Source organism: Crinia signifera, chromosome 1, assembly GCF_055691185.1.
Source record: "Crinia signifera chromosome 1, ASM5569118v1, whole genome shotgun sequence".
In the NCBI taxonomy this organism is placed as follows: domain Eukaryota; kingdom Metazoa; phylum Chordata; class Amphibia; order Anura; family Myobatrachidae; genus Crinia; species Crinia signifera.
Window position 1 is genome coordinate 329,699,317 of NC_139217.1, and position 144,179 is coordinate 329,843,495.

General features: G+C 44.6%; 3 protein-coding genes and 2 long non-coding RNA genes across 6 annotated transcripts; 2 read left to right on the top strand and 3 right to left on the bottom strand.

The window, feature by feature from the left end:
- Window positions 1-17,654: 17,654 nt before the first annotated feature.
- On the bottom strand, window positions 17,655-56,553 carry LOC146029557 (Fc receptor-like protein 5). The gene is made up of 9 exons (XM_083158357.1): window positions 56,414-56,553; window positions 51,391-51,454; window positions 49,637-49,672; window positions 44,595-44,864; window positions 34,763-35,041; window positions 24,642-24,917; window positions 23,185-23,253; window positions 21,234-21,330; window positions 17,655-17,811 (listed from the first exon to the last, which is right to left on the bottom strand). The coding sequence occupies exons 2-9, from the start codon at window positions 51,416-51,418 to the stop codon at window positions 17,790-17,792; spliced, it is 1,077 nt and encodes a 358-aa protein (XP_083014483.1). The 5' UTR covers window positions 51,419-51,454; window positions 56,414-56,553; the 3' UTR covers window positions 17,655-17,789.
- A 16,507-nt stretch (window positions 56,554-73,060) lies between these two features.
- LOC146029596 (uncharacterized) lies at window positions 73,061-139,926 on the bottom strand. Of its 2 annotated transcripts, none has more exons than XM_083158359.1 (8): window positions 139,798-139,926; window positions 125,440-125,488; window positions 124,475-124,501; window positions 121,122-121,418; window positions 108,502-108,798; window positions 106,700-106,798; window positions 77,903-77,934; window positions 73,061-73,742 (listed from the first exon to the last, which is right to left on the bottom strand). In XM_083158359.1, exons 2-8 carry the CDS (start codon window positions 125,480-125,482, stop codon window positions 73,389-73,391), a joined length of 1,149 nt encoding a protein of 382 aa, XP_083014485.1. In that variant the 5' UTR covers window positions 125,483-125,488; window positions 139,798-139,926; the 3' UTR covers window positions 73,061-73,388. The 2 variants fall into 2 exon arrangements, with proteins under 2 accessions (XP_083014485.1, XP_083014484.1); XM_083158358.1 differs by having other exon boundaries at window positions 139,753-139,896.
- LOC146029573 (uncharacterized) lies at window positions 83,654-84,873 on the top strand. Its single transcript, XR_014455366.1, has 3 exons — window positions 83,654-84,151; window positions 84,409-84,513; window positions 84,822-84,873. It is a non-coding gene; the product is annotated as an uncharacterized LOC146029573 (long non-coding RNA).
- On the top strand, window positions 84,986-87,469 carry LOC146029732 (uncharacterized). Its single transcript, XM_083158370.1, has 9 exons — window positions 84,986-85,061; window positions 85,202-85,297; window positions 85,388-85,483; window positions 85,600-85,704; window positions 85,821-85,916; window positions 86,035-86,139; window positions 86,254-86,343; window positions 86,998-87,096; window positions 87,194-87,469. The coding sequence occupies exons 1-9, from the start codon at window positions 84,986-84,988 to the stop codon at window positions 87,337-87,339; spliced, it is 909 nt and encodes a 302-aa protein (XP_083014496.1). The 3' UTR covers window positions 87,340-87,469.
- Window positions 89,936-91,608, bottom strand: LOC146029584 (uncharacterized). Its single transcript, XR_014455368.1, has 3 exons — window positions 91,227-91,608; window positions 90,990-91,118; window positions 89,936-90,268 (listed from the first exon to the last, which is right to left on the bottom strand). It is a non-coding gene; the product is annotated as an uncharacterized LOC146029584 (long non-coding RNA).
- Window positions 139,927-144,179: the final 4,253 nt, after the last annotated feature.

Consider the following 144,179-nt stretch of genomic DNA (forward strand, 5'->3'; position numbering starts at 1 on the left):
GCTCCCATGTTATATGCACCCCATTTTTTCATACCCCTACTATCCAAATACGCATGGAGCGCAGCGAGCCCCCGCGAAGGGACGCGGTCTCATAAGAAAAACGGGAGCCCAGATATTACATAAGTACCGTATTTTTTTTTATGGACGGGCCTTGGATAACACTGCGTGGATCATGGAAGCAGAACAATCACACACAGAACTTGTTCTGCTTCTGACAGTAGTATATGTATGGGGTATTGGATTGCAGTGCAGTGCAGCACACCACAGTGACCACACACCACAATGAAAAAAAAAATGAACAATGAAAAAGTTGTATGACAGCCTGCCTGTGTACCCCACTACACTGACTGACAGCCTGCCTAACACACGACCAGTACAATTACTACAATATAATTATGTATATTATATATATAATATTAATATATAACCCAGCACACAAACCCCTCTGCAGTCTGCACAGCACAAACCCCTCTGCACTGCACCAACCCCTCTGCTGAGTCTGCACTGCACTGCCACAAACCCCTCTGCACTGCTCAACACCCCTCTACACATTGCACAAACCCCTCTAGTCTGCACTGCACAACACCCCTCTGCACTGCACAACACTCCTCTGAGTCTACACAGCACAAACCCCTCTGCAGTCTGCACTGCACAACACCCCTCTGCACTGCTCAAAACCCCTCTGCACTGCACAAACCCCTCTACACACTGCACAAACCCCTCTGCAGTCTGCACTGCACAACACCCTTCTGTCTGCATTCTGCACTGCACAACACCCTTCTGCCTGCACTCTGCACTGCACAACACCCCTCTGTCTGCACTCACAGCACAGCACCCCTCTGCACAACAGTCTGCATACTAATTATTGATGATAAGTGATTCATGAAAAGTTCAAGTTCAACACCCCTCCTGCACAACACTCAGACCCGCCACGAGCAGAGCTCTGCGCAGCTGGAAGTTTGACTGTGAATTGGCGCCGAATTCTCGGGACACTGAGCTTTTATAGACTCAGCGTCTCATGAGAATCCAACGCCATAGTCCCGCCTTGGGCCTAGCTCAGGAAACCCGCAAGCGCGGCTCGCGGGACGTCGGGCCAGCTATGTTCAGAGCGATTCGTATTCCACGGAATCCCAACTGCTCATCTCTAGTCATGTCATCAGCAGCCCACCTCAAACAGATATTGATCCGCCTGCATTCCCAGGGGAACACCCAGCATTTTCATGGGGACTCACATAAATCGTTGGCCATTCCTCTGATGCCACCCCCTGCCCATCCCCCTCCCTCTGCTGCCCGTACCAATGCCTCAGAGAATGTGAATCTCGCTGAAGGCATTTACACAGGGTTGCTGCACATGCACATATATGCGCTGGCACATGTGCGGACCCCCACCATCAAAAACTGGGCTGAATTTATACAGGTCTGAATTGGCCCCTAGTCCCCCTATACCGCCTCGGATAGAATAACGTGATGCATTGTAGGGAAGCCTTATAGGTGTATGGACTGCATAAACAGATAAAAAAAAGCTGAAAATATATTTGTACTGCAAAAAAACACAACAAAAACACTTTTATGTATATATTTTAAAGATGACAGCTGAGCATTGCTGTCATGGTGAGAAAATTATGTTTATAATAAGTAATTACTCACATACTGTATGATTACCATAACAATGGCAAATAGAGCCCTGCAGTGCATTACATATCTCTACCAGGGTTGCCGACTTTTAAAATTCTCCTCTCCGGGAGAAGCCCGGAGAGGAGAGATTCAGCAGCCACTCAGGGGGCGGGGCTTGCTAGTGACATCACTAAGCCCCGCCCCCATGCTGGTAAAGCAGCTAATTCACGGATCTCTGTGTAGGGGGCGGGGCTAAAATGACGCGAATGTGCCGTTTTAGCTCCGCCCCCTCCTCTGAGACCCGAGGATTGCGGCATTTTAATGCCGCAATCCGGGGGTCAGCGGGGGTCCCCCCTGAATCCGGGAGGGTTGCCCACCCTTACGGGGGCCGGGAGGGGGTACCCGATTTTCGGGAGACTCCCGGAAATTCCGGGAGGGTCGGCAACCCTGATCTCTACTGTTTGAGATCTCCTTCAGGTCAGTATTGTTCAACAGAGTTCATGTTTACAGTATTTCTACTTTACAGTGTCTATGTACTCAGGCCGTGGGCCATATGTACTAAGCTTCAAAAGTGATAAAATGGAGAGTGATAAACAGCCAGCCAATCAGCTCCCAGCTGCCATATCACAGGCTGTGTTTGAAAAATGTCAGACCTGATTGGCTGGCTGTTTACCACTCTCCATTTTATCACTTTTGAAGCTTAGTGCATCTGATTCCCTATATCCTCTCAGCCTTTGGGTCAACTTACTATTATTGAATGATGGAAGTAATAGTAATTATTAAGTTTATGATTTTTTATAAATACATGTTGTGATTTCTGTATGCATGTACTGTACTAAAAGGTTACCCATAATGATAACTGTAAAATGTTATTGAAGTATTAATGTCCGTATCTGTTTTCTACTTCTGGGATTTAAACTTGAAGCAAACATTGCTTTATTAGAGATTTTGAAAATCTAGAATAATACTGTAATTTTTTGAATTTATCTGTGCCAATAAACGTAATTGTAACATGTTGGAATCAGGATGCATTATTAATTACCTATATGCACAATGAAATAATAGAAAATGAATGGAGATATTGTTTGCTGTAGGTCATCATGTGTGTGCTAGAAGACAGGATTGTAAAAGACTAACTTGGCAAGGTCTGTATGCTTTGTACTGTATGTCTTTATGGATGATGGAAAAAAATAACAATAAAGGATAATTATATATTAAAATAGCTGCAAATAAAACTAATCTATGCATAACAAATGTGTCTGTGTTATGATGTTATTTTTATTGCCCCAGTAACAGCTTATTATAGAAGTTTTGTGTTGAAGGGGAAAGTGCAGTGTGCAGTCACATCACCGAGTGCAACAGGTGCCCATACACTATTAAGATTTATCTTCAGATCTGGCTGGTTGGAACAAAAACCTGGTTATGGATGAGTGACAGTTTGGCAGTTTTCCAGCATTTCCAAGCAAATGGTCAACTGTCATTTGCTCTCATACATAACCATGTTTCTGTTCCAACCAGCCAGATCTGAAGATAAATCTGCATGTGTATGGCCACCGTTCACATTGGGGAGAGGCAAACTGGCTGTACAGTACAGAGCTTGTGGCTACACATCCATGACTATTTCACTGCTCATTTACCACTCAGAAATGCCCATTTAACAGAAAGTCAGATGCAGCAAAGACTTATCAATCTCTGTATAGGACCAATAGATGTTATTCAATTTACAAATGAGCATGTGCTGTTACCAAGAGATGCATCTGCCTCAGAGACAGTACCACTAACTGTAACTGCCAGGATTACAGCAGCACTATCTGGCACCCAACTGTGATATCGTTACCATGGTTGCCAGCTGTGACAGTCACACATTTAAAAGATTTGCTCCTGGAGATAAATTTCAAGAGAAATGTCTGCATTTTTGTAAATCTTTGACCAAACGTTAAATAATCTGAGTTTTTCTGCATGTCAGATGCATATGTCATTTGTTGCTTTGCATGATCACTTTATTTATGGACCCAGCACAGCTACTCCAAGTGTGTGGACATCTGCTGAACCTGCAATACATCAGCGGCTGTTAATCTTCTACCCCAGGGGTGGCCAACCAATCAGAGGTGAAGAGCCCAAAAATCTGTTCTGGTAAGACAAAGATCCAATACGCCAGTTTCATCTATCCGGCCAGTGCGCCATATCTTTCAGTCTCGCGCGCTGTTTGCCAAGAATGGGATACGCATACATGTGAGACAATTGCGCATCCCTGGACAGAAGATATGGCGTGCTGGCCAGATAGATGAAACTGGCTCCACCTGTAATTATATATATATATATATATATATATGTTTTTCTTTTTAATGCATTAAAAGAGCCCTGCTTACCACGGGCGCAGCCAGGAGGGCTCAGAATAGCAGGCAGTGGTGCAGCAGTATGAGCCGGAGACGCAGATGTTCAAATTGTCCCAACACCGCCAGGACACAGTGGGAGGCGGAGCACGATGAGTGACCCAGAGGCCGGCACATGCGCTGACACGCTAGGAGGATGCTGGCATCAGCGTCTTCCAGCACCATTTACAGGCTAATGAAAGACATCTTCCTATCAAGACAGCGCATGCACCAGCCGCCGGGTTACTCTTTGTGCTCCCACTGCTGTGTCCTGGCGGTGCTGGGATGATTTGAACGCCAAGCCGCACATTGTGAAGGGAAAGAGCCGCATGCCGCTCTCGAGCCGCGGGTTTGCCACCCCTGTTCTACCTGCTGGCACTGCAATCCGCTGACTATGCAGCAGTTGTTTGATGAATGTATGGAAGCCATTAGAGACCAAAGGTAATAAGAAACTGCCATCAACCTGTGCATATGTTGATTTCCACAATGCCAGGTACTGTAACTTTATAAGACATATTGGAAACTAGGTGATTCATCGCGCCCTACGGGCGCTCTTCACACCGTTGTAAGGGGCTCCGCCCCCTTAACCGGAGAAAGCAGTTATTGCATGAAATATGGTTTGTGCAGGAGGGGCGGTGGCGAAATACTGGTGGCCAAGGACGTAACTGCCATAGGTGTAGGGAGTGCAGCTGCTATAGGGCCCAGAGCTGAGAAGGGCCCACTTGTCTGTCAAAGTATCATATGCTATATACATTTTTTAGCATTAGTTGATGAATAGGGGCCCTTACAAAGTTTTGCTATGGGGCCCACATGTATCTAGTTACGCCACTGCTGGTGGTGTAGGAGTTGTGGGTGTTTGGTGGCGGTTGGAGACGGGAGCTGGGTGGGGTGAGACTGGGACAGCCGGTTTTGTGCAGTGTATTGCTCCGGACACAGTTGTTTAGCGGTGGCGGGAGAGGGGTGCGGGGTGGGTGTTACAGGGACAGGGGATTTTGGGTGGGGACGTTTCCGCTTCATGCTCGATTGCCCCATCTCTCTCTACCCAGGTAAGATGTTTAGCGGTGGTGGGAGAGAGGGGTGGGGAGGGGTGGTGGTGGTGGCGGGGGAGACTTTCTGAGCGTCGGGGAGATTGTAGGGACAGGGAAGCTCCGGCGGCTATGTGTTCAAAAGCCATAACAATTTCCCTGGCAGCATGATGAGGAAGGGGAAGGAGGGGGGAGGTGGGGTCGTGTCTGGGCGGGGAGTGGCAGCTGGACTCTGATTGTAAGTGTCCCCAGCCACAGGTAGGGTAGGTGCAACCTCCGCACAGTAGTTTATCTGCCTGCAGGAAGTGGGGTGCAAATCGATCCCCGGCCACTGCAGACTAGTTTGGAGGAAGCTGTCTGTCATTCTGGGACTGTGTGTGGGTGTAGTAAAAGAGGCTCTGATTGGCTATTAGCCTTGACTCCGCCCAGCATTATACACACACTGTATATAACACTGGGCGGTAACTTTGTGTGTATAACGCTGGCCGGGGGGCCTGTCAATCACCCATGTAACTCTGCCCAGTGTTATACACACAGGGGATGATTGACACATGTGGCTTAATATATAGGAGATAAGTGTACAGCTTAGTGGCTTAGCAGAGTTACAGTATGTGCAAGGCAGCAAATATATAATTAAGACTAGAGCACAAGTCCAGTGTAACGTAACCAGTTGTGCTGTTTATTGAATAGGTGACTGTACAGCTGTTATCATTGTTACACCAGATGTCTAAAACATGAAACGGGGATTGTATAAAAGCAGAATTAGGCTGCTCCCCAGCCTATGACTGTCTCAGGTACAGACAACAGTCAAAGCTTGCATTGGTCTCAGAAGCTAAAGGGAGCTAAGGGGAGGACACACATCCAACTGATGCAGTGTGCAAATGGTATCTCACAGCACAAGGTATAAGTAGTTTCATTACATTAGCATCTGTGTGTCTATGACAAATACTCCACAATACTCCTGTTGGCTAAGGGGAATTAGAAAAGATACGAGAGCAAGTGTGGAATGGCGCACTTCTCAACTTCAGTCCATAATATATTAAACATTGTCCATAACTTGGTGTTATTCTCTTTATTAAAAGTCTTTTTAAACAAAACATGCTGTTTTCACTCGACGCGTTTCACCCAACAAGGGGCTTCCTCAGGGGTATCAGCTTTATAGAATAACGTTGTGGTAAAACTACAAACAGGGTGGAAAGTGTGGGATTCTTTCCTCTAAGCCGAAAGAGAAGGGCACCCAGCCTATGCTACTGTCTCAATCGGTTGATAACTGGCCCGAAATGGCCCCGCCTCTGGTAGTAAGAGTTGTTTTGGGGTAATAAATGCGGGTATTCAAGTGGATCGCCCATACAATTGGTTACCTGGATAAGTGTTCACTTGTCTGGCTGAGCCAGACCTGCGGCCTGGACCTCTTGCCGCCAGGTGCTGTGGCCGGGTGCCGTCAGGTGAGGCTGTGTGCTGGGACCTTGTCCCCGAGTCCGGACGGGTGCTGCAGCTGATTGTGAGGGGTTGGTCCCGCTGCCGGGCGCAGTCGGGTGCTGTCAGTCACTGCCGGGTGCTGCGGGGTTCTGCCTCAAAGTGCTGCTGGACACTGCCTGACCCTGGAGCTGCTGCCGGGTATGCAGGCACCGCTGCTCCGTCCCCCACCACGCAGCTCTTCTCTTCCTGCTTCTCTGGCACACACTTCACGTGCCTGACACTTCCTTCCGCCCAGCCTCTGTCCCACCTCTTCTATCCCAGACCTGTCACTCACAGGCCATCCAGCCTATGTGCACAGTCTGCACAAAATCGGCCCACAAGGCCAAGTCCCCTGCTTTCCCTGGAGGTCCTCTGCACCCTCCTATTTGCCACCCACAACAGAGTACAATGAGGAGGGGGCAGAAATGTAGGAAGTATGACTCAAGGGAAAGTATGAAAGTCTTAGAAGTTCCACAGCCACCACCTGCATTAAGTACAATGAGGATCCTCATAGACATCCTTGATTTTTTGATTTGCAGACTTGGTGGCGCCCCCCCCCCCCCCCAGATCCGGCGCCCTAGGCAGCTGCCTAAAGATGATCGCTGCACTACATGATGGGGGAGGGGGATAAAAAACGACCCAAAACCTGTATGTTTAGGCTCCCCCTCTCTGTGGACCCGTGATGACATCGCAACCCATCCCTGGCCCCCAAACTGCCCCTGTGCATCTTCTCTAGGAGCTTCTCCTGGATAGAAGAACAAGAATGTAGGCAAGTATGAGCTTTGTCAAAGTACATAGGGCCTAATTTAGGTTTGTTTACAAAAGCAAAATCTCTCTCTAATGGGTAAAACCATGTGTACTGCAGGTGGGGCAGATGCACCATATGCAGAGAGAGTTACATTTGGGTGGGGTGTGTTCAAACTGAAATCTATATTCCAGTGTAAAATAAAGCTGCACAGAAACATAATAACTCACCTAAATGTAACTCTCTCTACACATGTTACATCTGCCCCACCTGCAGTGCAAAAAGTTTTGTCCATTAAAGAAGGAGTTTGCAAACCAAACAGAACCACCCACAAAGTGCCAAGATAGCACTACTTCCACCACTGGCACAACTACACTGAATGCAACGTCTGATTGTAAAGGATTACAAGTAGCATTGAAACTGGATACCAAGTGTAATTTATGGCCAGTCTCACTTGTTGCTATATGCATTGTTGCCCATAGCTTGCTCTATAGCGCCAGCTCTAGTCTATCACTCACAGGACTCTTGAGCTGGAGCAAAACAGGACAAAGGCAATTCCTCCACTGTGTGTGTGTGTGTGTGTGTCTTACTACATTCAGTTATCAGCAGTGGTGGATTTTACCTATGGGCTGCAGGAGTGCGCCCCCCAGTAAAAGCTACCACCTTGCTCAGCCTCAGCCTTAATATTACTAGTGTCTGGGGGAGACACTAGTATGATTTGGCCAACCCATTGGGCCTATAAATTGTGTGAATAGTGTCAAATGGAATGTATTTAACTTCTAAATCCAATGTGCAATACTGTGCGCATCACATCGGATCCGGAGATTGTCACTGCTGCACCAAGCAGTGGCAGAACTTGTGGGTTATGGGCCCAGGAGTAAAATGTGATGCCCCCCTCCTCCACCCCAACCCAAGTTCACCATATGCAACACGGCAGTGGGTAACAGGGAGAGGCAGGGGGTGACAGGGAGAGGCAGGGGGTGACAGGGAGAGGCAGGGGGAGGCAGGGAGAGGCAGGGGGTGACAGGGAGAGGCAGGGGGTGACAGGGAGAGGCAGGGGGAGGCAGGGAGAGGCAGGGGGTGACAGGGAGAGGCAGTGGGTAACAGGGAGAGGCAGGGGGTGACAGGGAGAGTCAGGGGGTGACAGGGAGAGGCAGGGGGAGGCAGGGAGAGGCAGGGGGTGACAGGGAGAGGCAGGGGGTGACAGGGAGAGGCAGGGGGAGGCAGGGAGAGGCAGGGGGTGACAGGGAGAGGCAGGGGGAGGCAGGGAGAGGCAGTGGGTAACAGGGAGAGGCAGGGGGTGACAGGGAGAGGCAGGGGGTGACAGGGAGAGGCAGGGGGAGGCAGGGAGAGGCAGGGGGTGACAGGGAGAGGCAGGGGGTGACAGGGAGAGGCAGGGGGAGGCAGGGAGAGGCAGGGGGTGACAGGGAGAGGCAGGGGGAGGCAGGGAGAGGCAGTGGGTAACAGGGAGAGGCAGTGGGTAACAGGGAGAGGCAGGGGGTGACAGGGAGAGGCAGGGGGAGGCAGAGTATGACAGGAAAAGACCAGTGGTGACAGGAGCAGCAGTGGTCCCTGGTACACTGCACCTTCTGCACCAATGGTAGTTCCACCTCTGGCACCAAGAATGCATTGTATCCTGGGGCAGTGAATGGAATTGCATACGATACATCCTATGCAAAAGGTCTTCATATGATGTATAGTATGCGATGCAGCCACTGGGGAGCCCGATTGCCAATCTATCGCATGTGAGGCTGATGTTTGGGGGTCTTAAGTCAAGCCAGATGCAGTGTGTGAAACTGCACTGGCTGCACTATGACTATCAGTGACTTCCTGTTGAAATCCTTCCTGCCATTCACCCGCATGACAGGCAGTCCCATTGCGAGAATTTTCCAGAGGACTGCCAGCATTGACTGTGATAAGCAGATTGCTGGCTTCTTGTTGGAAGCAACTCTCTGCCTTACTGTTCCAGCCCAAAGAAGCCAGGCATTTGTGCATGCATATTACCGTCATATTACTGCACATTGGCCAGGCTTGGTACCTATCAACTGGGATGCGGCGGGGGGAGGCCCAGCAGCACAGCAAGCAGTAGCCCCTCTCCTACATTAAGTAAGGACCTGCTGCTGGTTATTGGTTATTGCTTATACCAAATGAATTATAGGTGACATTATATTATATGATTTAGCAAGAATTAGTGCATACCTCACAGAGGTTAAGTGGGCTGGAATGGAGCGGAACTGGCAGATGCACCTCCAGACGCCCACCTTACTGCAGTGGAAGCTCGAGTAAAGAGCTGGCTTGCATCCACTACTCCATTTTCTGCACCTCCAATATCATACAGTTCCATGAGGTAGGCAGTTGCTTGGCCTCCTACAGTCCAATACCAATTAGAGCAGCATTGCCAGCCGGAGTACGAAGGTGCACTAGGCGGGCAGTGATGACATCACGTCTCCTATGAAAGCACGAACATATCATATCTGCCAGGTGGGCAAGAATGGAAGCAGAGATGATTACTGGCTTCCCCAACCTTCGACCCCTGCCTGACGGTTACTGCGACCCATGGGTGGGACAGTATCCGATTAGCAGGACTGTCCTGCTGTAATTGGGAGAGTTGGGAGGTTTGATTATTGTATTCCGCCCTCTCCTCACTGTACTGTACTTTGTACAGCCTGCATTCAGCAAGAATATATCAGCTTCTTCCTTCACTTCAAGATGAGAACACTTCCAGCCTGTAGCAGCGAAACGCGTTGGTTGCTATCAGGAACTATCCACTGAGACATGGTGCTACTACATGCTATATTTCTGGACATCTTCAGCACCATCAGCAGATTGAGCTCTCCCACCAATACACCTGGATGTTGATGTCACATATGATCGATTGGACCTTTTTTCCGGACCCTTACAGAGGTGACCAGTGTGGTAATAAGACTTTTGTGACTTTGCTCAAACACTAGTGGGGATAAATTCTTTATCTAGTGCAGGTGCCAATATTGAATTGACTGCGGCATTCCTTAGTTATATATTATATATTTTTATACTATTAGTTATTAAAATTAGTTTTTACACATATATAATTTATTTTGAGCGCTGCTTATTTATTGTGTTTTAACTCAGAATCAGTCCCAGAATCTGTCACCTGCATTTTCCTACCACTGAACATTTTGTTATATTTTTTATTTTAACTAGTTTTTTTTGCAGACTTTAGCAAGTTACCTTGAGCTGACCTCATTCTGCAGAGAATTGTACAGTATTTCCCAATACTTCATGCTTGTATTACTCACAGATGTGTACACATGCTACTCGTCTTTCAGGAAAGCCACAAGAAGCACCACAACCACAAAAGACATTATTATATAGCAAAATGAGATGTAGTTAATATGCCGACGGTCAGGATGCCGACGGTAAGATCCCGACTGCTGACATCTGCCAGAATCCCGGTTCACAGAGTCTATTGTAAAAAACAGAAATTTGAAAAAGTGCCAAGGCGCAAAGTCTGATTCCTGCTGCCACACAATGGAAATGAGGACCCCCAAAAAGTCCTTGTTTGATCTATAGATGAAGATGAACCGGTAGTGTAAGAATTGTGTATCCCTTCTGGGCAAGTGTAGATGGCAAGAATTCACATGAAGATTCTCATGTAGGGTAGGAAGGAAGCACAAAAACAAGAAAAACAGTGACTGCTAGGTCAAAGAATAAACCAAAAGTGTGAGAGATGGGGGAGAAACCCAATATTGGCTAACGCACCCTCACTCACACAAAGTGGTAGGTGTTCAAGCACATCAAGGTATCTTTATCAAGGCTGGGTCACCAATAGTGAGGGTGGATGATAATGACAATAAGTTTGTACCGTACTCACATGTGTACGGATAGAATTCCTCCTATAAAGGTATCTTTATCCCCAATCATCTACGTGTGGATGTGGGAATATCTCACCGATATACCAGCATTGACGTTGAAGAGAAAAAAAAAGTTTTTTTCTCAATAAAACAATTTATTTAGAAGGTACAGTATTCATAAAGACAGCGGCATAAAACATACATGAGGGGGGGGGGGGGGGGGTCACTACCTGAGAAAGCGGTATGTGACCACAAAACCGCTGACCAGGTTGTCACAGGATACAGGTGTCGCACAGTCCCTCTCCACTATTGTACCTCTTGGGGCTCCACCCCCCCAGTGTAATGTGGCATCAGCATGATCACTACCTGTCCTTTCTGGGCCGCAGGGTACTAGCATATGCACAGAAATGTCCAACCATCATTCCCAACAGGGAAATTACTTGAGGCCTTTGGTGTGGCCATTACAGAATAAAGAATATTTCTCTTTATGTATTAAATTGCAATATGCTTAGATAGAATTGAATTGTGTTTGAGATGAGGATGTGACTATAGACCTGATAAAACTAGACTGCCTATAAAGGCTAGAAATCGCTAAAAGATTGGACTTAGAACTATAAGGCATACGAAATAGAAACTGCCTGATAAATTGGAGAGTTCAGATTGGTGGAGTGACACAGTGTGCCAAATCGCACTAAAAAAAGTTTTATTGTTCCTCAGTGAGAAAAACAAAATAGCAATCTAGCAAATATGATACCTTTTAATGGCTAACAAACAGGGCCGGCGCCACCACTAGGCAAACCTAGGCATTTGCCTAGGGCGCCGGCCACTGGAGGGCGGAAAATGCCGCCCGGGTACCTGTACCTGTCTATTTAAATCTGGCGGTGGAGGCAGCGGGGGTCCCTGCAGTCTATTAAAAATCACGAGCGCTATCCGCCGGGCTATGCGGAAGCGCTTCTAGTGTGAAAACTCTGGCAGCACGGCGCACGCTGATCTCAGCCAATCAGCGTGCTGCCAGAGTTTTCACACTAGAAGCGCTTCCGCATAGCCCGGCGGATAGCGCTCGTGATTTTTAATAGACTGCAGGGACCCCCGCTGCCTCCGCCGCCAGATTTGATTAGAGAGAGCGCCGAACGACAGGTACCCGTACCCCTACTCTACCCCCCCTACCCCTACACCCCCCCCCCCCCGGCACCGGGGCGCCCCCAGCCCGACTCGCCTGGGGCGCTCCGGTGCCTTGCACCGGCTCTGCTAACAAAAATAAATGTTGTTAAAATGCAAGCTTTCGAGACTACTTAGGTCTCTTCCTCAGGCATGGTATAACAAGGTGTGTGGAGAAACACATATATATACACAGCAGAGTAGGAACAAGATGTGATAGATGGACATTCTTAAGATCAAAACACAACAAAATAACAGAATGAGCTTGTAAATTGAGTCCTTAATTAGTTTGTAGATAAGTAGTGTGAAAGTTTTATTGTCTCTAAGTTGATGACAGACCAGAGTTAGAGCTCCGATGCCCTTACTCTCTCTGGGCCAGATTCCTCAGATGTTGTAGTGGGCCATAAATCCCTCGGATAGATTCAGTCCTGTGTTAAGGGTGTCAAACGTTGTCATTAATTTGTATTCCCAGACCCTCCTGTCCCTTTGTGATTTGAAATTTCCTTTTAGTATAATCACTTTCATATGATCCTGATTGTGTCCTGGGCTGCAGAAATGTTTGGCCACAGGAAAGTGTGTCTTTTTTTCCTTTATAGTGTGGCGATGGGACCTCATCCTTGCCTTAAGTTTTTGTCCTGTTTCTCCAACATACAGACCCCCAATAGGACATTTGGTGCACAGAATCAGGTACACTACATTGGTAGTAGAACATGTGAATGTCCCTGGGATCTTATAGTCCTGTTGTGTGTTGGGGATCCGTACACTATAGATTGGGAATATAGAGAGCGCACTGTGTTGATTTAACACTTTATTAAATATAAAAATAAATAGTAATAATAATAAAAAACAATTTAATAAATGCAAAAATATATATAAAAATTTATTAAATTGTTTTTTATTATTATTACTATTTATTTTTATATTTAATAAAGTGTTAAATCAACACAGTGCGCTCTCTATATTCCCAATCTATTCTGTCCTATTGAATTTATTTTCATATGGGAGCAGCCCTAACTAATTATATTTAGCTGTGGCCTTAAAGTGACCATTACCTATTTTTGCGCCCGATTTACTTTTTGTAGAAGTATCCCCGTCCGGATCCGTACACTGTCTGTAGTGAGGATATGGTGTCCCAGAAATCAACTTCTCCAATATAAAGAAAGAGAAAAAAAAAAACCATGTACCTCTGGTAGTCACCTACAACCCACAGCTTGAGGTGCTAAGAAAAACTGCAAAAAAACTACATCACATCATACACAAAGATGACTGCCTGAAAACAATATTCCCAGACCCTCCACTACTATGTTACCTGCAAACCTGAAAAATATTATAATCCGAAGTTCACTGCCATCCATTACACAAAGAGGAACCTATCCCTGCAATGTAAGGAGCTGCAAAACCTGTGCCCATATCCTCACTACAGACAGTGTACGGATCCCCAACACACAACAGGACTATAAGATCCCAGGGACATTCACATGTTCTACTACCAATGTAGTGTACCTGATTCTGTGCACCAAATGTCCTATTGGGGGTCTGTATGTTGGAGAAACAGGACAAAAACTTAAGGCAAGGATGAGGTCCCATCGCCACACTATAAAGGAAAAAAAGACACACTTTCCTGTGGCCAAACATTTCTGCAGCCCAGGACACAATCAGGATCATATGAAAGTGATTATACTAAAAGGAAATTTCAAATCACAAAGGGACAGGAGGGTCTGGGAATACAAATTAATGACAACGTTTGACACCCTTAACACAGGACTGAATCTATCCGAGGGATTTATGGCCCACTACAACATCTGAGGAATCTGGCCCAGAGAGAGTGAGGGCATCGGAGCTCTAACTCTGGTCTGTCATCAACTTAGAGACAATAAAACTTTCACACTACTTATCTACAAACTAATTAAGGACTCAATTTACAAACTCATTCTGTTATTTTGTTGTGTTTTGATCTTAAGAATGTCCATCTATCACATCTTGTTCCTACTCTGCTGTGTATATATATGTGTTTCTCCACACACCTTGTTATACCATGCCTGAGGAAGAGACCTAAGTAGTCTCGAAAGCTTGCATTTTAACAACATTTATTTTTGTTAGCCATTAAAAGGTATCATATTTGCTAGATTGCTATTTTGTTTTTCTCACTGAGGAACAATAAAACTTTTCTTATCAACTGGCTAACACGGTACCAAACTTTTTTCTTTTTACTAAATCGCACTAAGAATCACCTCTACCACCTAACAGAAGTCCTGTCATTTTATCAGGTCTGCTCAATAAGAGCAAAAAAGCTACTATGTACAGTATAAATAACACTAATAGCTACAATAATAACTCATCCCTCATGTGTATAAAAGCCTGGGCTTTGTGCCAGAAAAATAAAGTGTTACATTAATAACAGAATCTCACAAATACAACTCTAATGATAGAGATAAGTACACGGCATACCAAAGGCCCTGCATTTTTTAATGCTGTTTTTCTGCACTAATATCTTTCCAACTTTTTTCTCTTTACACACAATTTATGTTGGTTTGTTGTAAGTACGTGATTTTAACCCCTTATTTTGTCTTGTCTAATTGTATGTAATATGACCCTGAGTTTCAGTGAAATAAAAGAAAAACGGACGGGTCATTTTTAATAAAAATTGAATTCAGAAAATCATACAGAAACCAGTACTCGGGTGCGCATCCAAACTTGCAACCGATTCTCTCTTCTTTTGCTCGTCCATACTATACCTGGTTGTTGAGACAGCGCCACCACCATGAGAAATAAGGTGGAATACCCCCAAATATAAGGGGAATCTAAAAGAGATATAGGGCAGTATTCAATGAGCATTTTGTCGATGTGCAGCGAATCCTGTTTAGGATTCGCTGCTCATTCGCCACTGCTCGCTGAGTTCTGGAGCCTCGCCGGCTCCAGTATTCAACGTTTCAGGGGCTCACTGCCCCTGACTGGCGAATTTTAACTCCTGCGGCGATGCCGCAGGGAGCCCGAGGACGGCGGCAGGCAGTGAGATGGAAGTCTCACTGCCTGCCCCAGAACATTTGTGTGGGGGTGGTGGGCTCCCCGGGTGCCAGGCAGCACAGGCTGCCCCCCGGGGGTGCCAGAAGGGGACCGGGTATATTCACTACACCCGATCATGCATATGTAATGATCGGGTGCAGTGAATATATGACTATCTAATGAGCGGCTCGGCTCCGGCCCCCTGCTGGCTGGTCTGTGTAAAAAAAAATATATATATATTTTTTTAATTAAATATATATTCATGGGCTTACAGCACATGGATAAAAATAGCATGCCCCTCCTCAGAATAAAATTCCTGATTTTTTGACACCAAATGTAAAAAACAAAACACTTTATTTTAAAAGTTCACCTCCACTTCCACATAAAAAGATATCGATTGTTACTCGGTGAATCATGGTGAAAAAAAACTTGAAATGTATTCGCCATCTGGTCATTGAATAGGGTGATTCACCGTTTTAGTAAAAAATTTGCCTTACAGCACAAAATCGCCATAAAAGCCTGGCAAATCAGCCTCATTGAATACCGCCCAGAGTGTGCAGACTAACCTCTCTCTCTTGATTGTATTAATAGAGGGACAGGTAGGTGGTTGGGTAGGAATAAGGTTCAACCAAGAACAATATTCCTCAGATTATACCTAGTATATAAAACTATTTACCAGGATATTTACATCACTTGAGCATTGTGTATGGCTATATTATACCTCATAAGTAACTGTCGCAGGGAGCAGTGAGCTAGCACAAAGTGAGCAGGGACATGCATTGTCTAGTACCCCTCAGCAACATGAGAGTGACCTGGGGTGCGATGGCAGGGCTCCATGATCACGCTTCTATATTTAAGTATGAGCTTGATGACGAACTTGCTTTACCTACTGAAAGGGAAGCAGAAAAAGATGAGGTGCAAGATCCATGAAGACCCATTGCACCTCCAGATATCCCGAACACAAGATTGTAAATGTATATATATGTATGATGGGAAAAATGAAATACAATGTACTTAGCGGGTGAGGCAGGTGACAAAGACATGATATGCCCTGAATCATGTCATCACAGCCATGCTCCCTACTGCACAATTCCGGTAACCTTGGCATTGCATAGTGGGGGTTGCTATGATGACATGAACGTGAAACTAATCCCCCCAACTATGGCCTCTTCTGATGCATCACACCCCCCTCACCGACCGCTATACAAAGCCATACCCCACATCTCCTGTAGCAGGGCCACCGAGAGGTATGCTGGGCCTCGTAATATTTTGGGGCGTGGCCTAATCATGGGAGGCGTGATCACCTCCCACAATAAGGCAGTTTAGGGAGGGTGAAAAAAAACTCTAAAGTCGAGGGGGGAGTGTTATTGTCCCATCCCTGTCCCCATCAGCAGCAGCAGGAGCAGCACACCTACAGCATGTGCTGCGCTGACAGCAGGCTCAGAGTCAGCATGAGCTCTCACGCTGTCAGTGAGATGCTCATGCTGAGCCTGTCAGCACAGCACATGCTGTAGGCAGGGCTTACAGTGGTCCCAGAGAGGTGGTGGAACTCATTTACCCTGCCACGTACCCCCCCCCCCCCCATTAGTTGGAGCCAAGGATACTTCCAGGGTTTTTGGCACCGCATGCAATCTATAAACTTTATGCCATGCCTCTGATACTTTATAAAGGGACAGTGATCTCAAAACAGTACTCCCAATTCAAATTATGTAACACAGTAGCACAATCATATTCACATTACACCACATGTAGTGACCCTGATTCATGTTACAGCACAAAGTAGTGCTCCTTATTCATGTTATGACACATAAGTGTCTCTTTTACATGGATGCACACAGTAGTATCCCATGCACATAGTGCCTACAGTAGTATTGATTATACACATAATGCTCACAGCAGTAGTACCCCTAGCAAAAAATGTCTGCAGTAAGTGCCCATTTCATATATCTGACATAAGGCACATATATGTCCCTTTCTGTCCAGCAGCTACCTCTCTTCTGATATTCACCTGAGCAGTGGTGACAGCATGACATAACATACACCGTGCCAGAAAAGGAAGCAGCTGGAAGCAGCTTTTCTGTTGGAACTACTGTCCAGGGCTTTGGTTCAGGTGGAACTCAGTTCCCCCTACCATTACAGGTGGTGGAACTTCCACTGAGTTCCCCCTCACTTTAACCCCTGGCTGTAGGTGTGTGCTGCTGCTGCTGCTCGGGAGGGATGGGGGGGGGGGGGGGGTCAGTCCAGGGCCCGTGCCGGGCCCAGGTTATTAGTTACCCCACCCCGCCCCCTTGGCGGACCTGCCTGTAGCTGTGAGAGGACCTCTGACAATAAAAAGAACCAACTGGTAAAATAGGTGCACTATTGCACTACATAATAATCAAAAGGTAAGTTATATTAACCATACCCTAATAATACATATTCAAATATAAGAAAACATAATACCCTCTTTAAATGGAAATATATTTTATAAATTTTTTACATAGTCTATAAATATTAACTAAAACATATAAAGTGAATTATTTGGTAAAAATACATTTTTGGTAATGTTCAGGGATTGTTTGCTGTGTATCATCTGTCAAATTTATGTGCCGGGTATCTGACTTCTGTAAGAAAAAACAACGTTAAAAAAAATGCGTTAAACACTATAAACACTTTAAATAGCTGATAATTTTTTTTTCTCTGCAACGAATCAGACATTTTTATTTAATATTAGCTTTGGATGAAACATATTTTCTCTATTCAGCATACTGGTACATCTGTAAACTTAAGGTGTGTACACACAGAAAGATTTCAGCGGCCACCGGGAGGGGTGCTGGCATCTGCTGGCAGGGAGGGAGGGTCGGTGCCGGGGGAAGGGGGGAGCAGGGACCATGCTGCTTTGAGCAGCATGGCCCTCGTTCCGAGATAGTAGAAATAGACTGTGCTGCATAGTCTATTTCTACATTACATACCGATGCCGTGAGGCCGCACATCTGGATTGAATCGGTAACGAGTGCTGCATAGCATGGTGCGATTTGCACTATGTGCTATGTGACTATATCGTCTGTACACACCATTATTTTTTAATTAATAGTCTAATTAATTTATTTGAATATTTTGTGATATGAATTATTTTAATTTTTTTACGAAAATACCTTTATTAACCATAAAAACTACTAGTTAACTATAATAATGACATGACAACTGTATATATTGAAAATGTAAGGTGCTGGTTGGATAAATACATTTAGGCTAATGGTGCCTATACACAGGTCCAATGGATCAGATGAAAAGTGGCGAAATTGGACCCGTATTGACATCCAATCCCAGGCACGGTCCAGTGCGCATCGGATCAGAGCTGGAGATCATTTATGCTGCCCGTATGATCTCCGATTTGGCCCCCCTCCCTACAGCGGGGCACGGGGGTCACATGCGATACGTCACAAGCAGAAGGAACACATGCGATGGACCTTCCCGGGCAGCTCAAGGGGATCGGATGCCAATATACTCCTCCAAGAAGTCAGTGTAAGGGCACCTTTAGTAATAGACCCCATAGTCATGTAACATAACAGGCTCTGCAACTGCAGTAGTTTAATAAGCCAAACATGGTGTACACTATACAATCCACTCAGCGGCGTAGCTTTTTAATAGGGGGGGCGCCCCCCCTCCCCGCCCGTCCGTCCGGCCCCCCATTCCTGCCCCCGTGCCTGCTCCCCGTGCCCCCTCCCCCCATTGCCGCATGCTCACCTGTCCGCAAGTCCCGGCTCCCCTCCTGGCTTATAGATATATTATACTAGATGCACTACTGGTGGGAATCCTATGGAAGGGGGTGATTTTTTGCTTGTTTGTAAACTCTTAGGGATTAGCCACAGGGTTTATGGGACTTTTAGCTCCGAGGTTGGCCCTGTATGGCTAACCCCTAAAAATGAGCAACAGCGTGTGGGGGAGATGTACTAAGCTTCGAAGAGTGATAATAAAGCAATTCATACTTTCCTTCTTTTGCCAAAACATTGCAGGGAGATTTGGAATGCAACATATACAGATGTAGCCACGCTAATCATTGCTGGATCGCCACCGCTCGTTCCAGTCAGTCATACAAAATCTGCATTTGTCATGCTGCAATGTTACCACTCAATGCATTTCTATGAACTGTGGGACTGAATTAGATGCACGCACATGATAATGGGATCATGCCAATCGCCTGAATGCCTGTTACCAGTCTCAGTGTGGCGTTTCCTAAGGTCCACAATGCTGCTGGTTTGCCTGGTGCTCAAGACACTGCTGTGCTTAGTGGTTCCTGAGGTAGTTCAGCAGAGCCGGCCTTAGGTATAGGCAAACTAGGCAATTGCCTAGGGCATTTGGAATACCTAGGGGCATCAGCAGCTTCTGCTGATTAAAATGATATGCAGCATGCCTATATTCTGTGTGTGAGCCTGTATCTGCATATGAAATAGTGTATTCATGGAAATTACTGTAACATAGCATTCTGTATGCAGGTAGAGCCACAGTCGCACACAGAATATAGACATGCCGCATATTATTTTAATCATTGGAAGCTCCTTGGATATCAAATTAAGTATATTGTGTTTAAATGTGCTTCTTAGGTTCAGTTATGTGGTAAAGGGCAGGATTTGCTTCTGTTTGTACATATTTTATGATTGGCAGCCACCAGCACTGGTTTTGTCCAGAAATAATTGATCATAAATAATTTGAATTGCTCCTGGATGACCAACCCGAGGCACCGCTGCAAGTGTCCTGAGTCACCCCAGGGAGCCTAGGCGCACAGTTTGGGAACCACTGGCCTAGGGTCATTTTGCTTTTACACTAGTTGATACCTCTTTTGTAAACCACACTAGCTTCCTTTTCTTTGTGCTTTTCTTAACCCTTTTGATACAAAGGTCCATTGCCTTTAGTATTGCACTTTTTAATTTTTTCCATCTCTCCTGCACTCCTTTCAAGTTCCTCCAATCCGTTAATGAATCGCTTAAACATCTCCCCATTTTTGCAAAGTCAGCCTGCTGCTAAGTCTGTCGTATCATCCCTGGGGTGCTGCCATTTTTTTCCAAATATTTTGTTTTTTTATTGCAAGTGTGCCATAACAGTTCAGCTGTGCTGCGCAGTGTCCCGTATCAGTCCAGCTGTGCTGCCCAGTGTCCCGTATCACCATTTTTAAATTAAAATAAAAAGGGTATTTTTTTTTTTTTACTGCAATGGCTTTTAAGTGTGTCATATCATACCAGGGGTGCTTTAATTAACAGAATAAAACTTTTTTTTTTTTTTTAGTGCAGGAGTGTTGCATGTGTGAAGTATAATTTCTGGGGTTCACCATGTGTACCGTATAAGTCCTAGGGTGCAGCCATGTGCAGTGTATGTGCTGCCCATATGTAGACTGGAAATGAGTGGAAATTAATGTTAATAATATGAGGTTAATAATAGAGTAGGACAGTGGTTCCCAAACGGTGTGCCGTGGCACCCTGGTGTGCCTTGGGACACTTGCAGGGGTGCCCTGGACTGGTGGTCCAGGACAAATTTAAATAGTTTATATTTAATATAATAGTCAAAACCATTGCTTTTTGCTACCAATTATAAAATATATAGACAAACAGAATTTAATCTTATCCATCACCACATAATTAAACCCTAACAATGACCTATAATCACATATTTCTTAATTTAATATTTTACATCTAAATTTCTTAAGTATAAGGTTTTCGCCTGGGGTGCCGTGAAAAAAATTCTGATACTCAAGGGTGCCATGATTGAAAAAAGTTTGGGAACCACTGGAGTAGGAGCAAAAAAAAAAAAACCCCAAATTCTGCAATTTTAGCATTTTTTATGGGTTTTTAAATAAAAAAAATACAGATCCAAAACACGAAATATGGAAGGGCTGTGTTTTGGAACAGATTCAGACTCAAAGCAGGCTCGGAGATACAAACCCAAGAGCCAAAACACGAAAAGTGCCCGGTGCACACCCCTAGTATTTACAGTAATTTATTATAGTAGCATAAAAGGGATTAAGGAGAACTGAACTATATAGTAAATTTACCTTTTTTTAATCACCATGTGGTGGATTCCAAATATCAGCAGCAAACAGATCAAGACAAGGAGTTTTCCAGCAAGTATACTCCCATATAACTTTATACCTATGCAAGAGTCAATGAGAAAGGTATAATGAGAAGGTATTACAGCTCCAGAATAATAACAACAAAATACAGTATCACAAGTGTGAAATGCTGTGCTTGCTTGCAATGGTACTCACGGATACCCACCGACACCTTTGTGTTGGTCTGATTCTTAATTATCATAACTAGTTCCTAAGGGCCAGATGTATCAAGCTTCAAAAAGTGATAAAATTGAGAATAATATACAACCAGCCCATCAGCTCCTACCTGTCATTTTTCATACCCAGCCTGTGATATGGCAGTTAGGGGCTGATGGAGTGGTTGTTTATCAGTGTCCATTTTATCACTCTTTGAAGCATGATACATCTGGACTAAAACATGTAGAAATCCATAATGTCATTTCAAAAATGCAAATACTGTAAGGATACATGTCGGAGTGCCTATAAATCTTATATCAACTCATAACTTTATAGGAATACAGTACTATCATCTTTTTCATGGAAAAAAAAAACCCACTGGTGAAATGTAAATTCACCAGTGGGCCATAGGTTGGTAACACAGGAAATGAAGGCTATACAGTAACTCCTGATGGTGGCACATACTGTATATAGGTGGTGTTACTGCAAGACTCATTGATATTATAAAGATATCTTGCAGAAATTCTAAGCAATGCTTTTTTATATTATTTGTTGTCTGTAGGAACTAATTAGAGCATTATACTCTTCTCTTTCGTTGAAAAGCAAATTTATTTATATTGCATAGCTCACAATATTGCCACTTTTAAAGTCTGGTTATTTTAGACCAGTGTCCCGATCCTTCCAGGGTATGCCTTTATGCTGATGTCAGTAATTGTGAGGTAGTCTTAGTAAATGCCAAAAGCGACTTTTTCAGGTTTGATCAAGACTGTGTGGCATTTGGAGATTTAAGGAACTGGCCTCTGTACATTTAAAGAGACATCAATAAGGGAATTTGGTATGGGATCTGAACCTGGTGATGGCACGCCTATATTTTTACAGAGACTGTCGCCACCCACACTCACAAAACTCCATCCATCAAAACGAATCAGCCAGAACAGGTCCTGCACATGCACAAAGAGGGTTATTCTGTTTCACTCTCAAAAGCAAAATTCCTTCTCAAATGGACAAAACCATGTGCACTGCAGGTGGGGCAGATGTAACTTGTGCAGAGAGAATTAGATTTGGGTGGGGTTTTACTTGAAAGTGAGATCTATATTGTAGTGTAAGAATAAAGCAGTCAGTATTTTCCGTTCACAGAAACAAAATAAGTCACCCAAATCTAATTCTCTCTGCACATTTTACATCTGCCCCCCTGCAGTGCACATGGTTTTGTCCATTTGAGAAGGAATTTGCCTTTGCAAATAAACCAGAATAAGGACCAAATTTTGGATAATCTGTGCTTTGCACATCCCATAGTAGATTCTGCGGGGTCTGAATAACACGCCATATAAACTAGGACACTACTATGGGACTTATATAAACTGGCTCTGGAGCACTAAGCAAGGGCATACTATATAAGGTGGAATTACTATGGGGAATAAATACATTTGTATTGAATATTAATTTAGCTAATGTCATTGAAGGAGGTTTTTGGACATTATTATTATTATTATTATTATTATTATTATTATTATTATAATTATTATTATTATTATTATAATACAATAAAAACTTTGACATGTCTTTTATATTAGCTAACTACAAGTACTGCATTCAAATGACATACTGTTTAGTTAGCTGTCATGCTTGATGTGGTCTAATTGTTGGGTTCCTGGCTTGGGAACTGACTATCTCACTAAAGATCTAATTGTACCTCCTTTGGCAAACTTGAATGTGAGACTGTTCATGGGTTTCATACCTTCTTTTGATAGACCATAACTATTTGTATCCTGGCTCTGACAGCTTCCGTTGTCATTAACGTTTATGTCTAAAAATAAGATAAAAAATGACAATTAACACATTTTATTCCTATTAATATATCTGTCATTATGGGCAAGATGTACTAAGCCTTGAAAAGTGATACACCACCAACCAACCAATCAGCTCCTACCTGTCATTTTTCATACACAGCCTGTGACATGGTAGGTATGAGCTTATTTGCTGGTGGTTTCTCATTTTTAATTTTATCACTTTTCAAGCTTGGTACATCTCACCCATAATGACAAACAGGGCTATTTTTGGTCTGGAACGCCGTTCTTGAAGCTCTTTTGCAAAACGACGTAATCAGGAATGGTGGTCCGGCACCTCTGCAGCCTGTCCTGCGGTCTGTCTCCTATGCCAATGCTGATCCCACCTCCGCTTCCCTTCAGAGGTGAGGAGAGAACATCGCACGTCTCTCCTTCCCCTCACTGTGTCCATGTGACTGGGCCATCAGCCAATCAGAGTTCGCAGGCGGCAGCCAATCAGGAGCCGGCCCGCGTTGTATGATTGGCTGGTGGCCCAGTCACAGGGATACAGTGAGGGGAAAGAGAGACGAATGATGCGCTCTCCTCCCCTCCAAAGGAAAGCGGCAGTGGAGGAGGAGACAGACAGCAGGGGGACACCGGACTGGGGTGAGGAGAGGTGCGTGCTGCACACGCCTTTGACGAACCTACACAGTACCACTAAGTATTTTTTTAGACTTACACCACTGGCTGAGGGGCATAGTTTATCTGGCACTGCTGGAGAGCATTGTGTATCTGGAATTACTGTGGTTATTGGGGGCATTATGTAACTAACACTGCTGGGGGCATTGTGTATACGGCACTGCTGAAGGCATTATGTGTTAAAAAAAAGTTTATGCAACAAATGATGCCCTGCCCCTTTGTTAGCTGCTCCCACATCACCGTCCACTTCTGCCTCGCCCACAGTTCCTGAACCAAATTTCCTACAAAAATAGCAATGATGACAAATATATTAATAAGAATACCGGATATATCCCTGCACTAAAATGAAGTTCAAATAATACTTGTGGGAGCACATAACTGCCACAAACAGCCTATAGCATGCCAGTTTCGGGCTGGTTGGCTGGACATTTATCGCTCTATAACGCGTTTATCTCTTTTTAAAGCTTAATATATCTGCCCCTAAATTTTCTACAAAAGTAATCCCTTCACAATCTGTGCATGAAATGTGCTGTGGGCAAGTGGAAATAACTTTTCTGGAAGATAATAAAGTTTATAATGTCTATCTTTTTCTACAGGGTTGTGATTAGTCTTTATAGGTATTTAAGGTTGTAATAACAACACAATGAACCAGATAACTTTAAAGTAAATTTTCTCTGTTTTACAAGTTAACTTTTTTTAATCTTCTTTCTACAGTACATATGTCTCTTACCTTCTAGCGCCAGGAAGTGCTCAGAACTTCTAGGTGATACAATCTCCTCTCCCAATATTTTTTCAAAAGTCTGGCAGAAATAGCAGCCATCAAAGTCCAAAGAGTAATTCATGATAAAATAATTATTCTGCTGCTTTGTTACAAGTTCCCTTCCATTTCGGTAAAACCGATATCCAAGGGACAAAGATGGATTCTGTACATCACATACCAATTCTACCAGTCCATTTGAACTCTGAGGGCTGAATGCATTCCTTAAGACTGGAGTTGAAAGCTGATCTGAAAATCAAAGGAAAATGGTTTATACTATAAAAATAATCCTAGCTGGAGCCACATAGGACAGTCTTGTGGTGATATGTGTTTATTTAGTGTCATTCACATTATAATAAAGATCTGCACAGGCCCATGTCTTTTGGTTTTGGATCTGTATTAACTTTGTGTTGTTGATTTGCCAAAACTGCCCTCATGTGTTTTGGTTTTGGGTCTGTCATTTTTCAGAAATGTATAAAACTGCTAAAATCACATATTTTGGGCTTAATTTTGCCACAGTATTATTAACGTCAACCTTAATATCAAGACATTTCTACTCAATACTGATCACCTCACAGCTCACAATATTCTTCACCAATGTTGGCTAATGGCTTGCTGGCTAAACTGCAGCAACAAAGCAGTGACACAAAACATTGCATGTATTTCTGTTTAAAAATGTTTCCCCAAACTCCCTCCAAAAATACAGCCCATTATAAAATAATTAATTAAATATGTTGTAAGTGTTCCAGGGAGCTCTCACCCGCATTTTGGTGGCTCTTTTCGTCTTATTTTTTTTTAGCCCCCAGGAATGAGCTCTATTTTTTCTAATTTTTTTTTTTTTTCTCTTTTCTTTGGGAGGTGGGGTAGGGAATTAGGTATGCCTATGCTAGGGAGGTATACAGGGCGGCGGGTGGGAAGGGGGATTGTGTGGGATGCATTGTATTTTGTATTTTGTGAGTCATTGCGCCAGTTTGCTTTCTGTACCGTGTATCAGATAATCAGAGAGGAGTTAAGGAGGTATGGTAGGAACCCCTGATCATAGCACCAGGCTAAAATGCCTCACTTGGAATGTTAGAGGGATGAATGCGAAAATTAAGCGCTCTTTGGTTTTAAACTACATTAGGAAACAGGGTCCAGATGTAATAGCCTTAACAGAAACTCATTTAGTTGGGGGTAAATTAATGGCCCTAAAAAGACCATGGGTAGGTCACGCCTACCATGCCTCCTTCTCTGCATCGGCCAGAGGGGTTTCCTTGTTGATAAGAAGAACATTACCGTTTATATGCAACAGGGTCTGGGTCGACTCTGGAGGATGTTATATATTCCTAGATTGTCAAATTTATGACTCCCCGTTCATCTTACTGGCAATTTACATTCCCCCTCCTTTTTCCCATGACATCTTGGTTAAAGCCATTGAATTTGCGGCGCAAACGCCAAATACCCCGGTAATATGCATGGGGGATCTAAATAATACCATGGACCCCACGGTTGACCGTTGGAGGGGTGGGATGGGGGGTAGAGTGGGTGGTATGTCAAACTTTATGCAAAATATAGGCTGGGCAGACCCTTGGAGAATTCGTAATCCATCCATTAGGCAATTCTCATGCTACTCTGCAACCCATTCCACTTTTTTACGGATCGATTACATCCTGACCTCCAGAGACCTCGTCCCCCAAGTATTAAAAATTGAATATAGTCCTAGGGGTATCTCTGACCACTCTCCAGTGGTTATGGACCTCTCTATTGAACATGACCGGGGGCGCGGTTTCTGGAGTCTCAACGCTAATTGGCTAAATCGCATCGATAAAAATTTTAATTTAGAGAATCAATGGCAGGACTTCTGGGTTAATAATCAGGGGTCAGCTTCAGCCTCAATCCTTTGGGATGCGTTTAAGGCCTATCTAAGAGGTACCCTGCGTAAATGCATAGCGGAAATTAAGAGGGAAGATAGGAAGGTACTACAGGAGAAAGAGGAAATTTTCCTGGCTAAGGAAGCAGAGTATGTGGTAAACAACACGGAGGCAACCTACCAAAGTTGGCAAATGGCTCAACAGGCCTGGTTAGAAGCGGTAAAAGCTAATAACGAGGTGATACGCTCGCATAAAACCCAGGCTAAATACATCTACGCTGATAGGTCAGGCAAACAACTCTCTTTTCTAATGCGGGTGGAACGTCCTTGTAATACGATCAACCAGATTAAAAACTCGGACGGAGAGTTAGTTAACAGCACCCCCCAAATCGGTGAAGCTTTCAGAGCTTATTTTAATCAAATCTATGCCACCCAGTTGAGGTACAAATCAAAAGAAATTAAAGAGTACATGAACAAAATTGATCTCCCAACCTTAAATAAAGAGGCCAGATTGGAACTAGACTCCCCTCTAAAAATTAATGAAGTCATTAAAGCAATAAACGAATCACCTAGTGGGAAGGCCCCGGGGCTTGATGGGATTCCTATCGACTTATATAAAAAATACAACAAAGTATTAGCCCCCCTGCTTTTGGAAACCCTTACTAACTGTTATGAGGAGGGCAAGATTCCGGCTTCTATGACTGAGGCTAAAATTGCCGTGGTATTAAAGCCAGGGAAAAATGAAAGTGATTTAGATTCCTATAGACCAATTTCTTTAATCTCTGTGGAGGCCAAAATATTAGCCCAAATTCTCGCCAACAGGCTGATTCAGCATATACATAAATTGGTGCATCAAGATCAATCGGGTTTTATGCCTGGCAAAGACACCTCAATAAACATAAGACAATTATATTCACACTTGCAGGCACAGAGGGAGGGAGTGATCGATTCAATAGTGGTTTCACTAGATGCCGTGAAGGCCTTTGATGCGGTTGAATGGCCCTACCTTTGGGAAGTACTTCAGGCATTTGGGTTGGGATTAAACTACATTAAATGGCTACAACTGTTATACACCGGCCCAACAGCCAGGGTTGGCGTAAATGGGTGGATGTCACCTGCATTTTCTCTTGCCCGGGGAACAAGACAGGGGTGTCCACTCTACCCTGTCTTGTTCGCCCTGGCAATTGAACCATTGGCGGGCCTATTGAGACAGGATCCTAGAGTTACTGGATTTCCACTCGGTTCAGGTTGTGATAAATTGTCACTGTATGCGGACGATCTTTTAACCCCAAAAAACATTTTGAAATGACTACTTCTGATCACTCATGAGAAGGCTGGTTATAGAGGGTTGTGCGATCGGCAGAGCGTACCATCCGTATCGAGCTTCCATATCTGGACACGATATACAGCAAGCGATGCTGGACAAAAGCCAGGAAGATAATGAAGGACCTCAGCCATCCCAACAATGGACTCCCTATTTCGATCAGGGAAACGCTACCGCTCATTGACGGCAAACACAGAGCGAATGAGAAGGAGCTTCTTTCCGCAGGACATTAGAGCCCTCAACCAGACCTCCTAGTACCAGGACTTTCCTTCCTTCTTTCTAGACATACCCCGCACAATCTCTCTATCTACACTCTTCCTCAGCCGATCTACTTATTCTAACGTAAAGTAGGACAGTTGTATAAGCATTTCACTACATATTGTACTATGTATGACTTGTATGTGACAAATACAGTAGGAGCAAGTTTCATCTTTGCTCCTTTGGCCATGGCTAGCCATGGCTAGCCATGGCTATTCTATTGTTCTCAGCTGCAATACGTATTGTATGGCAGCTGAGAACAATAGAATAGCCATGGCTAGCCATGGCTAGCCATGACCAAAGGAGCAAAGATGAAACTTGCTCCTACTGTACAATTTGATTTGATTTATTGAGAAATAATTTACATTGTAATCTTGAAAAATCCATTTCATTAATTCACCACAAATGATGTAACAAGAAGAAGGTTCCATAGATGGTTAACGTCCCTACCTCTACTAGCGTTAGCCTCAGAATGGAGCAGATGCCCCCACAAATGTTGTTTGGATTTGGATTTGGGTAAACATAATCCGACACCCAAGGTGGCTTTTCTAGTCTTATGCTTAGGCATCACAATGGTGGCTAATTTACAGGAACAACATCATCAACATGTGAACACACAGTATGGTCCCTACTGTACTTTTTGGGGGGCCCTGCTTTGTCACTTTTTAAAGTGACACCTCTATTCCTTTTTTACCATTGAAAAATAATTCAATTTGTTGTGCCCTTCCCTAAACTTTTGCCTCTCGAACACCTTTAGTAGATGTTTTACTATAATGACTAGCAGAAGCTGCAGTGCTAGTAGTTTGTTACTGCTCCTGTTCTTCTCTTGAAAAACTAATACAAACAATAGAACAATACCTATTTTTTTCTACTTTTTTAATTTACAGTTCAGCTCACATAGCATGGCATTACAGAGCTTGTTTATCTACATGTAAAAATGCACTGGGGTACAGCCCACTGACTTAGTGAAAACAGAACAATATAAGTTTTTTCTTTTTTTTTTATTCAAACTGCATGAAAAAAATGGGTTACAAATTATTTTTTTACTTTTTTAAATGTTGTTTTTTTTTTTACTTTTTTTTTCACAGCAAACTGACACAGTCATACCGGTTATATTGTAAAGGTACTGGGGGCAGTGGTCACAGATTGTACAAACCCCCCAAAAAAGCTATTTTCCTTAAAAAAACTTTTTTGGCACATTAAAACTGACACTACAGGGTTTATATCTATTTAAACATAGTGGGGTATGACTTCAGAGCCACAGTGCAGCACCACAGAGTAACAGACTAATTTGACTGCTTATAATTCCTGCACTATAAAAATAATAAACATTGATCTGCATTTGCCTACACTTTAAATCCAGCTTGGCCAATATTAATATTTAGATAACTGGGTGGACAGATAAGTCAGCTCAGCCACTGTAATGGATAGAAAAATCACAACAGCATCCACTGTAGAGTATGGACACCGGCTTTGGGGGGGGGGGGGGGTATCCTGCCACTTATCAGGCTTCTGTGCCACGCTTCTGCCACTTCCGCCCACTGCCACACTGAAGCCGCTCAGTCTGGTGAAGTCAACCAAGAGCGACCTGCGTCCATCTTCACACTGGTCACAGCCATGGCCAGCTGCGGCCATATTTACTTTGGGCAGCCAGGAGTTGGTCGCTGCGGCCACAAACCGCTGTGGTAGCGCGGTCCGCGGCCCAGCCAGTGGGGAAAGCGGTGGCCCAGCCAGGGAGGAAAGCGGTAAAATCTGGACTGGCCCACCATAAATGGTTTCCTGGCAGCCAATCAGCCCCTGCTTCCTGCAAAACAGAATAACACAAATTTGGTAATACAAGCTGTAAATCTTGTGCCACCCTCGTTAGGAAAATAGCAGAATTGATATCATATTGCACAAAGGAAACATTTAAATTGAGGGAATTTCTGAACTGTAGGAGTACCTACATCCTCTATTTAATTGAATATGGATGCAGTGTGCAGTATGTCGGCTGCACCACTCCTTGACTCCATACCAGGTTCATGGAGCATAGGTAGAATAAAAACACACCCATTATCAAGAAATATCACACCATGTCAAAACCAGAGTCTAAAGGAGGTTTCTGTTACAGCAATCAAATAGATCAAGGCCACCCAGAGAGGTGGCCTGGAAAGGTATGGAACGCTATGTGTTGGAGAAGCATATTGGATTTATCGGATAAATTCCCTTTTACCAAAAGGTCTCAATGATACAAAATAATTGAAAAATATATAAAAAGGTTCTGTGGGTACAGCTGTCCTGGGTCCCGACCTCTGGAAGGGCCCGGGCAGCTCATTTTACCCACCACAACCCCCCGACTGCTTCCGCTCAGTGCGCTGAACAAAGCAGGCCCCGGAGCGCATCGGCAGCCAATCAGAGCGGCTGCCGGTACACAAGCTCTGATTTAATTTTAATTGCCCGCCGGCATCCTGATTTGATTAAGCCTGCGCTCCGGGACCTCTGGGCTGCAGCTTAGTGGAGGAGGAGATGAGGGAGCAGGAGCCAGGTTACAGTAAGTCAAGTGAGGAAGGGGGGCAGAGGCTCAGATTGGAAAGTCCTGGGCCTCAAAATTCCTGATGGCAGCCCTCATAGGCGTGCACAGCCCATTTTCTTAGGGGTTGCACCATTGGAGGGGCGTGTCTATTACCGCCTACTGGGCATCAATAGAAACTAAATAGGTGACTTATTTATGTATAAGGGCTACAGAATAAATCATTCCCCTGCCCCACACACACTCGAAACAAAGATAATGCACGCTGAAGGTGTGCAAAAATTTGCACTGTAATGCCTATTACACATATTGCCACACCATAATGCCCATTACACATAATGCCACATATTATAACGCCCATTACACATAATCCCCCCCCCCCCCCCCCCAGCACTTGGGCTTCCACTGCCTCCCAGCTCCTGTCTGGTCCTCTCAGGGCTGCCATTAGAGATTGTGGGGCTTTGTGACTGACAAGATAGACAGACAAGTAGTGCACCAAACCTAATCCTGTTTCCTTGCCATACAATTAATTAGCCAGATCCATACTATTATAAAACACATTGAAATAGCCAGAGCACCTGCCCACTTGGCACAATTCAGTGACTGCGTGTGCAGAACAGCTTCTATGCACATTGTCACCCTACAATGCCTTGGTCGCAGCTTTGGTGGGCACACCTGTACGCACATTATTAATGTAAAGATGGAAGCACATAAATGACACTATGAATATAAATATGTAGATTGTATATACAAATTATGAAGCAGAGAGAATAAGAATACTGTATACAGTATAAAGATATAAAAATACATAATACTGCCAGAGGGTATTGCTAGTAAAATTGATTGTATTTTAGCCAAATTGTCCCAGTTCAATAACAACATCAGTCAAACACAAATAGATCACATTATAAATAAATTAAACCAAAGACTGGGGGGGCTGCTGCAAACTGGCGCCCTCCAATGGCCGGTGCCCTAGGCAATTGCCTAGGGCTGCCTAGTGGTGGCGCCGGCCCTGCCTGTATGCATGTTGTGGTGGCGGTATTTTAAATGTGGAGCTTGTCACAAGCTAATAGTAGCTGACGTCCGGCACCACATTAGAAATACCGCCACTAGTACTGTCTGTCTACTCACCAGCAATATGCACACTGCTGACACCTGTTTCTTCTGGCCGTGATTCCTCTCCCCACAGTCCCCTCTTCTGATGATCAGCCCGGCACAGTGGAGGAGGGAGTAGAGAGGCAGGCAGCGCACCCTCTCTCCTTGCTCATAGAGTTCACACTCCACGGAAGCCACCCTCCCTACACTCCGAGGCGGTGGAAAGGGGGAGTGGGTGTGTGTGTTCTGGACATTAGGGGGTGCCTGGGCACTCCTGGCATCCCTCCTGCGCGTGCCTATGGCAGCCTTGTGTATAAAGCTTAAAAGAAGTGATAAATTGAGTGATGAACAACCAGCCAATCAGCTCCTACCTGCCATTTTTGATTCATGTGGCCCTAAGTGAGGCTGGATAATGTTGTACAGCATTGAAGAGAACCCGAAGGGAGTGCTACTGTGCATGCACATTTGGTGCAAGCCAAAATGAGGTATAAAATCACTGTGCGGCACATGCATTTCAAATGGAAATGAGGCTTGAGATCAGTGCAGTGCACATGCACAAAACCAATATAGATGCAATTTAAGCCAGGGAACCACCAGTAGTGATTACTACTTCTGAGAAAGATGCTGAAAGGCTATAGGCAGAGAAATATATGTAAAGATGCTATTGGTTACATGCTGGCCGGACCATCTCCTGATGCCCACAGAATTACTTCCAGAAAAGACTGCATCATCCTGTGGAGCTTTATGGGTCATATTGGTGCAGCAATAAGCCATATCATTAATGGGATTCTCTAAGCAGGCAGAGTAAGTATAGATTTATCTCTGCTATCTGTAACAATACTGCATGTTAGTGAGTTGCGCATGGATCTGCAGCTATTCGCTGATTGCATTAGTCCCTGCATGTGAAAGCAGCTAATCACTATATTCAGCATCCATGCTTTGTGCAGGGGATCTGAATGCAATAGGACAGATCTCTGTATAATCTCCTATCTAACTACGCCATCACACTGTCTACTTGCCCATGACATGCTGCAATGCATGTAGTTTGCTAAATATTGTGAGAACTATATGAATTAGGAATTGCCATCAACTGAATATATACATGTGGAGATAATGGGAGTGAGGCACACCAAATATACCAAATATTTGTTCATGATGGAGACCCATTTCTGGCAAAATGCCCGATCATGTCTGCCAATAGCACGACTATTTTTAATCCTCAGGCCGCCTCTTTGTATCTTCTATTCGCTAAGTGACAAGCAATGGCAGTAGTTGATCTCACAACATTTTAATTTTAAAAGGTTTCTATACAGGTCCCCCAATGAGGTAGCTTTCACCAAATCTGACAATTCACTATATAAATAAATATAGCATTACATAGTAGGGGAGGCTGAATAAAGACTTGCGTCCATCTAGTTCAACCTATGTTTATAATAGTTTATCCCTTGTTGTATAGTATGTTCCGATATTTTCAAGACAGATTATGTTACTTATTCATACCCATGGAAGTTTTTAACCAATAAATGTTTGTCCAACCTTATTTTAAACGTATTTATAGTGTCTGCCGACACCACTTCTCCGGGAAGAGCGTTCCAAAGTTTGACTGCTCTGACTGTAAAGAAATTTTTTCTTCTAGATGAACAAAATCTTTTTTCTTCTAATCTAAACTCGTGCCCTCGCGTCCTAGATTCCTGTCTAGCAGAAAAAAGGGTGTTTGACAGTTCCTTATATGGGCTACTAATATATTTATACATATTAAGCATGTCTAACCTTAAACGTCTCTTCTCTAGTGTAAATAGTCCCAGATTGCTTAATCTTTCCTCGTAGCTTAAATTCTCCATATAAGCTTTGTTGCTCTGGATATTTTCTACTTCTATGATGTCCTTTTTATAGTGTAGGGCCCAGAATTGTACTCCGTATTCGAGGTGCGGTCTAACCAATGAATTGTACAGAGGCATAATTACTTTTGAGTCCCTAGTTTCCATGCCCCTTTTAATACATGCTAGAGTTTTGTTGGCCTTTTTTGTTGCTATATGACATTGAGCACTACACCCTAGTTTGTTGTCTATTTGGACTCCTAGATCCTTTTCGAGTACTGAATTACCCAATTCATCCCCGCTTAGGTTATAACTAGCACACTGGTTATGTCTCCCTAGGTGCATAACCTTGCATTTGTCAACATTGAACCTTATCTTCCAATTTTTTGCCCACTCATCTAGATTGTCAAGAGCATTTTGAAGCGTGATGATTTAATAACTCTTATCAGCATTGATTCTGCTTCTGTCTCTGAGTGGCTAAAAGTGTCTCCCAAAGGGAAGTTAACATGACTAGAATCACTGGCAATATCATTAATTTCTAAATCAGTCATACTGAGAAAAAAGTAAAAAAATGTATACACCAAAAACTGACTAAGTGCAGGTGAGGGCATAGATATAGACACACAAGTTCACAAATAATAAAAAAGTTTCTTAGTAGGTTAATCTTCACCGGATTCTGAGAAGTAATACCAGTTTGTATATTAAATGCACTGATAAAAATAATGTTGTTACCCGAAAACTATCCAATAGGAGTCTTCCTTACTCCCAGTTATTGAGGGTGAGAAGAATAGTGTCTGATCCGATATCACTATATCACAGATTGATAGCACGATTGAACGTTTCTTACAACGTGGTTACACAGAAGTCGATTTACAACTAGCTAAAATTTAAGCTGTTCAAAGTGGATAAGTTAGTATCAATCATACCGTGTGTGTCTACTTATAATTAAATGAATGAACAGGTAAAACAAATATCTAGACACCTTTGGCCCTTTGTGCGAACCGATCCAGCTCTGCAATGGAAATACACTAATCTAATGTCTTGTTACAAACAGTCCGGCAATTTATGTGATGTTTTAGTTACGACCGACTTCATACAAACCGACACTGTCGGTAATCGTAGCAAACTTGGCTGTAATCGATGCACTTGTGTGACTTGCCATTATAAGATACCTGGGTCAACTTTTTGTCATCCCAAATCTGGAAACATTTTAGTATACTAGTGTTGACAACAAAACCATACCTATTACAACCAAAGACTGTTGAATGCCGGGATAGGATTCCACTAAACGTTTTGATATTTCAATCTTATATTGACAGGAGTAGTTTCCTGAATTCTCTGTTTCGGTGTTAAATGTTAGAGCTCCAAAATTATCCGCTTGTATTTCCCTTCCATTTTGATACAGATAGACTTCATTGGCAGTCTGTCCTTTTGGTATTATACAGCGTATAATTACTGATTCATTTTTTAGAAAGACTTTTCTTGGAGGTACCACAGACAATGATGCAGAAGGTGGACGATCTGAAAAGAAGAAATTAGACCTATATTAGATCTGTTAATTATTAGATTGAGGAATGGTTTCACAAAATACAGTATGTATTGGATATACAGTATGAACAATAGAAGGATCAGCCCAGTCAAAGACAGCATTTGTGCATGGCTTCTGCCGCGGGGAGTTGTTAACACGCGCCCGCCAATCGCAGTGGCTGTAGATGTGATGCTTCCACAGTGATTGGCGGGCGTGATGTTGGCGGTAGGGAGGGAGACTGGTCGCCTGATTAAGGAAGGATCAGTCAGTGCATGGGCGGGAGCATCCTACAACAGCCGCAGCAGCAGCCATCACGCTGTGCTGCTACAACTAGTGTGTTAAAGGTACTGTAAATGCTGCTTCTCTCACCCTCCCTTCCCCAGTGACTGACAGATCCAGGGGTTGTCATTTACCCCTGGATTCACACCCAAACAGGTTTATGTGATTATGTCTGATTATCATAGTCAGAGATAATCACATAAACCTGTTTGGGGGTCACACTGCCACTTTCTCCACTTTTTATGAGTAAATGACAACCCCTGGATTAATGCTGTGAATTAATTAGCCAGCCCTGGTGTCTCTGGCCACATGTATATGCCGCTGCCCTGTGTATAATGCCCACATGTATATGCCGCTGCCCTGTCTATAATGCCCACATGTATATGCCGCTGCCCGTGTGTATAATGCCCACATGTATATGCCGCTGCCCTGTGTATAATGCCCACGTGTATATGCCGCTGCCCTGTGTATAATGTCCACGTGTATATGCCGCTGCCCTGTGTATAATGCCCACGTGTATATGCCGCTGCCAGTGTGTATAATGCCCACGTGTATATGCCGCTGCCAGTGTGTATAATGCCCACATATATTTTTAAGGTGATCATTTTTATATGGCCCCCGAAGGGTTTTCAAATTTTCCAAATGGCCCTCGGTAGTAAAAAAGGTTCCCCCACCCCTGATTTAAAACAATAGTGGTAATGTGTATGCATGCATGTTTCTCATATCACTGCCAACGTGATTATGGAATTGTACTGCAAGAGTTTTTCATTAAACTTTCTAAACATTATCCAACTCTCCTCCGTCCACCAAGCTCCATCACAAACCAACCATCACTTCCTCAGCTCCTCCTCTCCTGCCATTCCCACAAAACCGCCTAAGTGTGACAGAGTACATGCTCTCCTTCTCAGAGCCACTGGTGGCTATGTTAGAATTAGGCTATTTTTAGTGTTAGAGTTTGGCTCCTGTTAATATTAGGTGCTGGTTAGGGTTAGGTGAGGGTTAGCTAGTATGGTCAACATACCCACTGTCAATATCCTTAATGTTAACATGATAAATATGCCGACATTATGTCAGTCAATGTTCAGCTATTAGACCCCCATCTACATTTAGGGCCTCATTCAGGTTCATGCGCTCGCATGCACATTCGCAAGCACTCTTACAAAAAAAACCACACACACGCATCGGGCGAAGGCACGCCTATAGTGCTTGCGAAATCATTCGCACGCAACCATACTTAAAAGGGGGGTGGACTATCATTGCGCGTACGTGTAACTGGTCGCTCGCACCCACACATTTTCGTACGCACACTCACCTCAGTCTGCTAACGGTGGGATTTGTTTGGTTGTAGCGCATTGGTTTGGTCAAAATAACTTTAGCAACAGAAGAAGTTTGTATCTGCTAACACTTGATTGCTGGTGGTATGCAATCAAAAGTTGTGCTGAGTTAACCCCTTCCCGACATTTGACGTATATATACGTCATGGCCGGGATGTACTTCCCGACACATGACGTATATATACGTCATGACTTTAAACTGTCACCGCGTCTATAGACGCGGTGACAGTTTAAACATGTCTGCTGTCCCTGACAGCAGACATGTCCCAGCATGCCCAGGGGGGGCGGCGATGCCTCCCCCCCGTCGGCGATCGCTGCGATTGGCTGTTCAATGTGAACAGCCAATCGCAGCGTTTTCCTGTGTTACCGGCGAATCAGACGCTCGGTAAGACAGGGATCAATCACCGCCGGGTGTGAGGGGGCGTGAGGGGGTCACCGGTGATGACCACACCTCACCCCACCTGCCCCCAAGGCTGTGATTGGTCCGTCGGACCGACGGACCAATCACAGCCATGGCGCGTGATTTAAACTAACGGTGACTGCGCTGCAGACGCCATTCCGGTCTGGAATTGCGTGCAGAGCGGTCACCGTGCCAATCTGTCGTGATATACTGACCTGATCCTTGCCTGATACTTACCTGATCACCGCTGGTAGCGTGCTGCCAGCAGCTGGATGCTTCCTGGATCTTGTGACTTCCTGTGTGCTGCTGCTGCAGTGTCATAGAGTGACAGATAGTGAGAGATAGTGAGAGATAGTGAGAGAGAGTGACAGAGAGTGATAGAGAGTGCTATATTTTGTGTCTGCTGCCCCCCCTTTTGTGCTGATCAGTATATCTGTGCTGATCAGCAACTTTTTGGGGGTGCAGGTTTTTTTTTTATATATATATACCTGTCAGTTGCACCAAAGGTTGTGCTGCCTGTGCAACTGACTGCTGCCCCCCCTGCTGCCCCCCTTTTGTGCTGATCAGTATAAATTAACTGATCAGCAACTTTTTGGGGGTGCAGGTTTTTTTTTTTTATATATACCCTGTCAGGTTGCACCCACAGTTGTGTGCCTGCTGCCCCTCACTGCTAATCAGTGTTGCATCACTGCATCACTGATCTGCAGTTTTTTTTTTTTTGGAGAGTGCAGTGGGGTTTTGTTTTTACACCCACGTTGCTTTTGTGGGTGTCCTGTAGCCGCTGAGCGCTGATCAGTGACGTACATCACTGAACAGCATTTTTGGCACAGGGTTGATATAATTTTTTTTCTGCAGTTTTTTTAAATTGTTTTTTTTTTGGAGAGTGCTGTGGTTTATTTTTTTTAAATTGTTTTTACACCCACGTTGCTTTTGTGGGTGTCCTGTGGTCGCTGAGCGCTGATCAGTGACGTACATCACTGAACAGCATTTTTGGCACAGGGTTGATATAATTTTTTTTCTGCAGTTTTTTTAAATTGTTTTTTTTTTGGAGAGTGCTGTGGTTTTTTTTTTTTAAATTGTTTTTACACCCACGGTGCTTTTACACCCACAGCGTCCTGTGGCCGCTGAGCGCTGATCAGTGACGTACATCACTGAACAGCATTTTTGGCACAAGGTTGATATAATTTTTTTTCTGCAGTTTTTTTAAATTGTTTTTTTTTTTGGAGAGTGCTGTGGTTTTTTTTTTTTTATTGTTTTTACACCCACGGTGCTTTTACACCCACAGCGTCCTGTGGCCGCTGAGCGCTGATCAGTGACGTACATCACTGAACAGCATTTTTGCCACAGGGTTGATCTAATTTTTTTTTTTTATTGGGATCAAATTCCTGTATAAAGTATTTTTTTTTCTGCACTACATACACACTACACACTACATACCCCCGTGTTGAAATAAAGTTTGTACCCCCCCTACACTATACACGTGTTGAAACATTACACTTACAGAAACACAAAAATAAAAATGGCATCCCAAATGTCATCCCAAATGTCATCCCAGTCATCCAGAAGAATGTATTCAGCGGAGGAGGCATATGCCATGCTTGCCTCTGACTCTGACACAGCCAGTGATGCAAGCGGGGAATTTGAAGGATTTGTCTTAACCTCATCTTCCTCCTCTAGTGATGAGGGACCCCCTCAAAGACGCCCCCGTAGAGCAGCTGAGACCCCCCCCCAAATGATTGATCCCGTATGGACCCCACCACCAGACAATTTTGAGCCCCAGGTTCCTGAGTTTTTGGCCATCCCAGGAATCCAATTTGATTCAACAGGTCTCAGAGAAATTGACTTTTTCAAATTATTTTTCTCTGATGATTTTATAAATTTAATGGTGGACCAAAGTAATTTATATGCCCAGCAGTTTATTGCTCAAAACCCCACGTCATCATTTGCTAGGTGGACCCCTGTAGATGCAGTAGAGATGATGACGTTTTGGGGTCTGGTGTTACATATGGGCATAGTAAAAAAGCCAGAAATTAGGCAATATTGGAGTACAGATGTTCTGTACAGCACCCCACTTTACCGTATGGCCATGACTCGGACTCGTTTTGAGACAATCCTTAAATTTTTACATTACTCCGATAATGCACAGTGCCCACCCAGAGATGATCCCACCTTTGACCGGCTATTCAAAGTCAGGCCGGTCATTGATCATTTCAGTGCCAAATTTGCAGAGATGTACATCCCTGAAAAATTTATTTGTATCGACGAGTCCCTTATACATTTTAAAGGAAGGGTTAAATTCCGCCAGTACCTTCCCAGTAAGAGGGCAAGGTATGGCATAAAAATGTATAAACTGTGTGAAAGCACCTCAGGGTACACCCACAGGTTTAGGGTATATGAAGGGAAGGATTCAAGAATTGAACCGCCAGAATGCACCCCCTCCCTCGTAGGTGTTAGTGGAAAAATTGCCTGGGATTTAGTGCACCCCTTCCTGGATAAAGGTTATCACCTCTATGTGGATAACTTTTACACTAGCATCCCCCTGTTTAAGGCCCTTGGTTCAAGAGGTACAGCAGCTTGCGGTACTGTGCGCAAGAACCAAAGAGGCCTCCCAAAAACGCACATTGCCCAAGTACTGAGAAGGGGTGAAAGCAGGGCACAATCCACCGAAAATATGTTGTTGGTCAAATATAAGGACAAGAGGGATGTCCTTATACTGACAACAATTCATGGAGACAGTACCACCTCTGTCCCTGTACGAGGTACCAGTACCCACACCTCAAAACCTAATTGTATCCTAGATTACAATAAGTACATGGGCGGAGTGGATCTTTCAGATCAGGTACTGAAGCCGTACAGTGCCCTGCGGAAAACAAAAATCTGGTACAAGAAGCTGGCCGTGTATATCATCCAGATGGCACTGTATAACGCTTACGTGCTATTCCGTTCTACCAGCCAGAGGGGGACATTTATGCACTTTCAAGAGGAAGTCATAAAGGGCCTAATATTTGGGAACCAGCAGGCAGAGGGCCCCAGTACTTCTAGTACTGGCCCCCGTATTGTACCAGGGCAGCATTTTCCTAACGAAATCCCCTCCACTGCAAAAAAGGGCAGGACACAAAAAAGGTGCAAAGTTTGCTATAAAAAGGGAATAAGAAAGGATACTATTTTCCACTGTGAAACTTGCCCCGACAAACCCGGCCTATGTATAAAGGAGTGTTTTAAAATATACCACACATCAATGGATTATTAGGTTCATCATTTCACCGTGCTTCGGGGGTCTTGCTAATGCCACATAGCACCCACCATTCATTCCACCAGAATCTGAGCTGCAAAATCCAAAAATCACTCCTTCCCTTCTGAGTCCTGCCATGCACCCAACTGGTATTTTTTGGTCACATATGAGGCATTGCCATACTCGGGAGAAATTGGGGCACAGATTTTGGGGTGCTTTTTCTCCTTCATACCTTATGAAAATGAAAAATTTTGAGCCAGAACTGCATTTTTGTGTAAAAAAATGTAATTTTTCATTTGCACAGCCCAGTTGTATCAAAATTGGTGAAACCCCTGGGGGTTAGAAATGTACACTATACCCCTAGATGAATTCCCTGAGGGGTGTAGTTTGCAAAATGGGGTCACTTGTGGGGAAGTTCCACTGTATTGGTGCTTTGGGGGTCTTGCTAATGCGACATAGCACCCACCAACATTCCACCAGAATCTGTGCTGCAAAATCCAAATATCACTCCTTCCCTTCTGAGTCTTGCCATTTTTTGGTCACACATGAGGCATTGCCGTACTCGGGAGAAATTGGGGCACAGATTTTGGGGTGCTTTGTCTCCTTCATTCCTTGTGAAAATGAAAAATTTTGAGCCAGAACTGCATTTTTGTGTAAAAAATTTAATTTTTCATTTTCACTGCCCAGTTGTACCACAATTGGTGAAACCCCTGGGGGTTTGAAATGTACACTATACCCCTAGTTGAATTCCCTGAGGGGTGTAGTTTGCAAAATGGGGTCACTTGTGGGGGGGTTCCACTGTATTGGTGCTTCGGGGGTCTTGCTAATGCGACATAGCACCCACCAACATTCCACCAGAATCTGTGCTGCAAAATCCAAATATCACTCCTTCCCTTCTGAGTCCTGCCATGCACCCAAATGGTATTTTTTGGTCACATGTGAGGCATTGCCGTACTCGGGAGAAATTGGGGCACAGATTTTGGGGTGCTTTGTCTCCTTCATTCCTTGTGAAAATGAAAAAAATTTTGAGCCAGAACTGCATTTTTGTGTAAAAAATTTAATTTTTCATTTTCACTGCCCAGTTGTACCACAATTGGTGAAACCCCTGGGGGTTTGAAATGTACACTATACCCCTAGTTGAATTCCCTGAGGGGTGTAGTTTGCAAAATGGGGTCACTTGTGGGGGGGTTCCACTGTATTGGTGCTTTGGGGGTCTTGCTAATGCGACATAGCACCCACCAACATTCCACCAGAATCTGTGCTGCAAAATCCAAATATCACTCCTTCCCTTCTGAGTCCTGCCATGCACCCAAATGGTATTTTTTGGTCACATGTGAGGCATTGCCGTACTCGGGAGAAATTGGGGCACAGATTTTGGGGTGCTTTGTCTCCTTCATTCCTTGTGAAAATGAAAAATTTTGAGCCAGAACTGCATTTTTGTGTAAAAAATTTAATTTGTCATTTTCACTGCCCAGTTGTACCACAATTGGTGAAACCCCTGGGGGTTTGAAATGTACACTATACCCCTAGTTGAATTCCCTGAGGGGTGTAGTTTGCAAAATGGGGTCACTTGTGGGGGGGTTCCACTGTATTGGTGCTTCGGGGGTCTTGCTAATGCGACATAGCACCCACCAACATTCCACCAGAATCTGTGCTGCAAAATCCAAATATCACTCCTTCCCTTCTGAGTCCTGCCATGCACCCAAATGGTATTTTTTGGTCACATGTGAGGCATTGCCGTACTCGGGAGAAATTGGGGCACAGATTTTGGGGTGCTTTGTCTCCTTCATTCCTTGTGAAAATGAAAAAAATTTTGAGCCAGAACTGCATTTTTGTGTAAAAAATTTAATTTTTCATTTTCACTGCCCAGTTGTACCACAATTGGTGAAACCCCTGGGGGTTTGAAATGTACACTATACCCCTAGTTGAATTCCCTGAGGGGTGTAGTTTGCAAAATGGGGTCACTTGTGGGGGGGTTCCACTGTATTGGTGCTTCGGGGGTCTTGCTAATGCGACATAGCACCCACCAACATTCCACCAGAATCTGTGCTGCAAAATCCAAATATCACTCCTTCCCTTCTGAGTCCTGCCATGCACCCAAATGGTATTTTTTGGTCACATGTGAGGCATTGCCGTACTCGGGAGAAATTGGGGCACAGATTTTGGGGTGCTTTGTCTCCTTCATTCCTTGTGAAAATAAAAAATTTTGAGCCAGAACTGCATTTTTGTGTAAAAAATTTAATTTTTCATTTTCACTGCCCAGTTGTACCACAATTGGTGAAACCCCTGGGGGTTTGAAATGTACACTATACCCCTAGTTGAATTCCCTGAGGGGTGTAGTTTGCAAAATGGGGTCACTTGTGGGGGGGTTCCACTGTATTGGTGCTTCGGGGGTCTTGCTAATGCGACATAGCACCCACCAACATTCCACCAGAATCTGTGCTGCAAAATCCAAATATCACTCCTTCCCTTCTGAGTCCTGCCATGCACCCAAATGGTATTTTTTGGTCACATGTGAGGCATTGCCGTACTCGGGAGAAATTGGGGCACAGATTTTGGGGTGCTTTGTCTCCTTCATTCCTTGTGAAAATGAAAAATTTTAAACCAGAACTGCATTTTTGTGTAAAAAATGTAATTTTTCATTTTCACAGCCCAGTTGTACCACTATTGGTGAAACCCCTGGGGGTTTGAAATGTACACTATACCCCTAGATGAATTCCCTGAGGGGTGTAGTTTGCAAAATGGGCTCACTTGTGGGGGGGTTCCTAACTTTTAGCATCTTATGGTGCCTAGAAACCTACATGGTGCCTAAAAAATAATCTCATAAAAAGGAGGCTCCAAAATCAAGTAGGTGCTCCTTCTATTATGAAGCCTGTGGTTTGGTCAACGTGCACACTAGGGCCACATATAGGATATTTATGAAAACAAAAGAATTGGGGGAATCAATTTTTAGTCACATTTCTCTAGTAAAATCTACTGTGTTCCTTAGAAAAATGTATTAAAATTGAAAATCTGCAAAAAAATGAAATTTTGAAATTTCACCTACACTTTGTTTTAATTCCTGTGAAACACCTAAAGGGTTAACAAACTTCCAAAATGCTGTTTTGAATACGGTGAGGGGTGCAGTTTTTGAAATGGCATCATTTATGGGGGTGTCTCACATACAAGTCCATCAAAGTCACATCAGAACTGAACTGGTCCCTAAAAAAATCAGTGTTTGAAATTTTCTTGAAAATTTGAGAATTTGCTATTCATATTTTAAGCCTCCTAGTGTCCAAAAAAATTAAAAGGAGGTTGAAATAATGATGGAAACATAAAGTATACATATGGTCTATGTTAGTTATTAACTATTTTGAGTGGTATGATTATTTGTCTCACAAGCAGAAAATTTAACATTTTGAAAATTGCTAAATTTTCAATTTTTTTATGACATTTTGGTATTTTTCACAAAAAAACACAGACTGTATCGACCCAAATTTACCACTAACTTGAAGTACAATGTGTCACGAGAAAACAATCTCAAAATCACTGGGATAAGTAAAAGCAAAAAAAAGTTATCCCCACTTAAGTGATACATGTCAGATTTGAAAAAAAGGGCTCTGTCAGGAAGGCAAAAACAGGCTGCGGCGGGAAGGGGTTAATTGTCTCATGAAATCAACCATGTATTGGTGTCAATAGTGTGCAGGTGCCATTGATTTACCCATTGATTTATCCATTTCGTGCGTGTGTTTGCTCCGTACGAATGAGCACATTACAAGGAGCAAGGTGTGCGAAACTAAAAACCTGCTTTGAGCTTGCGAAAAGTTTTGCGTTTGAGGGGAACAATCCCTCTTGCACTCATGCGAAAGCACACCCACCACTCATAGTGAACGCCCATGTGTACGCCCATGTGTACGCCCAGTTTTGCTCATTATAATGGTCGCGCCCATGCTAACGCCCACTGCACGCCTACTACCTATGCACTCGTTCGCACGGAGAAATCTACGCAAAGGTTTGCTTGCGAGTATTTTTTTATTAGATTGCACATGCGCAGTGCGTTAGCTGCACATGCGCAATGGGGGTAGCAGGGTGAAACGTGCGAATTCGCATGCGTACGCGCCAATGTAAATAAGGGCCCTAGTGTCCACACTCAGACCATGTTGACATTCTTGTGTCAACATGCCAAATGTGTTCATTATAATGGTACTATTCATATAGCAAAGCCAATAGAAAACAATGAAAACATTTCAAATGATACAATGATAAGAAAAATGCTTCACTACATTATACATTGATTGTTGTGGTAAGAGGAACTTACTTACTATTTACTCTAAGATTAATTGTATTACTTTCAAAGGATGTTTCTCCTTCCTTGGTGGAGGCACAATAATAATGTCCGGCATCACTTGTGGTAAGAGAAGGAATACTCAATCTGTTTGTGGAGCTGGAACTGATGACTTGCCCATCTTTGTAAAACTTATACTCAGTGATAGTCAATGGGTTATTGGTAACACATCTCAGTGCTAAAGCTTCATCCACAATGTACTCCGTGTGCTCTGGATCAAGTTGAAGAGTCGATCTCACTTGTGCTTCTGAAAAGAACCAGTAAATTAGTATCAATTTGCTGGTAGAGGGGAGCTGGATCAGAGATGGAACTAGCAGCAGTGCTAGGGGGCACCAGCCAAAATTTTCCCTATGTCCTTGATGGCTAACCTTGACACTCCAGCTGTTGTTGAACTACACATCCCAGCATGCTCTGCTTCAGTTTTGCTATTTGGCCATACTAAAACTTATGCAGAGCATGCTGGGATGTTTCCTTCAACAACAGCTGGAGTGTCGAGGTTAGCCATCAAGGGCCTAGGGCATCAAATTGGCTAGGGCTTGCTCTCATGGTACCGAGGGGATTCAGTGGTGGGGGGGCATTTGGCCAGGCACCGGGTGGTGTCTCGGTAAGCAGCTTCTATCAATTACATTAATAAAACAATATTATTGGGCGCAATAGATATATCAACCTTGATCATTTTGCAGCTCCCAGAGGATTAACTGGATAACCCAAAAGTACCAAATGTTTAATTTAACAATACCTAAATTAGAGAGCAAAATAAATAACAAATGTTTTAATAATTTACATAAAATTATACAAAGTATAAATAATAATGCTGGTATGCAGAATATAATAAACTCCAGTGGGAAAAGAGTCCCAAATTGATTTCAATAGATAAGGAGGACCAATCGCTATGCTATGAGGAAACCATGGCCGATGCCGATATGGAGAAATGTGTAAAAATAAAGGATTCCCATCATCGTGATTGCTTTTGACCCTTCACTAAAGTACGGCAGGCTCCCTCCCCACTTAGGTGCCTGACAGCCCCAAGAAGCCATTCTGCTCACCGCCAGTGATTGGGACTCACATCGTTACACCATCAAGCAGCTCATGCTGCCATACCATCAAGCGATTCTTATGGGGCCTACACACTGGGCGATTTCAGGGGATGCAGTTAAAATCCCGGCAGTCGGGATCCCGGTGTTCAGAATCCCGACGCCGGAATCCCGACCGCCGAAATGCCGACACTTTCTCCCTCCGTGGGTGTCCACGACACCCCTGGAGGGAGAATAAATTAGCGTGCCGAGTGTAGCGAGGCACCGTGCCCGCTGCGTGGCGAGCGCAGCGAGCCCGCAATGGGGGGGGGGGGGGGGGGATGGGGCGATCCACGTCCCCCCCTTGTCGGAAATTCGGCAGTTGGGATTCCGGCGTCGGGATTTTGAACGCCGGGATCCCGACCGCCGGGATTTCATACTGAATTCGATTTCAGGGCATTTTCTAAGCGATCTGACTTAATTTGACTAGTTTGCTTAGAATATGCACCTACATCGCTCCGTGTGTAGGGGCCATAGCGATATCGATGCTCCGCCACACAAGTTGCTATCGCCAGGTGATTAAGATCCAGCATGCTGGATAAATCTAGTTAGATCGCCAGTCTGGGCTAGTGTTCTCTCTGGAGAACACTGGTCCTGACAGATCACTCAGCACACATCGCTGACACATTACTGTGCAGCTCTGTGTGCTGAGCGATCTTGCTGAGTGATCTAAAGCGATCTAGCATCATTTAGATCACTCAGCAAAATATCTGTGTGTGTAGTCCCCAAAAGGCATCAGGCATAGCCTTCAACATTGACAGGTAAGTCACTCAGCACAGTGGTTTCAAGCATCTGCCAGTCACTGCCCAGCTAAAGCCTAGTGGGGTGTGGGGGGTGGCAGCTGACATCTGGTGATGTCAGCTGCCCGCCCCCCGCACCAGCGTCACTGGGGCATTAGCATGAGAACACCCAGCATTTTCATGGAAACGCCCATGAAACGGTGCGTGTTCCCATCGGCGTATCCCCCTGCCTGCTGTTGTGTGCGAGCGCCTGCTGAACACCTTGTTTGCCGTGGCCGCTCACACACAGAAATGTGCATGCGAAGTACAAAAACATTGAATGCGAATTCGCATTGGAGCGCATGGACCAGAATAAGGTCCTTTCACTGCTCATACCGGAACTTTATTACACCTATTATCCTGCTAGTCAGTTGGAGACGCCGGGGCAGTAAGGGCATCTGGAGCAGTAAGTGCCACATCGGGAGCTGTTGTGCCTTAAGGGGAGGTCCAGCATAGCGATTGGTCCTCCTTATCTATTGATAGCAATTCAGGACACTTTTCCCACTGGAGTTTATAGTCTGCATATCAGCATTATTATTCATGCAAATGGTCAGTGTAGACTTTACATCTATACGGGGATATTTGTATACACGATACAACTTAAAAGATATTTTGAATAATTTAAGTGAAATATTAAAACATTTGTATTTGATTGTGCTCTCTTATTTAGTTATTGCTAAATTAAACACTATGGGGCAAATTCACTAAGGCCCTTATTCTGGTTGGTGCGGTCAGAGCCGCACACGGGGCTCCGACCGCACAAACCAAGGGCCGCCCACCAGACGGATCGCCACGGCCGTCCGTACACGGACGGCTGGCGATCCGCATTAAAATGGTGGAGGCTACGCCTCCACCATGGTGGGAGCTGCCCCCTGCATTCGATGGTCGTCGACCATCGAAGGCAGGCCCGCACGCCGCGGCAGCTCCCGCAAGCTAATACCACACGGACAATCGTCCGTGTGGTAGCTTGTATGGGGGCTGAAAGCTGACATCCGGCGACGTCAGCTTTCCGCCCCCATGTCATGGTAATGAGGGCGTCATGCCCTCATTACCATGCATACGCCCCGCGTTTGCATGGGAACGCCCATGAAACGCGGGGCGTACACATAGGGAAATGAGGGCATGAAGCCTCTCACGCCCCTATACGCCCCCTTTGCGGCGGACGAAATACGTCTGCGGCGAAGGGGGCTGCACATGCGCAGATTGACCTCTGCGCATGTGCAGAGTCCAAACATCGGCGGTACGGCCGCACGCGGGCCGTACCGACCGAATCAGAATAAGGGCCTAAGATTGGTGTGCTGTTTCACATGGTATGTTGCTATGGGCAACCAATCAGATACTGGAGGTTAATCTGGGTGACACGCAGCGCCCAGAAGCTGATTGGTTACCCATAGAAACATCCCATCTGAAATAGAACCCATCTTAGGGGGCAAATTCTCTAACCAAGGTGATTGTTGGGGTTTGTGTATGCGCATGTGCAAGCCCTGGGAGCGAATGCCTTTGGCAACCATGTAGTGTGCGGCCATCTTATGATTTTTCCTCTGTGCGGCCGCATGTCCTTAGTAAAAATAAACCTGATTTTCCTAGAAATGTAAATAAGGGTCCCTTTGAACGTGGAGGATCAGTGTGCACCTTTGAGTGTGATGAACAGGCTATTGAATGCAAACTGAAGCGGTTTGTGGTACACATACAGTGCATTCAGAAAAAGCATCACATATATGGGACATTTTCTAAGGTAAGTGTTACTGTTTCCATCTATCTGGTACAATTTAGAAAATATAGTTTTTGCAAAGGACGGCATATTCCTTTCTCTTGTACATCTCTTCATAATGGGCCTGATTCAGATGAGAATAAAACTGCTATAGTAACTGCAATTCCTGGAAGATGGCCCTATAGTTTGTTTTATCACTGTCTACTATTGTATATCGCAATGGAATCTGCTGCACTATATAAGAAACTGTAAATAAATAATAATAAATGGCAAATGTCTACAAAGCTTACCTGAGCATTGGGGCACCCACTGGTGTCTTCTCACGTCCGCCTTACGACATACAACAGTGTAAACATCTATTGCATTAATACTGATTGGACTGCCAACTGCTTCTTCTCTAACCAGTGATCCCTCAAACCCCCCTCCCCCATCCCCAGGTTACTTGGTACAAGCTTGAGCCTTGCTGTGTTGCCGAAATTGCAGCGTTCTTACCCATGACTCTGTGTTGGCTCTTCCCATTTTGTCAATGCCTCTAGCACTGCCTCGGGTGGTGGTGCTGGGCACACTGACCATGCACACATGAAGGGCTTATCTAGAAACCTGGGGGATACCCAGGCCTGACAACGGTGGTTCAAAAGGGTCCCGCACTACAAAGTGATGGCTGCCACTGTGTTGTGAGGAGAGGGAAACACAGTTGCTCATCTGTGAGGAAAAGTTTCTGCAACTACATGTGCTTCAGTGAGGAGCAGGGTAGGGCCATCTTAACTTTAGAGCGGGCCCCATGCCAAAATAATTTGGGGCCCCCCCCACCACACTACACCACTACTCACCTATGTGCAGCAGCGTCGTCCAGGTAGCGGTGATGACGAGCGATTCAGGCAGCGGGGACTGGGTGCTTGTAGCGCTATTTGCCTGGCAGTAAGTGCTGCTGATTTTGAAAAGACTGGCCAGGCACTGATTGGCTGAGCATTCACTCAATCAGTGGCCGGCCAATCTTTTCAAAATCAACAGCGCTTCCGGCCCTGCTGCCCGGCAAATGGCACTACAAGCTTCTAGCCACCACTGCCCGAATCCCCGCCGCCGCTCCCTGAACCAGTGCCGTCTTCTCCATTGGGGTGGGCCCCCTAGAATCCTTGGGCTCCTGGGCAACTGCCCATTAAGTCCAATGGGAAATACGGCACTGAAGGGGGTTATATAGGAGGTTACTACAATTCCTTGCTTGTGTCTGTGTGGGAATTGCTGCGGGACTGGAGGGGAAGAGGGGTATGCAGGTGGAGGCATTTATACACTGCTCCTGCATATCATATTCTATATTTTTATGTCTCTTGTTTTTGTACTTTCATTTTACTTTCAGAACTATTGTTCGCCATATAACACTTTTCACCACATTTCTACTAACAGAGTACTTATACTTCACAGGCGCTTGTTCTCTAGAAAGTGGGAAATTCTACATTACCTATGTGCACCATTGATGGGCTTCCAAATAAAAGCACTGCAAAATAAATAACACAGTAATTAGAGAACACTGTAGAAAATTCCAACACAACAAAAATAAATGGAGTTACTATAGCAAAGCCTATGTGTTTGAGCGGTATTCAAGTCTGGTACTGATTGGCTGCCTAGCCCTAGCTACTCACCAGCAAGGACCAGTATAGTTCCATTTTTGGGTCTTTCATGTTATTTTTTTTGTCTTTATAGATTACAAGTTTCATATTTTAGTATGGTGGGACAGTGGGGTAATATTATAAGTTATGTAGCAATATGCAGGATATGAAATAATTAATTGCGAAGCCATCATTCATATATCACATAGTCAGCAGTTTTTCATTCATTTCAAGGGTGGATATTACAATTGTGCATATGAATTTACGCTTATATACATGTTGGCACTTGTATTTCTACAAACATTAGCATTATTAGGGAGGGCAATCCTGGGATTGAGTATTTTTCAATCCTAAATCCCAGGATTGAGAAAATGCCTCAGGATTGGCATCCATCTTTAGAAATGCCTTTTAAGAGGCCTGGGTTTTTTTTTTATAGTAGCTGAACAATTTGACCACTTTGAATTTTTCCATTGCATTATGGAATACCTCCCAACATTGGGGGTGAATTGATCAGGACAGGGTTTGTGGTCACATAAGGAAGAGGACAACATGAAAGAGGCATGGCCATGCCCCTTGAAACATTGCTAAGGTCAGATAAGTTGGGATCATTTGGTCTACAGCAAGATGGTCGACAGTCATTAGAAAGGTCGACATGGTTCTAGGTCGACAGGTCATTAGTTCGACAATGTCTAGGTCGACAGTCAAAAGGTCGACATGGGGTTTTTCACTGTTTTTTTACCTGAATGTCAACACAGTTGACATGGACACAGTTTAAAGTGCACCACATCCCCTCACATCGCTCGATGCGCTCGCAATGCATTAGGCACAGTGCCTCGCTACACACGGCACACTATTTTATCATCCCACCACACCCTAGTGGATGGTAGGGCATGAAATACTACCTGTTGGCACATGTTGGCTCAAAAAACAGTGAAAAACCCCATGTCGACCTTTTGACTGTCGACCTAGACACTGTCGAACTAATGACCTGTTGAACTAACGACCTGTCGAACTAATGACCTTTTGAACTAGAACCATATCGACCTTTTCCCATGTCGACATTTTCCCATGTCGACCTAATGGTGTCGACCTAATTACTGTCGACCATCATTCTGTAGACCAAATGACCGCATCCCGGTCAGATGTATCAAACCTCAAAAAGTGACAAAATGGAGAGTGATAGACAACTAGCCAATCAGCTCCTACCTGCCATGGCATACACTGGGTTTGAAATATAACAGGTAGGAGCTGATTGGCTGGTTGTTTATCACTCTCCATGTTATCACTTTTGAAGCTTGATACATTTATCCCCTAGCTGAAAAGAGCTATTCTGTCATTTTCCCATCTCCAGCCAGTCTAACCTATTACCTTTGCTATGCTGCACACACCAGCAGCAGGTATGTGTAACACCAGTTCACTGCTGCTTTATATGCAGTGCAGTAGTAAATGGACATACACTACCTCCCCACTTGGCTGGTGATAAGGACAACTCAGTCCTGATCTAACTATAAAATAGGGATTGACTCCTGAATTCAGAACGATTGGAAGGTGTGATATAGAGGGTGTTTCATTTTGTAGGGTAGAAAGATATTTAGTTGCAACTTACCAACGAGAAAGTTCTTGAGCCAAGGCATTGTAACTGAACTGAGTCTTCTATGATAATACTTGTCCTGTTGAATGCATTTGAAATTAGTTATCATTTACTTCAGTACATGTTTATTAAGACATATTTCCAAAATGTGTGTTTTTTTGTTGAAGGGACTGCAAACTCTGAACTAAACAATCCAAACAAAAGTCACACACAGAATAGCTGTAGTTATGGGCAAACACAAAAGCATGATAACTTCTCCTAATGACAGTATCCAATGAACTACTAAAATTACACTTATGAGATGCAATCATCAATTGACAAGGACTAGGATTGTTTTCCAGTAATATAAAATACTCAGGTCATACATGCCTACTCTCCTGGAATGGTCTTTAGGCTCCCAAAAATCAGATGGCACTACTGGCACCCAGGAAAAAATATGCAAGAGTACAGCAACCTAGCTCATACCCCCCTCCCTCTGACCCCCTCTTACTACCATTCCTGGAGGAAAAGTGGGCGGGACAATTAAGTAATTCAAATTGAGTTACATTATCATAGTCCCGCCCCTGCGGAATTCTGCAGTTAATGTGGGTACCGCATAGTGGTGGCGTGGGGCTGCAATAATGCAATCACGTTTTCACATCCTTGATCACCTTGCTCTGAAAATACAACCTTTTTGGGAACTTCACTATCTTCATATGCATGCATTCCCACGCCCCGACACTCCTTCCATATAGGAAGGAATCCCACTTGAGAACAATGTTCCATTCAGATCCATCCACCACTGACCGCATTCCTTTCACCAGAAGTCGTGCATGATATGCAGTAGTCAGTCAGACTCTGCAGTGCTGAGGATTCGCAGGGGTCAGCCAATCTTATCAGTTGTCACTGCACTGGAGCAATGCTGAATTTATCCATTGCTACTAGAAAGTTATCTCACCCCTGAAAATTAGGATAATGAATAGGCCCCAAAGTTTGATGGCTAGTTACATTAATATTGTCATATTCTTTTATATTCTGTTTTTAAGTGACAGTGGCAAGACCCTATGGTTCCCTGGTTGCCAGGGCAGCCGAGAGGGGGCGGGTACTAATAACTCAGGCCCGGGATTGCTGGAGGGACCCGGCGAGGGTCCTGGTCTGACCACCCCTTTCTCTTCTGTCCCTCTAGGGCAGCAGCAGCAGCAGCACAGACCTAAAGCATGTGCTGTGCTCAGGGCCGCCGACAGGGGGGTGCCGTGGGTACAGCTCTCCTGGGCCCCAGCCTCTGGAGCTGCCCACAGTGGCACGGCGACACCACCCACCCCCGCACAGTGCCTCCTACACCCCCCCAGCCAGGCACGCACAATACACAGTGCAGCCTGCAGAGCGCCGAGCCTAGGATACAGAGTAGCTCGGCGCTCTGGAGGCTGCACTGTGCAGTGTGCGCTCCTGACAGCCCATGAAGGAGTGGTAAGTAATGGTAATTGGGGGGGGGGGGAGGAGGTAGGGGGGAGGCGGGGTGCATGCGTGGGGGGGATTAGTGCCAAACTGTCAGTCCCAACATTTCTAGTGGCGGCCCTGGCTGTGCTGACTGGAGCAATGCTCAGGCTCATCATGAGCATCTCACTGACAGCGTGATAGCTCATGCCGAGCCTGCTGCACAGCACATACGGCAGGTGTGTGCTGCTGCTGTGGGGGGGGGGGGGGGGGGGATAACACTCCCCCCTCGATTTCATAGTTTTTTTTTAACCCCCTAAACCAGTGGTTCCCAAACTGTGTGCCTAGGCACCCTGGGGTGCCTCAGGACACTTGCAGGGGTGCCTTGGATTGGTGGATCAGGATCAATTCATATTATGAATGGTCAATGTAACAGGCAAAACCAGTGCTGGTTGCTGCCAATCATAATATATGTGCACAAACAGGAGCAAATCCTGTCCCTCACCAGATAACTGTGACACACAATGCACTTCATTTAATAGTTTTTTTCTGAATTTATCGATAAGAAGCATTTGGCCTAGGGGTGCCTTGAAAATATTTTGATGCTCTAGGGCGCCGTGATTCAAAAAAGTTTGGGAACCACTGCCCTAAACATTTTGGGGGCATGGTCACCTCCCGCTTTTAGGCCACACCCCAAATTTTTACAGGGGCCCAGCATGCCTCTCGGCTGCCCTGCTGGTTGGATGTGGATGGAGAGACAGGCAGTGGCGTAACTATAGGGCCGCAGCCCCTGCGGCGGCAGGGAGGCGCCGGGTGTCTGCGGGCACTATTGTTTCTCCCCCATCTTCCCACTCCTTTTGGGTGCAGCGGGGAGCTGGCAGGGGGGTCCGTGCGGCGTGGGGGTACTACTACCTGCGGTCAGGAAGAGGCTGGACACTGGAGTTCCCTGCGGCTCTGAGAGTATGACGTTGCCCGGGTCCCTGCAGTGAAGTGGAAATAACGCGCTACCGACGTGCGGCGGCGCGGGAAGCGCTTCTGACTTTGAAAACATTGGGCGCATGCTGATTGGCTGAATCTCAGCCAATCAGTGTGCGGCCAGTGTTTTCAAAGTTAGAAGCGCTTCCCGTGTGTGATCACATTTGATAATCCAACATAAACTTCTCGATATGTATACCTATGATTAACTGGTATACCTCATTATTGGACACTGGCCTCTATTTCCATACCAATACTCCCTACGTACAATTAAAATTCTAATTCCAACGGCATTGTAGAAAAGGTTGTACAATAGACTTTAACATCTAACAAACTGGGATCGATACACCTTTAATTTTGTACAGACTTGACTTAACCGCCTCCCACCTCCCAATGGTGTGGATGATCACTTAGTGCTTAAATAAACGGAAGTGGGACTCCAGAGCACACACCTTTGCTGAGGAAGCCATACAGGCGAAATGATCGTTCAATCCTAATCCAGGTGACCGCAGCAGTCCAGAGATAGAGAGTACCATTAGCTGAACAGAACGCGGTAACCCCCCGTCTCCCCGCCCTTTCACTGTCTCCTTCCCTTCCATCTCTCCCCGATGCGGTCGCAGCAGCACAGCACTTCCACCGCTTGATGCACGGGGCCTCATACAGCTGTCCTCTACCCCCGTTTGGTGCCGCTCACCACCCACATCTCACCAGTGGCTTTTAGAGCAATCCCTGCACTGTTATCAAACAACAGGGTGCCCTACTCCAATAGCGAGACAGCAGATCACAGCATCTTTATTATATCCCTAAATTGTTAAAACCATAAAACCAGATAAGCTTGCCCGCAATACCCACCAGCCCATATCTATTGATGGCAGCTGGCAGTGGATGACTTAGGTCTGAAATATAAAGGGTGACCTTTTTTTGACCATCTAATGACTAACACTGTTTACTGTGGTATATATAGCGGAGCATTAGCAATCTGGGCAGAATAGCATATTTGGGAGACTTTTTCTTCACAAGTCCTTACTATCACTTAGGGGAGACGGTTACCCCTAACCTTAATTACATGGCATTCTCTGTTCAAATGTTATATATTATACAGTACTATAAAAATTCTCCACAACTGTTGAGATTGCTGCGGTTTGTCACAATATAATTACTGGTTGTAATTAACCTATTAAACTTTGTTATTTGATTAAAAAACTCGCTGGCTACCAGACAACAAGGAAAAAACCAAGATTGCACTTGGCAATCTTGCCTTAGCAATTGTGCCTTTGTTACTAAATTTGTATTAAGCAACAGACAACAGTGTTGCAACTCAGAGATTTTATATATGTTTGAAATTGCTTTGAAAAAACTATCACATCATCCTCTACAGTGATAGTAGAAGATAAACGTATAAATGACTATATACACTGCTCAAGTGTCTTTACTATAAATGATGTACATAGTGATTAACAATAGTTATACCATTGAGAAAAAACTGCCTATGCACTAATTGTCAGCAACTGTGTTTAATTGATATCCAGGACACCTGAGCTTACTTTGAAAAAAACGGCCTATGCACTACTTGTCAGCAACTGTGTCTTCATTGTAAACACTGTACTTAGTGATTTAACAACAGTGCTGCGATTTATTGATTCCTCACACAGTATGTAGTGAGAAGCTGTCACTAGTTCCACAGTGACAGTAGTACCTAATTGTATAGCCAGAGAAATCATATCTGGCTTTGGTTTTTCTTGTATATATATTCAATGTTTTATGTGTGTCTTTTTTCGTGTGTGAGTCCAATTGAGACCTTCTTTTAGATTTTTGAGCTATTAAAAGTTAAATTTTAGTAAAACAACCAGGGGCACTAGCCCACAACACCCTTACTTCTACGCATATAGGTGGAGTCTTCCCCTAGATGCACAACCCCCAGTATACCAATCTCTAAATTAATTCAATGAATCATTCAAAAGAGTGCCCCAACAAAAAGAGAGTCCTTTTTCTCTTTCTCTGTTCTAGATTTTTAGTAAATATTGTATCCATAACCCTGATCCTATCCTACAGGGAACCCTAATCCACTCCTCCTGCAGACTAACCTAACCATCCCTTTCGACAACCTAAACCCTAACTGTCCCCTCCCCTAGCACCTAACATTAACCCTAATACTCACCATCGGGATTCTGACCATCGGGATGGTGAGCATCGGCATATTGACTACATCCCAGATAGAGTGATATATTCCACGGATATATGGATCCAACTTAATCAGAGCTAAAATCTTCCGACTTTTAGTGAACTCGGACACTTTTACATTAGCCAACGTTGAAAAATGTCCAATTTTTGCGGAAAAATCCGACATTTCACAAAATTTTACTCTTATTACTTTATATGTACAAAGGATTGAATGTTATAGATAGAAATATATGGGATACATAAATAGATATGGGACCGATCTGCTGTAAAACATGACATATGTAGATTGAGCTACAGTATACAATAAATAGATTGGTATAAAATAAGTATGAAAGATAGATTGCTAAGTACAGTATATATGCAGTATTTGATATAGATTAAAATGTAATTAGATTGATTTTTATGTAAATAGATATATTAATGTAGAGATAGATTTACATAGAGATATATAGATTTAAGCACTGGCTACCTGTCAATGATCTGCTGTCCTTTTTTCTCCAGTGTTCTTCTGTGCTCTAATGTCCTGTCTTTTAATATAACATTTGTGCCAGGAAAGAAGTTGACGCCAGTTCCTTATCCCTTTATTACGCAACAATTACTTCTGGCAACAGTGTGTAATGTACTTTTGTATGAAGAAAACAGTAGCTGAACTATAAGAGATTTCAACCAGATAATATACAGTTTTAAACATAGCAGGACAGCACCAATCTAGTATGGTAGTTAAGCTATACTGCCTAAGAAACGTTTAGAATTAATCTCTTATTAACTCTAGTTGTTTTTATATTTACTTTTATAGAGAGGTATTGCCAAAATGCACAAACTGAAATATCACAGCATTAAGCAACAACTATCCATGAGACAGTTTTCAAGAGGAACTAAGTATGACAGCCACATCCTGTTGTCCAACTGATCACAAAAGATATGACCATTATGCTACCATTACATCTGCATCCTATATTCACTTATTGCTGTATTACTGTACTGCTGGGTACACACCAGAAAGATTTGGCCTCAAATCCCCCAATTTCGTTACAATCACGATCGATTGTATGTAAATTGGGCATGTTATAGATCCGATTCTGATCCGATGCGGGTCCCCTCTGGTCGTTTGGTCGTTTTGCAGACCCTACCTGCTGCAGTCAGGATTTGAAAACGACCTATTAACTGGGTATCATAATCGGATCAGATGCAGATCTTGAGCAGATCCTGTGCTCCAGCAGATCGTGCAACCATCGTATGGTTGTCTCACGATCTGCTCACAATCATGATTGTTCTGGTGTGTACCTAGAATAATTGTAGGCTCCTGTGTGTCCATGCTTCTAAGTTCCACCTTGATTACATTTATCCTGATAAGCAAGTGTAGGCTCCTGTGTGTCCATGCTACTAAGTTCCACCTTGATTACATTTATCCTGATAAGCAAGTGTAGGCTCCTGTGTGTCCATGCTACTAAGTTCCACCTTAATTACATTTATCCTGATAAGCAAGTGTAGGCTCCTGTGTGTCCATGCTATTAAGTTCCACCTTGATTACATTTATCCTGATAAGCAAGTGTAGGCTCCTGTGTGTCCATGCTACTAAGTTCCACCTTAATTACATTTATCCTGATAAGCAACTCACCAATTGTAACAAGGTACGATTTAAGGTTTATGCAAGCTACTGTACATCTTTAGTCTCCTAACTGGTCTTCCCAAGAACAGACTCTCACCACTGCAATCCATCTTAAATGCTGCTGCTAGGCTGATCTTCCTCGCAAGACGCTCATCGTCTGCTGATCCGCTCTGCCAGTCCCTCCATTGGTTGCCTATATATTACCGTATTCAATATAAAACACTTCTACTTGCATATAAAGCTATTAACCATACTGCACCAGCATATATCTCTGCACTTATCACAAAATATCTCCCATCTCGACCACTCCGCTCTGCACAAGATTTGCGTCTCTCATCTGAGCGGATCACTAGCTCCCATTCACTATTACAGGACTTTCATCGGGCTGCTCCCATCCTATGGAATGCCCTTCCATGCACAATTAGACTCTCCGCTAGCCTCCAAACTTTCAAGCGTTCCCTGAAAACTCACCTCTTCAGGCAAGCCTATCATATTTAAGTTCTACACGCATAACCCTCTGAGGCACTTATGTATTATATAGCTTCACTTCTGGACTTGTAACTTGGTGGGACTGCTATGCTATTACTGATGCCTGTCCTTGTGTTTCCCTCCTATATACCTAATAGATTGTAAGCTTGCAGCAGGGCCCTCTAACCTCCAAGTCTGTCTGTTACCCAGTTTGTTTTATCACTGTCTACTATTGTAAAGCGCAACGGAATCTGCTGCGCTATATAAGAAACTGCAAATAAATAAATAATAAATAAATCTTTACATCCAATTCTCTTTGATTATGTGGCTAAGTGGTACTGGTCAAACAAAAGACTACACAAACTGTGATGTCCGTGTCCTGTATTAGAATGCATCTAGTGCATATCTGTACATGTGATGTATATGTGTGATGTATATCTGTGCTGCCATGGTTACTTGTTCCTTGTACTAATAACCCTTTGTATTACAGTTTGTGCATTGTTATTTTTAATGTCTGTAAAGCACCTTGAGTCCTGTTGGAGAAAATGCGCTATATAAATAAAACTTACTTACTTACAGTACATAACTCATGAGCATCAGAGACAGAGCTGTAACATCCTCCTCCTCCTCCTCATTGTATCAGCATAGGAATGCATGGCTAAACTACTATATTACAAGCTTTAATGATGTCCTGGTATCAATCTGTTGGAAAAAAACAACAGAGTAATCTTATAACATATTGGCTCATCATGTTTACATGGGGGTGATAATGTCAATAGCAGAATACTGACACAGCGATAATGTAATTTAGCTGTGTCATACACATGACCTCTCACACCGAGTATCAGGAAGGATACTGTAAATTCTTTGCTATTTGGATCCAATATATTGTATATTTATTTAGTCCTTTCTTTTTTACATGTTAGAATGATTAAAAAGACTAACGGTATTTTTCAGTAAAATTCAGAAAAGAAACAATTAGAAGTAGTGAAATACATAATAATAAGATGTATTTGGAAAATACAATGGTATAAAGAGTGTAAAGACTGGTAGTTTTGAAGAGTGTGAAGACAGTTTTGACAGAGCAAGTTCATTAATACCCCTTTCAGATTGGACCTAACTACCGGGTTCATGCCGGTTTGTTGCCAGTTTGACCCGGTAATACTGTAGTTGCGATCTGAACAGTGGCGTAACTATAGCACCGCAGCCCCCGCGACCGTGGGGGGGGGGGGGGGGGGCGCTATGCATGTGCGGGCGCCAGGGGCTGCAGTGCTATAGTTACGTTACACCCCGCCGCCCGCCGCACCAACCCCCGCAAACCCCCCCATCCCCAGTCTTTACCTGTGTTCAGTATGCGCTGGTCCCGGCTCCCTTCTTCTGCTGAGGACCACCACAAAATGGCCGCCCCCATATAGCACACAGTTCTCTGAAACTGTCTGCTGTATGGGGGCGGACATTTTGTGGTGGTCCTCATAGCAGAAGAAGGGAGCCGGGACCAGCGCGTACTGAACCTAGGTAAGACTGCGGGGGTTGGTGCGGCGGGCGGCGGCCGACGGGCGGAGGTGCGGGTGAGTGACTGGGCACCCTCCCTTTAACGGCGGGGGGGGGGGGGGGGGCGCCCAAAATGTAGTTACGCCGCTGGATCTGAAAGGTCCAGCAAACCGGCATTACGAACTGGTTAAAAACAAAGTTCTTACCGGTTCATTGCTGGGCTGCTGTGCAGTGTGACCGTTTTAACCGGGTACAGAGATGCGGTTCCTGTTCACACTGATGGAGGAGTGCTGCCTCCTCCCCGCCCCGATGACGCTCCGCCCCCGCATGATGTCAGCATCCCTGCAATATTGCCTTCACTGAAGGGGTCTGAAGAGAACAAAATGTAGGGTCGTTCCGGGACTGAACCACTTCAAAGTCCTGATGCGACTCTGCATTTTGCAATGTGAAAGCGGTGTGTTTAAACTGGAGCAAGTAATAAATATGAAGATGCACATAATGTAATACTAAAAGCAGATGAAGCAAAAGGAAGGTAAAGTAGATCCCTTGAGAGGCTGGGTACAGTAAAGGGTGTGTAGCCAAATCTGGGATGTCAAGTCATGACCCCGTTTGATATATATACTATGCCCAGATCATATGGCCTGGGCCCCTGAAACAAGCCCAAGTTCAGATAATCAGTTGTCCCCCCCTCTTGTTATGATCCGCCTCCAGCGGATCGGTGTAAATGTGCAGTTTACATATTCTGTTTGTAGAGAACAGAAGAAAGAGAGTATGTCACTCTGTGATGCACCTGGAGATCAAAGTTTATTCAAATGTAACTTTTATTGTTATTACTAAAAAATGGCAAAGTATGGACACACAATAAACAAATTGACACACATGAAACACAAATGTGGTTTAAAAAGGATAATATACCCCAACTTAGTGTGAGCCCAGTGTTTCTCCCCACCGATGGATATTTAAGAAATCAGGGTCAGAGTCCACTAAATTAATTAATGTGTCTGGTGGCTGTATTTGGGAGACTGACTGTTAGTTTCCAATATGCTGCAGGTGCACTACACTTTGCACTGCTGTGATTAAATAATCATTCAGATACCCCGCAAGAATTCAGAGTGCGGTGCAATAAATGTGTACACATTATTGGAGAGACTGAGTATTTGTATCCAATCTGGTGCAATTGCATTCAATCTCGCATTGAAGCAGTTAAATTAACCATAGGTGCCCCGTATGAATCTATAAATCAGGTACAATGTAAGTGAGTATCAATAATGTGACCCACATGAGACACAGCGGTGGGTCCCGGGTTCGTCGTAGCCTCACTGGTGTCCCTCAGTGCGGATGGTGTCTGATGTGATCTGCCACCTCACAATCAGAGCGCCGTATCGCAACAGAGCCTGGACATGGAGCTTCGGCTGTTACCCACTGACAGTCCGGAAGTTCCAGGCGTGTGTTGGAGACGCCGGTTCCTGACCTCATGGACGAGCCGGAGACTAGCGGTGTTGACGTCACACACCGCGGCTCTGACTCAGCGAGCTCAGTGGAGAATGACGCTTGCTTGGTGCAGCTAATTGGAAAAAATCACACAATATTTTACATTGGTATGTGGGGGAGAGGGAAATGGGAGTCACAACTAAGGCTGACTGGTCAGCGTACGCTTCTCTAAGGGAGCTTCATCAGGACCTGATGAAGGTCAGGAACCGGCGTCTCCAACACACGCCTGGAACCTCCTGACTGTCAGCGGGTAACAGCCGCAGCTCCGTGTCCTGGCTCTGGTGCGGTACGGCGCTCTGATTGTTCAGGCACTGAAGAAGAACTGCGAAGCGCACGCCGGCCTCCACAAGCCGTGCGGTCGCTCCCTTAGCTCTTTACTCCTGTCTGATTGCCTTATTTCTAGTCCTTTTAAGGACTCTAATGTTTATTTAAAATTGTCCTTATTTATTGTGTACCGCCATATGCAGCAGCCCTAGGTGATCGGAGCGGACCTACGGTGTTTCCGCCTATCAGTACTGGGTGATACATCATTGACCCCACGATCTGATAGGGACGGGAGCAAGTCGCCTGACCCTTTGTGACACTGCTCATACCACTGCCGATACCCGCTGATGCTGGGCACACAGTTTAATACTCGTGATTACTTGCGCACTGGGAAGCTATATGTACAGAAAAGCGAGTTTTCCATACATTGAGATCAGTTGAGCAGTACACACCAGGCGATTTCGCCTACTGCCCTGAATCCTACCTCGCTACTGTGCTGGTCCGTTTACAGGATCTATACGCTGCACAGTATACACCTCAAGGGGTATCGCAGTATAAGGATCTACATAAGCATATCCCAGCTACATTGTAACAACTGGCCCGCCATCAACGTGCAGTTACACACAATTAAACTGTTAGAAGTTTTCTTCTCTATATGTGAGCCAATCATAACATGGTGTGTACACATAAACAGGACACTGACAGATGATCAACTGTATTATAATATATAGGATTATTACGTCCCCCCAGGTGCATTATAGGCAACACAGCCAGCACATGGGGAGAGACTATCTAATAATAACACAAGTTTAATCTAGAAATACAGTGCTAAGGGACGCCGCATGAGCCCAAGTTTTTAATTTCACTTATTTTTACTTGTCCTTGTTCCATGTTTTATGTAGTCTGTCATATTTCGCAGCCTTTCTTTTTTAACATTGACCCAATAAAAGGTATATTTTAAGTCTTACAATTTATCTAAGGTGCACCACGACTGAGACAAACCCTGCCCCTTCTCCATTTTTGTGTCCTTGCCAGAGCCTGCTGGCAGTCTTCATTTCAGATAAGTCAGGGGTTCTCTGCATCCTTATTTTTGCATTATCTTTTTGATACCATCTCTGCATTGTTGCAGTTATCTGCAGTGGTGTAACTATAAAATTTGCTTCCCCCTGACAAGAAGTTTGTGGTGCCCCCCCCTCCTCCAGGCTCCTCTCCAGCGTGTTTCCCCAGTGTGTGATGTGATGACGTCACACGCATAACGGAGAAGCTGAAGCAGGAGAGAGGAAGAGAGACCAGCATACACTGCTCCTTCCCTTGGCTCCGACGGATCCCAGGCCGTCCTAGCACACCCATCCACCCGCCCATCTTGTACACAGTAGCCAATAGCCGGCTCTGTGTACAGTCAATTAAATCAGTGGGGGAATTTGACATCTCTGCCATGGCCCTACCCGCGCTGTGGCTGACTCGCCTCCAGTGCTCAGTCAGTGGACAGCGGTAGTCAGCAGCATGTCAGTGCGTCGAGTGGGTGCCGGCGCCCACACAGACCCTGCTGCTGCTTGCTCCCCCAAGCGGCTGCTCAGGGGGTTCTGATTTCCTAGTGCAGGTATAGAGGGTTATTATCATTATCTTTCTATCTGTGCATTTGTTGCACCCATTGTATACTTAGGGACATTCACCTAGTTACCACCTTAGTGCATTGTTGCACCTGGGGGGTTATTTTTCCCACACATTGGTAGGCTGGGTGTGTACGCCATCTCACCCCACCTTGCCGTGTGTTACACTTCCTGCAGGCCACCTTGTTCCACTCAAGACCAGGCGGCACCAGCCTGGGGCTGGACCTAATTCAGCCCCACAAACGTGGCTGTTATTGGTGAAGTCTTAGCCCACAGGAGGCCAGCAGAACCGTGGAATCACGGCAACCGGGTCCACACACCCAGTCCTACCTAACATTATAATCGGCCTACAAAAGATTTCTGGAGCTGTCCTTGTCTTGTCCAGTCCTGTCTTGTTCCGTCTAATCCAGTCCAGCCTATTGCTGGAGTATAACTGCATGATTCCTGCTCCACATAATTCAGTCCAGTTTTCTGGTTCCAGTCAGAGTATGGAGGTGGATTCTGTTATAGTCCTGTTAGGCAGACTTAAATATTATGAGGACATGCAGAACCTCATTTTACAAGCCTTCCTGGGGCTGTCCATCAGAGTAGATACTCTGCAGAAGCAAACATCTACTAAAGGAGAAAAGTTTTTTGACAAATCAAAATTTTGCCAATCATGCAGACAAAGAGGAAATGGCACCTTTAAGAATCACTGCTCTCCACCTTCTGTGTTTGCCAGTAATCAGAGTCCTGGGCAATCAGTGGTTGTGCAGACTGTGGCTGAGCAGTTGTCTAAATCACCCGTTGACAAAAGTCAGCTGCAGGGCCGGCGCTACCCACTCAGCAGCTCCTGCAAAGCAGGGAGGCGCCATGCTTAAAAGGGGCTGTCTCCCTCCCTGCTCTGCTAAAGCTGCCTCAGCCCTCACTGTCACTGTCTCCTGCAGCGCCTGTCTGACAGTGGGCGGGCGGCATTATAAAGAGCTGCTCCCTGCACCGCGAGTGCACACAGCCTGCACGCCACCCGCAGTGCCTGTCTGACAGTGGGTGGCAGTATGGAGAGGCTGAGCAGCTCCCTGCACCGTGCACACACTCTCCTCCTCCTCCTGCGACCTGCCCCCTCTTCCTCACGGACACTAGCGCTGAGGCATGTAGCGCTGTCTGTGAATGCCTGGATGACATGCCATGTCCGGATCCGTCCCCTACCCATTGCTCCCTGCGCATGTCAATCAAATGACGAACAGGCAGCAGCTCCGCTCCCATTCCTTCCCTCTTCTCAGTGTGCTGTGCCAGTGCCACTGCCAGTCCTCAACACTCCGCCCTCTCTATCTCCTCCCCTTTTCTTCCATCTCCTCCTTCTCACACGAGAGGGGTGTGATGGTGTCCTCAGTTAAACAGCAAAAATAAAAAGTGAGTCTTTTATTATACATGTTTATAACAAATTTTTTGGTACTTGTTTCCTAGAACGGCCACACCGATTTTGATCGGGTCGGAAAAATCGCGTCGATCGCATCGCATGCGATGCGACCGACGGGATGGACCCGATTTTTACATTGAATCAAATGTGAATAGGGTCCCTGGGACCCTATTTTACATTGGATTCAATGTAAAATTGTCCCCAGGCCCCAATTTTAACCCCCCTGATGGCTCAAATGGCCCCATTGTGAACGGCCCCCCACGATTGACGCCAACCCGAGCCCCGCGAGGGGACGGGCATTACTTCACAGGTATATGCGTCCCCTCGCGGGGCTCGCTGCGCTTGCCACGCTTCGGGCTCGGTGGCTCGCTGCGCTCGCCACACTTTATATTCTCAACTCCACGCCGACATGGATAATAGGGGTATGAAAAGGTCGGAGGACGCGTACCGCCGCCCCTCGCGGGCTCGCTGTGCTCGCCACGCTTCGGGTTGGCGTCAATCGTGGGGTGCCGCTCACAATGGGGGGGGGGGGGCATTAATTTATAGGCATGACAGGGGCATATACAATGAAAATTGGGCCATATTGGCCCATTTCCCATTGTTAGCTATGTAAAATGTGGTTAATCGCATCCATCGCATCTTGTGCCATTATAATGGCACAAGACCGACGCGATAAACGCAATTACAATGTTAAAAATATTTTAACATTGAACCCTATGGCAAAATCGGGTCCATCGCGTCGGTTGCCATGTTAATGCACGCGACCAATGCAATTTTGCCTTTGCCGGCAAAATGGACCTGATTTCAAAGGAAATCGGGTCCATCGCGTTAATCCTGTACCTTAAGTTAAGGTACACGATTACTCCCGATTGTGGCCGTTCTGCAATTTTTTAATAATTGTAGATTTGTTTTATATTAATTTAGACACTTTTTAAATAATGGGCTGGGTTATGTGCCTAACGGTGGCCATACATGCTGCAATAGCAGCGTGTGATGCGATGTGCGCTCCTGCGGGCATCGCATCGCACAGTACAAAAGTATGTGCTGCACATACTTTTTGTACTACTTTCGGATCACATCGCACACACATTGCATGCATGCAGTGCAATGCGATCTAGCCCATAACGTATGCGATTCTCGCAGCGTGTATGGGCACCTTCAGTGCTGTGTCAGGCTCCGCTGTAAAAGCGGAGTGGACCCAGACCTGTAGTTCCATATACAAGAACACATATATCTGGTTCCTCTCTAAATATTTTAAATAAACCAAATAATAAAGGCTAAGTTTTAAATGATGAAATAAATCATCTTTTCTGGTGTGCATCCACCGTGCAATTTTCTTCTCTTTCTCCTTCAAACCAGTCTACTAACCATATTGCCCGGATAGCACCCCCGCCCTATTACCAAAATTAAATGGCGGTTCTTTCTTTCCATTAAATAAAACCCTATATTAACAAAAACAAGGGTATTATTAACCTGTGTGCGGATCACCCAAAAACCCCTTCCCCCTCCCCTCGAAAAACTAAGACTGAAGTGCAACAGAAGGTTACGGTGATGACACTGACTAATTGTAAGGTTATGAATGAGCTGTAAAAATTAAGAAGTGAGAAAGGGAAGTGATGGGGAATATTTAAAATTACTCTTTTGAAATAATTTTGAGTGAGATAAACACAAAGGGTGAGATTTAATAGGATGAGAGATTCAGAAAGTGAGATATTTGGGGAGAAATTTTCATTTTTTTTAAAGCAGCAATCATTTACACTGCAAAACCAGTTTGATTTTGAAGTGTAAAAGATTGCTACTTTAAAAAAACTGGAGATTTCTCACCAAATCTCTCACTTTCTGAATCTCTCATCCTATTAAATCTCACCCATAATGAAGCAATACTAAAGCAAGTGTATGCAAGACATAGCTTTGCTGGTGACAAGGTTAAGTAAATTAGATTAAGTCAATTACAGATTAGGAAGTCAACCATGAGACATGCCTGAAAAGGAGGAAATAAACAGCAAAAGGGTGCTATGTACTAAGATCATAGATGCCTACCCTCCTGCATTCTGCAGGAGACTCCCTGAAATAAGAGTAATCTCCCTCATTAGTCTAGCAATCTCCCTCATTTCATCTAGCCCACATCATGTAGCTGTTACATTTTTGGGAAATAAAGGAATGAGAGATAGATACATTTACATTGAATAATCAGCGCCATTTCCCTGCATTGCTGATAAAACACAATGATTCATATAGCTATCTTCATCTCTTGTGCCCATTTATATGGAACCACGTGTAAAACACAATAGATGAACAATCCCTGACACATATCAGTGGCTTTTCTTTAGCAAGTACAGTAGCTCTTACTAACTGCTACATGGATATAAGTCATTTTATACACACCCAAGCATCTCGGTGCCACGTTCACAATCGCTTTTCACAATTTCTCCATATATGGAACTAGACATGCCCTATGGGTGGAGCATGACACGCACCCACAAAGGGGCGCTGTGAAAACTTTTACTGCCTATAACTATAATATCCCTGAAACCAGTTTTCAAAAGTAGGCAAGTATGACCAAGCTTGAAAAGTGATTAAGTGATAAACGACCAGCCAATCTGCTCCTAACAGACATGATACCGGCTGTACTGTATTTGTAAAATGGCAGTTAGTGGCTTATTGGTTGGTTGCTTTTTATGTGGATGCCTGGAGCTGTAGTTTCAGGCTATTATTAATCTGGCTGATGTAACACCAGCAGCATCATTGACCCCACAGCTAGAGGTACACACCAGCAGGAATGTATGAGCTGGCAGAAAAACTATAGCCGTTGTTATGGTTGGTTATGCAGGTATATTAGCAGAGCAGAGTCTTCATTCAAGCCCAATACTGAGAAGTATCCTTAATGTGCAAGTGATCGGTGACAAACAGGTTTATTAGACTCACAGGTTAACCAATACTGTAGCTGGCATTTTTCCTGAGCGCAGAAGCTGGTGTGGGGGAGAGGAGTACATTTTCGTTGGTGCGGCATTAACGCAAACGAACAAGCAATGACTGGAGAATGTATATAATGCTGCCTCCACACTTTGTCACCTGGGGGCCTGGGTATTTATTTACTTATTCGGGGTGGGGGGGGCGGTTATGCTGAAGATTTGCCTAGGGCGCTAAGAAATCTTGCACCGGCCCTGGCTAAGCCCTTCCACATGTGCCATTACATTACTCCACATGTCTTTAATGTGTCATGACACCTCTCCTTGTTATGTGTCATTACACCACTTCTAAGTTTCTTCAACCCCCTACTAATTGGTACATCAAAATTCCCACCATTCACCTCATAATTATCTACTGTAATTATTTCCTTTCTGGGAGAAGCCGGAAGAGGAGACTATCTGTAACATTTCTGGGGGCAGGGTTGGAGCTTGAGATCATCAAGCCCCACCCCCAGTACAGTAAATGTCGTGATTTGTGGCTTTTCGGGCAGTAAAAGGGCTAAAGCAACGCAATTTGTGTCATTGTAACCCCTCCCCGAAGAGCCGTAAATACTGGTATTTGACCCTTGGAAGCGGGGGCTGTGGAGGGGAGCTGGGAGGGGTACCCACACACATCCTTTTCCCGTCAGTTACTACACTCACAACCAATTCCCTCACATTATATCTCACACTCACTCACAGGTCCCCGGTCCATACACACATTACCTTCAGGAGCCAGCGCAGTTTATCTTTTTTCGCCCAGCCTGCCATTTCCCAGCATTGCAATCAGGTCGGAATAACCCCCTTAATTTTTTAGAAGATTTAATAAATGGACCCCTAAATGTGCCAATTTAATATTTAGGTACTGCAGTATATGATTATACCCTGAAAAATTGGGTGATATCCTGGGGAAAAAAATTCTTTCAATAAACACCTTAAAACACCCATTTTTAATGTTTTACTTAAATCACAAATCAATTCAATCAAAACCATGGTAAAGTATAATTTCTGAAACTGGGTCATTATTTATAATTAGTATTCAAAATAGAAAAAGAACCATAGGCAGGGCCAAAGCTGCTGTGTAAGTCTCCCAAAATATTGTATCGGAAAAAAGATATGGATGTACAGCGCTAGGTTTCTACTGAAGAAATGTACACTACCACAAATGATTTTATATATATCTATTTAATAAATCATATTATATTAAAATATACAATTAATGAGAATTCTCATGATACAATGAATATATGCAAATTATTAAAAAACAATGTTATAAACAAGGGGTATAAAATATGAGCTCCACAAGAATGTTGCGCCAATGTATAGTTACCAGTTGTACTGGAAGATTAGAGGTGGAAAAAGGCTCCTTGCTAGTTTGCTGCATAAATTGTCCAATCCGGATAATTTCCCAGTAGGTCCAGGTAGTTCAGAGCAAGTTCATATGAGGCAGTCCTTTTGGTATGTGCATACCTTGCATGACACTGCTAGTGGCTGCTCTCCTTGGTTCAGCAGCCACTAGCAGTGATCGGCACCGTTACTCACCCACACCTTGACAAAGGGGCGTGCCAGGCCCGAAACGTTGGCTTTTGGCTTTCTGTGATCAATACACGATTTGAAAAAACCTATGGAGTGCCGCTGCCTGCTTCATCTTCTATCTATCCACTGAACCAGAAGGCACCCAGGTTGTTGCCAATAATAAGGGAGTGCCAGGCCGCGACAAACCTGTATATATATATATATATATATATATATATATATATATATATATATATATATATATATTTCTCTAACTTACATAAAAACTAAAACAGATGAATTCCATAAGAAGGATGATAATAAGTTAATTTAAAAAATAAATAATGCATATCACCATATAAAGACTATAATTACTAAATTATGACATGAGTTTCAATTGATATATTGTATGAGCAGGCCTGGTGACAGGGGGACAACTGTGATGGGCCCCAACTATTCTGTGGGGCCCCAGAGACAGAGCATAGTGACAGGGCAGTCTAGGGGGATAACTGTGACAGGTCCTGACGATTCTGAGGTGCCCCAGAGGCAGGGCATGACTTTTTTGACCCGAATGTCAACATGGACACAGATTTAGGTGCACTACATCCCCTTGCATCGCTCGCTGCACTCCCCATGCTTCGGGCATGGTGCCTCACTACGCTCGGCACACTATTTAATATCCAACTATGTCCTAGTGCAGGGGTGGCCAACCGGTCAGAGGTAAAGAGCCGAAAAATATCGGTAGTCAAGCTAAAGAGCCGACATCATGCGCGCGCCGAAGACGCATGCGCCAAAAAAAGGGGCGTAGTCTATTTTGACCCCTTGGGTGGGTGTGATACAAATATGCCTCCAATAGTGCAGTGCCATATATACATATGCCCCCAATAGTGCCAGATACACATATGCCCCCCCCACGGTGCCAGGTATACACCACACGGTGCCGGGTATGCCCCCACAGTGCCACAAGCTGCTATGCCCCCACAGTGCCACAAGCTGCTATGCCCCCACAGTGCCACAAGCTGCTATGCCCCCACAGTGCCACAAGCTGCTATGCCCCCACAGTGCCACAAGCTGCTATGCCCCCACAGTGCCACAAGCTGCTATGCCCCCACAGTGCCACAAGCTGCTATGCCCCCACAGTGCCACAAGCTGCTATGCCCCCACAGTGCCACAAGCTGCTATGCCCCCACAGTGCCACAAGCTGCTATGCCCCCACAGTGCCACAAGCTGCTATGCCCCCACAGTGCCACAAACTGCTATGCCCCCACAGTGCAAATTTCCCAGCAGCAGCACTCACCGTTGTTGCTGCTGTTACCATGCGGGGAGAGGACAATCTGGTGTCCCCCTGCAGTCCTCCTGTCGTCACCAATGGGAGGAGAGCACAGCACACACTTCCCTGTGACTGGGCCGCCCACCAATCAAAGGTCGCTGGCCGGTTCCTGATTGGCTGCTGGCCCACGAGCTCTGATTGGCGGACGGCCCAGTCACAAGGATGCACAGTAAGGGGTGGGAGAGATTCGCGATGCGCGCTCTCCTCCCCTCAGAAGGAATTCAGGGAACCGGCAGCAGGTGGGTGGCGGGCAGCAGTGGGAGCAGGAGCCGCACTTTACAAGGGGGAGAGCCGCATGAGGCTCAAGAGCCACAGGTTGGCCACCACTGTCCTAGTGGATGGTAGGGCATGAAATACCGCCTGTAGGCACATGTCGGCTCAAAAAAAAAGTTTAAAAAAAAATGTCGACCTTTTGACTGTCCGCCTAACCCATTTCGACCTAATGCATGTGTCGACCTAGACACCTGTCAACCTTGTTTTATGTTTCATGTTGACCTAGACCCCTGCCGACCTAAACCAATGTCGACCTAAACCAATTTCGACCTAAACCCATATCGACCTAGACCCCTGTCGACCTAGACCCCTGTCGACCAAAACCCATGTCAACCTAGACCCCCTGTCGACCTTCCAGTATGTCGACCTAACAGTGTCGACCTAATGACTGTCGACCAACTTATGGTTGGTTGACTAATAGAGCAATTGTAAACACACATGCTGACAACATATAAAAAAATATTTATTAGATACAGTAACACAAATGCCAGCTCTCTGGTTTGAATGTAACACATTTATTTGTTTAATCAGCATTTATAACACAGGATAGTTAAGTCATTTTTAAAAATAATAGTAACAGCAAATTCTCCATTAGTCTGTTTATAAACTGTGACTTTGTGTATGTAATGTACCGTACCCCTGCACACTCCAATACATTGGAAGAACTCTAGATGATTAAGTGAAGGAACGTAGGTGCAATCTCATCAATACCCTGATGACATACCGAATTTTAAAACATTTGATGCTGATCCATAATAAGGATCCAACAAGTCTAATATTAACTGGAGCTTCACTGATGACAGCAAAGTTATGTGTTATGTCCTTATCAGCATATTAGCTATTAACTTCAATTATGTCAGCTCAGGAACTATAAATGCTCTTATCAACAACATTTTGGCCCCAAACATTTACCTTTAATAAATTATCTGGTTTAGTTTCCATGACAGATACATTGGTATCTAGATTGAGATACATGGTCTACATTGAGTTGACACCATTGTTCAGATGAAAAGGGCTCATCTCCTTCTTGGACAGAAGAACCAAAAATAAATGTCCCTCAGACCATTTGACAGCTCTCTGGCTCCACACAATTCATATCACAGACGCAACTGTACATACTGTGAACATTATTGCCTTATTCGCCACCACCTACCAGCTGCATGGATGCAGAGAAGAGGGAGGGTCTGAGTAGTCTTTCCTGTCTGTGTAATTGGGGAACCTCTCCCAGATTGGGAGAGGGCCGCACTTCACATCAGACGCTCACAGCATTAGTGACTCTTATTCCAGATCCAGTAGCAAGTCCCTAAAACAATGGTCCCTTTAGCCCTGTTTAGATTGCAGAATGTGTGTGAAGTATAGCCTGAAATATTAGGTGAGTATCTTAATATATTTGGCAAAATATTAGCAAACAAATTATGCATTTTTGCCTAATGACCAAGTTGGTTTTGTATTGGATAGTAAAGATCCTGGCAGTAGAGACTGGCCAATGATTTTAACCCTCTACTATATGTGTGCAAACATTTCCTCCCTTGAGCATAATGTTAAGCCCCATACACAAGGGGCGATATGCTCGCTGAGCAATTATCACTGAGCAATATATCGCTCAGCAAGCATATTGCCCAGTGTCCCATATTCATCTGCGACAGGAGATGGTCACTGATGAAAATGGCACACTCTTCTCGGGGGAAGCCACTTGTTGCAGGAGCAAGCTCCTCCGACCAGTGACCATTGCAGGGCTGGTTGCGGGAGCACACTGTCTGCGACATTCACCCCATACGCACTTCTGGCTATAATCACCCCGTGTGTACAGGGCTTTAGACTCAGAGAAAGCCTTTCTTCAATTTTGGGGGGCTTCTATGATCAGTAAGCTTCAATGGTATATTTTTCAATGGGATACTTGCCTTATAAGAGCATGCAATATAATGGTATCACTTAATGGTATTACTACAGCTTTGAACCTTTGACTAAAAACAAATGGGCATTAAGGCCCATACACACAGAGCGCTTCCAGGGCTATTTCTAAGTGAACTGACTAGATTGCTTACAAATTAAGCACAGATTGCTCCGTGTGTATATCTCCCAGCGTCGCGGTGTGCAGTCCCATGTGTCGCAACCGCCTGACTAGATTTTGACTGCATGTATTCAAAATCTAGTCATATCGGCAGTGTTCTCTAACCAGAGAACACTGGTCAGCAGACATAACTCAGCACACATCGTTGGTGCACCACATGTGTGTCAGTGATGTGTGCTGAGCGATCTATGTTTAACCCCTTGAGAGATGCGTAAAATATCTACTATAAGCGCCAACATCTCTATAAGAGATGTTTCAAACATCGGCTAAAAATGCAAGCGTCTCTCACATTTGTTAGGTTGTGTAAAAAAGATGGTACTTGTGTAATTTCACGGCGCCACTTCCCAGCAGATTGTATACAAATTGTATGTAAATCGCATGCAATATTTGTATATGATTTGCATGCGATTTGCATACGATGCGATCCGCAGGGAAGCGCTGCCATGAAACTACACAAGTTCCAAAAAGATTATGGGCCAGATGCACTAAGCTTCAAAAGTGATAAAATGGAGAGTGATAAACGACTTGCCAATCAGCTCCTACCTGCAAGGTTACAGGCTGTGTTTGAAAAATGTCAGGTAGGAGCTGATTAGTTGGTTATTTATCATTCTCCATTTTATCACTTTTGAAGCTTAGTGCATCTGGCCTAATGGGTGAAATTTAATAGGATTAGAGATTCAGAAATTTATGAAATTTAATGAAACTGGAGATTTCCTACCAAATCTCTCACTTTCTGAATCTCTCATCCTATTATATTTCCTATATAAGGTAAATATTACATGTCATTATGATGAAAAAATGTTTGCTTGGCAATTTTCACACCAATTTTGACAAATTCACTTGGCACTCAAAAGGTTAAGCCTGTTGCTCAGCACGGCTCCCCATTGCCCTGTGTGTAGGAGGCTTTAGTGTTGGGATAAATGAGCATAAAATTGCTCTTTGTGCAGGTTATGTTCTATTTCTATATACTGTAAGGTGTTATTTTGTTTGATGCTTAATCTGTTTTGTTACAACAGTTTCATAAACAGAAGGCAAAGGATCCAAAGCCTGGGCAGTGGAATAAACTGTTTTGCAAGAACCTGAAAATAAAGTGCTGTTAGTAGTTGATGAGTTTGGCTCCTTTTTTTCACTCAGACACTGTTCATAGATATGCAGGTCCTCAATTTCTTTGTGTGCCGGTGTGAGAAGACCCAATGGTGGGAATGTGTTGAAGGTTTTGCAAGCATGGTCCTTTGAATTAGAATTTATCCTGTTGGTAACTTCTGCCGATGAAACTTTTTTATTTTCTAGGATTGGACATAGGGCGATTTCTGAATACAAACCATCTTTTTCCTTAAATAGAAACAGATGAGATCATGAAAACATTTTAGAGGACTGGAGCTGGCTAGCAACAAAAACATCCAGAAAAGTTTCCCCCAGCTGGTTGCAGGAAAGTGCCGGGGCTCGCTCTTAACAGAGCTCTTAGTTCGCAGGAGCTGACTATGGTGGGAAGTGTAGCTGTGCAGGAGCAGCCATGTAGAGTCACACATATGAGACCTGGGGCCAGATGCACTATGCTTCAAAAAGTAATAAAATGGAGAGTGATAAACAACTAGCCAATCAGCTCCTGCCTGACATTTTGCAAACACAGTCTGTGACATGGCAGGTAGGAGCTGATTGGCTTGATGTGTATCACTCTCCATTTTATCACTTTTTGTTTAGTGCATCTGGACCTTGACCTGTGCAAAGTTCCACAATGAAGGCACCAGAAGTGCAGAGCAGACCATCGGGGAAGCGGAAACCCAGAGGACAGGCAAATGGAAATGAAAGTAGAGGTCTAGGTGCCAGTAGCTGTGGCACTAGAACAACTGCAGTGTGAGGATCCTGGCTGTATGTAGCCGGTGGGGAGAGTGAAGAAAGTATAAAAAGAAAAAATAATAAAAATTCTAGAAAAATAAAATCAAAATAAAAAAATAAATAAAAAATAATAATAAACTGCATTAAATGTTTAAGCTCTTTTTCGAGATATTGAGAAGTCCGGGTTGAACTAAGCTTACCCTACTTCTAGTCCAGAGAGAGTTGGACTGCTCCTTCTCAATGATGCCTGGTTGTCAGCAGGGCAGGAAGGAGAGGGTCGTGAGGCTCCGTTGTCTTCAGTGCAGCGGTATCTGAAGTTTTTGGCTGTGCGGCTTTATGAATGACATTGGGGACAGGCAGGGCAGGCGACAGGGGGGGTCAAGGGGGACAAGTGTGACGGGCCCCAGCAATCTCAAGGGCCCCAGAGCTTCCATGCCCCATCACGGCCGCTGACCTGTCAGTGACCCTCACGGCCAGGCGGTCTACTGTGCACCATCTGTGTGTGGCTGAGTCTGACTGACACTGTGTGCCACTGCTGTCTACTGTGTGTGCGCCCTGCCGTTCGGTGCTCAGAGCCATCTACTTTGTGTGTGCACATAGCCTGTGACCGCAGGTGCACAGCCATACCCGCCGCTGGCACTGTAGCCTCAGTCTCTGGCTCCTGTACTTTATAGCACATGCGCGGGTCGTCTGTTCCGTGCCTGCTTGTAGTGCTCGGCATTCTTTTGTGAAAGTGACAGGCCAGCAGAAGGCAGCAGCAAGGAGCCAGGCCAACAGGACTGAGAACGAGAGAAGTCTGCACCTGAAAGCAGGATCTGGAGCAGCGAAAGGTTAAATGAGGCTCGTATAGAAGAGGGTTGTGTGGATTTGGGATTAGGTGGGGGCCCCAGAAATATCATTGTACAGGGCCCCAAGATTTCTGTTGCCAGCCCTGGGGACAGGGGAATCAGCTGCTTGCGGGCGGTGTCAGATTGCCAGCAGTGGGTTTAATTGTTGGCTTTGTGGCAGGTCTTATCCTGGGCGGCACTGCGGTCTTTACCCCAGGCGGCGGATATAACTGTCGGCTTTGCGGGATAATTGCTCCTATAGGCAGCGGGGTTGTAGTTGCTCCGGACTTCTATTTGGGGGGATTAACAAGCTTCCCTTACTCCTATCAGACTACACCCATTGCTTATAACCCTTTCACACCAAATCCTTGCCGAGTTGATGACGTATCAACCCAGGTCGAGGTGCGGTGTGAAAGTACCATTTTAAATTTCCCAGATCCAGCTACCCTTCATCCTGACTCGGGTTAAAGGAAGGGTTAGTCCTGGGTTGGACCCAGACTGCTGTGCAGTGTGAACAGGTACCCCAGGTTCTGCTCACACTATGGAATAGGCAGAGTTTGGAGACAGCAACAGCATCAGCTCTGAGCGCTGCCTCCGACTCTGATGACGCACCGCCGCCCCGCCCCACCCCACCCCACCCCACCTGACATCAGCGACAGGGCTTTTTGTGATGTAAAAGGGGTATAAATGAATAGGAGCCTGTGGTGCATTGCATGCTGTAGCAGTGCATAATGTGTGATGATAGCAACATGCTAAACTTATGTCATTATTTTTACAGACTGTCATTTGTTATGCTGCTATTAATGTTTTTTTCTGTAAGTGTTGTTTTTGCTATGGCTCAAAAGAATTGTATTCTAATGCTAGACTCTATGTATTATGTGCTAAACTTGCAGAGGGCTTTTATGCTAATGCATATGAACTCTAAATGCATGAATTTATGGGTCTGATTCAGACCTGTTGTACCATTTGTGGTCTGGAAGCTCTGATGCCAACCCGGCTTTTTGCCAGGCCGGGGACGTCACGTGGGGGTGGGGCAGTGTAAGTCACGTCACTGAGGGGCGAGGGAGGAGGCGGCGCTTGGAGCCGACAGTGCTGCCTCCTTCCTACTTTGAACGGGACCCGGGTTACCCATTCACACTGCACCATACTGGCCAGTACCCCGGGAGGATCCCAGGAGCAACCTTGGTAGATACCAGGGTTGAAATGTTGGAGCATGGCTTCTGGGATTTTGGCCCGGGACCCTTTAACACCAGCACTACACCCAGGTTGTTCGCAGGGCCAACCCAGAAAAAAAGGCTGGTGTGAATGGGGTATTAGTACGGCTGCAGTTTTTGCAGATGGACAAAACCATGCTGCACTGCAGGTGAGAGACAGTTAGATTTGGGTGAGTTATTTTGTTTTTGTGCAGGGTAATTACTGACTGCTTTATTCTTAAGGTGCCCATACACTAGTAAGATTTATCTGCAGATCTGGCTGGTTGGAACAAAAACATGGTTATGGATGAGTGACAGTTTGTCAGTTTTCCAGCATTTCCAAGCAAATGGTCAACTGTCATTTGCTCTCATCCATAACCATGTTTTTGTTCCAACCAGCCAGATCTGCAGATAAATCTGCGTGTGTATGGCCACCTTTACACTGCAATTGAGATTTCAGTTAGAACACACCCCACCCAAATCTAACTCTCTCTGCACATGTTACATCTGCCCCACCTGCAGTGAAGTATGGTTTTGTCCAGCTACAAAAATTGCAGCCTTGCTAAAAGGTCTGAATCAGGCCCCATGTGTTAAGAGCTATACTAACAGAATCAGTGCTAATTATAATGCTCTCAAAATGTTGGACTTTGTCGGACAACTTAATTTTTCATATCATGTCTGAACTCGTCTAAAGCGTTGGGAGATAGCGGGGTGATATGCAATTATCTTTGAATTGTTTCATGCTAATCATGCTCATTAAGGTCAGACATAGCCACACATAATGGTTTATCCCAACCAAACTATAGGGAACGCTGTGAAAAGTACCATTTGGGAGCACAACTGGGTGGCTTTTTGCGGATTTCAGCTAGCCAACCCCTGATGGTGAGCTACATTGTAATAGCTCCAATGGGGTCGGAGCTAAAAACTTTGAATATGGCCCTAGGTGTTAAGAGCTAAACTTGCAGAGGACTTCACGCTAATGGGTTTCTTCTCTAAATTCTGGACTTTGTATGCTTAACAGTATTGTGGGCCCTAGACAAAGCAATGCACTGGGGCCCCATACAGTCGCAGTGTCTCTCCACCTGCTATCATCTACCCAGCAATTAGCAGCTTACTGCCAGTAACTGTTTGGCTGCAGTAGAGAATGTTTCCCAGCAGCTCTGTTTTGGGGCATTCACAATCAAAGCAGCCGGGCAGCAATCTCTTCTAGCCTCACAAGAAACTTCACAGTTACCAGCAAACCCCTGCTCGAAGGCCCCTATATCTGTGGGGTCCTTGGGCATCTACCCAGTAAGCCCATGCATTAATATGGCCCTGATGTTATCTCCATACATGATGAACTAATGAACATTTTGGCACCCGGTAGAAGGCAGTAACTTGGCTCCAGTCTGTAGTTTGGCTCCCTACATGCACTTATGGGTATCACATACAGCACCCGGGCATGTGGCTCCCTAGCCCCCCCCCCCCCCCCTTGTTGCGGCCCTGGATTATTAATGTACTGCAATAGGAACTTTTCTCTTTTCTACTTAATGTAATAAAATACTTGTTTATTTTTTTACAGAGAATTGAAGCGATGAATAGGTTTTAGAGTTTGAAAAGTTATCAAAAGGGGACTGAGATAATAAATGAGACTTACATGGGATGTTGATACGCCGTGTTCGGCTTTTTCTAGGGGGAAGAAAAATAGAGAGTACAATCTGAATATTATTATATTATGCTGTTCTAAAATAGTTACTTTACTAGTCAAATTTAACAGTTGCTGAAAGACAAAACTTGCACAATTGTACATTCCTCATGCAGCCCTAGAGATGGAAATGAGGTCAGCTTTAAATTAGATTTGCTGAATTATCCTGTAGATTAGCAACAACAGGTGAGTATGGTAATATGATGGTACTAAATCTGCTTATATTTTGTGTATGGCCAATTCCAGCGTGACAGTCCCGCTATTCAAAGACTGTCCTGCTGTCCCTCCCATAGGTGGCAGTATCCCATGGGCGGGGGAGCCGGAGATCTCTGCTGCCCTGCTTCTACAGTTGGGGGAACCGGAAACTGCCCAGCTCCTCGGGGAGTGCTGGGCATGGCTCCAATGTGACAAAATAGTCAGGCCCCCTAAAGTGCCAAAGGATCAGCAGGTCCCCATTTTAAGACAACAAAAGTTGGGAGGTATGGTATGGTGTACTGTATATAATATTTGTTTATCAACATAGGCTTGCACACATTGAGTGTTCGGGGTGCACCGGCACACCCTAATGCTGTGCCCACCCTTATGAACACCTCCCTGCCACTAGCAATACCAGCAATATGTTTTACCAAAGACTTTTGCTTTTTAGAACTGTATTCCATTAAAAGAAGCGCCCATCAATCTAAAATGTTTGTTTTGCATTGTTAATGGTACTAGACCATTGCCCTATCACTACATACTGTACCTGCATCATCCATATATGTTTTTTACTTTATTTGTATGTACTTTTTCACAGAGCAATTAGAAGATTAAACTGACATAGGCAGGAGATTATGGTGTGGCTGAGAGACGTTTTATATTGTAGAGAGTGCCAATAGATAATGGTAAACATGCCCAATAGGTGGTGCTAGACACACCCCTTTAACAGTACACACCCTAATAAAATGTGCTGCACACGCCAATTTTATCAACTATTTTTTGTATTGGCCAATGTGATATTAAACCCTAGGAGCAGGGCCTCCAAGAGGTATGCCGGACCCTGGTAAAATGTTGGGGGCGTGGCCTAATCACTATTATGTATATTATATATATATATATATATATATATATATAAATTTCGGCAGAGTCCGCACTTAAATTGACCATCCTTTTGAAGGGGGTGCTCCTACAGATGCCTAAACATCAAAGTATATCGGAGGTGAAAAAAGGGCACTCACCATATTAAAAGTAATTTTAGGTTTTATTCCATGAAAGTAGAAAAAGCTGACATGGATGGTATGTCAGCTTTCTCTACTTACATGGAATAAAACCTAAAATTACTTTTAATATGGTGAGTGCCCTTTTTTCACCTCCGATATATATGTATATATATGTATATATGTATATATATGTATATATATATATATATATATATATATATATATATATATATATCTCTAGACGTGCTGGCACACTCCAAAAATCTGCTGCATCTGCCCGGGTGCCGGCTATTGAGATTCATATATACATGCTGTAATACCACACTCACGGGACTTGTCTCCTCCTTATTCAAAAATCAACAGGCTGCATAACCCGCAGGGTTCTCTGTACTCTACCCAGTGGCGCCGTAACGGGGGGGGGGCGAGGGGGCAGCTTGCCCCCCCCAAAATTACTGAGGCGCTAAAGCAGGGGTGGGGAACCTCCGGCCCACGGGCCGGATACGGCCCCCGCACCCAGTATGTCCGGCCCGCCCGCCTATATTACAGCCGCCCGCCCGCCTATATTAAAGAAGTATCATCCGCCCGGCCGCCTATATTTCATACCAGCCGCCGGGGATGGCTCCTGCTGCCGGGGAGATGTGCATAAGACGCGCCAGCCAATCACTGCCGGCGCATCCCCTCCACATACACTGTGATTGGCGGGCGCGTATTCTACACATCTCCCCGGCGGCAGCAGCAGCAGCCATCCCCGGCGCCTGGTATGTAATATAGGAGGGAGGGCGGGCGGATGATAATACATAAGTAATATAGGGGCGGGCGGGCGGCTGATAATAAATCAGTTATATAGCCTGGCGGGCGGGTGGGCAGCTGATTAATCAGTAATATAGCCGGGCGGGTGGCAGGGAAGATGTGCGCCCGCCAATGCTGCTTCTCTCACCCTCCCTTCCCCAGTGACTGACACATCCAGGGGTTGTCATTTACCCCTGGATTCACCCCCAAACAGGTTAATGTGATTATGTCTGATTCTCATAATCAGACATTATCACATTAACCTGTTTGGGGGTGACACCCCCCCTTCCTCCACACTGTCACTTTTTATGGTGTCTCTGCCCACATGTATATGCCACTGCCCATGTGTATAATGCTGCTGGACATGTGCTGAACATATGAGGGATGTGGGGACATGTGCTGGACATATGAGGGATGTAGGGGCATGTGCTGGGCATATGAGGGATGTCGGGGCATGTGCTGGACATATGAGGGATGTGGGGGCATGTGCTGGACATATGAGGGATGTGGGGGCATGTGCTGGGCATATGAGGGATGTGGGGGCATGTGCTGGACATATGAGGGATGTAAGGGCATGTGCTGGACATATGAGGGTTATAGGGTTAATGTTAACTCTGCATTATGTTATTTTGTTACTAATAAAACTATAGTGTTTTTCTGTTACTCTATTACTATTGATGAAAACATATTTCATTAATTATCAGGGGGTAACATATAGCAATTTAGGGGGCGCCAAAATGAGATTATATCTTGCCCCCCCCAACCTAAAAACGTTCCAGCGCCCCTGCTCTCACCACCGATACTGGCAATCGGTAATGGGAGGCAGGGGCCCCGTGGTGTTCCACGCCACATTAGGAACACTCTAAGAAGTATAATTATTCGCACTAAATATTTGTTATGCATCCATTTCTGGGTCACGTGACCGGCCCATCAATCCACACGTTACCCTTCTGGGTTTATTTGTTTGTTTTGTGTCTTAAAAACTGTATAAAATGTTATGTTATAGATACATTTTACTGCCTCCTTACTACTTAGATAAATATTAAAACTTTTGCAAGACGGTTCTCTTTTATTTTAGAATGTTTTAGGTATACTTAGTATCCTATTCATGCACAAGTGAATTGATTGAACAATCAGTGGTCTGCTATAAAACTGAGCATTGAGCTCTCATTCTACACTAGCTCCTGATGAAGCCAGTCATTTAAGAGCCGGGGAAACGCGTTGAGCCCAACAAATTTATTTGCTGACATCTCCATCTCCATTGTGTGACCTGTCCACCTCCCACTGGTGTGCCTGCAACATCTGGACCCCCTCATTTTGGATATGCAATATTCCTAATTGTTCCAGTTTACAAAAAGAGGAAACGTCTAAACGGGAAGCTTGAGCCCTTGAAATTATAGGGCAATTTCGGGACTTATAGGTCACCCCCAATCTAAACCAAACAATCACCAGACGGACCATTGGATGGTAATATACAATTCAACTTTCAGCCATTCTTAACAAAATCAATAACTTTGCCACAATCAATGCGAACAGCACTTTAATATGGCATCAGAATCTTCTATTTTTAGATACATTGGGGGACATTTACCAAAATGGATTCGTACACCTATTCGTATTCGTATTTGTTCTACGACCGTCTACGAATGTGTACGACTGGTGATGTTGTAAAAAAAGTCGTGTTCCGGAATGTTATTTATCTTAGAGTTGTCGTATAAAAAATCGTATTTATCGATGTCGTAGCCATGCGTATTTGGGTTTACACATGTTTTCGTGTTGTCGTACAATCGTATACGAAATACGAATGTCGTAGGGATATTGGCTGTAAAACCAAGATATTTCACGAATTGTCGTGAAACAAACTACGAAAAATCGTATTTTATTCCACATGCGTCACTACGAAACTGAAAGCACAATCGTGATTGGTGTTTTTCTTTTACACTTGGGAGGTCTCTCCCAGCCATATATAAGTCGTGAAGGCGCCAAAACTTGTTGTGGGTGTAGTTTGGAGTGTGTAGGAGAGAGGTGCAGTGGAGAGTTGGTTGGTGTTTTTTGGTGAGTTGGTTCTAAGTGATTTCTGAGTGTGTATTGTTGTGAAAGTTGTCTTGTGCTATTGTTTGTCTTGTCCTTTTAAAAGTTTGTCACTTGTTATTTTTCTTTTTTGTTCCAAAGTCGATATTTGTGTGTGTTTGTGTGTGTGTGTGTGTGTGTGTTTGAGGGAAGGAGTAGGAGTGTGTTTTGTGTTGTTTGTGTTTCATTTATTTTGTGTGGTAGAAGTTTGTGCTCATGTCTGAGACTGGTGAAAGTTCCATGGGTGAGGTGGAGGAGGTGGCTGATGTGATGGTGGGTGACGAGGAGCTGGATGAGGAGGAGGATGAGGAATATGTGGCTGAGGAAGGTGAGGGTGAGGGTGAGGATGAAGAGGATTCTGAAGTGACTGTTGACACCCCTGCTGGCTCGAAGAAGGGGCAAAAGAAAGCTGCTAAGAAGATGCCCAAGTTCTCAGCTGCTGAAAGCACTGCCCTTCTGCACAGTGTTATAAAGCATAAGGGCCCACTGTTTTTCCAGCCAGTGTCAGCAGCACGGAAGGCTAATATCTGGAAGGAAGTAGTGGAAGCAGTCAATGCTCATGGGACCGTTGTCCGTGACTTTGCGAATTGCAAAAAACGGTTCTACGACATCCGTCGGCTTGTCAAAGAGAAACTGGTTAAGGAGGGGAAGCATCGTCGCCGATATGGGCCCAATGTCCCATCCCGTATTGACTGGAAGGATTATGAGCGGGCAATGGCCACTCTTATTCCAAAAGAGATTATCAGCCCACCTGGTGTGCTTGATTCGGATGCCCGACATGCTGGTGAGTATTGGTAGTTTTATCATAGCTATGATGCAACATAACATTTTATTTTTTCACAACCATCATTGTTTAGTCACCAATGAGCCACACACCCAGTTCATTATCACTGTAATGTACACATGCTATACCACTCACATGGTTTATTTGTTTGGGTAGCATTTTTTTATCCAGACATTTGGTCGACACAAGCAGTATGTTGACATGTGAAGGTTACAACTTGTTTGCATTACAACACAATTGCACAGGTTAGGTCTGCACAAACAGTGCAAACCACAATACCTCACAGTCATGTAAATGTTCTTTTGTGTGATTTAATTTGGTGTTATTGTAGTTTAGTGTAACCAGCTAAAATGCTTGTTTCTAAATCAAAACCATATGCTTTGCATGGGGACAGATGTCTTATGTGGTGTTATAAATTGATTTAGTTGTTGTACATCAAAGTGAGATCTATATTGCTGTGTAAGCATAAATCAGCCAGTATTAACCCTGCACAGAAATGCTAAAACTGAGGCCAAATGAATGATTTTCACCTGTAACATCTGGCCCACCTGCAGTGCACATGCTGCACTCAATCTAATAATTATTCGGTCTGGTTAAAGTGAAGCTGATTAACATAATTAATGCTTCCCCACATTGCTGCTTTTGATTATTTCAATGCTAAAATCATTCAACATACATACATACATACATACATGTATGTCATGTTTATGATGTAGTTTGGAACTGATCTTATATAAATGGAACCGGCTTACAATTGTTATGTATGTTTGTGGCTGCATTTTCAGATGCAGTGTTTATGTGTAGTCCTCATTGTCTTATAATTTGGTGTTTTGTATGTGTGTTTGCATTAATCGTTGTGCTAACTATTGTTGTTGTATCCCATAGCAACGCCTGTGTGTTTTTAACATAAACCTTATTCAAATGACAAATGTTACGGTTTGCATTCAAGACTCAACATCCATTAATATTGTCTTGGTAATTAGAGGCATTAATGTGTGTTGTGCATGTGTAAACATCATGTATAAATTTAAATTGTTTACAATACACATTACAATTGTGCCAACATTATTGGAGTACTCTTGTAGGTGTCATGTTTATCTATTGTTTGTGGTAATCTCTGTTTTTATTCTTGTGGCTGCTTGTGATGCTAATGAGGATGTGTTGTGGTTGTGTCATTTGTCATCACAGCTGCACGTGAGAAGAAAGGAAGGTCCTCCTCTCCTTCTGGGTCCACCAAGATCTCAAAGGCCAAGCAATGGGACACATCCCCTGTGGTTTCAAGGGGTCCACGGGCCAAAAAGTTAAAAGTACTGCCAGCTTCAGTGGCTCTACATGACTCAGCTGATTCAGATGATGACACAGGTATGTTTTGTAATTGTGCCATTGTCACATTCTTTTTCAACCCACACAACATTCTGGATGCGTACAAATATATAACATGGTAAGCCACAAATGGCCTGCCAATCAGCTACTGTGTCACAGACTGTGTTTCACAAATGTGAGACGGGATTTGTTTGTTTGGCTGTGTAGCTCTCCATTGTTACACTTGGAAAGTGTACATATTTTATCTCTCTCTCTCTGGTGGTGAACTTATGTTTGTGTTTTTTTTCTCCATACAGCATCCCGTGCTGCATCGCGGTCTCGCACCGCAAGGACTCAGAGCCGTTCCGTGGTTACTCCGGCCGATCCTGCCCAGGGGGATCTATTTGGTGTGGGGAAGACAGGTGTGTGTTCTGACAGAGCCATCCTCCTCTCTCTGTCTCTCTCTGTCTCTCTCTCTGTCTGTCTGTCTGTCTGTGTCTCTCTCTCTGTCTCTGTCTCTCTCTGTCTGTCTGTCTCTGTCTCTCTCTCTCTCTCTGTCTCTCTCTCTGTCTCTCTCTGTCTCTGTGTCTCTCTCTCTCTCTCTCTGTCTCTCTCTCTCTCTCTCTCTCTCTGTCTCTCTCTCTGTCTCTCTCTGTCTCTTTGTCTCTCTGTCTCTCTCTCTCTCTCTCTCTCTCGGTGAACTTATGTTTGTCTTTTATTCTCCATACAGCATCCCGTGCTTTATTGCGGTCTGGCACCGCAAGGACTCAGAGCCGTTCCGTTGCTGATCCGGCCCAGGGGGATCTATTTGCTGTGGGGGAGACAGGTGTGTGTTCTGACAGAGCCATCCTCCTCTCTCTCTCTCTCTCTCTGTCTCTCTCTGTTGGTGAACTTATGTTTGTCTTTTATTGGCCATACAGCATCCCGTTCTTCATCGCGGTCTGGCACCGCAAAGAGTCAGAGCCGTTCCGTTGCTGATCCTGCCCAGGGGGATCTATTTGCTGTGGGGGAGACAGGTGTGTGTTCTGACAGAGCCATCCTCCTCTCTCTCTGTCTCTCTCTGTCTCTCTCTGTTGGTGAACTTATGTTTGTCTTTTATTGGCCATACAGCATCCCATTCTTCATCGAGGTCTGGCACCGCAAAGAGTCAGAGCCGTTCCGTTGCTGATCCTGCCCAGGGGGATCTATTTGCTGTGGTGGAGACAGGTGTGTGTTCTGACAGAGCCATCCTCCTCTCTCTCTCTCTCTGTCTCTCTCTGTTGGTGAACTTATGGTTGTCTTTTATTGGCCATACAGCATCCCGTTCTTCATCGCGGTCTGGCACCGCAAACACTCAGAGCCGTTCCGTTGCTGATCCTGCCCAGGGGGATCTATTTGCTGTGGGGGAGACAGGTGTGTGTTCTGACAGAGCCATCCTCCTCTCTCTCTCTCTGTCTCTCTCTGTCTCTCTCTCTGTGTTTCTCTATCTCTGGTGGGGAACTTATGTTTGTCTTTTATTCTCCATACAGCATCCCATTCTTCATCGCGGTCTGGCACTGCAAAGACTCATACCCGTTCCGTGGCTACTCCTGCTGATCCTGCCCAGGGGGATCTATTTGTTGTTGAGGAGACAGGTGTGTGTTCTGACAGAGCTATCCTCCTCTCTCTCTCTCTGTCTCTCTCTGTCTCTCTCTCTGTGTTTCTCTATCTCTGGTGGGGAACTTATGTTTCTCTTTGATTCTCCATACAGCATCCCGTTCTTCATCGCGGTCTGGCACCGCAAACACTCAGAGCCGTTCCGTTGCTGATCCTGCCCAGGGGGATCTATTTGCTGTGGGGGAGACAGGTGTGTGTTCTGACAGAGCCATCCTCCTCTCTCTCTCTCTCTGTCTCTCTCTGTCTCTCTCTCTGTGTTTATCTATCTCTGGTGGGGAACTTATGTTTGTCTTTTATTCTCCATACAGCATCCCATTCTTCATCGCGGTCTGGCACTGCAAAGACTCATACCCGTTCCGTGGCTACTCCTGCTGATCCTGCCCAGGGGGATCTATTTGTTGTTGAGGAGACAGGTGTGTGTTCTGACAGAGCTATCCTCCTCTCTCTCTCTCTGTCTCTCTCTGTCTCTCTCTGTGTTTCTCTATCTCTGGTGGGGAACTTATGTTTCTCTTTGATTCTCCATACAGCATCCCATTCTGCCACCTCAAGGACTCACACCACATCCTCATCCCCTGCCTTTGATGTGACACATGGGGATTTCTTTGATGTTGAGATAGGTAAATTGTTGTCCTCTTTAGTGTGGTTCTATGAAAGTGTATATATGTTTGTGTATTTGTTTGATTCTATCTATCTATCTCTATATATATATATATATATATATATACAGGTTGAGTATCCCGTATCCGTTATCCGGATTATTCCGAAAACCATACATTCCTGAAAGTGATAAAAATAAATTTTTTGGGCTTAAAACTCACTGGGGACATTTGTAACAGCACTACTGAGGACATGACATGTAACTGGCACTGTATATGTGCAAGCAAATGATTGCTTGGCATTCAAAATCAATATGTGAGATAGTACACAAATTATGAATCATGTTTTGAAACCTTGTTTTTTGAACAAATAAAATCTATTGGCGTGTATTTTATGCGGTCATAAAAAAATTTTGTGTGTATTTTATGTGTTTATACAGCATACATGCAAGATACTAAAATACATAATTGAAATATAAAAATATTCCGAAAGACGGAATAATCCATTTTCCACAATTCTCCTGGTCCCAAGCATTTTGGATACGGGATACTGAACCTATGTATGTGTGTATATATATATGTATGTGTATATATATATATATATATATATATATATATATATATTGTATTTTTGTTTTAAACACATGTATGACAATTGCTATTAATTATGCACAGTATCACGGCCTGCTGCTGGTCCTCGCCGTTTCACTAACACATCCGCAACGGCAACGGTGTCGGTGGCCCCTCAGGACACTGATGTTGGTCTAAATACAGGTACATGAAGAAACCGATTTTTGTAAAGCCCAATGACATGTTGTAACACCGGTATTTTGGGATGATTGATGTTTTGCAATGTTTTTTGCCTATGTAGCAACTGCATGTGAGCCAGACTCGTCGCCTCTGCTGGGACCAATCATTATACGGCCACCTGTCCTCACCCCACAACGGCAAGGCACTCATCAACTGTACTCCCACCAAGGTAACAATATATCATGGTGCACATCCCACATCACATGACCAGCTCCAGGAGAAACACAATGCTTAATTCCAGCACTCCCATCTCATGTATGTTTAAATCTGTGTCCCAGTCCAAAACAAATGATCTCCCTACTTCAGCACAGGTGATGCTAATCATACATCAATAGGGAAGTTCATGAACATAACATTATGCCCCTCCTGTAGTGGGCAAGGTTGACAGATGGGGTTATTGTATGCGTGTGATAATGGCCACCCAATATAGGTGCATACACACACACACAGATATTCTGTCTGATGTATCTGTTGGGGACCAATTCCATGAGCATTATGGTAGCATTTCAGATTCCAAAATAGCCCAATCTATTACATGTAAAACTGGCAAAGTAAGAATGTTCCAAATGGCATATATCCAAATGTTGGAACCAATTTGTCAGAGTCATCAGTCTTTACAAGCGTTCACCACCATTGCTGCCCTTGGAATTCAAAAACCTATGCTGTGTACACATGGGTCTATATGATTGCTGGGGATATTTTGATAGCAATATATCCCCATCAATCATATTGCTACTGTCTCATTTTCATCAGCGATGAAAAGGAGACACTGCTATGGGCCGTAGGCGGAGCACAACAGCAGCAGGTGATGGGAGGAGGGAGGGAGCAGCGTTGCAGGGCATGGGAGAACAGCACTGATTTATCGGGCGCTGACCTCCTGCCCAGCGATCGTTGGGGGAAGGTGCTGGTCGCAGGAGCATGCTCCTGTGACCAGCGACCATGAACGGCTGGCCGCGGGAGCACACTCCCAGGCATCTATCAGCAGCTGCACATGAAAACACTGGCAATCAGGTTGCTGGCCGAACATTTTGCCAGCAATTTCATACATAATTGCACCCGTGTGTACGCAACATCAATGTTGAAGTTTTTATTGAACAGCACTTACATCAAACATACCATCTGTAAGTGTGTACAGAACTTATAACACTTTGCTGAAAATAACATAATCTCTGCTCATGGCATAGGGTTAACACCTTTCCCCTTTAATTCCGGACACATATTAATTACACAGGTTCTGTGGAAGTTTAAAACCAGGTGAAATGGAGTCTTGAAGTCACCCAGCCACAGAACCTGTGTAATTAATATGTGTCCTGAATTAAAGGGGAAAGGTGTTAACCCTAGCTCATGGCCTTCACTACTAATTACTGGTTGTTATCACCTAATTTGACACACCCTTGTTTGGCCAGCTCATCAGTGCAGCAGATTACATCATTTATTCATTAGTGTGAAAGTCCAGAAGGTTACTGCTTTTCATCGTGGTTTTAGCCATTAGCCATACAGTGTTGTCAACATTATACCCACTACCTGTAGTTTTTCAGTAACATGTGACCTGCTAATTGAATGTGTATTAATGCTGTGCATCACTGTTATTGGTTTTGAAATCACAGCTTCAATCACATACACTGTGAGTGCTTCATGTGCTCTTTTGCTGCGGCAGCCTTATAAGTGGACATACATGTATATTCTGCTCACAGCAAACCAAAATGTCCCAATCCAAATTGGATAACCCATGTGCAGCGCCGGTGGGGCAGATGTAACATGGATAGCAAGTTGATCACATTTCTATGTTTTAAAACTCCAGTGCAGCCTAAATAATGTGCTTATTTTAAAGAACACAGCACTTGAGATTTCTGCTTCCACATACCCCAGGCAAATTTATCTGTCTCTGCACATGTTACATCTGGCCCAGCTGCACTGCACATGCTTTTAGCCATGTTGTTGTAAAATTTGAACTACCAGCATAACAGAATAATAGGCATACTGCAACGGTAATGCTGTGTACACACGGGGGCAATAGGGTCTGAAATGGCTGGCAATATGGTCGCAGGTGATATACTTTACATCATAGGCTTAATTATGAGTGAAGATTTGAGCACACACCTAAGTTGCCTTACATAATTGATGTATTGGAAAGTGGTCTTGCTAGTGTTAGACTAGAAAATGCAAATGGACTAATAGTAATGATATATGCATCCATTTTTGTAGGTGCTGACGAGCCTGATGTGAGTGCATCAAGAGAAGAGGCGGAACAAATGTGGCCATTGCGTGAAAACACCCCATCTCCCCCACCCAGGCGAATGCCACATAGCCCCCAGCTGACTTTCAGCCCCGAACCGCAAGCTGGTGGTCCTGCTGCAGATTTTTTCAACAATTGGGCTGCCCACCAAGCCCGATGTGAGGCAACCTTTAAGGTGCAAGCAGCACATCTAGAGAGGTTACATTTGGAAACCGGACACATTGCCAGAACACAAGCACTTCTGCATAAAGACAATCGCACCCTGTTAAAGTGTGTGACGGCAATGCGGGTCGAACAGATGACATTCCAAAATACAATGGTCTCGCTGATGGAGTCCCTATGCCAGCAACACAGTAGCCATACCAGGCTCTTTGAAGACATATCTGGGTCATTACGTGAACGAAATATTATGGCGGCCCAACAAAGCACCACATCGCAGAGCACCACATCGCAGAGCACCACATCGCAGAGCACCAGCGCTACGCCCCTGTCTACTCCCCTCCCTTCACCAACACGCCGGTCAAGCCGGCAAACTCAGAAACAAACACAAAATGTAAAGGGGGCAAGGCCTTCAAAGCGTGAGGGTAAATAATGTTGCTTGTGTACATTTTTGCATGATGTTAATGCAAGAGTAAATTTTTTTTGGTTACCACATGTTCTGCTTGGTATTACCTTTTATTGACCCACAGCACATCATCTGACATAAGGTTGAAATATTTATTGCACTACACAACCGTATGGACATCTCTTCACAGTACACATAGGAAAAAACTACAATGTATGTGGTCACCCACATACACACACAACCAAAAATCTGTGTTTGCAGATGTAACATTCACATCATCAACATTCCTGAGGAAGCCGAAGAAAATGGACATGTGTATTGACACCATAGAACACCTATTAGGAATAAAAAAAATACATTAACACATGTAAAAAACCAACACACATATAAATATAGCATTCACTTAAGCCGCGTACAGACGGGGGAGATAGATAGCTCAGCCATATATTGCTAGCAATATATGGCAGCACACTATTTTGCTCGGTTTCTCCTTTTCATCATGGACCAGAGATGGTCGATGATGAAAGGGAATCTCTGGTGGAAAATGCCGCAGCCGTCATCAGCTGGTTGCAAGAGCAAGGTCCTGCCACCAGCGATGTTTATTTTGTGGGAAACCCACCTGGCAAATGATCGCCGGGGCACACACCCATCACTGCCAATATGGTTGGCTGCAAACCCATTTCAAGATATTTCTGGCCCTATTGCCCCCGTGTGTACACAGCTTTACTTCTACACAGTATAGTGCATGCAAACACATCTCGCAATATAGCCATGTCATCATTATGTGAACTATTTGGCCATTGTAGACACAAATCTGTTAGGCCAGCTCTTTATAACAATTCGCCCTAGCTGTGTGTGAAGAATCCCGGGAGGCTGCAGGAGAGAAAGACAAGTAGGTGTAACATGCAAACTACTTCATGGTGATGATGCCTGTGAGAGATGACAACAATTAGCATGGCATGTCACCATTGCAATGTACAATCCAGACCCACATTAGTTAACACTTTGACATATAGGAAGGACATAATGTACACACATGATTTGGCCAAAACTTACCATCCACATGTAGCCAAGCAGAAGTGAGGCAGACATCCATGGCAACAGCAGCACAGAAATCCGCACCCAAGCTGTGTGTGAAGGTGGTTGTGATCAACATCAGCATATGATGTTGGTTCATGCATGATGCTTTCAGCAGTGAACAATGTACACCAAAATGGAAAAAAAATGAAAAAAATTGGAACCCTTACGTAAAATTTCAGACAACATCAAACATTACACTGAAACAATACTTACACGCAAAAGAACGGCCAGCAAATGACATCCAGGTACCAGGGAGCCCAGGAGAACAAGCCCCACACACATTCAGCCTTCAGAACCAAAGTGCAAACAATATATAAGGATTTTCGGAAATAACATGTATTGTTATGTTGGTGTGGCTTACAATTAACATTTACAGTTAAGGCATCAAGCATATACATTTGAAAATTTGAAAATTATGTACGTTCTACTATTACAAAGGTTACGTAGACACCACTAATGGTAGACATGTGAAGCCAATTGTTAAGTGTAAACGTGCCCACACACTAGAAAGATCTGCCACTCTAAGATTTGCGCATCAATTAGCCTTGCAATCTTTTGTTGGTGTTGGACAAAATAATTTGGTGAAGCGGACATCTTTATCAAAGATATGTGTAAAATTTTGCATGTGCGTTCCTAGGGATCTTTTGACAAATATACTGATCTTTCGTGCAGCACTTAACATCATAATATTCAGATAAAGATCCACAGGAGCACACATCTGACTGAAATGGAGAGATGTATGACCGATTATCGGAACACATTTGACGATATATCGGGCAAATGTTTAGAAATTGCATACCAAATTTATGACGTCTGTGGCCACCTTAACAGTTATTTATATTGTGACCCGTGATATGTGCATAGAGGATGTCTTGATTGTTGGCCATATGCCATTGTTACTCACCACTAAAGGATGCCTGGATGAGCTCATCGCGAATCTGCCGCCTAGACGCTGTACTCCATCTATCACCAGATCTTTCATTTTCCAAATCAGTCTCACTGTCTTCTCCGCCCTCAATGTCTGGTAGATCTTGATCCAGACAGAGGTTGTGAAGAAAACAGCAAGCCATCACAATTTTCGAGACCTTTTGGGGGCTGTACAACAACAAGCCACCAGACTTATCTAGGCACCGAAAGCGAGATTTTAATACGCCAAAGCATCTTTCTATCACACATCTGGTGGCCTTATGTGCACGTTGAAAATTGTGATCTGCTTCAGAAAGGGGGTTCGACAGTGGAGTAAGGAGCCAGGATAAACAGGGAAACCCCTTATCACCTGAAATTTAGAAAAACAAGATTAACACACCTCACTACATGATTGAACAAGGACACAATTTAGGGCAGAAATGCTGCATGCATAACATTATTTTTGGTTGTGCAAACATGTAGAAATGTCACTACTTGCATCTTCTTACACATATATAAGTATTATCAACATGCATTATTGATGTAAAGCAGCATACAAAACCACAACACCAATCTATCAATCAATCAATCAATCAAACAATCAATCAATCTATCTATCTATTTGTATCTATCTATCTATCTATCTATCTATCTATCTATCTATCTATCTATCTATCTATCTATCTATCTACTTGTAGTGTGACCAGGCACAACAGGTTGCTGGTTGGGTGCATTAGTTGACGGCAATGTTGACTTATTTGGTATTGAGAGGCGGCACTCCAACCTTGTCCAATTAGACATACATACAGCAATGTTTCAATGCGTGTGCATTATTATCAGGCTATATATATATATATATATATATATATATAATTGCAGATGGGTCTATGATAGACCAGGCCGGCACTCCAGAGACTGACGCAAGATAATAATGTAGACTACACCATGTCGGCTGCGGTCCGCAGCCGACATGGTGTAGTCTACATTATTATCTTGCGTCAGTCTCTGGAGTGCCGGCCTGGTCTATCATAGACCCATCTGCAATTATCAACATTTATGGCAAGGTCACCACGAGCAGCTGATTATTTATCCGGAGTGCCGGACCCCTGGATCCCCTTTATATATATATATATATATATATATATATATATATATATATATATATATATATATATATATATATATATATATCGAGAGAGAGAGAGAGAGAGAGAGAGAGAGAGAGAGAGAGAGAGAGAACCAGAGACTGAGAGAGAGCCAGAGACATTTTCAAATGTATATATGCATACACACACACACACATTGCCAGAGAGATAAACACACATGTGTAATCAATTCCCTATATATCACAGACTACAGTTTATACACTATTAGACACTTACCCAGTAGCCAGCCCTCTGCCATTGATCCGGCTTCAAACTCATCAAAGAGGACTGACTGGCCGAGGATGTAGGAGTCATGACATGAGCCAGGGTAGCCTGCAAACACACTCATGATCTTAAGATTTGCATCACAGACCACCTGCACGTTGGTACTTGTGCTTTCATGTCGATTATAATAGGAACGGGCAGTATCCTGAGGTGGTCTCAGCGGAATGTGGGTGCAGTCAATAGCACCAAGCACATTGGGCATGGATGCAATGCGATGGAATGCTACCCTAACATCATGCCACTCTGTCTCCTGGCTTGGGAAGCAGATTGAGGCATCTATATGTGGCTGAAGGGCTTCAAGCACCTGGGTCAGGTACCTGGACAGTGTGGGCTGAGACATGCCAATGCCTTGGGCAGTGACATGTTGAAAACTACCAGACGCCAGAAAGTACAACACAGCCAGCAGTTTGTGCAGGCCTGAGACAGCGCATGAGCGTCCTGTCACAGGATCTAGCTCCAGTCTAATGAGGCCATACAGACGGAGAATGTTGGTACGATTAAGCCGGAACATCTGTATAACCACATCATCCGGCAATGCGTCAAAACATAAACGCGGCCTAAATAAACGAGGCCGACGCAGCCTCTGTGATACCTGCTGGACCTGCTGGTCATGCTCAGTTTCATGATGCCGGCGTCTTCTTCCTTGACACAGCCAAGACATCAGCTGTCTCAAAGCCCACACTGAAGCACCCTGAAATAGCATATAGTCTGCCATGCTAGAAGTCAGGAAGTGTTTGTAGGTGGATATTAGGCTTTTATAAGGCACACATTTGTGATTACAAAGGTCTGTGATGTGTTGTTAAAATGATAACACATGTGTTCCATTGAACCAGGTGAAATACACTTCAAAATACACCTTGTCAAGGAGGGTGTATTTTGTTTCACAATTTTTTTTACGATTCGTAGTGGTTTACGAATACGAATTTTCAAAATCACGAATACGAATTTTTAGTACATGATGAAAAGACGGCTTGGCAATGCAAAAATCATTCGTATTCTATCAATGGTGTAGACTTTTCGTACACATGCGTAGTCGTATTTTTAAATACGAATACGAACGCGATATTACAAGTTTACGCCTAGAAACATTTCACGATTCTACGATTTTTCCACTTGTTAACTTGGCATTTCACGAATACGACAGAAATTCACGCCATTTTGCCTACGAATACGACTTTTTACATTTTTAAAATACGAATCCATTTTGGTAAATGTCCCCCTTCGTGTCATTTATTGATTTAACCTTATATATTTTTGATATTTTTAGTGATTAAAATATTTGATTTTTTATTGAGAATCGTCTTGTCTAAATCATTGGAACAGCTTGCGCTGGCACATTCTTCCTTTTGTTTTTACACTGCATATTAGTGTTTGATAACTCTGTGCCAGCAGCAATTGATAGCGCACCACTCCACACACCTCTTTTAACTACATTTTCTGCATGACTTATGTATCCAGACTAATAGCAATAACCTAATGTTTTCAAATAATTTTCCTGTAAAAGAATATTAGGACTGCAGACCTTAGTCACGTTTATATTTAGAGGGGATTACGGTCCGACGACTTCAGTACGTATCAATCGGTTTTGCATATTCCCTATGGAGACATTCTCTACTATCCCTCTCCACAGCCCCTACCAGCTCTGGCAACTGACACACTGCAAATGCACTGTGCCGGAATCTTGGGAAGAGTCTTTCAAAAATGTCAAAGTCTTCTCTGATGTGTCCAGGATTTATTTAGCTGGAAGATCAGTTCTTACAACTACAGCCACTTCAAGTCATTTTTAATACATACTTATGATAGTTTGGTTAAAAAAAAAAAAGAGCAATCCTCCAACAATGTAAACTGATATTAATAATGGAATATTTGCAATTATTAATGCTGGAGTGTTTTAAACCACCTTGCGCTGCTAGTACACTAATTAATACACTAATAATACCACTGGACAGAATGACACTGGACACACTGCTGAAAGTGTACAAAAATCTTTTTATATAAGAAAAAAAAAAAAAAAAAAAAAAAAGGGAAGAATAATAAAACAATTCAAACATATAAATTAATAGCATTGATGAATACAATTCAATAAAATACCTAAATGGCCATTAGGTTAACGTTTAGCAAACTGTGGAGTACTCCGTGATGGGTTAATAATAACAGTCACTGGGGGTAGCCAGAATGATGAGGGAATGAGAAGGGGGAAATGATGCAAATGGAAAAGTAGCAGGGTTAGTGGATGAATGCAAAGCACATGCGGGGTTAATCAAGCTGATACACCAGTGCTCGGAATGAGGCACTGTAAGTGATAGATGTTATCTCACCCTCCGTTGGTATGGTGATAGGAGGCGTCGGGGAGCTTCAGTTGTTATCAGCTCATACCCGGTAGATGACGCTGCCGACGGGGAGCCTGAGTTGGAGAGGCTCTACCCGCTGTGTGCTGGGTCTGATGGTTTTAGACCAGCTGTGTAAACGTAGCCTGGAGAAATAACGGCTGGATGTAGTTGCTGAGTAGCGGGAGAAGCGCTCGACCGCTGGGTGAAGGAGTGGTGGCTGCTGCCAGATGACGGTGGCTTGTAGGCTGAGGACCGCGGCAGACCAGCTGGAGGTGGTGACTGGAAGGTAGGGGAATCACGGAGGTTTGCTGACGTAACCGGAAATGACGTCGACACGTTTCGTCTCTATGGCAACGGAGACTTTTTCAAGACGGATGTTGTACTGGCTCTGCACAAACCTATTTAAAGGCTGTGTGACGCTCGTTAGCCAATCAGATCATAAGGGTAATTCACATGTAATTAAAACAATTCTAAAAGATCGTGTGTCCAGTGCAATGACTAATATACATGATTTAAGCAGTAGTGCATTTTTTTCTTTTTTTCTTCATTTTAGCAAATCGTTTCTACAAATTATACTGAGATTCAGTCTTTATATAGTAGACAATCTGGTGGATTTATATCATTCAAATAGTTATATTTTACGTATTCAGTGTTATAACCTCATTTAAAGGGGTATATACACCCGCGATAGAGTGGAGAGAGATAGGGTACAATAAATTGAAAATAATTTAATATAAACATATAGAATTTTTATACATATATATGTATATCTAGCATATATTTATAATGAAATAGTGGAGATAGAAAATTATATATTGTAAATACCTTAATTAAAATAAATAAATAGAACTTAAATATAATAATAAAAATACACATGTAAATGAAAATCTATAAATGTAAAAAATTAGGTATATATATATATAGAGATATAAGGGACTAATGAAAAATAATAATTAAAAGTTATATATATAATGAACTAAAATAATAATAATAATAATAATAATAATAATAATTAATGGATAAATAAATATTAACTCAATGAATAAATATATAGTATATTTCATTACTTCAACCTATTGTATTAAATAGTTGGTGTCTTTGTCATTAGTGGGAACCTAGTACAATTTTTTGGAGAACAATTTAGGGTTTTAAATCCGTGGGGGTCGGGGGAAATTTCATCTGCAAACCCGTGGTGTCATGGAGAGGATACCTCTAACCAAGCACCCTGGGTAGATGTCCTTCCCCCCGATCCGCACGGAGCCAAGAGTCAAAAGAAAATTTTAATCACATTGTAAAGGGGAATACTAAGACGAATAAATAGTTAGAGTAGTCTAAGTTCAAAGGAGGTCCTAGTCCATACAAGTTAAATCCAGGGCTTCATTTAGGCCCTGTGGGCTGAGTGTGTCTAGTTTAAAAATCCAGGAGGTTTCGGCTAGGCATAACTTTCTGAACCGGTCTCCTCCTCTTTTGGTATTTGGAATAGATTCGATAGCTGTAACGGTTAATCCACTAGGATCACTCTGATGGTACTGGGAAAAATGGCGGGGAATGCTGTGATTCATATAGTTCTTTAGGATGTTTGTTCTATGTTCCCTAAACCTGGTTTTAATGCTCCGTATTGTCCTCCCCACATATTGTAATTTACAGGGACACTCCAGGAGATAGACACAATGGGTTGTATCGCAATTAGTAAATTGTTTCAAAATAAAGGTCTTTTTATTGTGTGATGATGTTATATTTTTTTCTTTATTTCTCATATGTTTACATGTTAAGCAGATACTTTTGTGGCATCTATAATTGCCAGGGGGTCTATTGGGGATCCAAGAATGATTTGGAGTTACCGTTGGGGCGGGTAGCAAGCTGGGTGCTATCTGATCTTTTATGTTTCTATTCCTCTTAAACACAATTTTTGTTTTTTCTAGGTCTCCTTGTAAAATTTTGTCATAATTCAAAATCTCTAAATTTTTACGTAATATTTTTTTAATATTATGTGATTCTCTGTTAAATTTTGAAATAAATATTAGTGATTGGAAGTCATTCTTTTGGCTCTCCACAGATTTATTTTCATTTTTATTCTCAAGTAGACTTTCTCTATTAACTTTAGCTACAGATTGGGATGCTTCTGTTAAAAGTTTATCAGGATAGCCTCTTCTTTTGAAATGGCCAAGCATTGATTCCGATTGAATTTGGAAATCTGAATTTTTTGTACAGTTGCGACGAAGTCGCAATAGTTGATTTTTGGGAATATTCCGAATCCACGGTCTATAGTGTCCACTATTAAAGTGGAGATAGTTGTTTGTCCCCACCGGTTTGAGATAATTGGTGGAAATGAGAAGACCTTCATGAACCGAGAACGCAATATCCAGGAAGTTAATGGACGTGTAACTGAAAGTGTGGGTGAAAGTGAGACTAAAAGTGTTGTGATTGAGGTAATTGACAAATTCAAGAGCTGTTTCGTGACCCCCTCTCCATATAATGAAGAGGTCATCAATGAAACGGCCATAGAGGACCAGATTCTCTCTATATGGGCCGCCCCATATGAGTTGTTCTTCAAGGCGGCCCATATAGAGGTTAGCAAAACTAGGTGCAAATCTGGTCCCCATGGCCGTTCCAAGTGATTGAAGGTAATGGTGGTCTTCAAAGCCTCTATAATTGGAAATAAAAATTTATTTTCTGCGGCAATACTGTACTTCAACCTTTGATAAAAAGGTACCGGTGTCTGTCTGTGGAGAACTTTCACTTTTATTTTAAAAACAAAATGTAAGAGCAATGAGCAAGAAAAAAATGAATGCTGGAAGGCAAGCCATGGCCATACCTATATTGGAACACTGAAAAATAGGGGGAGTGTGTGGCAGGTGGTGTTATAGTGTTAGATACAGAAAGCGAAGCCTACCAGGAGGGGACAGGGAGCCCACTCGAGTAAATAGTCTGAGGGCAGATGTATTAAGCTTCAAAAAGTGATAAAATGGAGAGTGATAAACAGACAGCCAATCTAACCTACCTACCATGTTAACCCCTTCCCGACAATTGACGTACATTTACGTCATGGTCGGGAAGTACTTCCCGACACATGGCGTAAATGTACGTCATGGCATTTAACTGTCACCGCGTCTATAGAGGCGGTGACAGTTTCAACATGTCTGCTGTCCCTGACAGCAGACATGTCCGTGCATGCCCAGGGGGGGCTGCGATGCCGCCCCCCTGTCGGCGATCGCTGTGATTGGCTGTTCAGTGTGAACAGCCAATTACAGCGTTTTCTGTGTCACCGGCGAATAACGTTCGCCGGTGACACGCGATCGGAGGTGATTGGTGCTGTAAAGTACAGCACCAATCACCACGGGGTGTAAGGGTGACACTGGTGTCACCCCACCTCACCCCGCCCGCCCCCAAAGGCCGTGATTGGTCCGTCGGACCGACGGACCAATCACAGCCATGGAGGGGGGTTTAAACTAACGGTGACTGCACTGCAGACGCCATTCCGGTCTGGAATTGCGTGCAGTGCGGTCACCGTGCCTAGCTGCCGCGATATACTGACCAGAACCTTGCAAAATACTTACCTGATCCTTGCAAATATCTTGCCTGCTTCATCACTGCTTGTAGTGTGCTGGATGCTTCCTGGATCCTGTTACTTGTGACTTCCTGTGTTGTGAACTTGTGCTGCTGCAGTGTAATAGCGTTAGTTAGATAGAGAGAGATAGAGAGAGAGATAGAGAGAGATAGTGTCAGAGAGTGCTATATTTTGTGCTGCTGCAGTGTGATATAGTTATAGAGAGAGAGATAGAGAGAGATAGAGAGAGATAGAGAGAGATAGAGAGAGATAGAGAGAGAGAGATAGAGAGGCCTAGTGACAGAGAGTGCTATATTTTGTGCTGCTGCAGTGTGATAGTTATAGATAGAGAGATAGAGAGAGATAGAGAGAGATAGAGAGAGAGAGATAGAGATAGTGACAGATTGTGCTATATATTTTTTATATAACTGACTGCTGCCCCCCCTTTTGTGCTGATCAGTATAAATTAACTGATCAGCAACTTTTTGGGGGCGCAGGTTTTTTTTTATCTATATATATACCTGTCACTGCTGCTGCTGCAGTGTCATAGAGTGTTAGATAGTGAGAGATAGAGAGATAGAGAGAGATAGTGACAGAGAGTGATAGAGAGTGCTAAATTTTGTGTCTGCTGCCCCCGCCTTTTGTGCTGATCACTATATCTGAGGTGATCAGCAACTTTTTGGGGGTGCAGAGGTTTTTTTTTTTATATATATACCTGCCAGTTGCACTGTCAGTTGCACCAAAGGTTGTGCACCTGCTGCCCCTCACTGGTAATCAGTGTCGCATCACTGATCACCTTTTTTTTTTTTGTTTGTGCTGTGGGGTCTTTTTTTAATTTTTTTTTTACACACACTGTGATTTTGTGGGTGTCCTGTGGCCGCTGTGCGCTGATCAGTGACGTACATCACTGATCATCTTTTTCGGCACAGGGTTGATCTATTTTTTTTTTTGATCAAATTCCTGTTGCCTTTGAGCGGTGTTCAGTGACGGACGTTACTGACCAACATCTGTGCTCAATTTTTGGCGCAGGACCTTTTTTTTTTTTTTTTTTTAACCCCTTCAATTTTTTTTTTTTAACCCCTTCAATTTTTTTTTTAACCCCTTCAATTTTTTTTTTTTTTAACCCCTTCAATTTTTTTTTTTTTGTATAAAGTATTTTTTTTTTTCTGCACTACATACACACTACACACTACATACCCCCCGGGTTGAAATAAAGTTTGTACCCCCCCCTACACTATACACGTGTTGAAACATTTCACTACCAGTAACACAAAAATAAAAATGGCATCCCAAATGTCATCCCAAATGTCATCCCAGTCATCCAGAAGAATGTATTCAGCGGAGGAGGCATATGCCATGCTTGCTTCTGACTCTGACACAGCCAGTGATGCAAGCAGGGAATTTGAAGGATTCGCCTTAAGCTCCTCTTCCTCCTCTGGTGATGAGGGACCCCCTCAAAGACGCCCCCGTAGAGCAGCTGAGACCCCCCCCCCAATAATTGATCTCGTATGGACCCCACCACCAGACAATTTTGAGCCCCAGGTTCCTGAGTTTTTGGCCATGCCAGGAATCCAATTTGATTCCACAGGTCTCAGAGAAATTGACTTTTTCAAATTATTTTTCTCTGATGATTTTATAAATTTAATGGTGGACCAAACTAATTTATATGCCCAGCAGTTTATTGCTCAAAACCCCACGTCATCATTTGCTAGGTGGACCCCTGTAGATGCAGTAGAGATGATGACGTTTTGGGGTCTGGTGTTTCATATGGGCATAGTAAAAAAGCCAGAAATTAGGCAATATTGGAGTACAGATGTTCTGTACAGCACCCCATTTTACCGTATGGCCATGCCCCGGGCTCGATTTGAGACGATCCTTAAATTTTTGCATTACAACGATAATGCACAGTGCCCACCCAGAGATGATCCCACCTTTGACCGGCTATTCAAAGTCAGGCCGGTCATTGATCATTTCAGTGCCAAATTTGAAGACATGTACATCCCAGATAAATTCATTTGCATAGACGAGTCCCTTATACATTTTAAAGGAAGGGTTAAATTCCGCCAGTACCTTCCCAGTAAGAGGGCAAGGTATGGCATAAAAATGTATAAGCTGTGTGAAAGCACCTCAGGGTACACTCACAGGTTTAGGGTATATGAAGGGAAGGATTCAAGAATTGAACCGCCAGAATGCCCCCCCTCCCTCGTAGGTGTTAGTGGAAAAATTGTCTGGGATTTAGTGCACCCCTTCCTGGATAAAGGTTATCACCTCTATGTGGATAACTTTTACACCAGCATCCCCCTGTTTAAGGCCCTTGGTTCAAGAGGTACAGCAGCTTGCGGTACTGTGCGCAAGAACCAAAGAGGCCTCCCAAAAACGCACATTGCCCAAGTAATGAGAAGGGGTGAAAGCAGGGGAATATGCACCGAAAATATGTTGTTGGTCAAATATAAGGACAAGAGGGATGTCCTTATACTGACAACAATTCACGGAGACAGTACCACCTCCGTCCCTGTACGAGGTACCAGTACCCACACCTCAAAACCTAATTGTATCCTGGATTACAATAGGTACATGGGCGGAGTGGATCTTTCAGATCAGGTACTGAAGCCGTACAGTGCCCTGCGGAAAACAAAAATCTGGTACAAGAAGCTGGCCGTGTATATCATCCAGATGGCACTGTATAACGCTTACGTGCTATTCCGTTCTACCGGCCAGAGGGGGACATTTATGCACTTTCAAGAGGAAGTCATAAAGGGCCTAATATTTGGGAACCAGCAGGCAGAGGGCCCCAGTACTTCTAGTACTGGCCCCCGTATTGTACCAGGGCAGCATTTTCCTGATGAAATCCCCTCCACTGGAAAAAAGGGCAGGACACAAAAAAGGTGCAAAGTTTGCTATAAAAAGGGAATAAGAAAGCAAACTATTTTCCAGTGTGACACTTGCCCCGACAAACCCGGCCTATGTATAAAGGAGTGTTTTAAAATATACCACACATCTATGGATTATTAGGTTCATAATTTCACCGTGCTTCGGGGGTCTTGCTAATGCCACATAGCACCCACCATTCATTCCACCAGAATCTGAGCTGCAAAATCCAAAAATCACTCCTTCCCTTCTGAGTCCTGCCATGCACCCAACTGGTATTTTTTGGTCACATGTGAGGCATTGCCGTACTCGGGAGAAATTGGGGCACATATTTTGGGGTGCTTTTTCTCCTTCATACCTTCTGAAAATGAAAAATTTTGAGCCAGAACTGCATTTTTGTGTAAAAAAATGTAATTTTTCATTTTCACTGCCCACTTGTATCAAAATTGGTGAAACCCCTGGGGGTTTGAAATGTACACTATACCCCTAGATGAATTCCCTGAGGGGTGTAGTTTGCAAAATGGGGTCACTTGTGGGGGGGTTCCCCTGTATTGGTGCTTTGGGGGTCTTGCTAATGCGACATAGCACCCACCATCATTCCACCAGAATTTGTGCTGCAAAATCCAAATATCACTCCTTCCCTTCTGAGTCCTGCCACTTTTTGGTCACACATGAGGCATTGCCGTACTCGGGAGAAATTGGGGCACAGATTTTGGGGTGCTTTTTCTCCTTCATACCTTCTGAAAATGAAAAATTTTGAGCCAGAACTGCATTTTTGTGTAAAAAAATGTAATTTTTCATTTTCACTGCCCACTTGTATCAAAATTGGTGAAACCCCTGGGGGTTTGAAATGTACACTATACCCCTAGATGAATTCCCTGAGGGGTGTAGTTTGCAAAATGGGGTCACTTGTGGGGGGGTTCCACTGTATTGGTGCTTGGGGGGTCTTGCTAATGCGACATAGCACCCACCAAAATTCCACCAGAATCTGAGCTGCAAAATCCAAAAATCACTCCTTCCCTTCTGAGTCCTGCCATGCACCCAAATGGTATTTTTTGGTCACATGTGAGGCATTGCCGTACTCGGGAGAAATTGGGGCACAGATTTTGGGGTGCTTTTTCTCCTTCATACCTTCTGAAAATGAAAAATTTTGAGCCAGAACTGCATTTTTGTGTAAAAAATGTAATTTTTCATTTTCACTGCCCACTTGTATCAAAATTGGTGAAACCCCTGGGGGTTTGAAATGTACACTATACCCCTAGATGAATTCCCTGAGGGGTGTAGTTTGCAAAATGGGGTCACTTGTGGGGGGTTTCCACTGTATTGGTGCTTGGGGGGTCTTGCTAATGCGACATAGCACCCACCAAAATTCAACCAGAATCTGAGCTGCAAAATCCAAAAATCACTCCTTCCCTTCTGAGTCCTGCCATGCACCCAACTGGTATTTTTTGGTCACATGTGAGGCATTGCCGTACTCGGGAGAAATTGGGGCACATATTTTGGGGTGCTTTTTCTCCTTCATACCTTCTGAAAATGAAAAATTTTGAGCCAGAACTGCATTTTTGTGTAAAAAAATGTAATTTTTCATTTTCACTGCCCACTTGTATCAAAATTGGTGAAACCCCTGGGGGTTTGAAATGTACACTATACCCCTAGATGAATTCCCTGAGGGGTGTAGTTTGCAAAATGGGGTCACTTGTGGGGGGTTTCCACTGTATTGGTGCTTGGGGGGTCTTGCTAATGCGACATAGCACCCACCAAAATTCAACCAGAATCTGAGCTGCAAAATCCAAAAATCACTCCTTCCCTTCTGAGTCCTGCCATGCACCCAACTGGTATTTTTTGGTCACATGTGAGGCATTGCCGTACTCGGGAGAAATTGGGGCACATATTTTGGGGTGCTTTTTCTCCTTCATACCTTCTGAAAATGAAAAATTTTGAGCCAGAACTGCATTTTTGTGTAAAAAAATGTAATTTTTCATTTTCACTGCCCACTTGTATCAAAATTGGTGAAACCCCTGGGGGTTTGAAATGTACACTATACCCCTAGATGAATTCCCTGAGGGGTGTACTTTGCAAAATGGGGTGACTTGTGGGGGGGTTCCACTGTATTGGTGCAACATAGCACCCACCATTCATTCCACCAAAATCTGTGCTGCAAAATCCAAAAATCACTCCTTCCCTTCTGAGTCCTGCCATGCACCCAACTGGTATTTTTTGGTCACATGTGAGGCATTGCCGTACTCGGGAGAAATTGGGGCACATATTTTGGGGTGCTTTTTCTCCTTCATACCTTCTGAAAATGAAAAATTTTGAGCCAGAACTGCATTTTTGTGTAAAAAAATGTAATTTTTAATTTTCACTGCCCAGTTGTATCAAAATTGGTGAAACCCCTGGGGGTTTGAAATGTACACTATACCCCTACATGAATTCCCTGAGGGGTTTAGTTTGCAAAATGGGGTCACTTGTGGGGGGGTTCCACTGTATTGGTGCTTGGGGGGTCTTGCTAATGCGACATAGCACCCACCAAAATTCCACCAGAATCTGAGCTGCAAAATCCAAAAATCACTCCTTCCCTTCTGAGTCCTGCCATGCACCCAAATGGTATTTTTTGGTCACATGTGAGGCATTGCCGTACTCAGGAGAAATTGGGGCACAGATTTTGGGGTGCTTTGTCTCCTTCATACCTTCTGAAAATGACAAATTTGGAGCCAGAACTGCATTTTTGTGTAAAAAAAATAATTTTTCATTTTCACTGCCCAGTTGTACCACAATTGGTGAAACCCCTGGGGGTTTGAAATGTACACTATACCCCTAGATGAATTCCCTGAGGGGTGTAGTTTGCAAAATGGGGTCACTTGTGGGGGGTTCCTAACTTTTAGCATCTTATGGTGCCTAGAAACCTACATGGTGCCTAAAAAATAATCTCATAAAAAGGAGGCTCCAAAATCAAGTAGGTGCTCCTTCTATTATGAAGCCTGTGGTTTGGTCAACGTGCACACTAGGGCCACATATAGGATATTTATGAAAACAAAAGAATTGGGGGAATCAATTTTTAGTCACATTTCTCTAGTAAAATGTACTGTGTTCCTTAGAAAAATGTATTAAAATTGCAAATCTGCAAAAAAAATGAAATTTTGAAATTTCACCTGCACTTTGTTTTAATTCCTGTGAAACACCTAAAGGGTTAACAAACTTCCAAAATGCTGTTTTGAATACTGTGAGGGGTGCAGTTTTTGAAATGGTATCATTTATGGGGGTGTCTCACATACAAGTCCCTCAAAGTCACATCAGAACTGAACTGGTCCCTAAAAAAATCAGTGTTTGAAATTTTCTTGAAAATTTGAGAATTTGCTATTCATATTGTAAGCCTCCTAGTGTCCAAAAAAATTAAAAGGAAGTTGAAATAATGATGGAAACATAAAGTAGACATATGGTCTATGTTAGTTATTAACTATTTTGAGTGGTATGATTATTTGTCTCACAAGCAGAAAATTTAACATTTTGCAAATTGCTAAATTTTCCATTTTTTTACGACATTTTGGTATTTTTCACAAAAAAACACAGACTGTATCGACCCAAATTTACCACTAATTTGAAGTACAATGTGTCACGAAAAAACAATCTCAAAATCACTGGGATAAGTAAAAGCAAAAAAAAGTTATCCCCACTTAAGTGAGACATGTCAGATTTGAAAAAAAGGGCTCTGTCAGGAACGCAAAAACTGGCTCTGTCAGGAAGGGGTTAATGACTGGGTTTGAAAAATGACAGGTTTGACCTGATTGGATGGTTGTCTATCACTCTTCACTTTATATATTTTTTTGAAGCTTGGTACATCTGGCCCTGTAGAAGCGGGTGATTGACAGTTTCTGTTTTCAGATGCTGCATGGATACTCACCTACGTAAACTAGCATTTGTGTAAGATAGTAAACCTGGCTTCCAGAGCATCACACAAAAACAGGTAAGGTCAATACACACTGGGCGACTATGCCCAGCGTGTATGGACAGTGATGATCACTATCATCACTGGGGGGGAAAGCCGCTCAGTGCATACACACTGAGCGGCTGTCCCCCAGCCCGGTGCCTTCAGCGTGAAGAGAACGGCTTTGCATAGCACAGAGCTATGCAAAGCTGTTCTCAAAGCCGTTCATCTGCTGGTAATATGAGCAGATGAACAGCTTTCTCAGCGATGATGTGGGAGTGCACAGCAGCGCTCACCGCTCATCGCTGGGGCATACACACTGAGCGGCTTTTCCCCTGCCTGGTGATGTCAGCGGGGAGAGGATGGCTTTGCATAGCGCAGAGCTATGCAAAGCGTTCTCAAAGCCGCTCGTCTGCTGGTAAAACCAGCAGATGAACAGCTTTCCCGGCGATGCGGGAGCGTGCAGCAGCGATCACCACTCATCACTGGGGCATACACACTGGGCGGCTTTGGGCTGAAAGCCGCCCAAACCTGCTGTTTTGAGCGATTTTCAGCTCAAAGTTGCCCATTGTGTATGGGCCTTAACTTTGCAACCAATATCATCCCCTAATGTTAATTAATAGTAATATAATGGATAGATGTTCATCCTGTTAAAAGCTACACATTACATTACTTGTACTTACTTTTCTGAGCTCTCCTAAACAGCAAGAAAGCCACAGCAGCTGATATTGACAGAAATAATCCACTTCCTGCTATGTAATATATCCAGTATGGCATGGAATCTACATAAATAAGATTCAGAGATGACTCTATGTTAGGCTAATTGTGCAATTGAAATACCTCAAAGTGCATAATTAATCATTAAGCAAGGGTTGCCTACCCTCTCCGAATGGACAGGAGGCTCCTGAAAATCGGGTCCCCCTGAAAAGATGTGCAACCCTCCCAGATACCACTGGACCCCCCCCCCCTATGCATCTCCCCCTCAGCAGCGTTAATTCACCGCCATTTGCGGCTTTTCGTGGAAGGACGGGGCTAAATATGCAAATTGCATCATTTTAGCTCTGTCCCCTCCCCAAAGACCCGGGATTTGCCGTACTGATCGCCGAATGGCAGACGGGACATTGATCCCATCTGCTGATTTGCGGTCGAGCAAAACAAAAAGGCCAGGGTCACGGCTGTCGGGACAAACCAATAGTCGTGACCCAAGATTGAATACCCCCAAATATATCCCTTACTTTTCCACTACTCAGGGGCTACAAACTGAAAATGAGGGTTTATTCGGTGTAAATACCAGCCCTATCCTTCTCCATGTGTTCCTATCATCATACCTCGTCATATGAACGTCTGTCCCTTGCCTCACCAAGTGTGCCTCTGAGCCCTTCCCATTAGTGCCAAGAGGTGGGATTAACATCATTACACCTGTGTGGAAACCTTGGCAGTCTAGTGGCCTCCAGACCTGTAACCTGCTGTAACAAACTACAAACCTCCACATTTCAAATTATATCCCACATCCCCCCACTGAGCACAGCATTCCCATGAAAACACTGGGTGTTCCCAGGGAAATCCGGCGATGACGGGGGTGCCGGGGCAGGCAGCTGGCATCAGTGGATGTCAGCTGCCAGCCTGCTTCCCACACAGGGTGCTCATAGATCAGAGACACTATAGAGGTGTCTCTGATCTGCGTGCGCTGGAGAAATCATTCGATGGTCACCGACCATCAAATTATTTATCCCCCGCATCCAAGGCTGTGAATGAATGATTATGTAAATAGTCCATTCGCAGCTGTACAAGGGATCGTGGGTGTTAAAGGGGGGCCGGCACTGCAGGCGGTGTTTGGTGCACACGCAACGCTGCGAAATTCGCAGCTTTGCGTGTGGACCAGAATAAGGTCCTTTATCTTCTGTAACTAAGGGGCTGATTCAGACCTGTTCATATGGGTTTGAATTCTGTTACTTTTTTATGGTGGGGGTCCTGCGCATGCGCAAACTCCCTGTGCGAAGGCCTTTGGCGAGTATCATACTCACCGAGGCATTGGCACAGTAAGGGGAGGGCCGGGGGCAGGCAGGGGGCTGCAGCCAGCCACCCGCTATATGGGTTTCCCCATAAAAATTCCCCTGGGAATGCAGGCGTGTCGATGCCTGCGTGCGGCGGGTAGCTGACGTCATGTGACATCAGTGCCTTCCCTAAATTCGGACTGCAGCGGCCATCTGAAAAGTAAGTATTGACTTTTCAGACTGGAGGCTGCAGAAATCATTTGCTGGGCTGCGAGTATATGCAGCTTAGCGAACAGGTCTGAATAAGGCCCTTAGTTTTCTCCTGTTTACTTATCTGTATGCTGTTTCTATTTTTTCTACAAATGTAAATTATTTTAAAACTATTTATGGACCTCCCATTTTTTTTATAATTTTCTATGAAGATTGCAGATAAGGAAATAATGGATTTAACAAAATAAATGCAGTCCCAATTAATAAAAAGAGAAACTTACCAGATATTCTTATGAACACTGCATTACTACCCAACGATAATTTTCTCTTTCCATTTATTTCCACCACTGTATATGCACAGCGATAATTTCCCTCATCCTCTTTCTTGGATAAAGACAACGTGTGATTGTTTGTTGCCCCTTGTTGTTTATTTGTAAGTATTTGTTTATTATCCTTGTAATACAGGATTTGTATCACTACATTGTTATTAGGAGGGGAACATATCATAGTGATAGTCTGCCCCTCATTATACAGATCACGTGATGGGCTTATAGAGAAGGAGGGAGGAGGCGGGGAACCTGAAATGCAAAGGAAGCATTTTGTCATAGAAATCATTCATTACCTAAGTATGCAACTTATTATTGGCTAACATTACATTACAAATTACATTTTCTACTAAAATGTTAAAAGTGAGATTCAGTTATATATTTTCTCTGTAATATAGAGAAGGAGGTAGACAGATAATAGGCAATAAGGCAATGTGACAAAATACCAATATTGTCCTCCAGTACCTGCACATGGAGGGAATGTGTACTGTACCTATGGAGGGCTGCTGCTAGTTAAGGGTCCTACTTGTGGTATCTTATAGAACACTATTTACAACTGAATAAAGGTTTTTGTTTGCTCAAGAGAGGGCAAACACAAGACAGAAAAGGGCTTTGTGGGCGCACTCTTATTTATGTATATATGTAATTAATTTAAAACATAACTTTTAATTCGATCTGTTAATATAAGGTAGCAGAATTTTTTTTAAAGATTTTAAAGAGAAAAGTGTGATGAAATATATATAGATAGTTAGGTACCACTTAATAGAGGCAAAAAGGTTTTTGCATAAAAATGTTGTGTGATGGTCCTATTGGCTTTTTACACTTTATTCTCCATTCGGCGCATCACGTCCTTAATCGACATTGATATATGGACAATGCGATTATGGGCGAAAATGAATGGTTTGGGTCCCTATTCGGTTTAAATAACCCGTAGGGATGTATGTTGCCCCAGCAACTGTTGTGATGGTATTATTACAGCTTGTATTGCTTATGCAGTAGGCGTGTCCAGTACAATTTAATTAGGGATACCTCTATTGATACCACACCAGGGGTTCTTCTGGGGTCACCCACAAGAATACTAATCTGGCCCGTCACTGCTTAGCTTCCAAGTTCGGGAAGTTTTTGGGCAGTTCCAGTGAGGTATGGTGGTATTTTATTGAGGATTAATTCCCAAAATCCCAATTGTCTGGTTAACTGCGTCAAAGCGTTAATAGCTGACTCAATACCTGATTATTGTTGGCCACCATTCAATTACCAGCTGAATATTAGTAATCAATATTACTTAAAGAATCCACATCATGTAGTAAAAACAGGGGGGGGGGAGGAGAAAGCAAGGGGGGGTGGGAGAATAAGATTGGGAGAGGGATTGGGAAAAAAGGAGGAGTGACAGATTTGGAAATAGGGAAAAAAGCACGGTGAAAAAGACAGAGAGGAGAAAGAAAGCATTAAGCACTAATTAGTGCATAAAGATGATTGGATGTCAGTCTTTTAAATAGCATGGCTCACAAACCTTGTCTTATACCTTCTGAGGAAACCGCTGCTTACCCACATAGCGGAGAAACGCGTCAAGGGATTTTACCAGCTGGCACTCCGTGTAGCCGACTCAGAGCAACCGCTTAACAATCTACCTCAACCTGCCTTAAAAATTTCCAAGCCGTTCCAGAGTGACCTCCCCAGTGTGTTGCTATCTTCAACAAGCAGCCGGCGTCTGACCGGTAATTCAAGCCACCGCAACCTGGGTGAGTGTTTGGACTGTGTCCTGACTTCTGTGATTCCTGGCAGTACAGAAAACTTCCATCTGCGCTGTTTGCCGGAGACGGACGGCTCGCCCCCTGTGAAACATCTCATCAGCGGGTTGTCAACAGGCGGTGACCGCTGACAGGGGTGCTGGAGCTGTCTGTTAAATATACACAGCACAACTGAATATTTCTCTCGGCTGTTCAAATTTCAAAGGATCTGAGGTCGGTTAATCATTGATAAATACTCTGAGTAAGCCACTGACATTTATAATTCCCCAAATCCATTTAGGGATCAATTTAAAGGACAATCAGCTGTCTATAACAGCCCTTGAAATCGTCAATAGGAGTGTGTGCGAATATATCGATTCTTTTTACTTTTTTGTATTTTTATGAGCTTATATTGTCTGTACAATTTTATTGTGTGTTATTTTATATTAATAAATTTGTATTGAATTCATCCAACTGTGGCGCTCTCTAGATATATGCGAATTATCGCTTATATCTTGTCTTTCTACATATTGTCCTCTTACAAATATACCTATTTGTACTTGGGAGCAGCCAACCATATTTACATCCATATTTACCTAATTGATTCAATAATCTTTGTGTAATTTTCCAGTTTTTTATTATTTTCTATTTTTTCCCCAAAAGGGGGTGTGGTCACTGATTGCGCCCGATTGGTTTGTTCTTTCTGAACCAGAGCTGTTATCTCGAGAAAGAAAGCAGTTCAATGATGTGAGAGGCTGGATCTGGATGGTAAATACAGACAGTCTTGCCCCTTATAAATTTACTGTATCCCTGCGATCAGGGCTTTAGGTCTTCTGGTGTTAATAGGGTTAAATACCTGTATACTGGATCTGGGTAGCCTGAGAAATCAGGTAGTGAAAATTTGAGTGGGTTTAAACCAGTATCCACAATTGTATCCACAGTGTTGCAGTCTCTAATTAGTGCTCCGTTCCTGTGTAGGTTGTTGTAAAAGTTGCTAACAGAGAGCCCGCCAATTGAGTGCCTGGCTTAGTTCCAATAATGGATTTTTAAACACAATTTTACTGACAAAGTAACAAAGTAACCGTTGCTGCTTGTGATGTATTGAGCATGATGCAGCTAGATCCCAATGAGGGATTCTTAGCTGTTGGCAAACAGTTAGTTGATGAAATACAATTTGTGACTCTTACAATTGGATGTTGCAAAACTTTAGTGGTTGTTCTTAGAAAAAACGGGAAGAAGTGTCACTCTACTGCAGGACGCAGCGGGAGGACACTTGTACCTGGGACACCGCCACCGGGTGTCAGTGCTTCAGGTCCAGGTAGGGTCACTGTGGGGGAGTCTCTGGTGCTGGTCACGCCGCTGCTGTGGTTGCTGGGGTGTCCGCTAGACACGTGTTTCGCCGGGATCGGCTTCTTCAGTAAGCGCCATCTTGGTTGAGGGCAGTATGCCCTTAGTCTTATACGTCGTCAGTCCAATCACTATGTTTCCTTTCTGATTGATGTTTTGGCTCGCCTATGGAGAGGCACTTGTCTCTGGTTGGTCCAGAGCTATTGTGCTGTGAAAAACGTCTTTGGTGGACGGGCATGGAGCTTGTGTTTTTGCTGGTTATTACAGAAGTTGTCATAGCGAGTATCGCTTTTATTAACGTAAGGTTTTTTTTTTGACTGCTGGGATTAGCCGCAGCACGGGAAGGTGATCTTGATTTATGTATACTCTATTGTGCTACTTTAATTGAGTATGTTAAGTGGCTGATAATTAATGGAAGGCTGGTAATAGGTTCTTACGTGCACAAAGATAAATCTTTGCCCTGTGTGGCATAGATTAGATATCTATGGGATTTTTTCAGGAGTAAGAGCTTTCAGCTGATAGTGTCCCAGTTACTTTGTGAGCCATTGGGCATTATAGCTGAAAAGGACATTAAAAATTGATTTGAAGAAGTAGGTGGCAGGTAATGCATGCCGGTTGGGTTTATCATACAAAATGGTGGGACTGTAGTGTGTATTGACTATGTGACCTTAATATACAATTGGGTGTGAGTGAGTTTAAAAAATTGTGAGTAAGTGACAAAAAATAAGTAAGAAAAAGCAAGTGAGTGGAAACAGTGGAGAAAATTGGAGTGGTGCCAATTGCGATCCTGTAAATAACATTGAGGATGGGTATAGAGGGTGATAGTTATATATAGTTCATTCTCGTGAGAAGGGTCAGCTTTATGCTGCAATGGTGTAATATATGTGGTAGATGGTGCTTGGGTTGGCAGTGACTTTTTTATTTGAGGCGTGATTACATGTGGGGTGATGCTAGTTGTGTTACCGTTGTGGTACTTGATATTTTGTGACACATTGCGTTACCATGGTTGTGCTGGTGACGTGAGGATTGGAAATTGGTTCACCGTGTACCATTTAATGTGTATGCCTATAGCTGCTACAGCCGACAGATGAATGAATTGCCCTATTGGGGTCATTGGTAAGTATGATTTGAATAAGTAGAATAGCAATGGTTCAGCAGTGGTCACTATCGTTTAGTAATATATGGTAAATTTATTTAAGAAAAGCCCCATACTTTATATCCTCATTAAGGCCGTTGGGTGCCAGGGATCCAAGCCTAAAGATCCATTTCCCTTCTTTCTGGAGCAGTGTCTGGTTCAGATCTCCACCTCTGAGACCAAGGTGTATTTGTTCAAGGCCAAAGATTTTGAAACTGGTGGATTTCCCTTCATGTTTTCGATGGAAGTGTCTCGCTACCGTGGTTAACTGTTTCATCTTTTTGATGTCAGCTTCGGCATTTCGGATATTCCCTAGATGTTCAAGGGCACGTTGTTTTAGTTGACGACTTGTCATCCCAACATATAAGATGTCACAGTCACATGTGATGCAATATATCACATTCTTGCTTTTACAATTGAAGTATCCTCTGATGGGGATCAATTGTCCGTATTTGTCCTTTATTGTGGCTAGTTTTTTGATATGTTGGCATATTTTGCATCCTCCACAGGGAAAGCTACCATCTGGGAAAGTGTTCTTGGTTCTTGGTCCTGAGAAATGGCTATGTACTAATTTGTCCTTGAGACTGGGTGCTCTTCTCCAGCTCATGTTGACTTTGCTGTCCAGTTTCTTAGCTAAGTCGCTGTCACTCAAAATAATGGGCCAATGCTTCTGTATAATACTCTTGATTTCACGCCATTCTTCGCAGAAATTCCCGACAAAGCGAATTGTGGTGTCATCTTTTTTGGTTATGGGTTTGTCGGTTTTGAAAAGGATTTGTGACCTATCTATCCCAGCCACCGTTTGTTGTGCCTTTTTGATGGATCTTTTGGAGTAGCCTCTCTCCCTCAGTCTGCTGCTGAGGTCTTTACAGTTTCGTTGGTATACTTCTTCATTAGAACAGTTCCTCCGAATCCTAAGGAATTCTCCTTTGGGGATATTGGCGATTGTGGGTGGAAAGTGTGCACTTGAGTTGTAAAGTAAACTGTTGGTTGAGGTTGATTTCCGAAAGAGTTCTGTATTCACCATGTTACCCTCATCTCTGTATATCTTCAGATCTAGAAAAGATATACTCGTTCGACTGTATTCGGATGTTAATCTTAAATTAAGCTTGTTGTTATTGAGGTGCTCCAGGAATTGGTGTAGCTGTGCTTCGGTACCCCTTCAGATCATCAGAATGTCATCTATGTATCTCATCCAAACGGTGATGCATTCATCATAGACATGGTTGTTCTCATGAAAATCAAACTCCCGTTCCCACCACCCAAGGAAGAGGTTGGCGTACGTGGGGGCACAAGCCGTCCCCATCGCCATGCCCCTCCCCTGGATGTAGAAGCGGTTATTAAATGTAAAATAGTTTTTGTGCAGTACAAAATCCATCAGTTGGATAAGGAAATCCTGAAAATCGCCAGGCCCTTCCATTTGGAGAAAGTATTTGACTGCTTCTATGCCCAGGTCGTGTCTTATGCAGGTATATAATGCTTCAACATCTAGGCTTACCAAAATCTCAGATTCATCCAGTCAGACATCATGGAGCTTCTTTAGGACATCAGCTGTGTCCTGTACATAGGATGGTAGGGCCGTGACATGTTGTCGTAGGTGTGTATCTAGAAAGATACAGGCTTTCTCAATGAGTGCTCCATTACCAGACACTATTGGGCATCCTGGTGGTTCAGTTATATTTTTGTGGACCTTCGGTAGTAAGTAAAAGGTCGCTGTGCGGGGATTTGGATTGGCTAGAAATTGATGTTCAGTTTTGGTAATGGTCCCATTCATTACTGCGTTATTGATGATCTTTTCATATTGTGCCTTGAAATTTGATGTTGGGTCAAAAAGGGTCTTGGTATAGCATGATGTATCATCTAGCTGTCTGTTGACTTCTTTCAGATATAGCGAGGTTGGCCACAGAACTATGTTCCCGCCTTTATCCGACGGTTTAATTTCCACATCGGTCCATTGTTGGATTTCTTGGATGGCTTGATTCTCCTCTTTACTAATGTTTTTTTTCCCCAATCCCTCTCCCAATCTTATTCTCCCCCCCCCCCTTGCTTTCTCCACCCCCCCCTCTGTATATATCTTCAGGTCTAGAAAAGATATACTCGTTCGACTGTATTCGGATGTTAATCTTAAATTAAGCTTGTTGTTATTGAGGTGCTCCAGGAATGGGTGTAGCTGTGCTTCGGTACCCCTCCAGATCATCAGAATGTCATCTATGTATCTCATCCAAACGGTGATGCATTCATCATAGACATGGTTGTTCTCATGAAAAACAAACTCCCGTTCCCACCACCCAAGGAAGAGTTTGGCGTACGTGGGGGCACAAGCCGCCCCCATCGTCGTGCCCCTCCCCTGGATGTAGAAGCAGTTATTAAATGTAAAATAGTTTTTGTGCAGTACAAAATCCATCAGTTGGATAAGGAAATCCTGAAAATTGCCAGGCCCTTCCATTTGGAGAAAGTATTTGACTGCTTCTATGCCCAGGTCGTGTCTTATGCAGGTGTATAATGCTTCAACATCTAGGCTTACCAAAATCTCAGATTCATCCAGTCAGACATCATGGAGCTTCTTTAGGACATCAGCTGTGTCCTGTACATAGGATGGTAGGGCCGTGACATGTTGTCGTAGGTGTGTATCTAGAAAGATACAGGCTTTCTCAATGAGTGCTCCATTACCAGACACTATTGGGCGTCCTGGTGGTTCAGTTATATTTTTGTGGACCTTCGGTAGTAAGTAAAAGGTCGCCGTGCGGGGATTTGGATTGGCTAGAAATTGATGTTCAGTTTTGGTAATGGTCCCATTCATTACTGCGTTATTGATGATCTTTTCATATTGTGCCTTGAAATTTGATGTTGGGTCAAAAAGGGTCTTGGTATAGCATGATGTATCATCTAGCTGTCTGTTGACTTCTTTCAGATATAGCGAGGTTGGCCACAGAACTATGTACCCGCCTTTATCCGACGGTTTAATTTCCACATCGGTCCATTGTTGGATTTCTTGGATGGCTTGATTCTCCTCTTTACTAATGTTTTTTCCCCAATCCCTCTCCCAATCCCTCTCCCAATTCTCCCACCCCCCCTTGCTTTCTGTGGATACAATTGTGGATACTGGTTTAAACCCACTCAAATTTTCACTACCTGATTTCTCAGGCTACCCAGATCCAGTATACAGGTATTTAACCCTATTAACACCAGAAGACCTAAAGCCCTGATCGCAGGGATACAGTAAATTTATAAGGGGCAAGACTGTCTGTATTTACCATCCAGATCCAGCCTCGCACATCATTGAACTGCTTTCTTTCTCCTCTCTGTCTTTTTCACCGTGCTTTTTTCCCTATTTCCAAATCTGTCACTCCTCCTTTTTTCCCAATCCCTCTCCCAATCTTATTCTCCCACCCCCCCTTGCTTTCTCCCCCCCCCCCCTGTTTTTACTACATGATGTGGATTCTTTAAGTAATATTGATTACTAATATTCAGCTGGTAATTGAATGGTGGCCAACAATAATCAGGTATTGAGTCAGCTATTAACGCTTTGACGCAGTTAACCAGACAATTGGGATTTTGGGAATTAATCCTCAATAAAATACCACCATACCTCACTGGAACTGCCCAAAAACTTCCCGAACTTGGAAGCTAAGCAGTGACGGGCCAGATTAGTATTCTTGTGGGTGACCCCAGAAGAACCCCTGGTGTGGTATCAATAGAGGTATCCCTAATTAAATTGTACTGGACACGCCTACTGCATAAGCAAGACAAGCTGTAATAATACCATCACAACAGTTGCTGGGGCAACATACATCCCTACGGGTTATTTAAACCGAATAGGGACCCAAACCATTCATTTTCGCCCATAATCGCATTGTCCATATATCAATGTCGATAAGGACGTGATGCGCCGAATGGAGAATAAAGTGTGAAAAGCCAATAGGACCATCACACAACATTTTTATGCAAAAACCTTTTTGCCTCTATTAAGTGGTACCTAACTATCTATATATATTTCATCACACTTTTCTCTTTAAAATCTTTAAAAAAAATTCTGCTACCTTATATTAACAGATCGAATTAAAAGTTATGTTTTATATTAATTACATATATACATAAATAAGAGTGCGCCCACAAAGCCCTTTTCTGTCTTGTGTTTGCCCTCTCTTGAGCAAACAAAAACCTTTATTCAGTTGCCATACTGAAAATCATATGACTATTAGAATGCACTTGTTATAGTCTTAAAATTGGTTTCTCCATAAATTGCCACATAATTACTACTAGTCAGTGCGGTTCCAACCCCCACCCTGTAGTTCAGAACACTATGTACATCTAGTAGGCATATGAGCTGCACATGTGCCAGTGTATTGCTACCAATCTTGTTGTGGTGTGGTGTCTGAGATGGACACAGCACATTTACTACCAGTCACAATGCTGGAATAGCATAAAGGTACACATAAAAATCATGCAGTGATATATAATACAATGGTGCACATGAAATGGTATGGTGTAGCAGTGTCAAATTGGGGAATCAGCACCATACCATATATACACAAATAATAAATATAAAAACAACGATAATGTCAGTAAGTGTCTAGAAACTTGGGGAGTACCCTCCCAGAGATAGAGAAGCTGGGTGACATCACCCACCCACTGCAGTCCGCGATGCACATAAGAACTATGGTGGCGGCAGGAAGCCAGCAGCAGCAGAAGATTCAAGTACACACTGACCGCCTCCACACTGCTTGGCACAATAGTAAGAGGTAGGGATAACGCAGTATACCCCTTGGTCCTCCATTTCACTCCAGATGGAGCTGCATACCTCCCAACATGACCCATTCCAGGAGGGACACATTGCTCTGCTCCTGGGCTTCCTTATTTATTATTATTTATTTATTTGCAGTTTCTTATATAGCGCAGCAGATTCCGTTGCGCTTTACAATAGTAGACAGTGATAAAACAAACTGTGTAACAGACATACTTGGTGGTTAGAGGGCCCTGCTGCAAGCTTACAATCTATTAGGTATATAGGAGGGAAACACAAGGACAGGCATCAGTCATAGCATAGCAGTCCCAACAAGTTACAAGTCCAGAAGGGAAGCTATATAATACATAAGTACCTCAGAGGGTTATGCGTGTAGAACTTAAATATGATAGGCTTGCCTGAAGAGGTGAGTTTTCAGGGAACGCTTGAAAGTTTGGAGGCTAGCGGAGAGTCTAATTGTGCATGGAAGGGCATTCCATAGGATGGGAGCAGCCCGATGAAAGTCCTGTAATAGTGAATGGGAGCTAGTGATCCGCTCAGATGAGAGACGCAAATCTTGTGCAAATCTTCCTTCTAAATGTATGATTGCCATCGCCTTTTTTAAACAGGATGATGGATAAGAAAGGTATTTCCTCACAGGTGATGGTAGTCATAAATTAGGAGGGAAGTCCAGGAACAGAAAATTGTGTCCCTCCTGGAGAGGGCCATGTTGAGAGGTATGGAGCTGGATACATTTCAAGTTAACCCCTCCCCTTTTTTTCCATAGGTCTCAAGGTTATCACTTTATTTTATTTTTATTTATTTTTCCTATGTTTATTTTCATTACTTTTATTTATTTTCACTTTATTTATGTATACACTCTGGCTGAGATTTAATAGGATGCACACTGTATTTTAGTAAGGTTCCAAAATAGCACCTTATCGCATTTTTCGACTAGTTAATGAGATGAGAATTAGCGGGAAAAAAATTCGCGATTTTTCTATATGATGAGATTTTAGAGAAATGGTAATGTGTGTTTTATTTTATATTTTTTTAATGCGTGGGGTCCTCCCTGAGCATAACCAGCCCCAGGCTCATTGAGCTAGACCTGGTTCCAAAAATACAGTGGACAAAAAGCATAAAGGTCGCCTGTATTTCTGAAACCAGCCCCGGACACGTGGACTAATCATGGTTTCAAAAATGCGGGGGAAAAAAAACTGTGGGTCCCCCATAATTTGGAACAGCAACAGGCTCCAACAGCACGTGGTGTCATGCCACAGCCGTGGGACACTTTACACGTAAGGTCCCCCGGCCGTACCATGCGCACCGTGGCTGGTTAGCCCTTAACAGGGTACCGGGGGGAGTGGGGACCCCCCAAACAAACAATCCCCCCCAGGCTTCACCCGTCCATGGCTGAAGCCCGGGGCTTTCCCCGGTGTCCCTGGGCGGTGGACACCGGGCCAATACCCGTATTTTTTTTTTAAGCATTGCTTTTTACAGGTGAACTACAATTTCCAGCGGGCCTCCCTCTCATGCTGGGACTTGGCAAACCACAAGTCCCAGCATGCGAGGCATTAATGGGCCCCCTTGGGCTTGTAGTTCACCTGCCAAAAGATGTTAATTAAAAACAGAGACACAGAGAAAAGTATAACTTTAATAAACATAGACTAATTTTACACCACTATACATTTACCATTCCAGGCTCCAGTGGTGACTGCCTCAGCAACAGCTCACCCCGCACTGATTGCGGGGTGAGCGGGCTTCCTCCTCACTAATGACAGCTTGTATAGTGCTGTCACAGCGCTATACAAGCACTCAGCCGTGGTTGACTCTATGCGTCTCCATGGAGATGCTTTCCGCCAATCAGGGGAAGCCACTCAGCCCTGATTGGCTTAAGTGTCTCCATGGAGACATATAGAGCCAACCATGGCTAAGTGGTTGTATAGCGCTGTGACAGCTGAGAATCCCACTGTAATTAGCGAGGAGGAAGCTTGCTCACCCTGCAGTCAGTGTGAGGTGAGCTGGCTCAACCCCGCTGTCTGTGCGGGGTAAGCTGCTGCTGAGTCAGTCACCAATGGAGCCTGGAATGGAAAATGTATAGTGCTGTAAAATTAGTGTAGTGGCACAGCGCTAGTTTGAGGAGGAATGGATTTACTAAACACCATGAGATATAAAAAACAAATATTTAAAATATATGATTGATGAATCAAAAATTCAGAGGCAATGATAATAGCAGCAATTGCATGGTGATTGGTTTGAAATCCCGGCGGTAGGAATCCCGGCGGTCAAAATCCCGCCGCCGGAATCCCGACTGCTGAAATCTCAACAAGGGGGGGACATGGATCGCCCCCCTTGTGGGCTTGCTGCGCTCACCACGCAGCGGGCCCGGTGCCTCATTACACTTGTGGACACCCACAGAGGGACAAAGTGCCAGGATTTCGGCGGTCGGGATTCCGGCGTCGGGAATGATTCAATATTTGAATGATTCAATGTAAAAATATACTGTTTTATGGTGGTACCAAATAAACTGTTTAATTTTTTACCGAAAATAGTGCCAGTTGCTCTCTCTTGTACTTTAAATTATTAGAGCCCTGTAACATGCCTATGCCATATGTGTAAAGTCATGCAGGTTCCAGGTCTGCTTCTTTCCTCCTCCCACAACCCTGCTCAGTGCTGTGGATCTCAAGCTCTCTCTGATAACAAGACTGCTTTTGGTTTGCACCATTTTTACTACATGTAAAATACATGCCAACCACAGGGGGCCCCTAGCTAGAGGGGGGCCCAGGAGTACTGACCCCCTTTGCCCCTTCTTTAATCCAGCCCTGGGATCTGCGCATGTGCATATGTGCAAACGCCATCGGTGATTATCAAACTCGCAAAAGCATTCGCACAGTAAGGGGAGGGCCGGGGGCAGGCAGGGGGCGGCAGCTAGGCAACAACCAGCACTATAAGGGTGTCCCCATAAAAATGCTGGGCATTCCCCTGGGAACGCAGGCATGTTGATGTCTGTGTGGGGCGGGTGGCTGAAGTCACTGTCTGCCCTAACATCGGACTGCAGCGGCCATCTGAAAAGTAAGTATTGACTTTTGAGACCGGAAGCTGCAGAAGCATACCTCCCAACTGTCACGATTTTAGAGGGACAGTCCCGATTTTCGGGTACTGTCCCGCTGTCCCACCCGCGGCAGGCATTGTCCCGCTGCGGGGGGGTGACAGTTGGGAGACCCCCCAATCTAGTAGAATAGACGCTGTGCGCATGCGCACAGCGTCTATTCTCGTATGAAAATGAGGTTGCGGCTAATTAGCATAAACCCTCATTTGCATACGCCCCGCCCCCTTTTCGGGCGCTCGCGCGGCTTGGCCGCGCGAGTGTCCCTATTTCCTCCGGCCAGAAGTTGGGAGGTATGCAGAAATCATTCGCTGAGCTGCGAGTATATGCAGCTTAGCAAACTGGTCTGAATCAGGCCCTTAGTTTTCTCCTGTTTACTTAAATGTATGCTGTTTCTATTTTTTCTACAAATGTCGATTATTTTTTAAATTTATGGACCTCCCATTTTTTCAATCATTTTCTCTGAAGATTGCAGATAAGGAAATAGAGGATTTAACAAAATAAATGCAGTCCCAATTAATAAAAAGAGAAACTTACCAGATATTCTTATGAACACTGCATTACTACCAAGCGATAAGTTTCTCTCTCCATTTATGTCCAACACTGTATATGCACAGCGATAAGTTCCCTCATCCTCCTTCTTGGATATAGACAACGTGTGATTGTTTGTTGCCCCTTGTTGTATATTTGTAAGTATTAGTTCATTATCCTTGTAATACAGGAATTGTATCCCTACATTGTTATTAGGAGGGGAACATATCATAGTGATAGTCTGCCCCTCATCATACAGATCACGTGATGGGCTTACAGAGAAGGAGGGAGGAAGCGGGTATTCTGAAATGAAAAGGAATTATTTTGTCATAGAAATCATTCATTACCTAAGTATGCAACTTATTATTGGCATTACATTACATTACAAATTACATTTTCTACTAAAATGTTAAAAGTGAGATTCAGTTATATATTTTCTATGTAATATAGAGAAGGTGGTAGACAGATAATAGGCAATAAGGCAATGTGACAAAATACCAATATTGTCCTCCAGTACCTGCACATGGAGGGAATGTGTACCTATGGAGGGCTGCTGCTAGTTAAGGGTCCTACTTGTGGTATCTTATAGAACACTATGTACATCTAGTAGGCATATGAGCTGCACATGTGCCAGTGTATTGCTACCAATCTTGTAGTGGTGTGGTGTCTGAGATGGACACAGCACATTTACTACAGTCACAATGCTGGAATAGTATAAATGTACACATAAAAATCATGCAGTGATATATAATACAATGGTGCACATGAAATGGTATGGTGTAGCAGTATCAAGTTGGGGAATCAGCACCATACCATATTTACACAAATAATAAATATAAAAACAACGATAATGTCAATAAGTGTCTAGAAACTTGGGGAGTACCCTCCCGGAGATAGAGAAGCTGGGTGACATCACCCACCCACTGCAGTCCGCGATGCACATAAGAACTATGGTGGAGGCAGGAAGCCAGCAGCAGCAGAAGATTCAAGTACACACTGACCGCCTCCACACTGCTCGGCGCAATAGTAAGAGGTAGGGGTAGCGCAGTATACCCCTTGGTCCTCCATTTCACTCCAGATGGAGCTGCATACCTCCCAACATGACCCATTCCAGGAGGGACACATTGCTCTGCTCCTGGGCTTCCTTCTAAATGTATGATTGCCATCGCCTTTTTTAAACAGGTTGATGGATAAGAAAGGATTCAGTATTGAATCCCGGCGGTCGGGATCCCAGCGTTCAAAATCCCGACGCCGGAATCCCGACAGCCGAAATGCCGACAAGGGGGGTACGTGGATCGCCCCCCCTCCGAATCTCAGATAGAACACGTTTTTTTTTTTTTATTCGATAATTTTTATTGAAAGTTTGAACAATAAAAGAACATAGCAACCGGACATAGGCTCTTATTCAGATCTGATCCCAGTACAAATTTGTTCTCAAAATTGGCCAAACCATGTGCACTGCAGGTGGGACAGATGTAACATGTGCAGAGAGAGTTACATTTGGGTGGGGTGTGTTGAAACTGAAATCTAAATTGCAGTGTAAAAATAATGCAGCCAATATTTACCCTGCACAGAAACAAAATAACTCTCAAAAATCTAACGCTCTCTATACATGTTACACCTGCCCCACCTGCAGTGCACATGGTTTTGCCCATTTTGAGAACAAATTTGTGCTGCGATCAGATCTGAATAAGGACCATAGTGGTTATGGCAGTGTACATATATAGGGTAGATATATGTCATGTTTCAACAGTTTCATACATAAAAGCAGATACGGACCAAACGTGGACATTGTACCAGGGTTAACAGTATATCACAGTGTATTACATTTAGGATAGAAATATAGCCAATAGAACACATTTTTAATGGGAGTGTCAAATGTGAACCAAAGTGCCCAATCATCTGTGCTCAATTTGGCTGTCTATAAAAGGCCATTAAGCACACAAATACCTTTCTCTTGCTGTTTACAGCCATGGCAGATTTTCACAGCCAGGACATTTTGGCATTTGGGGCTGTGAAATACCTGATGCACTGTCAGTAGCGCCGATGCCAGAGTCATAAAACTCATACCTCCCAACATGACCCTCTCCAGGAGGGACACAATACTCTGCTCCTGCACTTCCCTCCTTAGTGTATGATTGCCATCACCTGTGTTAAAGCACCTTTCGGTACTTATGTATTATCTGGACTCCCATGTTAAATGCACCCCATTTTTTCATACCCCTACTATCCAACTACGCATGGAGTTGATTTTATATAGTGTGGCGAGCGCAGTGAGCCACCGTGCCCGAAGCGTGGTGAGCGCAGCGTGCCCCGCCAGGGGACGCGGTCTCATAAGAAAAACGGGAGTCCAGATATTACATAAGTACCCACCTTTCTTATCAATTAACCTGTTCACCACAGATGAGGGCAATTATACATTGGCCCTTATTCTGATTGAGTTGTATGGCCGCGTGTTCGGTCGGATGGCCGATGTATTGTGCTTGCGCATGTGCAGAGGCATTTCTGCGCATGTGCAAACGCTGCGCACGTCCAAATACGGCGTGAATTCTGTACAGAAAATGAACAATCGGAACAGGGAGTGGAGAGGGGTGTGAAGGGCTGTTTGGGCTCATTAACATATGCGTAAGCCCCGCGTTTAATGGGCGTTCCCATGAAAACGCTGGGCGTACGTATGGTAATCCGGCCATGACGAACGTGTGGGGGGCGGACAGTTAACATAGCCGGATGCCAGCTGCCCGCCCATATCCCTGCTTTCGCACGAAGAAATGTCCGAGTGGTCTGGAGTGGATTCGGAGCTGTCTGACCGCTCAGTCCATCAATCTATGGTCGGCTACCATTGGAGGATGGGGGAGGTTCCCACAGATGGGGGAGTTGTTCACATAAAACATCCACGCAGTCCGTTCGCTCTGCGTCTTACCGCATATTTTTGGCACTGCTAAGGACTGATTCAGCTGTATGCTTAGTCTGCAATTGAGTACTGCAAGAATAATATAGTAACTAATGTCTAATTTGTCATTTTGTAGTACTTACATGGGTTGAAAAGTGCCACAATGTGTTATAAATACATTACATGGGCTGATGGTTTGAAGCTGAAAATGGGGTGTGGCCTTGTGGGAGCTAGGCCATGTCTATTTTTTTTAACATTGTATCGGATCTTCTTCTTACCATATCTTATTTTTGGGCTCATTGCCTCTGATTGATTGGCCACCCCTGGTGTAGTGTTTGCCCAGCTATAGAATAATAATGGTCACATGGGCAAATTTTATATAGCAATAAACTAGAAAAATGTTATGGAATCTCTCAAGCAAGTTCCTGGTTTGATATGTATAAGTAAAACATTATAGAGTAGTACTTACTTGGAAAATGTAAGGCATGGAGTCTGGCTGAAATAAACAAGCAAGACAAAAAGAAAATTGTGCTTGTATACCATTCTGAAATCAACATATATACATACAATATTTATATATATTTATTGCAACAAAAATTGACAAATTGCTCTTTAAAACGACAGATCTGATTAAACAAAGGGACAGATGCAGGGCCGATGGCCTTGTGGGCCGATTTTGTGCAGGATGCAATCATCCAGTCCCTGAGCTCGCCCCACTGCCTCCCTGTCCATCACTGTGCTACTGAGCCCGCAGGCCACCCTGCTGCCTCCGGTCCTGGCTGCCAGCACTGTTGGCGGTAGTAAGCCCCCTGTGCTGCTGGCAGCGGTAAACTGAACTGCCATCTGCCCACCCTCCAGCACTCCGAGAGTGGAGATGCTGGTGTCCCGCATCCCACCCCCCCCCACACCGGCATCCTCCCCCCGTACACTGATCGGGAGCCGAAGACTGAGAAGAGACCCGTCGCATCCAGCAGCCTCTCAGGCAAGATGAGTCTCTTCTCCACATCAAGCTGCACCATGCCAACAAGGGTGGCAGGAGAGTCAGAAGTGAGACCAGTCTCCAATCCCCCATCTCCAACCCAGTGTCCCATTATCTAACAAACAATCCCCTATATTGCTTCCACTCCCCATCCCAGTGTCTGCCACTCTGCCACCTTGTCCTCCCCTTTCCCTCCCCAATGGGACAACTGCCCCATTACACTGGCCCGCTTTGTTGCGCTCGCCATGCTGTCTGAGTCCGGCCAGTCAGGATCCCGACGTCAGGCTAATGACTGTCGGGATCCCGACTATCGGAACCCTATATCACACCCATCTTCATCATTGAAACATGTCAGCTCAAGTTGAATACACTTAACACTTATATTTTTTTAAGACTGTTAGTATATACATGTTAAAAATTATGCATTTTATTTTTTGGGATCAATTTCTACTTACCAATAAGTACAGTAGCATAGAACAGCCTGGTGGAAACTTCCATTCTGTGCTGAAAGATAACAATTTTGTTTCACTTCATATAGCGAAAGTATTTTGCTGCGTACATTGCATTCTATAGATACAGTACCAGTGTCACACAGCACTGACAACCCCTCTGACAGCACTGTTTCCCTGTACCAGGCAAAAAGGCTGATATATCACAATTTACCCCAAACACATTTTACTTTGAATACATTTATTTTAATCTAGGACAGTATAGTAAGTAAGTAAGTAAGTTTTATTTATATAGCGCACTTTCTCCAACAGGACTCAAGGCGCTTTACAGACAATAAAAATAACAATGCACATACTGCAATACAAAGGGTTATCAGTACAAGGAACAGGCAACAATGGCAGTACAAATGTACATCACACATACAGATATGCACAAGACGCATTCTAATAAGGGACACGGACATGGGGAACATATTTACCGAGCTGTGCAGTACCCAGGCAGCCATTCAGCGGCGCCACATGGTGATTGCACAGCCAGTAACAGTACTGATATATATAAACTAGATGTACTCTAATGAGGAGCACAGACATGGGGACCATATAATTACTGAGCTGTGCAGCACCCAGTCAGCCAATCAGCGGCGCCACATGGTGATTGCACAGCCAGCTAGGTAGCCAGTAACAGTACTGATATATATACTAGATGTACTCTAATGAGGGTCACAGACATGGGGAACATATCATTACTGAGCTGTGCAGCACCCAGGCAGCCAATCAGCGGCGCCACATGGTGATTGCACCAGCCAGTACTGTACATATAGAACACAAAAGAACAGTACAGGGTACACAGAACTAGTCATAACACAATTAAAGCACAATTCTTAGTACACAATACAGCTGAGATATAAGGAAGTGAATGAGAATAGATGCAGGTATAGATTGTAGATGAGTAAGAGAGCTGTAGTTGAAATACAAGAAGAGTGCAGTGAGAACAGGAGGGAGGAGGGCCCTGCTCTAAGGAGCTTACAATCTAGAGGGAGGGGGAGACAGACAGGTGACATGAGGTGCAGGTAAGGAAACCTGAGGCTAGAAGTGAGCATGGCAGGACACGAGGCAGCAGGTAAAGAGAATGGACAAAGTAGTCCTCTCTCTCCTCCTATCCTCCTCTTCCCCCTCCACCTGCATAGTCTATGAGGGAAGTGAAGTATGTAATAAAAATAAACTATTTTCTAACAACACAATAACAATTACAAATACCTGTTTTAACATTTAGTTAACAAACAAAAGGTATGACAAAACGGGATTTAATTTAACTTGAATTGCCGTAGAAAGAAATAAGGGGCCTGATTCAGACCTGTTGGCAAGGCTGCAACCATGTTGCACTGCAGGTGGAGAAGATGTAACATGTGCAGAAAGAGTTTGATTGGGTGAGATTGTGGGTACTTGTTTCCTAGCACGGCGCCCATCTCGTTGATCGCATGCCTTAAGTTTAAGGTACTTAAGGCATGCGATCGACGCAATGGACCCGATTTTCTGTCAATCACCAGTTTATTTGCCAGTGAAACAGAAAATCGCGTTGATCTCATCCATCTCGGCCCATTATAATGGGCCGCGATGCAACCGACGCGATCAACGCGATTTTCCCATAGAGAATAATGTTTAATTATTTCTAAAGTTAAAATCGCGTTGATCACATCAACACGATTTTACATAGGGAACAATGGGAAATGGCCAATTTCTCATTGTATATGGTTATAAAGTATGGTTAATGCCCCCCCCCCCATTGTTAATGCCACCCCACTATTGACGCCAACCCGAAGTGTGGCGAGCGCCGCGAGCCTGTGAGGGGCGGCGGTACGCGTCCTCCCACCTTTTCATACCCCCACTATCCACGTCGGCGTGGAGTTGATTTTATAAAGCCACTGAGCCCGAAGCGTGGCGAGTGCAGCGAGCCCCGCGAGGGGACGCGTATACCTGTGAAGTTATGCGCGTCCCCTCGCGGGGCACGCTGAGCTCGCCACGCTTCGGGCTCGGTGGCTCACTGCGCTCGCCAAACTTTATAAAGTCAACTCCACGCCGACTTGGATAGTGGGGGTATGAAAAGGTCGTAAGACGCGTACCGCCGCCCCTCGCGGGCTCGCTGCACTCGCCACGCTTTGGGTTGGCGTCAATAGTGGGGTTGCATTAGCAATGGGGGGGGGGCATTTGAATCATGAGGGGGGGTTTGCTATTAAAATGGGGGGTTTGGGGGCTTTTTACATTGAAATCAATGTAAAATTGGGTGTCAGGGACCAGGGATTCCAATGCAAAAATCGGGTCGATCGCGTCGATCGCTTTGCATGCGATGTGGTTGGCATGCGATGCGATCTACGCAATTTTTCCGACCCAATCAATACAATTCTTCCTGAAAGAGCCAACCTAATGAATGCCTGTTACAGAGATAAATATATAAGAGCTGGCTCTTTAACACACAGTGATATGGCGTCCTGTCGGGTTGATCGGAATGGCATATCACCTGTTGTACATCGCTCAGTGTGTAGCGGCGATATGAATGCTCCAATGGTGGCATGTGACTATATTAGGTTTGATTTACTGCAATCAAACCTGAAAAAAGTGCTAGCAACACCATGTATGCTGATGAAGAATGCAACAGTGATTGGTCCGTCCTTCATTAACATCACTGCAGTGTATATGGGCGTGGTATGGGGGCCCGACAATCAGAATTCCGACTGTCAGTATACTGACACTCTGAAAGGGGGGCAAGCACATTGAAGCTCCTCACCGTAGGTTCTATTCTCCCTCTATGGGGGTCAATGTCAGGAGGTCATCCGGGACCCAGGCAATCCGGGCTGATGGTGATTCAGTCCAACATCAGACTAAATCCCTGTCGCTCCAGTGTGTACCCAGCTTCTGTCCATTAGTAATTTGAACTGTATCTGAATCTGAACCCTGTATCAACATTCCTTATCCTAATTTATGTCATTTTTGTACTATAAGTTACAAGGGATTCAGTATTGAATCCCGGCGGTCGGGATCCCGGCGTTCAGAATCCCGACGCCGGAATCCCGACAGCCGAAATGCCGACAAGGGGGGGACGTGGATCGCCCCCCCCCTTGCGGGCTCGCTGCGCTCGCCACGCAGCGGGCCCGGTGCCTCGCTACGCTCGGCACACTAATTTATTCTCCCTCCAGGGGTGTCGTGGACACCCCAGGAGGGAGAAAGTGTCGGCATTTCGGCGGTCGGGATTCCGGCGTTGGGATTCTGAACGCCGGGATCCCGACCGCCGGGATCGTAACTGCATCCCGTTACAAGTATAGACTGACTTCTATTTCCGAAGGGGAGAGAAATCATTCGATGATCGGTGAACATCGAATGATTTCTCGCCCATACGGCTGCTTGCTAGGGGATGTGTTTGCGTACAACCCCTTGCATGTTACTGATGGGATTTGGCGGAGGGAGGGGGGAATTATGTGTTGAAGCAGCACTATTGGGTGCATTATATGTGGAAGCAGCACTAGTGGGGGCATTATGTGTATAAACAGCACTACAGGGGGCATTATGTGTGTAAGTGGCACTAGTGGGGGCATTATGTGTGTAAGTGGCAATAGTTAGGGCATTATGTGAGTAAGCAGCACTACAGGGGGCATTATTTGTGCAGGCAGCACTACAGGGTGCAATATGTGTGTATGCCGCACTACAGGGGGCAATTTGTGTGTAAGAGACACTACAGGGGGCATTATGTGTGTAAGTGGCACTGCAGGGGGCATTATGTGTGGAGGTGGCACTAATGGGCGCATTATGTGTAAGCCTTATGGGGGCATTATGTGTAAGCGGCACTGAATTTATAGCAATACCTGGAAGTACCGGCAACAGTGGTGATGCCAAGAGAAGATGCAGAAAGCTGCATCTTTTGCCTGGAAACCCCTGGCAATGAGTAATTAGAAGCTTTACTGTGGTGCATAATTTGTAAGGGCGAATTTTTGTGCGAGACAATAAATAGTATATGCAGCATAACTGTGTATGGCATATTATGAAATAGGCATTATGGTGTGTGGCATAAAGTGAAATAAGCATTTTGCTGCGAGGCGTAATAGGTATTACGGTTTGTCATAATGTGTAATGGGCATTATGGTGTGTGTAGGGTGGCCAATCCCGGGATCGGGATCGGCGGGATCCCGGGATTTGGCCCTAAAAAGTCCGGGATTTCAATCCCGGGATTGGAGTATCCAATCCCGGGATTTCGGTATTAGACTGCGCATGCGCAGTCTAATACCGGGCAGCTTCTGAGCACTCGCTCAGACACTGCCCAGTGCCCGGATGTTTCAGACCCCTGCGTGCGTCCTGCGCAGCGTGACGGTCACGCTGCGCAGGCCACGCACGCTGCCCACACTACTGACTACTGCCCACACTACTGACGCTCCTCCTGGCCGCCCGCCCCCCACCTCTCCTCCTGCGCCGGCCAGCCCGCCCCTTCACCGACGCCGGTCCTGCGCCTTCCTCCCGCTGCAGTGATGATGAGATGAGGAGGTGCACGAGCCCGACGGCACCGTGCACCTCAGAACCCACCTCCACTCCCGGCCGCCCGCCCGCCCGCCCGCCCATGTAAGTAAATCTGCGGGTCGGCTGGTGTGGGGGTGGGTATCGGGTACACGCCAGGAAACTAAGGATGCCAATCCCGGGATCCCGGGAATCCCGGGATTGAGCATTTTTCAATCCCGGATCCCGGGATTGAAAAAATGCCCCGGGATTGGCATCCCTAGGTGTGTGGTATATTGTGTACGGGGCATTACTGTTTATGGCATATTGTGTAAGGGGCATTACCGTGTGTGGCATAAATGGGATGTGTTGCAAAATGGGGGTAATTCAGACCTGATCGCACTGCCACGATTATGCAGGCTCACCATTGAAGGATTTGTTTTTCACTGTGCAACAATCATCACTGGCTCAGAGTAGAGACTTACTTGGCGGCCAAAATGAAAACAGGCATATACTGCCCAATGCTGACATCACATGCCTGTTATTTTTCTTGGCATTTCCAGGAAATGACTGGTTACCACCCCAGATGCCTACTTTCTGTCAATCGTGCAGGTTGGGTGCAATCGCACAAGACTTGTGGATTGTGGTAAGAAGGTTTATATCTGTGCGGCCCCCTTATATCTTAGTATGCAGACCTTTATAAGGAAGATATACTATAGGGGTGTGCTACCACTATACTATGGGGTGGTGCACCAACAAGAAATTTCATACATAAAACTTAGCTTTTATTTATTTATATTAGAAGCAAGCGAAAAATTATTAAAAAACACAAGTAGACAGACAAAAAACTTAACATGTGTGGACATGTTGTGTGTGCTTAAACCATACGTATGCATTGTCTAACTGTCAGACAGGCTCCATTTTAATTCAATCTGGGAATTTATAAAATGCCCTTGAACAGACACAGTTATTAGAAATATATTGGCTAAACAGCTCTATGATACTGTGTTCTTCAGTTCAGATAACAATTAGAAACAATTTATACAGATTGTATTGAATGTATCAATTACCCAGATTGGTTACACTGTAATTGGCTCTGTTCTACTGAAATTGTCCTCAAGCCTGAGGATTGATTATACAGTATTTGTCTGTCAATCAGCCAGCGATCAATTAAAGTAGCAGGCTTTCATCGCAGGATTTGCAATTTTTTTACAGGGGTTTGGCCATGCCCCTACCGCTGGCCACACTCCATTTTACCAGGGCCCTGCAGCGCTTTCAGCAGCCCTGGCCATGCGCACAGGTCTGAATCATGTTCCAAGTGTAAGAGGCAATGCTATAAGAAGTAAAAATTAACTGGGGGTGGGGGGTGGTGCCAAGGCATGTATTTGTATTGCCAGTGGCATCCATCCAGGCATAGAGTATAGACTGAGTAGGAGAGAGCTGTAACTGGAATGCGAGAGAAGAGATATGAGAACAGTAACCATGCTTGACTGGTGTACCTGGGTTAGAATGCCATCTCCAATGCATGCTGCTGTTACAGTGACGTGCGGTGAGGTTAGTGTCAGGTGAGGCATGTGCTATTTGGGACAGTGACAGTGAGAAAGCAAGGACAGTGACAGTGAGGATAGTAACAGGAGGAGATGGGGGAGAGTCACAGCGGGGGATTGGGGACAGTGACAGGGAGGAGAGTAACAGCGGGGGATGGGGGAGAGTGACAGTGGGGGATGGGGAGAGTGACAGCGGGGAGTGACAGTGGGGGATAAGGGGAAGTGACAGCGGGGAGTGACAGTGGGGGATGGGCAGGGCTGAAACTAGGTGTTTCAGCACCCGGGTCGGCAGTCATTTGGTCGCCCCCCCCCCCCCCCCAAAAAAAAAATCAAAAAAAATCACTGCCTTGGGGTCAGGGGACTGGAGAAGGTTAACTCCGGCTCCTAGCGCTGCCGGGCGGTGGGCGGGAGGCAGATTTTGAAAAGACTTGCCGGACGCTGATTGGCTGAATTCAGCCAATCAGCGTCCGGCAAGTCTTTTCAAAATCATCAGCGCTTCCCGCCGCCAGGCAAATAGTGAGCGGCTGTGTATGTAAAAGCCGCCAGGCAAATAGCGAGCAGCTGTGTATGTGAAAGCTGCCGCTACACCAGTCCCTGGACCCCCGCTGCCAACATACCTGTGTGTAGCGTCCAGGGGTCCAGGGACTGGTGTAGCGACAGCCTTCACTCACTCCGTCTCCTAGCGCTATCTGCCGGGAAGCGCTGATGACTTTGAAAAGACTTGCCGGATGCTGATTGGCTGAATTCAGCCAATCAGCGTCCGGCAAGTCTTTTCAAAACCTGCTTCCCGCCCACCGTCCGGCAGCGCTAGGAGCCGTAGTTAACCCACCAGTCCCCGGGACCCCGCTAGGACCTGGCGTTAACCCACCAGTCCCCGGACCCCCGCTGCTCATCCCAGGGACCACGCTGCCGGGACACCACACTAGCGCCCCCACCCTCCAGCGCCCGGTGCGCATGACCCCCTAGCCCCCCCTAGTTACGGCCCTGGGATGGGGGTAGTGACAGCGGGGAGAGTGATAGCGGGAGAGTGACAGTGGGGGATGGGGGAGAGTGATAGCGGGGAGAGTGACAGCAGGGGAAAGGGGGAGAGTGATATCGGGGAGAGTGACATTGGGGGAAGGGGGAGAGTGACAGTGAGGACAGTGATATCGGAGAGAGTGACCATGGGGGATGGGGGAGAGTAATAGCAGGGAGAGTGACAGTGGGGGATGGGGGAGAGTGACAGTGGGGGGATATGGGAGAGTGACAGCAGGGGGTGGGGGAGAGTGATAGTGGGGAGAGTGACAGTGGGGGGTGGGGGGAGTGACAGTGGGGACATAGGGCTGAAGTATTACTTACTTTTAAAGTCTACCAGCAGCATTGGCAATGGCAGCCCAGTGACCCAGAGGAGGGGGATACAGCCGGCCCAGGCTGCAGCAGAAGGTGGAGGAAAGCCAGGCCTCCGCTACGCAGGGTCCGTTGCACTCTGTAAACTGAATAAACATACAGCGCTGAGCCGCCACCCCCCCCCCCCGCTGCTACTGGGGGACTGGGGGAATAGAGCTGACAGCTCACCCTGCACCTGACCATGGGCAGCCAGAGAGGGGGAGTTTGGCGCCGGGCTGCGGGCGGCCAAGTCCCACGGCATGGTGAGCACTACCTATCACCCCCACGATTATTAGAGCTGCAGCCCCGGTGGTGGCTGGTAGTGGCAACGGCAGTAGCGGTCCTCACTGCCTTTGCCCGCTACTCCTGCCAGCCCTGCTGCTGTGGCTGCCCCTACTCCCACTGCAAAACTTCTGCCTCCCCTGACTGCACGTCCCTGTGCTGTTAGATCATGTTTGCATTGTTTCTTGTTGGTACTGATTTCTCTGCCACTTAGGGAGCCTATGCTGAGCAACGTGCTGAAGCACAGATCGCAGCACACATTGCAGCACACATGCGGTGCACCAGCAATGTATGCTGAGCGATCTGTGCGGGTCAGTGTTCTCTGGTGAAAGAACAATGATGATGACTAGATTTTGACTACATGTAGTGACGATCTAGTTAGGCGATAGTGACATGAGTCAATGTCCCTCTGGGGTATACACATGGGGCGATCTGTGCTTCATTCCTAATCAATCGCTAAAACACAGCCCTGAAATCACACCGTGTGTGTATGGGGTTTAATAATGGGTCCTCAAGTATTTTAGACTCTTGACCCTGAAGGAGAGGTTGAGTTGGGATTGGGAATAAAGAGTTAATAACTTTGCTAATGAGGTATTAGTGGAAACCCCAGAGCACGAACGTACATACTTCCTCGTCTGCAGACAGGTTTCATATACTCCAGCATAAATGTTTGTCAACCAATGTGGTTTCATTTCCCACACTTGACTACACAGCAAGAAGCGCTAGCAAAAGGCTACAAAGAGTTTTGTTTTGTTTTGGTGTTTTTCCTTTGGAGCTATTATTTAATCTGTTACTAAATAAAGGTGAAATAACCTTGATCGAAAGGAACTGCTGCAAAAAATGTTTTCTTACTTGTTTACAGGGTGTTTAAAATGAAACTATACTGGAGTGTTGAGATAAGACACAAATGACAAGACCAAACAAATATCTAAACACAATGCTTCCTTTTACACCACATCACTGACACCAGACATGAATTTTAAAATATATATTTCTTACAAAATAATAAGCATTAAAAGTTATTAGTTCATTGCCACACTACCAACAAATTGTATTTGTATTTTAATCTGCTGCTAAATTATATACGAGCCCTGTCCCACTTATCTGGTATCATAGCTGTCTACCCTCCTGCATTCTGCAGGAAACTCCCTGAAATAGCAGCAATCTCCCTCTCTCCCTGATTAGTCTAACAATCTCCCTCATTTCACCTAGGCAACATTACACAGTTACATTTTTGGGATAAAAAATGATACAAAAAGGAATGAGAGACAGATACATTTACATTACAGTATAGTAGCTCTTAATAACTGCTTTGGGGCTTATCTACATTTCGATTTAAGTCATTTTAGAAGATTCCTCAGAGATGTAGCAGAACACAACCACTCTTCTAGGGTCCACAGTCACAATCTCTCCATATATGGAACGAGACATGCCCTGTGGGTGGAGCATGACACACCCCCTCACTGTGGCGCTGCACAAAATTATACTTCCAACTATAATCTCCCTGAAACTAGTTTTCAAAAGTAGGAAAGTATGCTGGTATACAGAGATGGACTAGGTATACAAATCAGTCCCAGCATTTCGTCAGTATGACCTTGCTGAAAACCCAGTTTAATTTTGTTTATTGAAGAATTCTTGAATGAACTTCACATTAAAAGCAGGAAGTAACAAAACAACATGAGCACTCTATTCTCACAGTTTAGCTCTCACAGGTTTACAGTAGGGCCGTAACTAGGGTGGTGGATAGTGTGCCAACCAAACACAATGTTTCAGGTTAGGGGGCGATGTTGGTAGCACTTGATAATTATCTTTGTTTTATTATTTTTTTCACTTGTAGCTCATAGGCAAACACAGGGGGGTTCTGGTTACCTAGAATCGCCCCCTCCTCTTGGCAAGTGCCTTCAATTGTGACAATAATAGCTGGTGTATAATCTGATCAATAGAGTTGCCAGCACATCATGCAGTGTAAAGGACAGAGTGGAGCTGCGGCACATGCCTAGTGTACCAGCTTCTTCTACCTAATTTTCTGTGGATATGAGCCCTGAAACATCGCAATGGGCTATAGAGTAGCTGCCAGGAGGAAGAGACAGGAGCCTTACCATGAAGTGGGAGATTGTGAGTTTAGAAAGTGCAGTACTAGTTCTATAATGCTTGTTTATTTATTATATGTTTAACCTTCTCCTGACCACTTATCTTATTTAAATGTTTGAAAGAGTCTTAGTTATAGACCATCTGTACTGTATTCTATACAGTATCTAGTGTATAAAAAGACCAATTTTCGGGGCTGTTACCACTCCCCCAGACTTGGAGATTTTGGATTACATTTGGAAATCCCCCTCTAAAAATCCTGCGCTTGCCACTGTAGTTACCCTCCACTTTCCACTTTTATACTGTATATATATATATTTTATATATATATATATATACATAATATTGTGACAAGGAATCACATACACTGGACACAGATGCAGTGTAGGCAACTGCATTCCAGTATGTTAACAGGGTTACAGTTCAGCAGTATACAGGTGTCCGCCGCACAGTTCTCCATACTCCTTGCAGCTTCCAATGGCCCTACCATAGCCCGCACCCCCAGCATGTCACCCGGGTAGCTATTCCACCATCAAGATCAATAATTCTCTGCCCTGGACACAGATTTAACCACATGTGCTGCTAATCAGCCTAGGAAACCTGGACTGGATCTAATCATCCTGCTGCTGCTGCTGCTCTAGAAACTGGTCCAGATAGTTCACATCACCTTTAGTGGTGGGAAGAAAAAATATAGTATTGGCTTTCTATGGTATCAGTTTTGTCTTGTCCCTTCCCAATAAGGGCGAGTCCCTCCTGGGAAAATGGATGGGGCGGGGGCAAGATCCAGGGCCAGTTTGGCCCTATACTCAGAGGCGTAGCTAGGGTGGCTCCGGCGGAGCTTGTGCTCCGGGCGCAAACTGTTTGCAGGGCGCCGCCTGCTGTGGAAAGCCTAAGTCGAGATTTAGTAACTACTGCTGCCGTGGAAAGTGTCCTTCTCCGCGATCATTTGCATACCTTACTGCCCCCTCCCCACCCGTGCTGACTGTCTGCAGATCCTCTATAGTCACGGCAGCGTCTCTGCTACTACTGCCTCCTCTCCGCAGCGTACCAGTCTGCTGCCACCATGTAGCGTGTGGGCCGCATCCTGAACTCCATCCAGACATGCGCACTCTGGCCCGGTGCTTGACATGGACTAGACCCCTCCCGTGCGCTAGTCATGTCACATTGCGCACGGCAGCAGCAGACTGGCACGCTGCGGAGAGGAGGCGGTAGCAGAGACACTGCCTTGAATATAGAGGACCTGCAGAAGGCCAGCGCGGGCAGTGGGGAGGCGGTAAGGTATGCAAAAATCTGGAGGACACTTTCCACGGCAGCAGTAGTTAGTACATAGGCATGCGCACGGGGGGTGCCAGTGGTGCACAGGCACCTCCTAATGGTGCCCCCCCCACACGATTGCACGGGGGTGGGGGGGTGGGGGGAGGAGATGGAGCCATAACATGAGTGGATATTTATTTCTACATTTGTATGAGAGTCACCTTTCAAATAGGGGTGGCAGTGTTCATATATGTGTGTTTTAACATGAAGAACTACATGTCCCAGCATTTGCAGTGTCCTGGGAATGTTGCACCATATGTAGTTTTATGGGCAAGCTTTATTTCCAAACAGGATCTATTAAGAGCTGTTAACAGTGGGTTTTTTTTTGTATGTGTGTGGTGTGTGTGTGTGTGTGTGTGGGGGGGGGGGGGGGGGGAGCATAGAGAGAGAGAGCAGGGCACCAAATTACTTGTTTGCCCCAGGCGCCGGAGGGGGGGGGGGCGCAAAGCATGCCCTTGCTCTGGGCACCGTGGCGCCTAGCTACACCGCTGCCTATACTGTTCTTTACAGGGAAGATTTCCGATAGTCAGAAAATCCTGTGAGGCCACCTGCCAGCCAGTAACATTGTGGCCCTATCTAGAGAAGTGCTCACATCCTCCTTCTATCTCTCTGTCTCCCATACAAAAAACTTGATGCTGCAAATTGTCACTTAAGGTGGGCACCCATTTATATCCATTGTGACAGGAGTGGGTGCTATCTGAGGGTGTAACAATTTCTGGGGTGTTTCTGGGCTCCAATGGGGATGGGGTAGCAATATTAGTGATATTCAGGGGATTATGCTAATTAGTTGTCTGCCTGCTTTGTGGAGGTATTGGGGTCAGTGTTCAGTCTCAGCGGGGGATATTGGGTATTATTTGAATTGTGAAGGTTTAAAGGTTTGCATAGCAGTTAAAAGGTCTCGTTGTCACTAGACTGCCAAGCATATTGAAACCAAAGGCCTAATCTACCCCTGCCAAAAGTTCTAGTTACAGCTCTGCTTCTCCAGTGATATTTCCTTAGCACTTTCCTTGTCTCCCACTGAAGCTTATACATTGTGTATTTCTTCTTTTTCAGATTGTGCTTTCACAAAATAGTAATAGAGAAATTGGGTACATCTTATGATTCAGCAATATCTAAATCACACATTTACACTGCAGGAATTAGTGCTTTTCCTTCTTCTCCTATGTTAATGATGTTCCTTAATAATATTATTATTATTATTATTATTACATTTTATTTATAAGGCACCGCAAGTGGTTTGCAGCACCGTACATAGGGCACACATTAGAACAATAGAGCGTACACAGAACTAAACATAACAGTAACTGAATAACTAGGACACAGCACAGGAAACAATTAGCTCCACAAATCTCAGTACATAATACAGCAGAGATGTAGGGAAGCAGATACGTTGTCTGCATACTACCAGTGGTGGCTTGCCGATGGAAGAGATGAAGAATTACGAGTGAGAAGAGATGCGGAAATAGAAGGTCGGTGAGTACGAGAGCTGCAATTGAAGTGTGAGTGAAGAGGGCTGTGAGAACAAGGGGGATGAGAGCCCTGCTCCAATGAGCTTAAAATCTAATGACCGCAGCACTAAGCAGTACCTGGATGATAGGTCGACATTCATGTTATCAACAAGGTAAAAATGTCAACATGGTTAAATCGTTGATATGGAAATGGTCGACACATAAAAAGGGTGACATGGGCTTTTATTTGTAATCATATTACCATACATGAGGCTCTGATTAGGAATGGTAAGTGTGCTGGTGCAGCAAAGCACATTTCCCCGAAGCATGGTGAGTGAAAGAAGTCATATGGGGATACACAATACACTAGTTGCGAAATCTACAAATTTCAACAAAATAACCCCCATCATGTCAACATGTTTATGTGGCTTTTAACCTTTTCTGTGAGAGGTGCTGAGTATGACTGATAGGCATTACATCAGTGCCTGATTAACCAATAGGTTGAATATGAATGTATGTATAGTGTGTTATTAAATGTATTAATTTTTGAATTTTGCGTGTGTGTTGTCCAGCACCACTTAGTACCGCTATCTAATTTGTTCCATGCTTGTTAGCTATCACCTGTCTCGGTGTACTTTTGCCAATGTAACTTACTTATGGAACCATAACTTTATGTACATTGTCCTACAGCAGGGCTGGGCAACACCGGCCCTCCAGATGTTAGTGAACTACACATCCCAGGATGCTTTGCATTATTTTCAGCATGGCCACATAGCAAAACTAATGCAAAGCATCCTGGGATGTGTAGTTCACTAACATCTGGAGGGCCGGTGTTGCCCAGCCCTGTCCTACAGTAACAGCTGGGCAGCCTAAATCCAAAGTCTCCTTCACACGCCACAAGCATTAGATCCTACGCGTCAGCAGTAAAACTTTTATTGCATGCACATGGGCAGTATGACCCTAAGCACCCATACACATGTGTTTAGAAGCATTACAAGGGCAGCTACTTGTGTATTAGCCCAGGTCCACCACTAGGAATCATGGGGTCAAGCCCAAAGCCCCCCCCCCCCCCCCCCCAAGTACCATTAGCTACCTAGTTGTGGCGGCGCGGCATCGCCCTTGTTCCTCCTGCACGCCTCCACTCTCTGTGTGCACACTGCACAGTGCAGCCTGCAGAGCGCCGAGCCCCTCTGTGTCCTAGGCTCGGTGCTCTGCAGGTTGCACTGTCTATTGTGCGTGCCTGGCTGGGGGGCTGCCAGGTGGGGGAGTTGGTGTGCGGCCAAGGGGGTGGGGGTGTGGGGGTATCACCGTGCCGCTGTGGCCAGCTCCCATGGCCCCTCTAGAGGCTGGGGCCCGGGACAGCTGTACCCACAGCATCCTCCTGTCTGCATCCCTGTATTCGCCTAGGGCACCTGGAACCTTTAATCATGCCCTGCATTAGAAATATGAGAACTGCAAAATAACAGTTTCTTTGAAAAACTATGACAATAAAAAGATACAATTAATACATATTATATAAATGGAACATATACTTTGTATGGCACTGAAGATGTAAAATGAAAATATTGTTTAAATATTTTTGTTGCTCATGGAACATAACTGCCATTATTAATGTTCCCAGAATAGCCACCTATTTCCTTCATTCTTTATGCTATGTAGAACAAAAATGAGTATAAAATCTACTGTATGTTTAAATAGCAAAATACAATGCAAAAGAATGACACTACAGAACAAGAAAAGAAGCGGAAAGTCAATTAACAAGATGTTAAACACATGATCTATAATGTTATATCACTCACTTGTTAGAATTTGGTCCTTAGTGCTGTTATTCGGTAATACTGTACCTGTAAGTAAGTTCCTTCTTTTACCAAATGTTGTCTAGACCACAGATATTTGTTAAGATGGCAATGGTTTCAGAATGTATTTCTTGCTGTGACCGCTCAGTATACCATCCTCTTGTGTAGTGAGTTATGAGAACGTACAGTAGTCAGCTGAGAGCACAAGGAAACAGAACTTATAAGGATAATGTAGGAGGGTTTTACCAGCTTTCATCTACATATTAATGAACAGCATGCTTTATCTGGGAAGAATTAAATTCTGGGCAAAGTCATTAGTCAATTAACATGTATATATCTGACATAGTCCCTTTTAAAGTTAATTGGGTTGGTTCAGGCCTTTCTCTCCTCTTCATAGGTACAATGATTTTTAAATGTAAATGTGCCCTTGCACATGTATAATTAATGTTCAGCTGTAATAATATTGAGGCAACACAGTTTTGTGGGCATAGGTGTAATTGTATAGTACAATTTAAGGTACTGCTTTCCTAGCACGGTGCCCGTCTCATTGATTGTATGCCTTAAGTTTAAGGTACTTAAGGCACACAATAAACACGATGGACCCGATTTTTTAATCTCATGGATCTTATGCATCCATAAGATGCATGAGATCCATGATATCCATGAGATGCATGAGATAAAAAATCGTGAGCCCCAAATAACCATTGTTAACACCACCAGCACTATCAACTAGAGATGAGCGGGTCCGGATCTTCGGGATCCGACAGATCCGAATATCGCGGCCCGAGTCTGGATCCGAGCCGGCTCGGGAGTTCCCGCCTAAATTCCAGACCGAAAACGAGGCAAAACGTCGTCATTGCGCTGTCGGATTCTCGCGGGATCTGGATTCTATATAAGACACACGCGCGCCCCGCCATCTTTACTCCAGCATAGGAGAGGGAAGAGGGTGGTTGTGCTCTGTGCTGTGCTATAATAATAATATATTATTTTGCTGCTGCTCACTCGATTAGGGTCTGCAGGGGCTGCTGAACACAAGTCCAGTGTACAGGGGCTGCAGTGTCCAGTGTACAAGGGGCTGTACAGGGCCTGTGTCCAGTGTGACAGGGCCTGTGTCCAGTGTGACAGGGCCTGTGTCCAGTGTGACAGGGTCTGTGTCCAGTGTACAGGGGCTGTGTCCAGTGTACAGGGGCTGTGTACAGGGGCTGTCTCCAGTGTACAGGGGTTGTGTCAAGTGTACAGGAGCTGTGTCCAGGGGCTGTGTCCAGGGGCAGTTTCCAGTATCCAGGGGCTGTGTCCAGGGGCTGTGTCCAGTGTACAGGGGCTGTGTACAGGGGCTGTGTCCAGTGTACAGGGGTTGTTTCCAGTGTACAGGAGCTGTGTACAGGAGCTGTGTCCAGTGTCCAGGGGCTGTGTCCAGGGGCAGTGTCCAGGGGCTGTGTCCAGGGGCAGTGTCCAGTGTACAGGGGCTGTGTACAGGGCCTGTGTCCAGTGTGACAGGGCCTGTGTCCAGTGTGACAGGGGCTGTGTCCAGTGTACAGGGGCTGTGTCCAGTGTACAGGGGCTGTGTCCAGTGTACAGGGGCTGTGTACAGGGGTTGTGTCCAGTGTACAGGGGTTGTGTCCAGTGTACAGGGGTTGTGTCCAGTGTACATGAGCTGTGTCCAGTGTCCAGGGGCTGTGTCCAGTGTGACGGCTGTGTCCAGTGTACAGGAGCTGTGTCCCGGGGCGGTGTCCGGAGGCTGTGTCCATTGTCTAGGGGCTGTGTCCAGGGGCTGTGTCCAGGGTAACGGGCTGTGTCCATTGTCCAGGGGCTGTGTCCAGGGTGACGGGCTGTGTCCAGTGTCCAGGGGAAAGGTCCAGGGGCTGTGTCCAGTGTGACAGCTGTGTCCATTGTACAGGAGCTGTGTCCAGGGGGGGTTTCCAGAGGCTGTGTCCATTGTCCAGAGGCTGTGTCCAGGGGCTGTGTCCAGGGTGACAGGCTGTGTCCATTGTCCAGGGGCTGTGTCCAGGGTGACGGGCTGTGTCCAATGTCCAGGGGCAGTGTCCAGTGTGACGGCTGTGTCCAGTGTACAGGAGCTGTGTCCAGGGGCGGTGTCCAGAGGCTGTGTCCAGTGTGACGGCTGTCTCCAGTGTACAGGAGCTGTGTCCAGAGGCTGTGTCCATTGTCCAGGGGCTGTGTCCAGTGTGACGGCTGTGTCCAGTGTACAGGAGCTGTGTCCAGGGGCGGTGTCCAGAGGCTGTGTCCAGTGTGACGGCTGTGTCCAGTGTACAGGAGCTGTGTCCAGAGGCTGTATCCATTGTCCAGGGGCTGTGTCCAGTGTGACGGCTGTGTCCAGTGTACAGGAGCTGTGTCCAGAGGCTGTGTCCATTGTCCAGGGGCTGTGTCCAGGGTGACGGGCTGTGTCCAGTGTCCAGGGGCTGTGTCCAGGGGCAGTGTCCAGTGTCCAATTGTGCATGCCTGGCTGGGGGGCTGCCAGGTGGGGGAGTTGGTGTGCGGCCAAGGGGGTGGGGGTGTGGGGGTATCACCGTGCCGCTGTGGCCAGCTCCCATGGCCCCTCTAGAGGCTGGGGCCCGGGACAGCTGTACCCACAGCATCCTCCTGTCTGCATCCCTGTATTCGCCTAGGGCACCTGGAACCTTTAATCATGCCCTGCATTAGAAATATGAGAACTGCAAAATAACAGTTTCTTTGAAAAACTATGACAATAAAAAGATACAATTAATACATATTATATAAATGGAACATATACTTTGTATGGCACTGAAGATGTAAAATGAAAATATTGTTTAAATATTTTTGTTGCTCATGGAACATAACTGCCATTATTAATGTTCCCAGAATAGCCACCTATTTCCTTCATTCTTTATGCTATGTAGAACAAAAATGAGTATAAAATCTACTGTATGTTTAAATAGCAAAATACAATGCAAAAGAATGACACTACAGAGCAAGAAAAGAAGCGGAAAGTCAATTAACAAGATGTTAAACACATGATCTATAATGTTATATCACTCACTTGTTAGAATGGGGTCCTTAACGAAACGTCCCCGTATCGGGCTATATAAACTGCAGCAGCCAGCTTTTAATGGGGGCATAAACTTCCCTAATATCTTACATTACAATCATGCCTCCATACTCCGCTTTCTAAGAGATTGGTTGCACGGGAGTGAAGTCTACGCCAACACAAAAATAGAAGGGGAATTCCTGGCTGAGGGCGGCTTGGTGAGCTTTCTGCACATTCATGATGGGGAGGTGGATGAACAGACCCGAACGAACCCCTTGCTGTGGTCAACCCGCAGATTATGGCACATCCTTAGACATAGGCTGCATCTGAATGCCCATAAATCCCTCTTCTTACCTTTCCTGCACAATTTAGAATTTCAACATGGCACGGCCGGCCACCCATTCAGGAGTCTCCGAGCCGAGGGCCTGTCCTCCGTCAGGGCTCTGATTGACTGGGACCTAAAAAAGCCAATGTCATTTGACAAGGCTTCGGAGGCCTTCCCAATATTGGGCAGACACCCCTTGGCATATATGCAGGCTAAGCACTATGCCTTAGAGGTGACGCGCAACTTCTCAGAGATGGACTGGGCGAACACTTTGGACACGATGCTCTTATCTGGGGGGGCCGACCGTAAGGCTATATCTATACATTATAACTTCCTAAGGCAGATCATAGATCACGACACCATCCCCACAGGCATGAAAGCCTGGACCCAAATAATGCCGGACCTAACCTGTACCCAGCTGTCCAAGGCACTCTTGCGCTCTAGAAGGCAACTGCCTGCCATTCAATACCAGGAGATGTTCCTCAACATTTTTCACAAAGCATATTTTTCTCCCCACAGGCAATTCCTGGCCGGGATGACCCCCTCGGCAACGTGTCCGAGGTGTCAGACCGGCGAGGCAAACCTGTACCACTACTTTTGGAGTTGTCCTATAATTAAATTATTCTGGCTGCAGGTTAGGAAGTTTGCGCAGGATCACTTAGTGAACTATGTACCCTTCACAGACCACTGGGCTATTTTCGGAATATTGCCGGAGGATCAAAGAGTAACTAGGGGGTGCAAGAGACTCTTGGGGATTGTCAGCGCGGTAGCGCGTAAGTCCGTCCTGCAGACGTGGATAGACGCTACCCCCCCTTCTTTACAGCTGTTCAAGACAAAGTTATTTCATGTCTTTAACATGGAGTGGATTGAATGTCTACTTAACAAGGAACAACACACTAAAAAACTCTTTGACACCTGGGAGAGCTACATAACAATACTCTCCCTGGAAATTAGAACAAAACTCCACAACTCACTCAAAGATACGCAATGGTATCTGCTGAGAACTATCTCAGGGGACCCCCCGGTGCCTTTGGATGTCACAATACAGTAAATCCTGTTATAATGCACTCCCTGAGACAGCCCTGGGCCGTACGGGCCTAC

Bases quoted from the DNA above. Each gene is read 5' to 3' on its own strand.
- LOC146029732 (XM_083158370.1), top strand. From the start codon at position 84,986: ATGTTTGTCTTTTATTGGCCATACAGCATCCCGTTCTTCATCGCGGTC. The intron at 85,298-85,387 runs GTGTGTGTTCTG...TTGGCCATACAG, and splicing joins ATTTGCTGTGGTGGAGACAG to CATCCCGTTCTTCATCGCGG. The intron at 87,097-87,193 runs GTACATGAAGAA...TTGCCTATGTAG, and splicing joins TGATGTTGGTCTAAATACAG to CAACTGCATGTGAGCCAGAC.
- LOC146029596 (XM_083158359.1), bottom strand. From the start codon at position 125,482: ATGGAAGTTTCCACCAGGCTGTTCTATGCTACTGTACTTATTG. The intron at 121,419-124,474 runs GTAAGTACTACT...TTTTCATTTCAG, and splicing joins CCATGCCTTACATTTTCCAA to AATACCCGCTTCCTCCCTCC. The intron at 106,799-108,501 runs GTAAGTTTCTCT...TTATTTATGTAG, and splicing joins AGTGTTCATAAGAATATCTG to ATTCCATGCCATACTGGATA.
- LOC146029557 (XM_083158357.1), bottom strand. From the start codon at position 51,418: ATGCCTTGGCTCAAGAACTTTCTCGTTG. The intron at 35,042-44,594 runs GTAAGTAAGTTC...TCTTCTTTTCAG, and splicing joins AATTAATCTTAGAGTAAATA to ATCGTCCACCTTCTGCATCA. The intron at 23,254-24,641 runs GTAAGAGACATA...TCTTATTTTTAG, and splicing joins GCACTTCCTGGCGCTAGAAG to ACATAAACGTTAATGACAAC.